The sequence below is a fragment of the Neovison vison genome, chromosome 7 (genome assembly GCF_020171115.1).
Source record: "Neovison vison isolate M4711 chromosome 7, ASM_NN_V1, whole genome shotgun sequence".
NCBI lineage: Eukaryota > Metazoa > Chordata > Mammalia > Carnivora > Mustelidae > Neogale > Neogale vison.
The window spans coordinates 155,522,370-155,666,548 of NC_058097.1; the positions used below are offsets into that span (position 1 = coordinate 155,522,370).

The 144,179-nt window shown below is 39.6% G+C and overlaps 4 protein-coding genes across 4 annotated transcripts; 2 read left to right on the top strand and 2 right to left on the bottom strand.

The window, feature by feature from the left end:
• Positions 1 to 5,082: 5,082 nt before the first annotated feature.
• On the bottom strand, positions 5,083 to 22,865 carry ZNF214 (zinc finger protein 214). Its single transcript, XM_044258739.1, has 5 exons — positions 22,621 to 22,865; positions 22,171 to 22,229; positions 21,528 to 21,616; positions 8,151 to 8,309; positions 5,083 to 7,036 (listed from the first exon to the last, which is right to left on the bottom strand). Exons 2-5 carry the CDS (start codon positions 22,185 to 22,187, stop codon positions 5,352 to 5,354), a joined length of 1,950 nt encoding a protein of 649 aa, XP_044114674.1. The 5' UTR covers positions 22,188 to 22,229; positions 22,621 to 22,865; the 3' UTR covers positions 5,083 to 5,351.
• A 19,193-nt stretch (positions 22,866 to 42,058) lies between these two features.
• Positions 42,059 to 93,785, top strand: NLRP14 (NLR family pyrin domain containing 14). The gene is made up of 12 exons (XM_044260247.1): positions 42,059 to 42,350; positions 43,120 to 43,191; positions 46,720 to 48,313; positions 51,652 to 51,816; positions 54,623 to 54,790; positions 56,874 to 57,044; positions 57,406 to 57,576; positions 59,893 to 60,063; positions 61,565 to 61,735; positions 74,479 to 74,649; positions 75,803 to 75,922; positions 93,560 to 93,785. Exons 1-12 carry the CDS (start codon positions 42,059 to 42,061, stop codon positions 93,783 to 93,785), a joined length of 3,492 nt encoding a protein of 1,163 aa, XP_044116182.1.
• LOC122912685 (60S ribosomal protein L39-like) lies at positions 58,136 to 58,291 on the bottom strand. Its single transcript, XM_044258741.1, has one exon. The coding sequence runs from the start codon at positions 58,289 to 58,291 to the stop codon at positions 58,136 to 58,138; it is 156 nt and encodes a 51-aa protein (XP_044114676.1).
• Positions 93,786 to 93,883: 98 nt separating the features above from the next.
• On the top strand, positions 93,884 to 95,056 carry RBMXL2 (RBMX like 2). The gene has a single exon (XM_044260892.1). The coding sequence runs from the start codon at positions 93,884 to 93,886 to the stop codon at positions 95,054 to 95,056; it is 1,173 nt and encodes a 390-aa protein (XP_044116827.1).
• Positions 95,057 to 144,179: the final 49,123 nt, after the last annotated feature.

Consider the following 144,179-nt stretch of genomic DNA (forward strand, 5'->3'; position numbering starts at 1 on the left):
TTTTCATTCTATCTTTAACCTTTTTTATTCAAAGTGTTAATCAACATGTAGGGTATTATTAGTTTCAGAAGTAGAGTTCATTTTTTTTAGTGTGTTTTCCCAATTTATGCTCATGAGCACACAAGGGAAAAATAAAATGAACAATTAAAAAAGGAAGCTATCTCCCACTGTTAAAATTCACTGACACCATACAGTTGTGTACTAAATGGCCTGTGACCTCCATTCTTGCTCATTCTCTTTCCCTCACTCTATAACATCTCCAGTCTCCACACTGTTGTTAAAGTCATCTTTCCAAAATGATAGTATCACACCCTCCTTTAACATTCCTTAATGTTTCTTCATGACTAAAAAAAACTTTTTAGCTTGACACAGAAAGTCCTTCATGATCTGGCCATCCTCTAACTTCTTCCAGTTTCACGCTTGCTATGCCATCAGTGTCAGGCTACTTGTAGCCAGCCATTTACATCATCTGTTTTCATGATTTCATTTCTTTGCACAAATTACACTTCTGCAACCTATATTTCAAACCAGTAATTGAATATAGAAAATTGTAAAAGTTGACAGAAGTAATCGGAAACTTCATACACGATGACATCTATGGCAGTTAAATTCAGGATATAAAAATGAGAAGCCTGGGGGTGCCTGGGTGGCTTAGTGGGTTAAAGTCTCTGCCTTCTGCTCAGGTCATAATCCCAGAGTCCTGGGATCTAGCCTCACATCGGGCTCTCTGCTCATAAAGGAGCCTGCTTCCTCCTCTCTCTCTGCCTGCCTCTCTGCCTACTTGTGATCTCTGTCAAATAAACAAATAAAATCTTTTAAAAAATGAGAAGCCTGAATCCCTGATTATAAATATAGAGATAAAACACAATGAAATATCATATAGCCATTAACATTTTAAATAAGTTGTATATACAAATGTGATTTTTTATGAAAATAAAATAAAAATATAAAAAATACAGCAAATTATGAAGAACATAAAAATATCCACAATCCATCTTATCAAATAGATCCACTAATAACACTTTCTGTGTGTGTATATATGTGTGTGTGTAGCCAAGGTTATATATATAGAAAGAGGGAGAGAGCCAACTTCTCCTCATGGGAATATCTATCTATATATAGAATCTTACCCATATATAATTACCCATATACCCATTCCTTCACTTAACATCATTAAGTATATTATTACAATATTTTTGGAAAATATAACTTTTAATGACTGCATAACATTACACATACAGGACCTTTCCCCTATCTGGGTGGAAGGAGTACAGGATAAAAAACACTGCAACAAATAACTTGAACATTTATTTATCTTTGTGTATTCTAATGTAGTTCAGAACGCTTAAACGGGCTACTTTCTGGAGAAATCTTTTGGAACAAGAGCCTTTAAGGGCCATATTATATGCCTTATTATCCCATCGCTGGGCATGTCTGAAGGGACCAGTTTGAACATCAGATACAAAGCTAGCCAATCCCAAGGCTTCCCAGTAGCCTATGCCTTAGCCTGACCTCAAAGGCTTGTGTAAAGATAGTAATGAAAATTGAGCCAGTCATCTTTCCCCACTCAAAAATCTGAACAGAGACCCAGAAGGAAGGTACAAGTTAGTGGTAAGCCATAGAATTTAAAAATATATTCATGGATGTGGTGGCAATTCTAGACTGCAGAATCCGTAAACAGGTCAACATGTAGAGGGGAGAGGCTACCCAAAGGGAAAGAAGTTTTTGGGAGAATAGCTTTGTGTGATGGCTTTCCAGATTAAGTTCCTATATAAAAGCTTTTGTCCTTCTATTTTTTCTGTGAGACTTTAAAACATGAATGTTATAGAGCTCTATCTTTGAGTTAGATAACTTAAGTGGGTCTCTGTTCTTTGGAAATAGAATCACTCTAATAATGTGTAACCTATTCCCAAGAGATATATGCCTAGACATGAAATAACTGTTGGAAGGAATATCAACAATTTTAAGGCTTATGATTAGCCAAATAGCTTTCCAGAGTCTATCAATTTACCCTCACTGAAAATAGTGTATAAGTATCAATCACTCTGTACTCTCACTGAAAATAGCTATTAGAATTGTTAATGGAAGTGGTGTTTTATTGCTTTAATCTGTGGATGTCCTTTCCCAATATTTAGTAGATGCCCATCTTACTAATTTATTAGTAAAGTTCTTAACTGTCAAAGTCATGACAAATATTTTTCCTATTATCTAACTTCCATGTTTTTTACCTACAGTTTAGAAAATTTTATGTGGTCAAATTCCTAGGTATTTTTTCTGAGTTCTTCCTTTTTATCTTTTTATCTTCCTTTTTTATTCTTTAAAAAAGCTTATGTGTGTGTTTTCATCTATATAAAAACCCACTTTGGTGAATTCAAACATTCATGTTAAAGTAGCACAACCCTCTTTAGAAAGAAATTTTATGCTAATCTTGAATATGAATTAGATAAAAATGAGGTTAAATTTTTAGTTCATTTCTGATGTACCATCCTACATGAAACCACATGGAGGTTCACAGAAGTCGGCCTGAAAACCTGTGCTTTAATTAATACATATTAGAACAATATATATATGATGTAGGTCATGAAAGCCCAATTTAGTTTTTTACCAGAGTTAAATCATTTTCTTAGCACCATTTACTGAATAATCATTTCCCTATTCATAGGTATTTTTAATATGTAAAGTATATGTGCATATATACTAAATATATTATATTACATATATTACATATGTTATCCATATACTGGTCTGTTTCTAAGCAATTTACTGACTGAGCATTCTGAACATTTTTTTCAAATGTACAATCAGTTTCTCCATTAATATATCATTTACTTTTTTTTACCATTTGCTTTTTATTTTAGGGCAATATCACTGATCTTTTAAATTATCTTTGCTCTTCTCCAGTGTCTGTTTTTCTTAAAAGACTTTAGATTTTTTTTAAATTTCAAATCTCATTGGGGTTTTGATGAAATTTGAAATCTATAGATTAACTTAGGAACATTTCCTCTAAAAAAAATTTAAGACTTCTCTATGCAAGTCCTCTTTTATTTTCCTCAGATTTTTTCATTGTTTTCATTCTACATTTTTACTTGTTCTTCTTTAGAAAATAAATTTGTGTTATTATAAACCATACTTTTTTCCTACCCATATTTTCTGACTATAGCAAGAATTTAGGAAACTACTGGTTTTTATATTTTTACTCACCTTATGTATTCTAACAAACACCCATAGTCTCCCTCTCAGGCATTTATATATCATCTGCTTTTATACTCAGCATTTGTGTGTTAAATATTTTTTACACAGCTACTTATTTTGGACACTTGACTGTTTAAATGATGTTAGTTCTAATTGCCAGTTTTAGGCCAGAATTTCCACATTCTTGAGCTCTCTTTAAGAAAGGAACATGTGATGAGCACCGGGAGTTATATGCAACTAATGAATCATTGAACACTACATCAAAAACTAATGATGTACTATATGGTGGCTCACTGAACATTAAAAAAAAATGTATGATGTTTCCTGTCTTATCTAATCTGTTACCTGCATAATTTAGACAATAATGACAATTTAGTTGATTAAAAATAATACCATAGGTGATAACAAGTTTTTAATCTCACATTTCTGAAGCTGATGTTCCACTCTGCTTTGACATTTACTTTTGGAGTTCTTTATCCATTCTCTCTTCACTGGCTTTGCAGATAAGCCAGAATTTTTCTTTCTGCACGCTTTAGGTGGTTCTTTTCCCTAAGCTGTTTCTAAGATGGTTTTTATATTTTTTTTTCTAAAATCTAGTGAACATATATATGTTTAGCTCAGGTAAAATATCTTAATTTCTTTGATCATTGATTCTATTCCATATTTTTAACTTTCTTAGAAACACCTTTATTCCTACATTAGATCTCCATTCTTTGTACTTCCTGTCTTTTCTCATTATTCTTTTTGTATACACTGAAGATATCTCAAGTTCATTCATTACAGTATTTGATATTCTGCAGTGCCATTTCTGCTTCTGTTGCCTTTAACTTTGATCCGTTTTAAATTTCCCTGTAGTCGTTCATTGTTTTTGTTTCAGAGGTTCTTCTCTACTTTGATTTCTGCTCTAGTTTTACTGACTTCAGTTTTTTTTTTCCGTAATGCTACTCAAGACACCCGTTTTTTTAAAATTTCTTCAGGAGACTGAAATAGCTAATTTTCAGGGCTGTCAGGTTTTAACTCCTCATGGTAGTGTTCTTTCTTTGGTACTGCAATTCCCTGTTATTTCCCTGAACAAGTCCACTTAATTTAGTATCTCTTGGGCAACGATGTCTAAACATATTTATATTACCAATAGTTAGGACTTGTATATTCCTGCGGACTCCACTCCATTTTTACAATGGCCAGATTCTCTCTTCTTCCATAATTAGGTTTTAGTTCAGTTTTGCACATAGCTTTGAGTTTACTTCTGCTTTCAGCAGCTATTTCTCTATTACCTCTCTCTTCTAAGAATAAATCAGTCTACTGCTTAAATCTCTAATTATGAACAGATGGAGTATCTTCAGTTTCCTGACAATTCACTTCTATTAGCTTTTACTGACATCTTCACACCCTACTTAGAGATATTAAATATTGTATTTCTTGTTACATGGTGTCTGAAGTATGAATCAATGTGGAATCCTGGGAAAAAGGATATGAGAGTGTGCTATGATAACCTGAAAGTGCAGCACCCCTGCAAAAGATGGTCCCTGACTTTTCTGGCTGAGAGATAACATCTCTACAACATCCTGTCTCAGGTGAAGGATCATGAAGTACTTTCCTATCTTTTGTCATAAGCAATCAAATTGTCCTGCCCTGTAATTTAATTCTTCCACATTTAAGCAATAGGTTATCTACCAGTTTGAGTTTGATGTTTTGTGTGTGTTCTTCTTGTGGCTTCCTAGGGACTTTACAGAGGAGTCAGAATGCTGTTTCAGAGCTAGCTAGCCAATTTGCATTTTAAAAAAAAGTAAATGTCTCAAAGTCAGTGAAAAGATAGAGTTGAATATACAGTGTGATTTCATTCACATGAAAATGCACACAAAAAAGGCTAGGACAAAACAGGATGAAGAGTTTTCTTCTTGAATCTTTCATATATTTTATAATGGATATGTATGATATAATAGAAAAAGTAAATATACTTTCATTTTAAATATATAGGCATCCTCCTAAGGATTTCTTCTTGAACCAAATGATTCTTAGTGGGAGTTGGGGGAAACTAGAAATGTTGCTTGGGATTATTTGGGTTTATTTATAGACTTTTCTTCCCCGCAGCATTTATTGGGCTGAATGTTAAGCTTTGATTAAAGTTGTTAACTAAGTAAATGTAATTATAAGGTTTCTCATGTGTTATTATTGTGAAGATGAGAATTTTTATCAAATCCCTTATAATACTCATGGCATTTATGAGGTTTCTCTCCTATGTGGACTCTTTGATGAATTCGAAGAGCTGAGCTATGACTGAAACCCTTGCCGCACTTAGTGCATTGATAAGGCTTCTCTCCTGTGTGGACTCTCTGATGAATGTGAAGATTAGAGCTGTGACTAAAGCCCTTTCCACAATCATCACATTTATAGGGTTTTTCTCCTGTGTGGACTCGCTGGTGAATGAGAAGGTGGGAACGCTGACTGAATCCCTTACCACACTGTTCACATTTATAGGGTTTCTCTCCAGTATGTACTCTTTGATGAGTATGAAGCTTTGAACTCTTGCTGAAGCCCTTCCCACATTCATGACAAGTATAGGGTTTCTCCCCAGTATGGACCCTCTGATGAATACGAAGATCAGAGCTATGACTAAAGTCCTTGCCACAGTTGTCACATTTATAAGGCTTCTCTCCTGTATGTACTCTCTGGTGAATTTGGAGATTTGAGCGCTGGGTAAAGCCCTTACCACAGTTATCACATTTATAGGACTTCTCTCCCGTGTGGACTAACTGATGAATCCGAAGATTTGAGCTCTGACTGAAGCCCTTGCCACACTCATCACACTTATATGGTTTCTCTCCTGTGTGGACTCTCTGATGAACATGAAGTACTGAACTCCGACTAAAACTCTTACCACACTGATCGCACTTAAAAGGCTTCTCTCCTAGGTGAAGTCTCTGGTGAATCTGAAGTAATGAATTTCTACTGAGGTCCTTATTACACTCAAGTTTATAAAGTTTCTCTTCTGTGTGGACTCTTTGATGACTGTGAAGACTAGAGATCTGACTGAAGCTCTTACCACACACGTGGCATATGTAAGAGACCTCCCCTGTGTAGGCCCTCTGATGAAAGTGGATACCTAAGCTTTGCCTGAAGTTACTGTCAACTTCATCACATCCATACAGCTTCTTACCTATGTGAATTCTTGGATGTCTGTATAGGTCTGATCTTTGAGAGAAGCATGCTGTGCTGATAGAGCATTGAAAGAACTTTTCTCCACATTGATTTCTCTTGTGGAGAACACACTGTGAGTTCCAATAATAAATTTCTTTACATTTATTACATCCACAGTTTTCCTCTTCCACAGAGTTTTTCAGTAGGTCATGTTGACATAGTTCCTCAGTGTACTCTGGAAGGGCTTCTACTGTTGGGACATAAGAATGCTTAACTATGAGTTTTTGTTCTTTTTCCACAGAGAGATTTTTCCTAGATATGCCAAGATGCCATCTGCTTCCTTGAAAACCATGTAAATCATTCACATAGATTTCTCTAGCATAGTCTTCATGGGTATGTTTTGTTTCTAAGGACTGCCAAGGTATAAACTTTGTATATTTTAAGTTCCTGGAACTTTTGCCTTTAAAAGTTAATTCACAGTTCCCATTCCATGGTACTTGGGTGGAGAGTATTAACCATTCCTGATGGTGGGAAAGATCTTGTTGCTTTAGGTCTTTCAAATCTATTCCTTGGACGGTTTCCACATAGTTTCTATTCTCATATATCTGAGTGCTGGCATTCCTCCAGCCTTGCCAGCAGGGAAGATTTTCATGTTTTAAGTATCTGAATCTTTCTTCTTGGGGTTTGTAGCTCTCTTTCCAGTTTCCTAGAATAAGCAGATAATCCATTGGTGAGATAAATGTGGTTTTTAAAAATTTCCAAGTATCTCAAGCATTGCCTTCCAGAATTACAGGAATAAATGTGTGGGTGGGAATGGGAAAGGATTATGCTTAGGCTGCTCCATATTTTGTCTGAAATTATGCATTTGTTCATTCATATATATATATTCATTCATTCACTTATTCAGACATGCTGTAGATGTATCTTGAGCATCTGGTACTTATCAAGTACTGTTAGAAATAAACAGGTAAGGCTGACTGTTTCATGGAAATCATCTTAACAACAGATTTAATTAGATTACTCTGTTTGGAGCATTATTTTAAGAAATAACATATTCTATTTTTTTGTTCTAGCAGAGTGTGACCAGTTGTGTGAAAAAATGGCTGCATTAACTCTGTACTTCTGGGTGTTCCCCTTTCATGCTGACTTTAGCTTGGCTATACAATTTGTTTTAATGGGACGATAGCAAAAGTGATACAAACAGAGATTTGAAAGTGCTTGCGTACTTAGAACTTGCCCTCTTTTTGCTAGTTTTGAAAATTCTATGACCACCACCATGAAAACAAGCCTGGGCTAGCCTGCTTGAAGAGCGACATATGGTCAACACATTCCCATTATCCCCACTGCTACCAACCAACTCCCAGACATCTAAGTCTGACTGTCCAGCCTCATCACAGACCATCCAGCCCCAATCAGATCACTCTGTGATAGAAGATCCATCTAACAATTAGAATCATGAAAAATAATGTTTGAGTCACTAAGTTTGGGGTAGAGTTTGTTATATAGCAAAAGCTAACTTGTATAAATAGTATGAAGAGAGAACAAATTTAGGACCACACAAAATTGATGTGTAGAGGTCAGCATTTTAAGTGTAATCCAGAAAATGAATAAGAATAAAAATCACAAATACCTATTAATTACATAGCCTAGGTGTCTTGGGAGATGTCTTGCTCTACCTTCTGTCATCTGATTTATGACCCATTTCTGAGGGTCATATTCCTTCTATCTCAATACAATACCTAGATAAAGAACCAAAATACTCAACAAAACTGGTTCCAGAAGATACTAATTCTGTTAGCTAAGAGCTGGGATAACTTTACCTACTGACATGACATTTGTGTAGTTCTCCCACATGACCTCTCTATAGAGCTTTTTTTGAGAAGAATCCAGGAATTTCCATTCCTCCCAAGTAAAAATAACAGTCACATCTTCAAATGTTACTGCCATCTGGTCAAAGATCAGGTTTTCCAAGAAGAGACCTAAGGGAAAAGACAGACAAGGAAACAGCCATTCAGCAGGTAACATAAATGATAAATGAAATCAAAAAAGAAAGAATTTCAGTAATGAAGAAAAATAAATAAGAGGAGACTTAATAATAGGAATGGCTAAATAATGTATCTAGTCACTGAAGCCCATCACAGTCATAAGAAACATATAATAGCATCTGCCTGCTAACCACTGGGCTAAGGACTTCACATATATTTCATAATCCTCACAGCAACCCTCTCTTATAGATACTATTATTATCCCAATTTTTAAAAAATGAGTAAGTAATGGTTGAAAAAGATTAAGTCAATTGATCCCCCAACTCTTTTTATTCTGGAAATGTTAATCTTCCTGCTCCAATCTGGGCTGGCTGTTCTTTAGTGCTCCATTTTCAAGATCATATACTTCTTTTTCCCTTTTGTGATTTACTCCATTAATTGGGAGGTATATGCCCAAATGAGCTCAGTCAAGCTTATGAATGCTAATTCCGTCGCCACTGGGAAAAAAAAAAAAAAAAAAAAAGGTGAGAAACAAGCTAAAGTTTTCTTCAGGACACACAATTGGTTTAAAGGAGAATGTCCAAGCTTGCTTAGTGTCCTTATCACTCACAGGTGGCTGGATATCAAATTCAAGAGTGAAAAGAATTTTTCTCAGAATTGCTTCACTGTTTGTATGCATTCATTGTTGTTTCTAAGACCTTTTTTTCTTTAATTCTCATTCCTTTGTGAGCAACTTTTTCTTTGCTCTCTGTAAATATTTTAGGGTCCTCTTTTGACTGGTTCTCTGCCTCCAATGGTATGGATGCATCTTCAGCTTCTCTGAAGTTCAAAGGGTTTATCAAATCCTTCTTGTGCTTATTCCCCTATGGAGCATTCCAGGATGTAAAGTCTTTAGCCCTATGAGGTTCTTACCACTGTTCTGCCTCTTGCTTTCCAAGTTGTTTGTGTGTGTGTGTGTGTGTGTGTGTGTGTGTGTGTGTTTTAGGAAGTTAGTTATTTTAGTAGTATTTAGTAGTTTATTTATGCATTGAGAGAGCGTACACACAGGGATTTGTGGGGATGCAGAGTAAAAGGGAGAGAAAATTCCAAGACTCCAGACTGAGTGTGGAGCCTGAGGTGAGAGGCTAGATCCCACCACCCCAAGATCATGACCTGAGCTGAAATCAACAGCCCGATGCCCAACTGCCTGAGGCACCCAGGCACCCCTTCCAAGTTTTTGTTCAAATTCCTTACTTGCTGATGGCTCCTTACTTCATCACTGAAGATTCAGACAGTTTTTAGTTTCTTATTACCATCATGAAGTTTTAGAAAAAAGAGATAAATATATGTATTCAAACTGCCCCAAAATCATTCTTTTAGTGGAGAGAACACCTCATAAATAGGTTATTTGACAAACTGATTTCATTTTTTGATGACATTCTCAATTCTAAAGCTCAATTAAGAATGTTTAGTAAATACTAAATAATACTAAATACTAAATAATAAAGGAAATCAGTAGATTTCATGGAGGAAAACTAGAATATCATGACTACCAAATCATTATAATCATAGCAGTTAAAAATGATCAAGAAGTTATGTGAAAAGGGCTGTTATTTATTATCACAATAATCCTCTAAGGTATAATTATCAATACTAAAGGAATAAGGAAACCAACACTTAGCAAGATTAAGTAACTTGGACAAGGTCATGCATTTACAAAATAGTGGCCTACCTACTAAATCAAGTCAGAGAAGTCAAAAACAACTTGGTAAAGGATTGTAAATCAAGATTTCCATGTTTATCCCTATTGTGTTAGCAAAAGGACAACAGGAAGATGTACTGAAATATTCAAGGATTCAAAATATACCACCCACATACTGCTTTCCAAATAAACTACATGAAAATCCATGTGTAAACAATGAAGTACTAACCAAAATGACAATTCAAGAAGGAGAAAATTCAATGCTATTTTTAAATGTTTATAAATGTTAAAAATTCAGAATATCATGTCTATTTTAACACATACAAATGAAATTATAAATAAAATCAGAAAAGAAAAATGGGATGTTTAGATTCCCAGATGACAAGACTGAAAACTGGAGTCAGAACAGAAAATAAATGAACTCACTGGTTCCTTATTTTGTAAAAAGTACAGAAAAAATAAAACTCAGCCTGTTGTTACTGGCTTTGTTATTTTTTAAATATTTAAGAATTTCTTTAAAAGTTATACTAGAGGGGCACCTTTGTGGTTCAATCAGTTAAGTGGCTAACTCTTGATTTCAGCTCAGGTCATGACCCCTGGGTCCTGGGATGAAGCCCTACCTCAGGCTACATGCTCAGTGAGGAGCCAGCTTGAGGATTCTCTCCTCCAACCCTTTCCCTCTCTCTTTCCTTCTACCTGTCCCCTTGCTCGTGTGTGTTCTCTCTCTCTCAAATAAATAAATCTTAAAATATATACTAGAGATTGAGTCCAGTTGCTCTCCCAAAAATAAATTCATAAAATTTTAAAATAATTCTGAAGTAATATAAGTAAAAACTGAAAGCCTACCCTCCCCCAAATAACTTGAGAAGTAACCAGGATAGTTCTTACTGTCCTTTCTGACTATTTTTCATGCATATCCACAAACATACATACCCCACTGACATTTTTTTCTTAACTAAGACATGATAATTCTGGTTTGCATTTTTCACATAATATATAATGTACAACTTCACATTTCAGTACATATGTCTATTTTATTTGTGGTGGTTTTAAAATACATCCACAAATTATTTGATTCCCTTCCCTTCAAGAGGTGTAGCCAGTTCCCCACCCTTCAAGCATGGGCTAGACTTAAGGATTCACTTCTAAGGAATTTTATATAAAAAACAGAAGGGGAAGAAGTAATGCTGTGCAACTTTCAAAACTAGCTCTTAAAGGCACTGAAGCTTCCACCTCGCCCATTTTCTTAGATCACTCTCTTTTGGAGAAACTGCCTTCCATGTGGTAAGAATACTTAGGAGTCCTGTGAAGACACCATGTGGCAAGGAACTGAGGCCTTTTGTCCTCTGAGAAATGAGGCATCCTGCCAACAGTCACATGAGTGAAGCATCTTAGCAGAGGATTCTCCAGCCCCCTGAAGCCTGCCAGTATCTGCAGTCCGGCTGACAGCTTGACTGCAGCCTCATGAGAGACCCTGAGCTAGAACCACACAGCTACACTGCTCCCAGCTTCCTGGGAGATAATGAGATATTATTATGAGTGACATAATAAATTTGTGTTATTTTATTAAACTAAATGTAACTTACTATGCAATAAATATTGTTCTAGCAAACATTCTATTAGAGTCTAATTACTATTACAAATTGTTTTAGAAAACAGAAAGTGAAAGCTTGCTAGCTATGTGGCTAGTGTAATCTTGACTCCAAGACCAGATAAAGACAATACCAAAAAGTTAGAATATAATCCCATTTGTAAATTTTAAAAATCTATAATAATCCTAAATAAAACATTAGATAATTGAATTCAGAAGTACTTTAAAATATGAATCATGGTCAAGCATCATTATAGGAAGGAAGGACAGTTCATTAAGAGAAAATCTATCAATATTATTTATTAATAGACTACGGAAGAAAACCATAAGAGAAATCAAGTGATAAAGTTCATAATGTTCAACACTTTATATGGTCTTTTTTTTTAACTATTTTATTTATCTTTATTTATTTGAGAGAGAGAGAGAGAGCATGAGAGGGGAGAAGGCCAGAGGGAGAAACAGACTTCTCAAGGAGCTGGGAGCCTGATGCGGGACTCGTGACGTGAGCTGAAGGCAGTCACTTAACCAACTAAACCACCCAGGTGCCCCCCTTTATATGGTCTTTAAAAACTTTTAGCAAAGTAGGAATAAAAACCCCTCTTAATTGGTAAAGGTTACATATTAGGAACCTATATCAAACATTAAACTGAATGGACAAACTTTGTGTTTCTTTTATTATGGTAAACAAGTTAAGAGTGATTCCAGTCACCACTGCTTTCAACATAGTATCAAAGGTCTGATAAACTCTGTAAGAAAATGAAACGAGGCATAAGGATTAGAAGTAAATCAAAAAATGTAACTATTTGCATATACTATGGCAATCTACCTAGAAAAACCAAGAGTACATAGATAAACCTTAGAGCTCAGTAAAATTACCAGATACAATAAAGCGTAACAACCACTAGAAAATGGGGGACACCATTCACTAAAAGCAAAACAAAAACCAAAAAAACCACTATCTTAACCAAGAATATACAGAACTCTTGGAAGATAATATTTAAATTCGAGTACGCAGAAAGAAGACTTAAATAAAAGGAAAGGCGTACTTCCATGTTCTTGGATGGGTTGAATTAAATTCAGTATACCACCCCATCAAATTCCAACTGGATTTTTTTGAGGAACACAATATACTTTTCCCCTAAAATTTACAGGGAAAGAAAAGAAGAATATAATATAGAGACTTAAGTAAACCAAGCAGGAAGACTTGCGCTGCCAAACAGTGACACACCGCCAAACTACAACAGTAAAATCATAACTGACAAATAAACCAGTAGAACAGCATGGAAGATTCAGACTGTGCTTGTTTATATACGACACATTAATAATGAAGATGGCATTAAAAATAAAAGCTAAGAATGGATTATTTACTAAATGGTGTTGTGAAAACTTGAGTAACTATATGAGAAAAAATAAAAGTGGATTCCAAATTAGTATCCTATACAATGTAGACACTAGATGGATTAAACACTTAAAGTGGGGGGCACCTGGGTATTTGGCATCTGCCTTCAGCTCAGGTCATGATCCCAGAGTCCTGGGGTAGAGCCCCACATCAGGATCCCTGCTCAGCAGGGAGCCTGCTTCTCCCTCTCCCTCTCCCTCTGCCTACTGCTCCGCCTGATTGTGCTGTTTCCCAAATAAATAAAATACTATTTTTAAAAGGGAAAGGTATAGAGTAAACAAAAGAACATGGAGCTGAAAAACATTTACCATTCTGAAATGAATCCAGGTGCCGGTTTGTTGGAAGAAAAATAGATATATTACCAGCTAGCTAACCAATGGGGAAAAAAGGAGTGAGCATAAGTATAAAAAAAAGTTAGAACTGACATTAGGGAAATGGCAACAGGTAAAAATTCAACTGAATGTTACGTGGGCACTTTCCACAGCTCTTGAAAAATAAATCTTAATAGGAAGGTTTTTTATTCCCCTAGAAAACCACTCAATATGTCATAAAGAGAAAAAACCTGAACTGGCCAGTTTTATGAAAGAAATTATTAAAGAACTATAACCTTCAAAAATAACCAACCCAAAGATTTTCTTACATAAATTCTTTCAAATTTGCAAGGAAAAGACTTGGAGTTATTAAATTGTTCCAAACATATAGAAAAACTATCAAAATCTTTAAAACATCCAGGAAAACACTGAGACAGTAAAAGTCAGAAAACTATATATCTATAACTATATTATTAATGAATACTGGCACAAACTTTAAGAGTAAATAAAGAAAAATATAAAGCTAATAAAATCCAGCAACACCTATATTTATACTGTCACAGAACTAATTACTCCAAAATGTGGTGGCTTCACACAAAAATAATTATTTTTCACAATTTCTCAGGGTAAGAAATTCAGAAATGGCCTGGCCAGTTCTAGCTCAGATCCCTCATGAGATTGTTGAGTACTGGCTTGAGTGGGCTGGAGGATTCACTTCCAGGGTGGCTCATTCACATGGCTGGTAGGCTGGTTGTGACTGTTGATGGAAGTTATCCATTTCTTTGCACTTGGTTATGTGGCCAGGGCTACCTCTCAACATGGAGGCAAGCAAAAGCTGTATCCTTTCTATGACTTAGCTTTGGAAGTCACATAGCATCACTTACACTGTACTCCACTAGTTGAGGTTATCACAAACCCCAGTCAGATTTGAGAAGTGGGGACATAGATCCTATTTTTTGGTGGGAAGATTAAGTCACATTGTAAGACAAGCATTAAGAGTCAGATATGTTATAGGTATGGCCATCTTTGGAAAATGCAAATGCAATCTGCCACAATACACCAAAGCATATTATAGCATGATGGAGTGGTGGTTTATTCCAAAAGGTAAAGAAAGATCCAAATGAAGAAATCCATTAACTATAAACTGTCATAATAATGTCAAATAAGAAAAGCTATATATTTTAATCACTGCCAAAAAAGTACTTCTTAAAATGCAACATGGGTCCTTCATTTAAAACTACAAACAAAGCAAGTTAGCAAAACAAAGACATGCAACCATATCTCAAATCCAAAGGTAAGACATTAAAAGCATTCCCGTTAAGACTGGAAACTCAACAAAGATACTGCAAATTCACTATTTTTAAACCACTAATGAAAGCACTTGACAATACAAGTAGACAATTATAAAGGGTATGGTTGTACATAAGAAACCCAAGAAAACCAACTGAAAATCATTAGTAATTATAAGCAAAGTAAATGTCCCAGAAATTTTTTTAAAAATATTTTATTTATTTATTTGACAGACAGAAATCACAAGTAGGCGAGAGAGGCAGATAGAGAGGGAGCGGGAAGCAGGCTCCCTACTGAGCAGAGAGCCCGATGCGAGCCTCAATCCCATGACGCTGAGATCATGACCTGAGCCGAAGGCAGAGGTTTTAAACCACTGAGCCACCCAGGCATTCAATGTCCCAGAAATTTTAATACTAGATTTGTACCCTAGAGAAACTTACACACGTATACCAGAAGATATGTACAATAACATTTTCAGCATAACTGCTGTAATAACAAAACACTAGGGGCGCCTGGGTGGCTCAGTGGGTTAAGCCTCTGCCTTCAGCTTGGGTCATGATCCCAGGGTCCTGGGATCGAGCACCGCATCCGGGTCTCTGCTAGGCAGGGAGCCTGCTTCCTCCCCGCCCCCGCCTGCCTCTCTGCCTACTTGTGATCTCTGTCTGTCAAATAAATAAATAAAATCTTTAAAAAAAAATAATGAAACACTAGAAGCAATACAAAAGGCCCAACAACAGGATGGATAAATAAGTTTTTTGTCATTCTGTGAAACAATACATAGCTGTGAAAAAAAGCTATAGGTACATACAAAAAAGCTATAGCTACATTTGTATAGCTACAAATCAAGAAGCCAATCACAGTGATTCCATTTATATAAAACTAAGGAATAATAAACATTTAAGATAGCAGTTGCCTCTTTAGGAAAAGGAGGGAATGAAATTATGGGGTCAGCAGGGGGGTGCTTTTCAAAATATTTGGTGGTCTAGAGGGTAGGTGCTCATGTTATTTTAAATTATACATAATATTTTAGTATATTCTTTTGCATGCATGTAATGTATCACAAGTTCAAATTAACCGACCATGTAAAATACAATTAACGTAATTTAAAAAGTTCAGGCATATACTCATTAAAAGGTATTTTAACTGACTGAACCACCCAGGAGCCACTTTTAAAAGGTATTTTTAAAATGACATGTACAGGGGTGCCCACATGGCTCAGTCAGGGTTAAACGTCTGCCTTTGGCTTGGGTCATGATCTCAGGGTCCTGGGATAGAGCCCTGCATCAGGCTCCCTGCTCAGCGGGGAGTCTGCTTTTCCCTTGCCCCCCACCCATGCTAGCTCGCTCTCTCAAATAAATAAAAATAAATAAACTTTTAAAATAACATTTACAATAGCAACTAAAAAATATACATTCTGGGGCACCTGGGAGGCTCAGATGGTTGCAAGTCTGCCTTCAGCTCAGGTCATGATCTCAAGGTCCTGGGATTGAGCCTCACATTAGGCTCCCAGGTCAGTGGGGTATCTGTTTCTCCCTCCCCCTCTGCCTCTCCCCCTCCTTGTACCTCTCTGCCTTTTTCTCAAATAAATGAATAAATCTTTAAATCTATTTTTAAATCTTTAAATATATATATTTATATATAAATATATATGTGTGTGTATATATAGAGAGAGAGAGATAGATTCCTACGTACTTAACAAAAACACTTAGAACACAGATAAATGTAGCTTTTGAATTTAGAAAACACTCCTCAATCTTTGGTAGGAAAAATAAACGTAATTTTGTTATCACTAAACTGACTTACATTTTCAAAGATACAACAGGTTTGGCGGAGGGTATTTTCAAGTACTTTTGTGAGAAAAAGGAAAAGTGTTAAAAAGAAATAACACGAGGAGACTAACCCAATGGTATATTAAAACTCTGTAGCTCTTAAAAAAAAGAACTCTGTAGCTCTAATTATAACACCATGTGGCTGACACATGAAATAGAGAAATAGAGAAGATCAATATAAAAGAATAGAAATCTGAAAGTGGACCTAAATATAGCAGTGAATTCTAAACATGGTAAAGGTAATAGTAAATTTGTGAGGACAAGATAGCTTATATAATTAATGATGCTGGAACATCTGACTAGCCATTGTCCAAAAAAAAAGAAAAAAAAAAAGGCTAGATTCCCTGCCTCAATTCTTATGTCTTAGTTGACTAGAGAGAGTTATATCAGATATGCATTATATTTTAACAATACATAATAGCAATCATTGTTAGTGATTCTTTTTGTCAGGCACTGTGCTGGTTTTTACATGTTTGCATCTTAACCCTAGAAAGTTCTATTTCCCCACTTCAGAATTGAGAAACTGGTTACGTAATGCAGTCTAGTTCACATAACTCAGAAGTGTAGAAGCAATGAAACAAGGTTAGATAATGGGTCCAGAGCCTGTATTTTGACTATTAAGCTAGACTAAAAAAAATACTGAAAAGTTAATATATTCGGCTCAGTTAATATTCAGTTATATTCAGTTAATATTCAGTTAATATAATCTAAAACTTATTACAAGAAACTTTTAATTTTTTTTCTTCCCACAATGAGCCATCTTCCTTTTCTTTATTCCTAAATGTGGAAAAAGAAAGGTTAAATTCGGGACGCCTGGGTGGCTCAGTTGGTTGGACGACTGCCTTCGGCTCAGGGCGTGATCCTGGAGTCCCGGGATCGAGTCCCACATCAGGCTCCCAGCTCCATGGGGAGTCTGCTTCACTCTCTGACCTTCTCCTCGCTCATGCTCTCTCTCACTGTCTCTCTCTCCCAAATAAATAAATAAATAATCTTATTAAAAAAAAAAAAAAAGAAAGGTTAAATTCCTCTGCATTGCCCATTAAGCATACTACATATAAAGGAACAAAATTAAATACACTTGGATAGCAGTATATGAATTGAGAGATGGCCCTCTGCCTGCTGCTCTGCCTACTTGTGCTCTCTCACTCTCTGTCAAATAAATAAAAAAAAAAAAAAAAAAAAAGAATTGAGAGATGGGTTCACAAAACAGGACAGCCCCAAAAGTGGTCTGTATATACATTTGTGTATGTGTGTGCGTATGTTAAAAAAATTTAGTAATTTGATATATAAATACGTAGCACCACAATCAATGGAGAAAGTAAATGCTACTAGAAAAATAAGTGGGAGGAAAAATGTTTCACTTCTGTCATTTCTCACATCAAAATAAATATATGATAGGTTTCAGAGTTAAACTTTTAAAATATTTGAAACTGTAAAAAACAACTGAGAAAAGGAAAGTCATTATGTAATATGTTTGGGGGTGAAGAAGAGCTCCCAAAGCATAATACTATATAAATAAAAAGAAATAAGATTTCGCTTTATACAAATGTGAAACTCATATAAACAAAGAAGTCCTTAAAAGCAAAAGGCAAGCAACTAGAGAAATACAGCCTTTAACAAATGGTTTATATCTTTTATATACAAGGAGAATCTTTTATCAAATAGAAACAAAAAATTTAGTAGGAAAAAAAGTAATGCATATCAAGAGACATACAATACTTATGTCAAAGAAGGAATGCAAATGACCAGTAAATGTATGTAAAAAATGGTCAACCTTACTAAAGATTAAAGGGATGCAATTCAAGGCAAAATCTTAAAGATAATACTCAAAGGTGGTAAAGGTTCTGAAAGATAGTATCTTTCCTCAAATGGTTATAAAAGTTCATGTGGTATTTCTAAAAAAAAAAGAACTTAAGTTTTTCAAAAGTCTAAAACATGTTTATATTCCTTAACTCTGTTATCCTGTTTCTCAGAGCATAACTTGAGGATATGAAGAGATACACTAAATAAATTATGCATAAGAATATTTTTTAAAAATTTTAAAGATTATTTATTTGACAGAGAGAGAGCATAAGCAGGGGGAATGGCAGGCAAAGGGAGAGGGAGAAGTAGGCTCCCTGCTGAGCTAGGAGCCCAGTAAGGGACTCAATCCCATGACCCTGGGATCATGACCTGAGCTGAAGGCAGATGATTAACTGACTTAACTAAGCCATCCAGGCGCCCTAAAAATATTTAATAGAAAACTTTATGACAGCAAAATATTGAAAATTACTTAAGTTTTTTCCCCCAAAAAGAAGATTAATATAAAGTACATATGGCTGGAATAAAGCCCATATATCTGGAATGGAATGATACATAATTTGAATGGAATACTAAATAGTCATTAAAACTTGGACTACTAGGGCGCCTGGGTGGCTCAGTGGGTTAAAACCTCAGGTCATGATCCCAGGGTCCTGGGATGGAGCCTGGCATCAGGCTCTCTGCTCAGCAAAGAGCCTGCTTCTTCCTCTCTCTGCCTGCCTCTCTGCCTACTTGTGATTTCTGTCTGTGATATAAATAAATAAAATCTTAAAAAAAAAAAATTGGGCTACTGGGGCACCTGGGTGGCTCAGTGAGTTAAGCCTCTGCCTTCGGCTCAGGTCATGATCTCAGGGTCCTGGGATCGAGCCCCACATCTGGCTCTCTGCTTGATGGGGAGCCTGCTTCCCCCACCTCTCTGTGTGCTGCTCTGCCTACCTGTGATCTCTCTCTTAGTCAAATAAATAAATAAAATCTTAAAAATAAAAAAAAAACTCAGGCTACCAAAAAATATGTGGAAAAACTGTTAATTATATTTATATATAATATATATTTAACAATGAAAAAATTATACATATAAAAGCTATCCATACATTCAACGAATATTCAATGAGGGCTTACTATATGCTAGGCATAGTTCTATGAACTGGAAATGTTCTCTGCCCTCATGGAGCTTATTTATCATGTTCAAATTTTTTTAATATATAATCTCTCTAATGTGATAAAGGAATCCATCAAAATCCTTGAGGAGAACAGAGGCAGCAACACCTTCGACCTCAGCCGCAGCAACATCTTCCTAGGAACATCGCCAAAGGCAAGGGAAGCAAAGGCAAAAATGAACTTTTGGGATTTCATCAAGATCAAAAGCCTTTGCACAGCAAAGGACACAGTTAACAAAATCAAAAGACAACTGACAGAATGGGAGAAGATATTTGCAAACGACATATCAGATAAAGGACTAGTGTCCAAAATCTATAAAGAACTTAACTCAACACCCAAAGAACAAATAATCCAATCAAGAAATGGGCAGAGGACATGAACAGACATTTCTGCAAAGAAGACATCCAGATGGCCAACAGACACATGAAAAAGTGCTCCATATCACTCGGCATCAGGGAAATACAAATCAAAACCACAATGAGATATCCCCTCACACCAGTCAGAATGGCTAAAATCAACAAGTCAGGAAATGACAGATGCTGGCGAGGATGCGGAGAAAGGGGAACCCTCCTACACTGTTGGTGGGAATGCAAGCTGGTGCAACCACTCTGGAAAACAGCATGGAGGTTCCTCAAAATGTTGAAAATAGAACTGCCCTATGACCCAGCAATTGCACTACTGGGTATTTACCCTAAAGATAACAAACGTAGTGATCCAAAGGGGCACGTGCACCCGAATGTTTATAGCAGCAATGTCCACAATAGCCAAACTATGGAAAGAACCTAGATGTCCATCAACAGATGAATGGATCAAGAAGAGGTGGTATATATACACAATGGAATACTATGCAGCCATCAAAAGAAACGAAATCTTGCCATTTGCGACAACATGGATGGAACTAGAGCATATCATGCTTAGCGAAATAAGTCAAGCGGAGAAAGACAAATATCATATGATCTCCCTGATATGAGGAAGTGGTGATGCAACATGGGGGCTTAAGTGGGTAGGAGAAGAATCCATGAAACAAGATGGGATAGGGAGGGAGACAAACCATAAGTGACTCTTAATCTCACGAAACAAACTGTGGGTTGCTGGGGGGAGGGGGGTTGGGAGAAGGGGGGTAGGGTTATGGACATTGGGGAGGGTATGTGCTTTTGGGTAAATTGGAAGGGGAGGTGAACCACGAGAGACTATGGACTCTGAAAAACAATCTGAGGGGTTTGAAGTGGCGGGGGGGTGGGAGGTTGGGGTACCAGGTGGTGGGTATTATAGAGAGCACGGCTTGCATGGAGCACTGGGTGTGGTGAAAAAATAATGAATATTGTTTTTCTGAAAATAAATAAATTGGAAAAAAAAAAGATTTATTTATAAAAAATATATATATATATAATCTCTCTACATGCATATATGTTAGATTACCTATGTGTCTATATTTGTATGTATACATATCTGTATGTATATGTGTCTATACAGATTATGTATGTATATCAAATATTAGATAAAAGACTGTAAGTAAATAGATCCAAACATTGGTAATGGCTCCCTCTTTTGAAGTGCAGAAGACTGAGTGGTGCACAACAATAAGTAACCAATTAAACATCAACAGCCTTCTACAATGTGGCCTGACCTTATACATGCATATTTAAATGCTCTACAATTAGTTACGAGCTCAGTTTTCTTATTTTCCCCTCAATTCCTGCCTGAGACTAAATGATCATCTTCCTGTCTAGAATATCTTCCTATTCATGATTTTTCAAACCTGAGTTTCTGTTTCTTTTAAATGCCATTCATTGTGACACTGTTTAATGTATGATAACTTGAGAAATTATAATTAACCTCATATGGCTTACCTCCCCAATATTAAGAAAAGACATTCTTATATATTTCCCTATCTCAGAGGATCAAGAACAGTACATATTATACAACAGACCTGGATGACCTGCTGAATAAACAAGTAAATGTTGGAAAAAGAGACTGGGTGGGAGGCGGGTAAATGCTATGTACGAGTCTTGGAAGCTTCTCAGGCAAGTGAGGAATATTTTCTATTCTGTGTGGTCCATCCATCCCCACTGCTGCTCCCTCTTAACTCCCACCACCCATGGAGAATTCAGGGGGCATTTTATAAATGAGAAAAGGCAATCAATCCTACTCACCTGGGATCAGACTATGAGGAAAGTAGTGAACAATCCTTCCTCTTTCATGTTCCTCTTTTGGGGAAGGGTGGAGTTTTGAGGAGTCTGAGCTGAGGGAGAAGAAAGGAGGAATGAAAGTTTGGGCATATCCTGCAGTCCCCAAACTCACTACAATCCCCATATACTGTTCTGTTTCAAGGGCTAGATAGGAGAGTTATGAGAACTGGCACCAAGGACTTTATTTCTGAACCTTTAAAAACTTCAAAGGTACAATTTTAGTTTGGGCATGAAAACAGAATTTGATCTTACCAAGATCCCTCCAGGGATGCAGACGCTCTCCGTGTAATTTAACCGGGGTCCCAAGGCTTTCTTAGTTAATTATTAACAAGTATATAAAATAATAGAAATGCGACACTTAGTTTCTTTCTAAAAGTATTTTTCTTGTCTTGTTCAATCATCATTGTTAAGTAGAAAGATAGTTCCATTGCTTTTCTGTACTAATTACAATAGAAATACTGGATTTACTATCAGAGTATTAGAACCTTAAAGAAGGGTCCCAGATCTAGCATTCCAAGGACCTGATCAGTCTCAAGTCTATTACTAACCACTTGTAGAACCTGGAAAATGGTTTCTTCTAGACCTCCTAGGTCCTCACTTTCCTCACCTGTAAAATGGGGGCATGAGCCTTTGCTACCCCGGTTCTGCCTTGGTGATCACAGGTCCCTGGGGAAAATGATAAACAGTTAAGAGCCCTCTTTCTCTAGAGAGAAAAAGCAAAACAAAACAAAAACAAAAAACGATTCATGGACGTTTCAAGAGCAGCACAGGTTCGGGCTCCCCCAAGGCGGGCTGCCCGAGTGTTTTTGCATTCAGACACACAAACCGTGCTCTAGGAGCGGGATCTGACCGCGCCAGGGCCACGGGTCTGCGCGGCCTCCGCTTCTGCAGCGAAGACGCGCGCGGCCTCCGTCCCACTTCCAGACCCCCGACCCGAGCTCCGCCCCAACACTCCAACCCTGAGCACCCCGGCGCCGAGGTCCAAACTACCTCTGTCCTCCTCTCCCCTTCCCCATATTCGGTTTTAACTTCAGGAGTGCGGCCGTGAAGGACCCACCTACACTGGTGTCTTCGGGATTTCTAAGCCAGAGCCGCTTCTCGGCCCCTCACCCTCCCTTTTCTGCCACTCTTTCTTCAGCCACAGCTCTCCCCGCCCTTGTCCGCTTCTGGCTTGGTGCTCCCGAGAGTCCGCGTCACTTATGGAGCCTCTGAGGGGGATGGGACCGGCCAAAATTGACCGTCTATACAAACAATGGCCGCAGCCCCGCTAGATCGAAATGGAAGCCCCGGGTCTCAGCACAGACACTCGGACCATTTCCATGGAGACGAGAGGGGCGGGGCGGAAAGGAGAGCGCCGGAGAACGTGGCTCCTGATTGGCCGGAAGCCTCCGGGCGCAGTCCGGCTCTCAGCCGCCAGCTTGCCTGCCTGAAGACCTGTACCCTCCGCTCTCTGAGAAGAGGCTGGGGTGCAGCCACCCCAATGCTAACGAAGCTTTTAGGTCCCCTGGGAAAGGGACAGGGCTGGGGATTCTGGCCGGTCTCGGAGAATTCTGGGACCCGCAGAACCCCCGAGTGGGGACCCACCCACCCTCCCACGCACAGGAAACCTGGGGGGAAACCATTGCTGTCACTTCGCCTTTGCTGGCGAGGGATGTTTGAGCCCTTTGCGGGCGAGGGATGTTTGAGCCCGCTTTCCCACGCCTTTGGCGGAATAGGCCCCCCACTAGCTCTGGTCCTAGCATTGTCCCTAAACTGGAGTTTGGAGTCGCGCCGCCGGTAAGAGGACCTTTCAAATTCCAGGTTGCTGTTTCCGGGGACCCTCTTGGCTCCTGCTGTCTCGGTGGCGGGGTCGCGCTTTCCTCCTCTCCCTTTTCTTGCCAAGTACTGGACTTCTCTGGAGACTGCAGGCCGAGAGGAGAAAGACAAGGTGGGATCGAGGCGGCACCATAGGAAAGAGCCCCAGAAAGAGATCCAGCCACTTGCTCTTCTATTATCTTGTTCAGTGTTCTCTTAGGAAAATGTTTTCATTACCTTAAAGCACTTTTTCTCAAACTTAGGCTGGATCAGTAGTATTCGATTCTTAGGTAAGGAACACTTTTTTAGAGTAGTCTTTAAAAGCAAGAGACTCCTTGGATTCTATTCTGACAATACCACCCACTTATGATGTGATCTTGTCTGCATGACAGCCTTTTGGTGTAATCTTTAAAATAGGCACAATAATAGTAACTATTTTACAAGTTTGTTGTTAGAATTAACTGAGTTAATGTCCTCGAAATGTTTAAACCGGTCCTTGGCACACAGGAAGTTATATATATTAACTGTGTTTATAGTTCAATGTTTGGCAGAAGTAGGTGGTCCAGAGCCTACCCCTCTGGTCTCCACCAGGAAATGAACACCTGAATTTGTATGACTCCCAAGATCACATTTTGAAAATAACTGTGCGGACCCCTCCTGGCTTACACATTCAGAGTCCATATGGCACAGTGTTTAAAGAGAGGTTTTGCTTAAAAAAAAAAAAAGAAGAAGAAGAAGTTTTGCTGTCTAACAGAACTGACTTTAAAAATGGTTGTGTTAGGGGGCAACTTCATGGCTCAGTGGGTTAAAGCCTCTGCCTTCAGCTCAGGTCTTGATCCAATGGTCCTGGAATCGAGCCCCGAATCAGGGTCTCTGCTCAGCAGGGAGCCTGCTTCCTCCTCTCTCTCTGCCTGGCTCTCTGCCTACTTGTGATCTCTGCCTGTCAAATAAATAAATAAAATCTTTAAAAAAAAAAATGGTTGTGTTGGGGCGCCTGGGTGGCTCAGTCTGCCTTTGGCTCAGGTCATGATCCCAGGGTCCTGGGATCAAGCCTCGCATCTGGCTCTCTGCTCAGCGGGGAGTCTTCCTCCTTCTCTCTCTCCGTCTGCTTCTCTGCCTACTTGTGATCTCTCTCTCTGTCAAATAAATAAGCTCTTTAAAAAAAAATGGTTTTGTTACCCATTAGGTGATTTGGGGCAAGTTATTTAATCTTTTACCCGCACAGTTTTCTCATCTGTAAGATGAAGATTTTAGTATGGTTAAATTGCTCTAGTTAAGATCCTGAATGCACACGTTTTACAGAGAGAGCATGAGCAGGAGGGGCAGAGGGAGAGGGAGAGAGAATCTCAAGCAGACTCTGCACTGAACACAGAGCCTGATGTAGGGTTTGAGGTGGGACTCTTCATGGGGCTAGATCTCATGACCCTGAGATCATGATCTGAGTCAAACCAAGAGTCAGTATGCTTGCTTAACCCACTTCACCACCCAGACGTCCCTATAGTCTTATTTCTAAAATGTCTGTTAGTTGAGACTAACAGACTAAGCTATTGTATATCAGAGGATCTCAGATATGTGACCAGGCCCCCTGGATTTTAAGCTTTTTTTGAACTTACTCTGAGAAGGAAGTGGAACCAGAGTTTTGTTTTAAACAACTGGAATCTTTAAGGCCTTTCATCCAAACCAAATGTCTTCATCATGTTAAGGTTGGCATATACTGGGGAAAAATCAGAGCTTTTTCATATAAAAGATAGTGAATGGGTCTCCCATTTTATAAGGTCATTCACAGAAAAGTGCAATAAAAAAATAAAATAAATTTTAAAACTCTCTACTAAAGTTAGATGTGGATCATGGGGGAGAATTGTAATGAGCTCTTCTATTCCCTATGATTTCTGATGTCTGCTTCTCCTAAACCAGAGACCTGAGACTTACGGAGAGAAGTTCAGAGCACTGGTTTAGAAACCTGATGTTGGATCTCTCTCATGCCCTTCTTCATGGGCTAGATAAGAATGTGGAAAACAACATCAGAGTCTAGGTGTGCAGCCTTGAAAGTGGAGTTTCATGAAAAGAGCCTAGACTCTAGTTCTATGGAACCCTTAGGAGATCTGTATAAATTTACTGGGGTTCTTTGACTCCCAGGGGGCCAAGAAAAAGCTGAAGCTGACTGTCTCCTGTGCTGAGTCTGAGAGATTGTAAGTAGACTAGAAAGCAAGAGGGTTTTATCCAGGTGCCTCAGTAGGAAAATGGCAGGATTCATGCTTCTTACTCAATAGCCAGCTACCTTAAAGGTTGCCTTGCCTCTTTGTCTTCCCCTGTCTATGGGAGTACTACCACTTAAAATAGTCCATTCACCAGACTTGAACCTCAGTGAAATGACAAAACAAATATACAATACGTGTGTGTGTATAAATATATTTTCAGGGGCACCTGGGTGGCTAAGTGGGTTAAGGCCTCTGTCTTTGGCTCAGGTCATGATCCCAGGGTCCTGGGATTGAGCCCTGAATCGGGCTCTCTGCTCAGTAAGGAGCCTGCTTCCTCCACTCTCTCTCTGCCTGCCTCTCTGCCTACTTGTGATCTCTCTGTGTATGTCAAATAAATAAATAAAATCTTTAAAATAAATAAAATCTTTATATATATAAAGATTTAATTAATTTATTTATTTCTTATTTATTTATATATATACACTTTTAAAAATAGAAATTTAAAATTAAAAATGTCTAAATCTGAATCTATTTACTTATATCTTCCTAATTCATCAATTTAGCAAGTGAATTGAAATGGTCACTTTTGAGACCCAAGAAGTAGCCTAGATAACTTAAATACCCCAAAGCATAGAGGAAAAGAAAGAGATAGAAATATTTTTTTAAAAATGTTAATAGGTTTAAAGGATAGATCTATGAGACCTAATATGCAGACACAGAAGTCCCAGGAGGAAAAAAAAAAAGAATGGACAGAATTGAAAAAATGAATGAATAACAAAATAATAGAAAAAGTTTTTGGACTGAAAAAAAATTTAAAGGTTTGAGTCTGTAGATCTAAAAAATCCAGTACATTTCCATCTGGATTAATGAGTAAAGACTCATACTAAGCATATACAGATGTCATTCCTACATGCTAAGAAAAAAAAAGAAAATTCATAAGCTTTCAGGCAAAGTCCAGTTATCTAAAAAGAAAAAATATTAGAGTCCTCATTTGTAATGTTGGAAGCTAGAAAACAGCAGTTATTGACTGTTAAAGGGACTGTGATCCATCAGCTAAAAGATACTCACCTGTCCTCATGAAATAAATATTTGAGGATTTGCAAGAATTCAGAGTCTGTATCATCCAGGTCTCTAACATCTGAAAAAACAGTTCAAGAAAGGGCTCTAAGCAAATAACAAATAAACTAAAGACAGAGATAAGTCAGAAAAATTATGGGAAAGGAAACAGAGAAATCCATGATGTAAATTTAATGATGAACCCAAAGTAATATAAAGAATGCAATAAATTTTCAGTCCATGTGCTAAAGGTGAATGGACTGAATTTTCTTATATAAAACAGAGACATACTGGGTCAAGCAACAAAATCCAGACATACGCTGATTATAAGAAACACCTGTGAGGTTGATCAGTAAGCTTCCAAGGAAACAAAAAGCAGAAATTGCAGAAAACTAATTCAAAGTTCAGAATTGGAGATGGATTTTATACATTGAAAAAAGGCCAAATTTATGAACAAGTATCATAGCATCGAATCTGCTAAATACATAGGGCAAAAATGTACAAATCTGAGAACTTGTTAAATACAGTTCTGTGGGGGAAATTCAATACATTTGTGTTGGAATTACATCTAGGAGACAAAAGATAAGGTCCTACAGAAATTGAATAGTATAAAAATCTTGATTTAAGAGTTATATAGAAACTTATATCCTTAGTAAAGAGAACATATTTTTGTGTCCGTAGGAAATTAACAAAAATGAATTAGGAGCTTTGCCATCCTCATCCACGTATAATATATGTGCTTTCAATTGCCTTTATTATCTCCCCACCCTCTCAGTTTAGTTTTATGAAGAATGGTGTCTCTCCTTCCAGCGGCAATGGCATGAGGAGACATCTTTAAGTTTTTTTTTCTAAGATGCTTTCTTGCTAGCACTTGTTAAATAGACTTGCATTTTCCACTTATTATTGAGCGTTTTAAGACAAAGAAGCCCTGAAAAATTAAATTTTAGCAAAACAGGGAAACAACAAAGGTGAACTTTCTTTAGTGATAATGCAGAAAAGGGCAAGCGATACTCTTCCTCCCAAAGGTTGCTTTCTGTGGTAAACCAAAAGGGAAAAGAAACAAAAAAGATGGCACTAAGTTGTATAATACGTAAGCGTTTATATAAAACTAAATATGCCAGGCATATGTAAATTAAATGAAAAGGCAGGGGTCTAATTCACTTTATTAAGGCACAGTTAGGGACCTCAGCTTCTCAAACTGTTTACACTAACAGTCTCCTCTATTTTTCATGGAATGAATATGTTCTTTCATGGTTTATAAGCATATTAGAAATGGTTTTGGAATCCAAACCTTTAATACTCATTGTTTCTATTAAGATGTATGCACTTGTGAATTTCGGATGTTTTACTTCCAGCTAGAGAGGGCCTTGAAGACTGCCAGGCCCGAAGTAGTGCTCAGTAATTACATGGTTTACTGCATTTGGGAGTCAGCCTGTCTGGGAAAGGTCCTACGCAGCCAGGTCCAGCTCCCAAACCCTCACCTTCGCACGTGTTCTCCGTTAGGGGGAAAGCAAGAAAGCTGTTCGCCCACAGGTGCGCGGAGCTCCGAGTCCAGAGTGCAGGGCGTGCCCGAGAACCCGAAGCCCCGCTCCAGCCAATGGGAAGAGCGGCTCCCAGCCTGCCCAAAGAGGGTCCCGTAGCCAGCGAGTCTGGCGCTGTGCTCGGCGTATTTATTCCTGGCGCTGCGGAGGTGGGAGCTTGGGCGTTAAGACCAAGGCGAGGTCGCGTTTCGCCTAAGTAGCAGGTACTTGTTGAGGCGTTTCTTTCCCTTCCTTTTTGGCTCCTGGCTTTCAGTGCTGGGATTTAACTTTTGTCCTCGGACGCCCCCTGTGACCCACGGCATGCAATGACCCTCTTCTTCTCTGGGGGTGTTTTGCTTGCTCTAAATTAGGTTAGGTCCGGGGACGTTCTCCCCAGCGTCCACATCCTTACGGAAGACGAGGAAGGGAATGGAGACCCTGACCAGAGGTCCACGAAGAGGAGTTGTGAGGCCTCTGGATGGAAAACGCTGCGGGCATGCTGGGGCTGGTGGACACGTGCGCACGTGGGTAGAGAAACCACTTCGGGTTGCGACCTAGGGTGGTCCGTAACTCGCGTGCATACCCGCCCTGAAGGCAGGTGGTAGGATTATCCTCACTTTTACCAAACCGCTGAAATTCAGGCACACGTCTCACCTTCCTGCCTGGCACCAGGTGTTTAGTCTTCAGTCTGAGAATGTTCTCCCCACCGGGGCTCAGCCGTCGTTCCTCCACTCTGTGCCTTCTCTCAGCCACTCTTCCTACAGAAGACAAACAGCCAAAAACTTTATAAACCCTGTGCTCCATGCTGCCAGTTTCTCTCTCTGAACTAGCAAAGTTCGAGAAAGAATTGCTCATGCTTGCTTCATGTACTGGTCACTTCTACCCACGGTAGTGAGGCTTTAAATAACTCCCAGTCCTGTCCCTAAGCAGCAACCTAAACTTGCCCCCGATACACTGGTTCCCATTGAGCTCCCACCCGCCAAATTCAAGTATGGTCAACAGGCATTCATTTCTTTTTTTTTTTTTTTTTTCAATTTATTTATTTTCAGAAAAACAGTATTCATTATTTTTTCACCACACCCAGTGCTCCATGCAAGCTGTGCCCTCTATAATACCCACCACCTGGTACCCCAACCTCCCCCCCCCCCCCCCCCCCCCCCCGCCACTGCAAACCCCTCAGATTGTTTTTCAGAGTCCATAGTCTCTCATGGTTCATCTCCCCTTCCAATTTACCCAGAAGCACATACCCTCCCCAATGTCGAAAACCCTACCCCCCCTTCTCCCAACCCCCCTCCCCCCAGCAGCCCACAGTTTGTTTCCTGAGATTAAGAGTCACTTATAGTTTGTCTCCCTCCCTATCCCATCTTGTTTCATGGAGTCTTCTACTTCCCACTTAAGCCCCCATGTTGCATCACCACTTCCTCATATCAGGGAGATCATATGATAGTTGTCTTTCTCCGCTTGACTTATTTTGCTAAGCATGATATGCTCTAGTTCCATCCATGTTGTCGCAAATGGCAAGATTTCGTTTCTTTTGATGGCTGCATAGTATTCCATTGTGTATATATACCACCTCTTCTTGATCCATTCATCTGTTGATGGACATCTAGGTTCTTTCCATAGTTTGGCTATTGTGGACATTGCTGCTATAAACATTCGGGTGCACGTGCCCCTTTGGATCACTACGTTTGTATCTTTAGGGTAAATTCCCAGTAGTGCAATTGCTGGGTCATAGGGCAGTTCTATTCTCAACATTTTGAGGAACCTCCATGCTGTTTTCCAGAGTGGTTGCACCAGCTTGCATTCCCACCAACAGGGTAGGAGGGTTCCCCTTTCTCCGCATCCTCGCCAGCATCTGTCATTTCCTGACTTGGTTTTTTTTTTTTTTTTAAAGATTTTATTTATTTATTTGAGAGAGAGAGACAGTGAGAGAGAGCATGAGCGAGGAGAAGGTCAGAGAGCGAAGCAGACTCCCCATGGAGCTGGGAGCCTGATGTGGGACTCGATCCCAGGACTCCAGCATCACGCCCTGAGCCAAAGGCAGTCGTCCAACCAACTGAGCCACCCAGGCGTCCCCATTTCCTGACTTGTTGATTTTAGCCATTCTGACTGGTGTGAGGTGATATCTCATTGTGGTTTTGATTTGTATTTCCCTGATAACAGGCATTCATTTCTTAATCTTTTTTTGGGATTTGACAAATTGATAATGCCGCCTTTTTTTTCTTTTTGGTTTTCCACTTAAGGAGTATATTCTAAAATTGTCACAAATTGTCATAAACCCAAAATACAACCAAGGTTAGTATTTTGGTATCTTTTCTTTGTCTGCTTTTATGTAGAGGTTCGTTTTTTTGTTTGTTTGTTTGTTTTAAACTAGTTTTAATCAAGTGTGTGCCGTATTTTTAAAAAATTCTTTTAAGTAGGCTCCACACCCAGCCTGGAGCCAAACGTGAGGCCTGAACTCTCTATCCTAAGATGGAGACCTGAGCTGAGATCAAGAGATGATCACTTAACTGACTGAGCCACCCAGGTGCCCTAGCATGTGCCATATTTTTAATGCATCTGTTTCATTAATCAAAGTTGAATTTTAATTTGACAGTTATTTACTATTTTAAAAAATACCTTTATGCATAAAACTTTATTCTATATTTGGGATTATTTCCATTGGATGGTTTCCCAGAGGGAGAATACTGATCAAAAAGTCACGCATGTTTGTAAAGTTCTTTGTAGGTAGACACGCAGCTTTCCAAGAGTGTCAGTATCTGCTCCACTCCACTCTCATCATCATATTGTATTTTTTTTACAGCTAAATACTTTTGCCATTTTGATAATTGTGAAGTGATATCATCTGGTTTGTATTAGTTTTGATCTCTCCAGATTGAACATTTTCTGAAATACTTGATAGCCATTTACCTCTTTCCTTCTCTGTATGAATAGGCTTTTAGCAATAACTTGCTTTTATTGCTTTTCTAATCTATTTGTATTATGTCTTTCTGAAAATACAAATCTTTTTAAAATCATTTTTTAGTGTGAACTATAATTGATATAGAAGACCGCATTAAAGAAATGTGCAGCTTAGTGAGTGATTACCAAATGATCATCCACATAAACCAATACAAAGTCAAGGAAAAGAACATTGCCAGTGCCCATGCACCCCAGGGGCATCTCCCTGATCATGAACACCTCCCTCCCTACAGAGGTGCTGTTAAATCAACTTTTATAGGTAGTTACCTCCGTACTAGCCCGTTTAAAAAGTATGGCTTTATCACCTATACATGCACCCATAAACAGTATAGTTTGGCTTTCTTTTTTCAGTTTTGATCTCTTTTTTTTTCCAATTTATTTATTTTCAGAAAAACAGTATTCATTATTTTTTCACCACACCCAGTGCTCCATGCAAGCCGTGCCCTCTATAGTACCCACCACCTGGTACCCCCAACCTCCCACCCCCCTGCCACTTCATACCCCTCAGATTGTTTTTCAGAGTCCATAGTCTCTCATGGTTCACCTTCCCTTCCAATTTACCCAAATTCCCTACTCCTCTCTAACGCCCCTTGTCCTCCATGCTATTTGTTATGCTCCACAAATAAGTGAAACCATATGATAATTGACTCTCTCTGCTTGACTTATTTCACTCAGCATCATCTCTTCCAGTCCCGTCCATGTTGCTACAAAAGTTGGGTATTCATCCTTTCTGATGGAGGCATAATACTCCATAGTGTATATGGACCACATCTTCCTTATCCATTCGTCTGTTGAAGGGCATCTTGGTTCTTTCCATAGTTTGGCGACTGTGGCCATTGCTGCTATAAACATTGGGGTACAGATGGCCCTTCTTTTCACGACATCTGTATGCCAAGGAGTGCAATTGCAGGGTTGTAGGGAAGCTCTATTTTTAATTTCTTGAAGAATCTCCACACTGTTCTCCAAAGAGGCTGCACCAACTTGCATTCCCACCAACAGTGGAAGAGGGTTCCCCTTTCTCCACATCCTCTCCAACACATGTTGTTTCCTGTTTTGTTAATTTTGGCCATTCTAACTGGTATAAGGTGATATCTCAATGTGGTTTTAATTTGAATCTCCCTGAGGGCTAATGATGATGAGCATTTTTTCATGTGTCTGATAGCCATTTGTATGTCTTGATTGGAGAAGTGTCTGTTCATATCTTCTGCCCATTTTTTGATGTGTTTGTCTGTTTCGTGTGGGTTGAGTTTGAGGAGTTCATTATAGATCCTGGATATCAACCTTTTGTCTGTACTGTCATTTTGCAAATATCTTCTCCCATTCCGTGGGTTGCCTCTTTGTTTTTTTTTTTTTGACTGTTTCCTTTGCTGTGCAGAAGCTTTTGATTTTGATGAAGTCCCAGAAGTTTATTTTCACTTTTGTTTCCTTTGCCTTTGGAGACGTATCTTGAAAGAAGTTGCTGTGGCTGATATCAAAGAGATTACTGCCTATGTTCTCCTCTAAGATTCTGATGGATTCCTGTCTCACATTGAGGTCTTTTATCCATTTTGAGTTGATCTTTGTGTACGGTGTAAGAGAATGGTCGAGTTTCATTCTTCTACATATAGCTGTCGAGTTTTCCCAGCACCATTTATTGAAGAGACTGTCTTTTTTCCACTGTATATTTTTTCCTGTTTTGTCAAAGATTAATTGACCATAGAGTTGAGGGTCCATATCAGGGCTCTCTACTCTGTTCCACTGGTCTATGTGTCTGTTTTTATGCCAGTACCATGCTGTCTTGGTGATCACAGCTTTGTAATAAAGCTTGAAATCAGGTAAGGTGATGCCGCCAGCTTTATTTTTGTTTTGAATCAGTGATCAAAAACCTCCCAAAAAACAAGAGCCCAGGACCTGACGGATTCCCTGGGGAATTCTACCAAACCTTCAAAGAAGAAATAACACCTATTCTCCTGAAGCTGTTTCAAAAAATTGAAGCAGAAGGAAAACTTCCAGACTCTTTCTATGAAGCCAGCATTACCCTGATCCCCAAACCAGGCAAGGACCCTACCAAAAAGGAGAATTTCAGACCAATATCACTGATGAATATGGATGCTAAGATTCTCAACAAGATCCTAGCCAACAGGATCCAACAGCACATTAAAAAGATTATCCACCATGATCAGGTGGGATTCATCCCTGGGCTACAAGGATGGTTCAACATTCACAAATCAATCAATGTGATACAACAAATTAATATGAGAAGAGAGAAGAACCACATGGTCCTCTCAATTGATGCAGAAAAAGCATTTGACAAAATCCAACATCCGTTCCTGATTAAAACGCTTCAAAGTATAGGGATAGAGGGAACATTCCTGAACCTCATCAAATCTATCTATGAAAGACCCACAGCAAATATCATCCTCAATGGGAAAAAGCTTGCAGCCTTCCCGTTGAGATCAGGAACAAGACAAGGATGCCCACTTTCACCACTCTTGTTCAACATAGTATTAGAAGTCCTAGCAACAGCAATCAGACAACAGAGAGAAATAAAAGGTATCCAAATTGGTAATGAAGAAGTCAAACTCTCTCTCTTCGCAGATGACATGATTCTTTATATGGAAAACCCAAAAGACTCCACCCCCAATCTGCTAGAACTCATACAGCAATTCAGCAACGTGGCAGGATACAAAGTCAATGTGCAAAAATCAGTGGCTTTCTTATACACTAACAATGAAAATACAGAAAGGGAAATTAGAGAATCGATTCCATTTACTATAGCACCAAGAACCATAAGATACCTGGGAATAAACCTAACTAAAGAGGTAAAGGATCTGTACTTGAGGAACTATAGAACACTCATGAAAGAAATTGAAGAAGACACAAAAAGATGGAAGACCATTCCATGCTCTTGGATCGGAAGAATAAACATTGTTAAAATGTCTCTACTGCCTAGAGCAATCTATACTTTTAATGCCATTGCGATCAAAATTCCACCGGCATTCTTCAAAGAGCTGGAGCAAATAATCCTAAAATTTGTATGGAATCAGAAGAGACCCCGAATCGCTAAGGAAATGTTGAAAAACAAAAATGAAGCTGGCGGCATCAGTTTTGGTCTCTTTATAAAGTTTATTAAGTAACCTCTATACCCAACATGGGACTCAGATTCATAAGATGAAGAGTTGCATGCTCTTTCAACTGAGCCAGCCAGGTACCCCTAATTTTGATCTTTTTGTAAATGGAATTCTATGGTACATAATTTTCTTGGGTTTCTTTTTTGGCTTCTTTCACTGATAATGTTTGTGAGATTCGTCCTAGCAGGTAGCTTCATATCCTCTCTTTTCATTGCTGTGTAGGATTTCATTGTATGAATTTACCACAATTTACTTACTGGTTCTATCATAGGTGGGCTCTTAGGTCTTTTCAAGTACTTGGGAATTACAAACAATGCTGCTATGGCTTTTCTTAGATGTCTCTTAGTATTTGTGCACACATTTCTGTTGGGTGTATTCTGAGGACTGTCATCGTTAGGCTGTAAGGGATGTATATCTCCAATTAAAATAAGCATTTTAAAAAAGATTTTATTTATTTATTTGATACAGAGAGATACACAGCAAGAGAGTGAACACAAGCAGGGGGAGTGGGAAAGGGAGAAGCAGACTCCCTGCGGAGCAGGGAGCCCGACGTGGGGCTTGATCCCAGGACCCTGGGATCATGACCTGAGCTAAAGGCAGATGCTTAACAACTGAGCCACCCAGCTGTCTAAAAAATAAGCATTTTATTATAAAATAGTTCTAGATTTGCAGAAAGAGTTCTTATGTACTCCTTACCCAATTTCTCCTAGTTTAACCTCTTGTCTTACTGTGGTAGATTTAAACCACTAAGGCAATTAAGAATATCAGCTAAGTCACCCTTAATTCACATTTCACTAGTGTTTCCCAGTTCTTTTTCTGTTCTTGGATCTTTTCCAGAATATCTATTACATTTGGTCATCTTGTCTCCTCTGGTCTGTGGCAGTTTCTCAGCCCTCCCACTCCCTCCTGCCATTTTTTTTTCTTTTAAGATTTTATTTAAATTCAAGTTAACATATATTTTTATGTTTTTATTTAGTATTAGTTTCAGAGGGAGAATTTAGTGATTCATCAGGAGCATAGAACACCCAGTTTTCATTACATCACTTGCCCTCCTTAATGCCTATTACCAAGTTACCCCATCGCCCACCCACTTCCCCTCCAGCAGCCCTGTTTATTCCCTATACTTGGGTCTCTTATAGTTTACCTCCCTCTCTATATTTTATTCTATTTTTCTTTCCCTCTCTATGTTCATCTGTTTTAAGTTCCACATGAGTGAAATCGTATGGTATTTGTCTTTCTCTGACTGCACTTAGCATAATACACTCTGGGTCCTTTAGTTCTATCCACATCCTTGCAAATGGCAGGATTTCATTCTTTTTGATGGCTGAGTAATATTCTATTGTATGTGTGTCTTCACACACACACACACACACACACACATATCTCACATCTTCTTTATCCACTCATCCATCAGTGAACATTTGGGCTCTTTCCATATTTTGGCTGTTGTGAACATTGCTTCTATAAACATAGGGGGTGCATGTACCCCTTTAAATCACTATTTTTGTGTCCTTTGGATAAATAATGCAATTTGCTGGGTCATAGGGTAGTTCTATTTTAATTTTTTGAGGAACCTCCACACTGTTTTCCAGAGTGGTTAAACCAGTTTGCATTCCTACCCACAGTGTAAGAGGGTACCCCTTTCTCTGCATCCTCACCAACATCTGTTGTTTCCTGAGTTGTTAATTTTAGCCATTTTGACAGGTGTGTAGTTGTAGCTCATTGTGGTTTTGATTTGTATTTCCCTGATGAGTGATATTGAGCATTTTTTTGTGTGTCTGTTGGACATTTCTTAAAAATTTATTTTTAGAGAGAGCATGCACACATGTGTGTGCTCCACATGTGAGTGAGCAAGGACAGGGGCAGAGGGAGAGGGAAAGGAAGAGAGAATCTGAAGGAGCCTCTCTGCTGAGGGTGGAGCCCAGCCTGGAGCTCAATCTCAGGACCCTGATTTTATGACCTGAACCAAAATTGAGAGTCTGAGGCTTAACTGATGGAGCCACCCAAGTACTCCTCTGTTAGCCTTTTGTATGCTGCTTTGGAAAAGTGTCTGTTCATGTCTTCTGCCCATTTCTTGACTGGGTTTTTTGGGGGGTTTTTGGGTGTTGAGTTTTATAAGTTCTTTATAGATTTTGGATACTAGTCCTTTATCTGATATGTCATTGCAAATACCTTCTCCCATTCTGTCAGTTGTCTTTTAGTTTTGTTGTTTCCTTTGCTATGCAGAAGCTTTTTATCTCAATGCAGTCCCAGTAGTTTATTTTTGCCTTTGGAGACCTGTCTAGCCAAAAGTTGCCATGGCCAAGGTCATAAAGGTTGCTGCCTCTGTTCTCTTCTAGGATTTTGATGGATTCTTGTCTCACATTTAGGTCTTTAGTCCATTTTGAGTTTATTTTTGTGTATGGCATAAGTGGTTTCATCCTTCTGCATGTGGTTGTCCAATTTTCCCAACACCATTTGTTGAAGAAACTGTCTTTTCTCCATTGGATGTTTTTTCCTACTTTGTTGAAGATTAGGTAACCATATAGTTGGGGGTCCATTTCTGGGTTCTCTATTCTGTTCCATTGATCTTTGTGTCTGTTTTTGTTCTAGCACCATACTGTCTTGATGATTACAGCTTTGTTAAAGTCTGGAATTGTGATATCCAGCTCTGGTTTTGTTTTTTGTTGTTGTTTTTGTTCAACATTACTTTGGCTGTTTGGGGTCCTTTCTGGTTCCATACAAATTTTAGGATTGTTTGTTGCAGCTCTATGGAAAATGCTGGTGGTATTTTGATAGGGATTGCATTGAATGTGTAGACTGCTTTGGGTAGTATAAATATTTTAAGAATATTCTTCCAAACCATGAGTGTCGAATGCTTTTCCATTTCATTGTGTCTTCCTCAATTTCTTTCACAAGTGCTCTATAGTTTTCAGAATACAGATCCTTTACCTCTTTGGTTAGTTTGGTTCCTAGATATCTTACCGGTTTGGGTGCAATTGTAAATGGGATTGATTCCTTGATTTCTCTTTGTGCTGCCTCCTGCTGTGTGTGTGTGTGTGTGTGTGTGTGTGTGTGTGTGTGTGTGTTAGATAATCCTAACAATTTTGAGAAGTATGGGTCAGGTATTTTGTAGCATGTCTTTTTGGGTGTGTCTTGATGTCTTCTTTATGTATAGATTGGGATTGGGGCTCAGGGGAGGACTAGGACAGTGGTGACATACCACTCTCATCACATGATTATCATTGGTACATACAATTAACAATAATGTGTGACTGATAACCTTGATCGCCAGGCAGATACCATATTTATTAGGTCTCCCCACTTAACAGATTGCTAAGCACAGTCCACACTCCTGAGGAGGAGTGGAATAAGGTTAAGATCTACTTCCTGAAAGAGGGAAAATCTATATAACATATTTGGAATTCTTCTATAAGAGAGAGTTTTCCCTTTCCCCCCATTTATTCATTCAGTCATTTATCTATGTCCTATGAATGTCCTATGTCCTATGAATTTATGAATTTATCTATGTCCCATGAATATTTGCTTTCTGCTTTGGGTTATGATAAAACAATATGTTATTTTGGCCAGTGGGAACTCTTCCAGTTGTCTTTTTGACCCACCCTGTCCTTTTTCCTTTCTGGCAGTATAAGTTCTGGCTTATCTTATGTATTCTCAGCTCCAGCCCTAGAATCTGCAGTTTCTCCAATAAGCCCTGATTCCTCTTATTGTAGAAGAGTATTAGAACAAATACCTGAGTCAGATTGGATATCTACAGTTTTATTAAATGTCAACAGTTCTGAAGTGGTTTTTACTGATTTATATTCCAATTCTATTTGCCAAATTTCCTATAAATTTTTTTGTTATTTTTCTTTTGATTTCCCACTGGTTTTTGATTTCTTATGGACAAAATGTTTTAATTTCAACATAAGGAGATAACACTATCTCCTAACAGCTGTCCGGATTCTCATTTCCCTTATTGTGCCCAAGCTGGCAAATCCCTCCACTCCTAAGGTGTAAATGAATATTCACTATTTTTCCCCCTTTGGTTTGAAGTATCAATGGCTTACTGATTTACTCTGAGCTTTACTCTGTAAGGATACTAATTTTTTCTGAATGACTTACTAGTTATCCTAATAATCTGCACTGAAATACTTCCCTTTTCAATTACAGTATTCCTTCTGTCATACATAAAATCTTATTAGATTGTCTTTTCCTGAGTTATCGATCCTGCTGGTTTGCTTTGTTTGTTATGGTAGCATCCTAGAGAAGGACTGATTCAGTTACATATTCAGCAATAGAGGGTAAGGCTTTGGAAGTGGTTTCAGCCTGGGGCAGTTTGCTGCCCTGGAGACATCTGGCAATTTCTGAAGACACTTTCCCACAGTTGTGGGAGATTGAAAGTTCTAATGGCATCTAGTGGGTAGGTGCCAGCAATGCTGCTGCTAAACATTCTGCAGTGCGTAAAAGTGTCCCTCAAAGAATTATCTGGCCTACAATTTTAGTAGTCCTAAGTTTGAAAAACTGTTACAGGAGATTCCATCAGAGCTACCAAGAAAGAAAATCAGGCAATAGTGTATGAAAAGGGTGGGAATATCCCGGTTTTTTATATTAAAATGTCACTTCACCCCAGACCTTCTTTTCTCTATCCTTTCTAGAAAAGAAACCCTCCTTCCTTTGTGTTCTAGAGTCCTGCTAGTGCTCAGAAGATTGCCATTACATATTTAGAGATCCTCCTCTTCCCAAAGCCCAGTGTTCAGTGCAGAGTTCAGTATCAGAACATGGTCACACAGATTGCATTTAACCCTAAATTCCTTGTGCCTAGAAAAATAAAGTGAAATTAAAAAGCAGTGGTACCTAATAGAATGAGAATGAATGAGCTTTGTAGTTTGATTGGCTACTTGACAAATCCGTAACCTGGGCAAGTTTCAGGACTATTTTAAGACTACAGAAAATGTTCATAAAGAACCTATATACACTGTGGATCCTTATCAAATGTGGTCATCATTAACATGTGCTGAATAAATATTTTGAACAAATGTGCTTTAGTTATAAGGGGCAAACATTTACATCAATAAATTTGCAAACTGAAATAAATTCTCAGGGCGCCTGGGTGGCTCAGTGGGTTAAAGCCTCTGCCTTCAGCTCAGGTCATGATCTCAGGGTCCTGGGATCGAGCCCCGCATCGGGCTCTCTGCCAGCGGGGAGCCTGCTTCCTCCTCTCTCGCTGCCTGCCTCTCTGCCTACTTGTGATCTCTGTCAAATAAATAAATAAAATTAAAAACAAACAAACATTATTTTAAAAAAAAAGAAATAAATTCCCTTAGACCATGGATTCCCATTTTAGTTCAGAACATGTTGGAATTTAGGAATGCCTTCACAGAAGAAGAGCAACACCAGACAGTCAGCATCTGTTTTCCTCTTCCCAAAAATATAAACAAAGGAAGACCATAGAACAAAAAGAATAGTTCCTTCCAGAATAGCATATAACCTTTGGGAAGGAGGCCAGAGTATATGGTACTTTCTGTCAGAATTGTAGACCTCCTGGAGTAGTAGAAACCCAATAGGATTCAAAACCATACAGATCTTGGCTTACAGAGACACCCAGAAAGGCAAGAGGGAATTTGAAGAAAGTGTGGGTTTATGAAATCAAAGGGGAAAGAGAACATCAAGAAGTAAGGCATTGTGAAAACAACAGTTAGTGTAGTATGGCACCCTGTAAGTTAAGTGTGTACATTAACTTCTAATATTTGCAGAAGTAGGGACTGTTTTCTTATAGATATGACAGTTGAGTCCAAAAATAAATACCTGCTGGGTTTTGCAACAGGATGGTAATTGGTATAAGTTATCTCCATGGAATTCTGGTTGCAAAAGTGAGATTGCGGTGGACTGTGGAGGAATAATAGGTTATGTATAGAAGACTCTGAAGAAGTTTGAGCATGAAGCAGCAGATGTGGAGTAAAGAACATTTATGTAAGACTAGATTTGCACATGTTTATATGTCAGTGAGAAGGACTTAGTGGTTAGGGAGAAGCCTTTTGGTCCTTGAGAAATTACAGTGTTCCTTTGAAGATTCCTCAAATGTATTCCTTTTTGTTTCTTTTAAAAAACTTACTATGGAAGCTGTTTTGGTCACATCCTAATCTAGAATCTAGTATATTTCTGCAATATAGTTAAAACACACACACACACACACACGCGTGCGCACAAAACCAAGATCCTAAAATAGCTGATTGCTCCCTAATTACTGTAGGATCAAGTCCTGATTTACTATGTAATTTTGAGACAATTCACTTTCTGCTTAAGAAGTAAAATCCTTCTGTACATTTTTATTTCCTTCCTCTTCCTTCTCCAGGCCCATTAGCAAGATTAGAGGAAGAATTTTGGAGGACAGAAAGATCTCTAGAGTTCTGTCTGTACCACTTACTAGCTCTCTGTAGCCAGTTGCTCAAGAGATGAGACACTTGAGGACACCATGTAAGTGATTAACTGGAAGTGCCTGTGCTGAATAAGAAACTGAGTAAGGCTCTTAAGCGGCTGATAAATAAGAGGAAAACGGGCCTCAAAATAAGAGGATTTGATTGTATTTGAAGAACTGTTGCAGTAGGAGGGAGGGCAAGAAATTGTTATCTGGAAGGTATTAGGAGAGAATGTGTTAAAGGTGCCTGCGGGTTAAGTCTGAGTAGTCCTTGCTGATACAGTCAGGAGTGAGAGCATCAGAATGAAAAGTTGGAGTGGAACATGGTCACGGGAGCTGCTGTGAGAGAATGTCAGTGATGTGAGAGAATGCAGTTTTGGGTGAGCTTTAACGCAGAACACATCCAGAACGTGTAGTACTGGTGAGTGAGTGTGAAAGGAGCTTGTGACCTGGGAATGCCGACCCTCAGTGGCTGTGTATGGATTTGTGACCAGCGATGACAGGACAGAAAGAGGTAGATGGTGGCATATTCCAGTTGTGCTTCAAAAGTAATAGTGTGTTGGGGGGGGAGGCATAACAATGTTTTATGGGTTGAGGTATGGGTGAGTTTGGGGAGAGAAGGCATGGGAGGGTTGCCAGTCTTAGGAGTCTGGTCTGTGCTGGGTGATAGATTAACTCTACCTTGTTTCATCCATACCGCAGTTCTCTGGGGGTGATTCTGATCTCCTCTCTTCAGGAGAGTCAGCTGAGGCTCGGAGAGATGAATTGCCTTCATTTCTTATGGCTCATAAGTGGTGGGACTGGGGGTAACTTTGGGAAAGTGGAAGAAAACTACACTGATCTGTATTAGAGGAATGTTTTTATTACAGTAGTACAGGGGCCAGTAAGTACTGAGCCTAACACTGGGGCTTTCACCATTTGTTTGCAGAATTCATCTATATTTTTAAAGGCATTTCATTTTCTAATTTTTTCTATCAGTCCTGTTACTCATATTTTTAATGAACTTGCTCTTTATTTTTTTAATTACCTTTAGCTCTTTTCTTATTAACATACATGTATTATTTCAGGAGTACAGGTCTATGATTTATCAGTCTCACACAACACCCAGTGCTGACCACAACACCTACCCTCCCCAATGTCCATCCAGCCACTCCATCCCCGCCCCCCACAGCAACCCTCAGTTTGTTTCCTGAGTTTGAGTCTCTTATGCTTTTTCTTTAAGGATTTATTTTTATTTTAGTGTGCAGGGGTGGGGGAGCAGAGGGAGAGGAACAGAGCCTTAAGCAGACTCTACACTGAGCGCGGACCCCTACACGGGGCTCCATCTCCCAAACCTGAGATAATCACCGAGCAGAAACCAAGAGTCAGACCCTCAACTGACTGTACCACTCAGGTGTTCCACTCATGTTCTTCTGACTGTTTTTTTCTCACTGAAGCCTGAATATTGATCCATAGCAAGATGACAGATGGGTCGTCATCTTCCTTCTTTCATGATTTTGGACTGCTGTTGTATTTGGAGGAGCTAAACAAAGAGGAATTAAATAAGTTCAAGTTACTTTTGAAGAATGAGACCGTGGAGCCGAGGGGCTGCCAGATACCCTGGGCTGAGGTGAAGAAGGCCAAGCAAAAGGACCTGGCTAGTTTGATGAAAAAATATTATCCGGGGGAGCAAGCCTGGGATGTGGCTCTCAAAATCTTTGGCAAGATGACCCTGAAGGATCTGTGTGAGAGAGCAACAGCAGAGATCAACTGTGAATGATGCTGGGGACTGATCTGGGGCTGGGGGAAGGATGTGCTTCCTGAGGCCCATCAACAAGGTTCTATAAAAGGGACTTGGGGATTACACCATTGTTGGATCATTTGAGAAACCCTGAGGAGACAGGAGGGTTCTGAGTACTATTACTCAGTCTGACTCCATTAGCTGGGGGTAATTCATCCATCTTGTACCAGTTAGAATGATTGAAGCAATTGAATAATAAGAATTGTCCCATCTAGTGTTCCTTTGCCTGAACTGCAAATAGTCATAGGCTGCATTAAATTTTAAATAACTTAGAATAGGATTTAAAATCTTTGCTAAAGTATGAGGAATGGGTAAAATATCAAGGGGCATAAGCCATGTTGTTGTTGTTTTTTTGCATTCCTAAGTATGAAATATTACAGACCTCAAAAATTTCTTTCTTATATTCTTTTCAAGGCCTTACACCTACAAAGTTGTATTCATTATTTCCCAGGAGCCTCACCATATTCCTGGAAGGTCCAGGTAGACAGGAAACAGACTTAGACTAGAGTGACAGGATGGTGGGAGGGCCTGGCAAGAGGTCCTGCTCCAGTGCTGTTGATAACACATCACTTTTCCCTTAGCTAAGCTGTGGAGTCTGAAGCTCTCTTGGTTCCCATTTTCTTAAGCCCAGATGTCATAGAATTGGACCAGCAAGGACCATTCTAGCCCCTGTTCTACCTGTCACTAAAGCTCCCCTTGTCCTTTGGTAAGTTTCATGATCCTGTTGGAACCTGTCACAGGGACAGCCCAGACCATGGGACCAGACGATGCCAGGACACAAGAGGAACAAGATGGTCAGGAGACAGTGCAGGGTGAGTAGACATGTCCTCTGTTTTCAGATTTGGAAATAAGTATACTCTGAATCCCCTTCACCTATTCCACCCATCCCCCCTGGTAACCATCAATTTGTTCTCTATAGTTAAGAGTCTGTTTCTTGGTTTTCCTTTTTTTTTTATCTTTTTCCATTTATTTTGTTTCTTAAATTCCACATAGGAGTGAAACCATGTGGTATTTGTCTCTCTGACTTATTTCACTTAGCATTATATTCTCTAGATCCATCCATGTTGTTGCAGATGACCAATTTTCATTCTTCTTATGGCTGAGTAATATTCCATAGTACATACACCACTTATTTATCCATTCATCTATCAATAAACATTTAGGAGCATCTATGTCTGGCAATTGTAAGTACTGTTACAATAAACATAGGGATGCACATATCTTTTTGAATTAGTGTTTTCTATTCTGTGGCAAATACCCAGTGGTGGAATTACTAGATCATATGGTAATTCTATTTTTAATTTTTGGAGGAACCTGCATGCTGTTTTCCATTGTGGCTGCACCAGTTTGCATTCCCACCAACAGTGCATGAAGGTTTCTTTTTCTCCATATCCTCAGCAATATCTGTTGTTTCCTGTGTTGTTAATTTGAGCCATTCTGACTGGTGTGAAGTGATAACTCAGTATAGTTTTGATTTGCATTTCCCTGATGTTGAGTGATATTGAGCATCTTTTCTTGTATCTGTTGGCCATCTGTAGGTGTTCTTTGGAGAGTTGTCTGTTCATGATTTCCATTTTTTAAAAAAATTGTTTTTAAAGATTTTATTTATTTATTTGACAGAGAGATCACAAGTAGGCAGAGAGGTAGGCATGGGGGGGGCAGGCTCCCCACTGAGCAGAGATCCTGATAGAGGGCTCTACCCCAGGATCCTGAGACCAGGACCTGAGCCAAAGGCAGAGGCTTAACCCACTGAGCCACCCAGGTGCCCCCCAAATTTTATTATTAACATATAATGTATTATTTGCCCCAGGGGTACAGGTCTATGAATCGTCAAGTTTAAACATTTCACAGTACTCACCATAGCATAACCTCCCCAATGTCCATAACTTAGCCACCCTATCCCTGCTCCCCACCCCCCAGCAACGCTCAATTTGTTTTGTGAGATTAAGAGTCTTATGGTTTTTCTCCCTTCCAATCCCATCTTTTTTCATTTTTTCCATCCCTACTCCCCACAACCCCTGACTTTGCCTCTCAAATTCCTCATATCAGGGAGATCATGTGATAATTGTCTTTCTCTGATTAACTTATTTCACTCAGCTTAATACCCTCTAGTTCCATCCATGTTGTTGCAAATGGCAAGATTTCATTTCTTTTGATGGCTGCATAGTATTCGTGTGTGTGTGTGTGTGTGTATACACCACATCTTCTTTATCCATTCATCTGTCGATGGACATCTAGGTTCTTTCCATAGTTTGGCTCTTGTGGACATTGTTGCTATAAACATTGGGGTGCATGTGCCTCTTCAGATCACTACATCTGTATCTTTAGGGTAAATACCCAGTAGTGCAATTCCTGGGTCATAGGGTAGCTCTATTTTCAACTTTTTGAGGAACCTCCACGCTGTTTTCCAGAGAGGCTGCACCAGCTTGCATTCCCACCAACAGCGTAGGAGGGTTCCCCTCTCTCCATGTCCTTGCCAGCATCTGTCATTTCCTGACTTGTTAATTTTAGCCATTCTGACTGGCGTGAGGTAGTATCTAATTGTGGTTTTGATTTGTATTTCCCTGATGCTGAGTGATGTGGAGCACTTTTTCATGTACATGTCTTCCCATTTTTTTAAGATTTTATTTATTTATTTGACAGATAGAGATCACAAGTAGGCAGAGAGGCAGGCAGAGAGAGAGGAGGAAGCAGGCTTCCTGCTGAGCAGAGAGCCCAATGTGGGGCTCGATCCCAGGACCCTGGGATCATGACCTGAGCCAAAGGCAAAGGCTTTAACCTACTGAGCCACCCAGGCGCCCCTTTGTCTTCCCATTTTTAACCAGATTATTTTTTCAATGTCGAGTTGTAGGTGTCCTTTTTTTTTTTTTTTAAATGTTAAGTAATCTCTACACCCAACATGGGGCTTGAATTTACAACCAAGAGTCAGTCACATGCTCCACAGACTGAGTCAGCCAGGTGCCCTGAATTGTAGAAGTTCTCTATATAGTTTGTACCTTTGTCAGGTACATCCTTTGCAAATATCTTCTCCCATTCAATAAGTTGTGTGTTAGTTTTGTTGATTTGTTTCCTTTGCTCTGCAGAAGATTTTTATATTCTTGCGGTCCCAGTAGTTTATTTTTGCTTTTTGTTTCCCAGGCCTGAGGAGACATATCTAGGGAAGGGAATACTTTTTTTTTCTTTTCTTTTCTTTTTTTTTTAATATTCTTCAGGCTATGATTCAATGTTCATTTCTATTAATGTTTTACTATAAAGCGGATTATTTTGATCTGTGGATTCATATGTATCTTCAGGTCCTCCATATAGTCCTCTTTTTTTTTCTGTAGAGGAAAAGTACAAAGAAAAAATTTCTTTTTTTGTTTTATTTAATTTCAAGTTAGTTAATATACAGTGTACTATTAGTTTCAGGGGGAGAAATTAGTGATTTATCAGTCGCATATAACCCCAGTACTCATTACATCAAGTGCCCTCCTTAATGTCCTTCACCCAATTATCCCATCATCTCACATCCACCTCCCCTCTAGCAACTCTCAGTTTGTTTCCTAGAGTCCAGCATCTCTTACAGTTTGTCTTCCTCTCAGTTTTCATATTTTTCCTTCCCTTCCCCTGTGTTCACCTGTTTGTTTTCTTTTTAGATTTTTTATTTATTGACAGAGAGATCACAAGTAGGCATAGAGGCAGACAGAGAGAGAGGGGGAAGCAGGTTCCCTGCTGAAGAGAGAGCCCAATGCAGGGCTCGATTCCAGGACCCTGAGATCATGACCTGAGCTGAAGGCAGAGGCTTTAACCCACTGAGCCACCCAGGCGCCCCTGTTTTGTTTTTTAAATTTCACATATGAGTGAAATCATATGGTATTTGTATTAAGAGAACATAATCTAATTTTTACTTTCTACTCCAAAGTCATCCTTCTGCATGTTCAGTTTTGTTTTTTCAGTTTCTTATGCAGGTTTTCTGTTTGTTTTACTTACATTCTTATCTAAACCAGCTGCACTTGGGGTGCCTAAGTGGTTCACTCAGTTGAACAACTGCCTTCGGCTCCGGTCATGACCCCCGGTCTTGGGACCAAAGCCCACATCCGGCTCCTTGCTGAGCAGGAAGCCCGCTTCTCCCCTGCCTGCCATTCTCCCCTGCTTGTGCTTGCTCTCTCCATGTATTTCCCTCTCTCTCTGTCAAATAAATTAAAAATTTTATAAAAATATTAAATAAACCAGCTGCACTTTGATTTGAGCCGAGTAGAGTGTAATTTTGTAATTCATAGAATTTGCCTTGATCATGTATATCTTTGGGTTCTTGTTTTGTTTTGTTTTGTTTTGTTTTTCCCTGCTATATTCTGACTTAGGTGATGGAACAGAATACAGAATCCAAATAAAGGAAAAATTTTGTATCATGTGGGATAAGAAGTCTTTGTTTGGAGAACCTGAAGATTTCCATCTTGGAGTTGCTCAGGAAGATCAAGAACTGTTGGAACATCTATTCGACGTGGATGTGAAAACCGGTGAGCAGCCCCAGACTGTCGTGCTCCAGGGGGCTGCTGGAGTTGGGAAAACAACCTTGGTGAGAAAAGCAATAGTAGATTGGGCCCAGGGCAATCTCTATCAGCAGAGGTTTAGCTATGTTTTTTATTTCAATGCAAGAGAAATCAACCAGTTGAGAGAACAAAGCTTTGTTCAAATGGTATCAAAGGACTGGCCCAGCACGGAAGGTCCTATTGAAAGGATAATGTCCGAGCCAAGCAGTCTCCTTTTTATTATTGATAGTTTTGATGAACTGAACTTTGCCTTTGAGGAACCTGAATTTGTGCTATGTGAAGACTGGACCCAGGTACACCCAGTGTCCTTCCTTATGAGTAGTCTGCTGAGGAAAGTGATGCTCCCTGAGTCATCTTTATTGGTGACAACGAGACCTACAGCTTGTAAGAAACTAAAGCCTTTGTTGAAGAACCAGCGTTCTGTAGAGCTGCTGGGTATGTCCGAGAGTGCAAGAAAGGAATATATTTATCAGTTTTTTGAAGACAAGAAGAGGGCCTTCCAGGTATTCAACTCACTAAGAAGCAATGAGATGCTTTTCAGCATGTGCAGAGTCCCCCTGGTGTGCTGGGCCATCTGTACCTATCTGGAACAGCAGATGGAGATGGGTGGTGATGTCTCATTAACCTGCAAAACAACCACCACCTTGTTCACCTGCTATATCTCTAGCTTCTTGGCACCAGTAGATGGAAGCTGTACTAGTCTACCCAACCAATCCCAACTGAGGAGCCTGTGCCACTTGGCTGCCAGAGGAGTGTGGACTCTGACCTCTGTGTTCTACAGGGAAGATCTCAGAAAGCATGGGTTAACTAAATCGGATGTGTTGATTTTCCTGGACAGGAATATCCTTCAAAAGGACACGGAGTATGAAAATTGCTATGTGTTTACCCACCTGCATGTTCAGGAGTTTCTTGCAGCTATGTTCTATGTATTGAAAGACAACTGGGAGACCAGGGACCGTTCCCTTCAGTCATTTGAAGATGTGAAGCTATTGCTTGAAGCCAACAGTGGCCAAGATCCCCATTTGGCACAGATGAAATGCTTTTTGTTTGGCCTTTTGAATGAAGATCTAGTGAAACAACTGGAGACAACTTTGAACTGTACAATGTCGCTGGAGATAAAAGGGAAGATCCTTCAGTGGCTGGAGATCCTGGGGAAGAGTGAACATTTTCCAACACAGTTAGAATTTCTGGAGTTGTTTCTCTGTCTGTATGAGACTCAAGATGAAGCATTTATAAGCCAGGCAATGAAACCTTTCCAAAAGGCTGTTATTGATGTTTGTGGGAAAGTCCACTTGCTTGTGTCTTCATTCTGCCTGAAGCACTGCCAATGTTTACGGGCCGTTAAACTGTCTGTAACTATGTCATGTGAGACAATGTTAAACTCAAGCTGCCCAGCTGCACTTTGGTAAGTGGGGGATGCCCTGTCCTGGGAGTGATGGAAGAAAATTTCACCAGAGAGAGGGGAGGGGACTTGTTTAGCTGAGGTCCCAGAGCCAGGATTACCTTCAGAGTTGCCCCACCTTGAGGCAAGGAGGCCAAACACCAAAACCCATATTGACCAGTTGTGGCTACCGATGGGAAAAGGACAAAAACTTGCCTGAAATGACTGTCTTGGCCTGAGGGCAATCTCAAAAAAGGGGAGTGGCTGACAGCAATTACCTGGCAACCCTCTTAACAACTAGAAATAATCTTTAGTCCTCAGGGAGGCATGTGACCTAGCACAAAGTTGGATCCACTGTGGAACATATATTTAACTTTTAAAAGAATGCACTCTAGAAGGACTAGAGACCAGGAATTTCTTGCTGAAGCTAGTTGACACAGGGCATCTGTCTGGGCTCTGTTTCTCTGTAAGCTACCAACCTAGCTCACCTTCCCCATTGCCTAGACAGAGTCATCCTTTGCTTTGTAGTTCATGAAAGGTCTCAGCCCTTTAACACCTAACAGGAGAGTCTGATTTGGATAAGAAATAGTAGGAGCTGAATGAATATTTTGAAAGAATAAATGAATCATTAGCATTTGAAGCCTATTTTACCTTCTTCCCTTCCATGAGTTCCTTTTCTGACTCTATCGGTCTATGTCTAAGGGAGGAATTGAATTATGGGATTATCTCTAGATTTAACTGAAATTGAGGGCTTACTGTGTGACATATAGTTGTATAGCACATGGGATATTTAACCAATTATCCAATTTGATGCTGGTCAAAAGCATATCTCTATTTTTGGGATTACAAAACTGCGATTCACAGTAGTTCACCTATAAAGTAAGTGTACCATTATTGATTCAAGCACACATCAGACAGTAGCTAGCTTCAGCTTGACACATACCCAACAGTGTTCTGAGTCTCAACTCAATGCATCTCAACAATCCCAGGAAGATGCTGTTATTTCCATTTTACTAGTAAAAACCCTGAGGTACTAAGAAGATATCAACTTGACTGAGGTCAAACTGATTAAGTCCTTGGTTTTCTAACTTGACCCACGTTGCCTCACTACCATTACGTACAGTTGCAGAACCATGTCTCTTATAAGGACCTACGTATTTCTTTTCTGCTGTGGGAGTAGAATCATGGGCTGGGATGCTGTGATCTTTACTGTCCTTGGGGTATTATAAATAATCTCGTCTGTTTTCTCAATTCTGACTTAGTGGTTCTGATCAGAGCTGTGATTTGGACCCAGTGCATTAGAATGTATTTTATGCCTAATAATATTAGGAAGGCATTCTGGCTATTATATTGCTAGTCCTCATGCTGCCTTCCCCTCACCTGTGTCCTAGTGTTACCTAATATTAGAGCTGGCATTGTTGCTAAATTAAGTCTGAGAACCCAGTGCTTTAAGAGGCACATTACAGGTGGGTTAGTGTCTTCTATAATATAACAATGTTGTAAATTTAACAGCATCTCTCCTGTTCACCATTATATCCTATGGCATTTCTACATAGTAAGCACTTAAATGCTTGAATGATTTATTACCTAGTTTTGTCAAATTTAAGACCTCAGGTGATATACAGACAGCACCCTGCAATGTTATTCAATCCAAGGTAAGTAAGATATGGGAGAGTCAGTATTTATTGAGTAGTGATGGAGATCAGGATATGCCACCCCTAAATATGCCACTTTTCCACAAGAAGTATTTTTTAAAGAGTTTATTTATTTATTTGTCAGAGAGAGAGAGAGTGCGCGCGAGCACAAGCAGGCAGAGTGGCAGACAGAGGCAGAGAGAGAAGCAGGCTCCCCACTGAGCAAGGAGCCTGATGTGGGACTTGATCCCAGGACCCTGGGATCATGACCTGAGCCAAAAGCAGTGGCTTAACCAAATGAGCCACTTAGGCATCCCCATAAGTACTTTGAGCTGAAGGCATATGAGTTCCTGAAATGCCTCACCTGCCTAGAAGCAGAGCCTCCAAAAAGAACTCAACTGTCTTAAATCCCCTCCCTGAAAGCAATTTCTCTACTTTCTTCTTAGAGACAGAAGTTGACCCCATAACCAGACAGACACTGTCATGATAGTGACACTGTCACTATCATGTCTCATCTTTTTTCTTTAGGGTACATTTATCTTTCCAACAAGTTATTTGTTTTTCCAGAAGTGACTTTTCTCCCCCTGCCTTTTTCCTGCTAAATTAACTATATAAACTCCAAATTCTACCTACCCCTTTAAGTTACTCCTCACTAATTTCACCCATGTGTATCCACAATGCACATGCTAATATAACTGGGATGCTGTTCTCTTATTAAAATCTGTCATTTGTCAGTCCAATTTACCAGGGCCCCTCTAGAAGCTAGGAGGGCACAAGGAAAAAGATACTTCTTCCCTCTCCTACAGCAGCTGTTTGTGTAAAGCAACATGCTAGATTTTTATATATTTTAATATGAATAGGGGCAGCTATCAGTTGTAAGCATTTACAGTGGAAAACATTTGCCAAGCGTTTTCTATAGATTGTCCTACTGAATCTTCACAGTAATCCTAAGAAATAGATACCATTACCTTCATTGTTCAAAGAGCAGCAGTGGAGACATATTAACATAAGTTAGTAGCACTGCCAGAATCACCCATGTTAGCGAATGGCAGAGTTGGGGCTCAGGACTGTTTTGTTCCAGAGCTTATGCTTATAAGGCTATCTGTTTTCCTCCTTATTAACCTTTGTTTATAAGAAGCTTATTGAAAGTATGCCTAATACTTACAAATCTACAGAGTGCTTTTGTGTGTGCACTTAACTTGACTATTAGATCCTCACAATCCCCTGAAGGGAGACAGAATTCCCATTTCACAGATGAAGAAAGCTCAAAGTTCATAGCACTGATGTGATTTACCTAAAGTCAGGTGTCTAGTACACTGGAGAACTGCAGCTCATAACCTGTGGTTCTTAACCTCCACCCCTGTGTCTGGATCTCTACCCACTACTCCTATACTCACTCTTTGTGGTCTTAGATTATTTTTCTTCTTGATACTGGCTTTTTGGATATTTGAAGACCTCTGTCATCCTTCCTAAGTCTCATCCTCCAAAACAAAGTCTCTCTAGTGTAACTTTGTGTGTTGAGGGGGTGAGGGAGTTTTTGAGCAAACAAAGCCTCTTGGAGTGCCAAGAGGAAGACTGTTGGGGGACTGTGCCCATGCCAGGCTGGCAATGGTGCACTCGCCATTTCCAGAATAGCTTACTTCCACCTGATACCATCTTCTGAGATTTGCATGGGCTGAAAGAGCTACACCTGTCTTGTTTTTTTTTTTCTTGATTGTTTAGGCAAAGGGATGGTGGTCACATTACTCATTGCTGGCAAGATCTCTGTTCTGTGCTTCATACAAATGAGCACTTGAGAGAACTGGAACTGTGTCATAGCAACCTCGGTGAATTAGCCATGAAGACTTTTTATCAAGAACTGAGGCATCCAAACTGTAAACTACAAAAACTATTGTAAGTTCAGCATGAGAACACTTTGTGGAGTTATTTCAACTTCTTTCTTTGGCCCACCTCTTGCTGCTACTCATTAGGTAGATCCAGTAATAAATACTTAAAATCCTCTGTGTAGAATACTCTAAGAACACCACAGTGGAAATCTCTGGGGATGTGGGGGCATAACTAGCTTCTTCTGGGAAAGATTGCATGGAGTGTAGCAGCTGTCGACATCTGGGTTTTGAGGCTTGATAAGGAATTTCCTAGATGAACAACAACAAAGAGATAAGGCATTCTAGGCAGTTCAACAGCAATTTCAGAGGTGAGTTCTGGAGCATACTGTTTTATTTTTCTATTGAGTAGTTTACTTTTAATAAAATACACAGATGTGTCTCATTTTTGTTTTGTTTTATTTTGTTTTCTGGGTTTTTTTTTTTTGATGATTGTGTACATCTAGTGAGCAGTATTCAAAATAAGATAGAAAACATATCACCTGAAATTTCCTTCTACCTACTTCTGTTCAGTTTTCTTACCCTATCCAGTCTCAGCAACCCCTTTCTAACCTTTTATTGCTATAGGTTAGCTTGTTCTGTTCCTGTAAATGACTGAGATTGTTTCATATGGCCAGTATGTACTTGTTGTGTCAGTATTCTTTTGCTCAACATGATACTTAAAAAATTGTACCCATGTAGGTAGTTGCATGCTTCAGTAGTTCATTATTGATACACCTGCCATTGTATGATAGACCGACTCCAGCATTCTCTTTTGAATAGACCCTTGGGCTGTTTCCAGTTTGGCGCCAGTTTCCAGTTTTCCTTCGGACACATTTTTTTCTGTGTGACACAGGTTTTCATCTCTTGGGCTAGTATTTCGGAATGGAATCGCTAGTTCCATTAACTTGTGTTAACTTGTTGGGAAATTGCCAATTAGCTCTTGAGAGTGGTTGTACTATTTTTCAGGCTTACCAGCAGTATAGGAAAGTCCCTGCTGCTCCTCATCCTTGCCAACATTTGCTATTTCAGTCGTTATTATGCCTTAATTTGCTTCTACAGACCCTATCACTTATTTATATGGGCTGGTTTACACATCTTTCCCCTTGTCCACTGACTGTACTGGGAGCTGGAACTGATCCTACTTATGCCTGTACTCAGTGGCCATCCATTAGTGCTCGTAACTTGTGCATAATCGGTGCTCAGGAATATGTACCGAGTGCTGAACAAATCATTAATACTGGAAATTGATGTTCTTCTTTGAGATGGGCAGGCTTCCCCCTAAGTATTTTCCTTGGAACCTCCATGTTTTTAGTGAGATTGTCCTTAGGTTCCAAGTAATCAGATTTGGCCTGGTTTTGCACGTAGATAAGTAGGTGACTGTGCAGAAGTCCTGATTAAGGGGTTCCAGGAAATCCTCTTCGTTTGCCCCCAGACATCTCCCCTACATTTCCCTTTCCATGAATGTCACCAGTCTAAACCCCTAACAAGAGCTATTGCCTTCTTTTGGGCTAAATGGATTCCTCTTTTAGAATGTGAGGGCTCCATGGGGGACGACACCATGAAGGCAGCTTAGTCTTTCCCACCAGAGAGTGGCCTTCCTTTCTCAAGTCCCTTTTCCTTAACACATGAAATTACATTTTCAGTTTGCATTTAATAAGTACATTAGGCATTTTTTAAAAAGATTTTATTTATTTATTTGGCAGAGATCACAAGTAGGCAGAGAGACAGAAGGAAGCAGGCTCCCTGCTGAGCAAAGAACCCGATATGGGGCTCGATCCCAGAACTCTGGGAGTCATGACCTGAGCTGAAGGCAGCGGCTTTAACCCACTGAGCCACCCAGGTGCCCCTATATTAGGCATTTTTATCAGATGATGATGGCTAGTGCTGTAAATAGGTGAAAGTTTTGTTTTCTTATGCCTGGCCTGAAGGAGGGTGAGGGTGAGGGGTAGGTGGTAGACAAAAGAGGGGAGAGGTGATACTACAAAGGGATGTTTTGAACAGTTAGCAGTGTGAATATGCTGGGCATTGTGGGCTAGCAGAGGCACTTAAAAAAAATCAGATATAGCTAACAGTGTCTGAGTAGCAGATAACTAGGAAGAAAGATGGGTGCATTTAATTTAGCTTTGGGCTATCTCTGCACATCTAACAGAGTCCACGAGATGACAGCATATTTTGCAATAATATGTTTTGCTAATGATGCACATCAAACACTTGATATTAACTATGAACTCACCTTGGGTTATTTAAAGGATTAAATATTGTGCACTGGGGTGACTGGGTGGCTCAGTGGGTTAAAACCTCTGCCTTCGGCTCAGGTCATGGTCTTAGGGTCCTGGGATCGAGCCCCACATGGGGCTCTCTGCTCAGCGGGGAGCCTGCTTCCTCCTCTCTCTCTGTCTGTTTCTCCGCCTACTTGTGATCTCCATCTGTCAGATAAATAAATAAAATCTTTAAAATAAATATTGTGAACTAATGCTGTAATTGAAATATTTGGAATATCCCCCCATTATTCCAGTAGTTTCTATTGAAATTGAGATCAGAAACTACCCTTCTGCTTTTCCTGATGTTACTACCTTCTTTTTCTCCAAGGTCAAAATAAGTTGAGAATATCATTTGTCAGGATGTAATGGACATCTAAGTTGTAACCCAGCTGTTTTACTAAGAAACCTCCTGAAACTGATTTATAACTACCCGTGAAATAAGAGAAACTCCAAGTAAGATAAGAAATAACAGGACTATTTAGATATCAAAGAGTTGGATTTGAAGATCAAGGGAATGCTGTAAACAGGACAGAGATAATTTTGTAATTCCTCCTGCATATTTTTCCTCTGAAGGTTGAGATTTCTTTCTTTCCCTGGTGGTTGTCAGGATATTGCTAATTCTTTGATTGACAACCAGAAACTGATGCACCTTGACCTGAAAGGGAGTGATATAGGGGACAATGGAGTAAAGTCATTATGCGAAGCCTTGAAACACCCAGAGTGTAAACTACAGAATCTGAGGTAAGTTGTGAGTTATTTGTGTTGTAATTGATCCATCCAAATAGACATTTACAGCCCTGATTTGCTGTTCATCAGGCCAGCTTCAATTTATTTTCACAATATGGAATAGCAGAAATCAGTAGATTCAGGGTGATTTCCTCCTGATTGGACTTTTAACTGGTCCCATCCCCATACTGAAGACTGCCCCCCTCCCCGCATTGTACAGTTCCATCTCTCCATTTCCTAAATTTAAAAAACCTAGAATTTATAAGGATTTAAAATTTTTCATATTTAAGTGCAGCCATATGTGTATTCATTGCATCTTTGAATGCTTTCAGGAAAGAATGCACTAATGGTAAGGGGTGGGGGCAGTGATAAGCACACTCAGTCTAACTTTTTTTTTTTTTAATTTAATTCATGCAAGACATAGAGGGAGGCAGAGGCAGAAGCAGGCTCCCTGTGGAGCAGGAAGCCCCATGGGATCCCAGGACCCCGGGATCATGACCCAAGACGAAGGCATGCATTTAACCAACTGAGCCACCCAGGTGTTTCCCCTGCCCTCCCCCCACCCCTTGTTATCACTCTACCACGGACTGGGTGGCTTAAGCAGAAATTTATTCCTCGGTTTGGAGCCTGGAAGTTGAAGATCAGGGTGCAGGCAGGATGCATTTCTGGTGAGACTTCTCTCTTAGGCTTGTAGATAGCCCCTTTCCCACAGTGCCTTCACATGCCTTTTGTGTGTGTGTGCCCATTCCTGGTGCCTCTCTTGTAAGGACACCAGTCCTGTTGAATCAGGAGTCCCCACTTATGACCTCATTTAACCTTAATTATCTCCTTAAAGGCCTTGTCTCCAAATACAATCACATTGGGAGTTCAGCCTTCAACATGAATTTTGGGGAACACAGTTCAGTCCATAACACTTTTTCAGGGCAAGTTGGGGTTTTCAGCCTTAGGCTGTATCCTAAGTCATCCACTGAGGTCTAATTCGGGACTGAGGAGGGAGCTTCTCTTTCCTACCTATGTACACCCTTATTTTGATGAAGAGAACCAATTCCTGAGGAACTAAGTTGGTAAGTGCTTGATTCAAAGAAGTAACTAGAGCAACTCCCAAGTTCCTAGAACCTGCTGCCCCCTGCCTCCTCTTACTAAGAGTTGGTATCAGGCCCTGCCTTCTCCCAGGACAAGCAGTCTCTAAATATATGAGTCTCTAAAAGTGTGGACTCTACATGCACTTCTTCCTTTCTTCTTCTGCTCCCCTCCTTTACTTATTTTTTTAAAAGTTTGTATTTATTTATTTGACAGAGAGGGACACAGCAGGAGAGGGAGAAGCAGGCTTCCTGCTAAGCAGGGAGCGGGATGCCGGCTGGATCCCAGGACTCTGGACACATGATCTGAGCTGAAGGCAGATGCTTAACAACTGAGCCACCTAGGCGCCCCTCCCTACTTTATTTTTGAAACTGTATTATTTTTGATTTACTTCTTGTTTTTACTCTCAAGGACTGGGTTCCTCATAAAACATGAACTGACTCCCATGTATAAGTAAGTGGGCTGCTACTGTGGGAATCACAACTTGTCCTCCTGACTTCTGCCCATTTGTTTCAGAAGTCAGAGTCGTAGGACACAATGTCCTTCAGTCCACCTTCCATGTTGTATGTAGTTGGAGGAAATGTCTCCTAGTTTAAAAAAAGATTATCATTTAAAAATACTTTTTAGGGGGGACACCTGGGTGGCTTGGTCAGTTAAGTATTCGACTATTGATTTTCCTCAGGTCATGATCTCAGGGTGGTAGGATCAAGCCCTTCAGCAGGGGGTCTTAAGGATTTTTCTCTTTTCCCTCCCCTATATGCATGCTTTTGCTCACTCTCAAATAATAAATACATATTTTCATAGGGAATAGGGGAGGTGGGGATAGAAGAGACAAGCCTCCTACCCCTCCACTTCCTGATTATCAGAGCCATGTCCTAGTTAAAGAACTCACTCCATGGAGGGAAGCTGGTCTTCAGAATGGGTCACAAAGCCTGGGAGACAACACCCTCTAGCTGGTGAGTGGTGGTCATAGCTCTTCTCTGAGGAGGGTCCTCTGCTCTTCTGCACTGTTTTCCAGCTTGGAATCCTGCGACCTAACTACAGTTTGCTGTCTAAATATCTCTAAGGCTCTCCTCAGAAACCAGAGCCTGAGATTTCTGAATTTGTCGACCAATCACCTATTGGATGATGGAATCAAGCTGTTGTGTGAGGCCTTAGGACATTCCAAGTGTCACCTAGAGAGGCTGTCGTGAGTTTTGCTGATTTGTTTTCCTGGGGTCCTTTGTGCGGTCCTGGTGTGGCTTAGTGAAGAGCTGATAGGGCAAACTGCATGGGCCTTGACACCACTTGGCTCATTTGTCAAGCCTGGATGAACTCTACATGAAGGCTGTCTTTGCTTCCTCTTCTATTTGGCTTTTAAATGCTGCTTTTCTTCATGACTGCTTATTTTTACTGTTTTCCTCCTTTTCTTCTCTGTACATAGCTGCAGTGGCATTTTGATTCTATGGTAGAAGTATAGGGGGTGTAAGTACCAGCTAGTGTCCCTACAAAGGAGAGGAGAAACAGGAACTTTGTGATTTGACTGCTCCCTTCCTGTGTTTCTCCTTCAGCCTAGAAAGCTGTGGCCTCACAGTAGCTGGTTGTGAGGATCTTTCTTTGGCTGTCATCAACAACAAAAGGTTGACACATTTGTGCTTGGCGGACAATATCTTGGGAGATGATGGAATAAAATTTGTGACTGATGCTTTGAAAAACCCACAGTGCAATCTCCAGAGCCTCGTGTAAGAATCTACTAGTGTTCATCCTTCCGTGTATATTACATTTTGAAATATATTTTATTTTTTAAAAGATTTTATTTATTATAAAACACAAGCAGGGGAGGGGCAGAGGGCAAGGGACAGACTCCCCACTTAGCGGGAAGCCTGATGCAGAGCTCCAATCCCAGGACCCCAATATCATGCCCTAAGTGGAAGGCAGACACTTCACTGACTGAGCCACCCAGGCACCTCCTAGCCACTTGGTTGTCATGGGACATTTCTATCACTGCAGAAAATTCTATTGGACAGTGCTATGTGAGATCTGACAAATGAGGAATTCAGTACTTCACAAATCAGAACACAATAGCAGTTCAACTGAAAGGTCTCACATTTATTACTAAACCAACTTAGTGAGGTAAAGGCATAGTAACAGAGAAAAATCATTTCCCTGATAAAACATGTCTATTGGCCAGGTAGGAGGGATGTTAACAGAGTGATAGGATAGGAACATGTTGGCGGGGGGGAGGAACATGTGAGCTTCATGCAGCTTCAATATGTGTGCCATCTCATGAAGTGTGATGCCTTACAGACCCAGCTTGGTTCTTCTCCAGTGACGCCTCTTGGAGTTGTACCTGATTTTATTACCAGTTTTCATCTGAATCCACTGGGGAATGGGACGATTCTGCTTTTGTTTCTTGGCCAGGAATCGCTTGATTCTGAAAGTCTTGTGAGAAGACATGGCGAGGAACAGTCAACCACACACCAGGATGGTAGCAAAAAGGAAGAAAAAGCTGAAATATATTTTAAAAGGGAGAATGTTATGAACATATTCTGTCCTTTGCTTTTTCCCATCTGTTATCCATAATGATAAGATGACAAGGATGATAGTTTTAATAACTGCCATTTATTCTGTCCTTACTCTGTGCTGGGCCCTGTGCTAAATTGGTTTAATCTGTACAAAAATACCTGATGGTGTCAAATTGGCCACCTGAGTTCTAAGTGCCTTACTGGACAGTAGGAAACAGGAGGCTTAGAAAGATTATGTAGCTTGCCTAATGCTCACAAGAAAATGATGGATTCAGGACTAAAGTCTGCCTGTCCAGCTCCATATTCTGGGCTTAGAACAGAGATCTATACATATGTATATGAGCACCATTAAAGAGAAATGCAGCATCCCATGGTATGGCTGGGTCACAGTGTGATTATTTTCTTCATGGCTCTTAGACAATTTTAGACATGGAACTGATGAGCCAAAATTCTTATTTTGTTAGATACGGTTAAATTTTCTCCAGATTATTCATATTTCCTCAGCAGTCTAGAGGCCTACATTTTAAGATCTTCACTGGGTATCTACTTTTTTTTTTTTACCAATATTATTTTCTTTAAAGATTTTATGTCTTAGAGCGCACAAGCCAGGGGAAGCAGCAGGTGGAGGGAGGAGAAGCAGACTTTCTGCTCAGCAAGGAGCCCGATGTGGGGATGGCCCCAGGACCATTATTTGAGTGGATGGCAGATACTTAACTGACTGAGCCACCCAGGAGCCCCTTATCAATATTACTTAGATAATTGAAGATAACTAAAAATAATTTGATGTTGAGTATCTTTTCAGATGTTTTTGGCCTTTAGTATTCTAGGAATTATCTCTTCATGGGTTTAATTTTCTTCTAGATGTTTTCTGTTATGTATGTTATATAATATGGTTATTAATAAGCACATAGACCTTATAGCCATTATTTTTTATATGTTGCAAATAATTTACCTAGCATGTTACACCATTCCTAACTTTCTTATGGTCATTTTTAGAATACAGAAGTTTAAAATTTTTGTGAAGTCAAAATCCTCCTCATGACCTCTCAGTTTTGTCATAATTGGAAATATCATTTTTCAAAAAAAAAAACTGTCACACACTTTATGGTTTAATTTTTGAAATGTTAAATTATTCCTAATTCGTTATAAGGCTTAAACTTATTTCCCCTATATGTCAGGTCTGCCTTCCCAAGTTATTTATGGTATAATAGATCTTTTCCCTACTGATTGGAAATGCCACTTTTATTATGTACACAAACACTTTTCTGTGATTACTCCCATTCTGTTCCAAATGCCTGCTCTTTTGCTCCATGTAGCTACTTCTGCAATTGGGCCCTATATTTGTGCCCAGTGTAAAGAGGCTAACATTTCATTTATAGTAAGAAACATTCTGAAAAACAAGGGTGGAGGGTGTTTGATGAGATGAGTGTTGGCAAATAGATATAAGGGACCAGAGCATGAAATATTCCCAAAGATAAGAACCTCTGGGCAGTAGCAGTGATTCCATCTTCACTCACACTGTCCTTCCTACAGGCTGAGGCGTTGCCACTTCACTTCGCTTAGTGGTGAACATCTCTCATCCGCTCTCCTGTGCAACAGGAACCTGACACACCTGGATCTGGGGTCAAACTGGCTACAGGATGATGGAGTAAAGCTTCTGTGTGATGCCTTTCAGCATCCAAGCTGTCACCTTCAGGAGCTGGAGTAGGTCTTTTGTGACCTTTCTTTGGGTGCTTTGACTACTGTGAGGCTAGGGGAGATGAGGAAAGAAGGGATGAGCTGAGTGTGTGTCAGAGAGAAGAATAAACAGCTGATTCCTTCTCTCTCACCCTCCTTGAGACAAGCTGGGGAAGTATGTTCATCAGATTTTTCTTAAACAGTTAATACAGTAATTCAATCCTCCCTCAGGGAAGGAGGACCAGAGACAACAGACTGAACAGCCATTTTATATATTTTTTTGGTTGTACCCCAGTGAGTCTACTGTGTGTCCTCTACCTTACATCCATGAGGCAGAAACTGTGCTCTACTAGTTTTTCTTTCAGGTTTATAACTAGGTCAATTTTAAAAAAACAGGAAGGGAATTTTTTTCTTTTTGGAAAGAGTATGTATGCATGCGTGGGGAGGCTGAGACAGAGGCAGAGGTAAAGAATCTCAAGCAGACTCCATGCCACAAGCAGAGCCATACATGGGGCTTGATCTCAGGACCCAGAGATGGTAACCTGAGCCAAAATCAAGAGTCGGATGCTTAATGGACTGAGCCACCCAGGTGCCCACTAGGAAGGGAATTTCTAAAAATGTTCAACAAGCCACTCATTAAGCAACTGCTTTTATTACTATGTTCTCTTATTCTGTGGGTGGGTATTTACATGTGTGGTATGTGTATAGGTAATTGTTATTACTGTATAGATAGGACTTGGAGGTTTCCTTTTCATAGAATAGTATTTCAGAAATATTTAAATACTTATATGCTGTTAACTTATTGGACAAAGCCAGTTACAACGTATTCCATGTATTCTTATAAGACAAAAGTCTCAAGGAGCAAGGAGTGGGACAGAGGCTACTGAGTTACCTAAGCCTTGAAAGATGAAGAGGATTTTGTGGTGTGCAGATACCCTTGGCAGAAGGTAGGAAGAGCAGGGACCTGAAGATAGGTGTGGCAGATTTGGAAGGAAAAAAAAAAAAAAAGATGGGTATGCTTGATGAGTAGGATGGGGATGAAATATGGAAAGTGAACACTTGAGGGCAGATTCTGCATGCTCTCGAATGCCCTACTGAAAGAAATAACTTCTTCTATGTAGTCTGCTGCTTCTTGGAAAACAGCACTTTAAGATAGATTCTTGGAACGTATTTTTATTTCAAAAATATATTAGAAACTAAAAGCACAGAGATCTGTGGGTTCCTTGGGTAAACTTCTATCTATTTTGTTTGTTTGTTTTGAGAGGAAAAAAGTGTTTATACCCTTGAATTAGAAACTTGGTGTGTATAACTTATTTGTGGGAGAAAGCAGCTTTACCCACTGTTTTGTTTTCAGCTCGTTAAGAAATCCCATGTGTTTCTGCTGGTAACGTTAGACATTCCTCTGTGTGTCCTGGATTGTGGGGAGAAAAGGGTCAGGAAAAAGGCTTAGATACCTCAGCTTCTCTCCTAGGGATAATTTAATTAAGCTTCACAACTGACAGTCTCACCTGTTTTGTATTTCTTGCAGATTGTTGGGCTGTGTTCTTACTAGTACGTGTTGTCTGGATCTGGCTTCTGCTATTCTGAACAACACACACCTGCGGAGCCTGGACCTTGGACACAATGACCTGCAGGATGATGGAGTAAAAGTTCTGTCTGAGGCTTTGAGACATCCAAACTGCAATATTGAGAGACTTGGGTAAGTTCAGTTTTCCATTAGAAAATGATACCTATTTGGTGGCCTGCATGGCTAGAAGAAATTAAGTACATGAGAAAGGATGATAAATGGGACAGAAGGTAAGTTACTCTCAGAAATGACAATCTGAATTTCAAATATGTGGATCACTGTGTATTATGTGCTGTTAGTATTGCAGCCATAATTCACAATTCATTGTTTCCTCCTTAGTGCCCTGGACAGAGTATGTATTAGTATGTATTAAGTAAATAGTACCTGGTTTAAGGTCTTCCATGTTCTATCATCCTTCAGATATTCCATCTCTCTTTGAATTTTCTAATTAAAGTGAAGATTTGGGGATACCTGGGTAGCTCAGTTGCTTAACAGCCCGACTCTTGATTTCTGCTCAGGTCATGATCTCAGGGTCTTGACACCAAGCCCACATAAGGCTCCACTCAGGGTGTATGCGTGAGCCTGCTTAAGATTCTCTCTATCTCTCCCTCTTCCCTTCCCTCGCCCTCACCTCCCACCCCAGCTTGTGCTAGATCTCACACGTGTACTCTTTCTTGAAAAAAAATAATTTGCTCATTGTTTTTAATCTGGAGAAATGCTATCTTTGCTGGTTTGTTTGTTTGTTTTGTTTTTAAGATTTTACTTATCTTAGAGGGAGAGCATGAGCAGGAGAGGGGCAGATGTGAGTGAGAGGGAGAAGTGGGGGAGAATCCCAAGCAGACTCCAGGCATTGAGCCTGACACAGGGCTTGAGCTCACAACCCTAAGATCATGACCTGAGTTGAAATCAAGAGTTCGATACTTAACTGAGTCACATAGATACTCCACTATTTATGCTCTTAAGAATCCTGTGGTCTAATAAAACCTTATCCTATGTTTTGAGTACTTTTTATGTTTAATCATATATTGTTTAGATGTTTTTAAAATCTTGAATGGATATTGTCTAGTATATTTTTACTTAAATAGTGTGATTTATTGATCTCTGGGTCAAGAATTTTGCTCCATATGTGGGAAACCCAAATATTCTATGTCTCCCTGACTCTTAAAAGAAAATGCTACTTTACTTTACCTATGTGTCCATTGACTGCGCTTATATTTTTATCTCAACAATGATGATACTGTAACTTTTGGGTCTGGAATTTATTTTTATTTTTATTTTTTAAAAGATTTTATTTATTTATTTGACAGACAGAGACCACAGCTAGGCAGAAAGACAGGCAGAAAAAGAGGAGGAAGCAGGCTCCCTGATGAGCAGAGAGCCCGATGCAGGGCTCCATCCCAGGATTCTGGGATCATGACCTGAGCTGAAAGCAGAGCCTTTAACCCAATGAGCCACCCAGGTGCCCCTGGGTCTGGAATTTAATTTTATCCTGCTTATAAACCTAGTAAACTAGCCTATCTGTATTTCCTGGGTACTGGCAAGAAACACAGAATCCCATCAGAGACTGAGGACTTTATTACTCCTTGCATGGCAGCATAATCATTAGTGTTTCTATGTCCATTTCTTTTGCTACCCAAATCCCACTGGGTGGATGTGGACAGCATGGATGGACACCTGCACATGGTAGTGGGTTGCATCCTAGGAGAGAAACATGGAACTTGGGAGACCCATCATTTTATAGCAGGCACTAAGCAAGCCTGCTCTTTGTCCTGGAGGGAGACATTACCTCATCCTTCAACGCTGTTCACAGCATACACACTCTAGAAATGACCCATATGAAGAGTTGTCAGAGTCTTGCAAAAGACCTGAAATATTCATCTCTCCTTTTTCTGCACAGTATAGTCTTGGTTAACTTTCACATTCCACTGGCCACTCTCAATTAATCTGACCAACAGAAGCTGGGGCCAAATCTGATTAATTTGTCTCCTACACAGTTTTATTAGGGCCACTATCATTAGCACTCCAAGCATACAATGAGGTCAAATTGCAGTGTTGATTTCAGCTATACCCTCAGCATCCCGGACTCAGGCAACTGAATGAGACTCAGAGAGGACCAATTGGCCTTGTTATCTATTACAACTCATGAAAGGGGGTTTGGGTTGACCTGCTGATCTTGATATCATTGTAATAAAGAGGGGGGCAAAAACTGGCCTAAACCAGTCCCATCCCCCAAAAAGAGAATTCAGTGGTCCATATCTTCACATAAAACAAACATATAGCTGGAGCAAATAATCCTAAAATTTGTGTGGAATCAGAAGAGACCCCGAATAGCTAAGGAAATGTTGAGAAACAAAAATAAAACTGGTGGCATCACGCTACCTGATTTCAAGCTTTACTACAAAGCTGTGATCACCAAGACAGCATGGTACTGGCATAAAAACAGACACATAGACCAGCGGAACAGAGTAGAGAGCCCAGATATGGACCCTCAACTCTATGGTCAAATAATCTTCAACAAAACAGGAAAAAATATACAGTGGAAAAAAGACAGTCTCTTCAATAAATGGTGCTGGGAAAACTGGACAGCTATATGTAGAAGAATGATACTCGACCATTCTCTTACACCATACACAAAGATCAACTCAAAATGGATAAAAGACCTCAACGTGAGACAGGAATCCTTCAGACTCCTAGAGGAGAACATAGGCAATAATCCCTTCGATTATCAGTCACAGCAACTTCTTTCAAGATATGTCTCCAAAGGCAAAGGAAACAAAAGCGAAGATGAACTTTTGGGACTTCATCAAAATTAAAAGCTTCTGCACAGCAAAGGAAACAGTCAACAAAACAAAGAGGCAACCCACGGAATGGGAGAAGATATTTGCAAATGACAGTACAGACAAAAGGTTGATAACCAGGATCTATAATAAACTCCTCAAACTCAACACACACAAAACAGACAATCATATCACAAAATGGGCAGAAGATATGGACAGACACTTCTCCAATGAAGACATACAAATGGCTATCAGACACATGAAAAAATGCTCATCATCACTAGCCATCAGGGAGATTCAAATTAAAACCACATTGAGATATCACCTTACACCAGTTAGAATGGCCAAAATTAACAAGACAGGAAACAACATGTGTTGCAGGGGATGTGGAGAAAGGGGAACCCTCTTCCACTGTTGGTGGGAATGCAAGTTGGTACAGCCTCTTTGGAAAACAGTGTGGAAATTTCTCAAGAAATTAAAACTAGAGCTTCCCTATGACCCTGCAATTGCACTACTGTGTATTTACCCCAAAGATACAGATATAGTGAAAAGAAGGGCCATCTGTACCCCAATGTTTATAGCAGCAATGGCCACGGTCGCCAAACTGTGGAAAGAACCAAGATGCCCTTCAACGGATGAATGGATAAGGAAGATGTGGTCCATATACACTATGGAGTATTATGCCTCCATCAGAAAGGATGAATACCCTTGTCTGGTTTTGGGATCAAGGTGATGCTGGCCTCATAAAATGAGTTTGGGAGTTTTCCTTCCATTTCTATTTTTTGGAACAGTTTCAGGAGAATAGGAATTAGTTCTTCTTTAAATGTTTGGTAGAATTCCCCCGGGAAGCCATCTGGCCCTGGGCTTTTGTTTGTTTGGAGATTTTTAATGACTGTTTCAATCTCCTTACTGGTTATGGGTATGTTCAGGCTTTCTATTTCTTCCTTGTTCAATTTTGGTAGTTTATATGTTTCTAGGAATGCATCCATTTCTTCCAGATTGTCAAATTTGTTGGCATAGTGTTGCTCATAGTATGTTCTTATAATAGTTTGTATTTCTTTGGTGTTAGTTGTGATCTCTCCTCTTTCATTCATGATTTTATTTATTTGGGTCCTTTCTCTTTTCTTTTTGATAAGTCTGGCCAGGGGTTTATCAATTTTATTAATTCTTTCAAAGAACCAGCTCCTAGTTTGGTTGATTTGTTCTATTGTTTTTTTGGTTTCTATTTCATTGATTTCTGCTCTGATCTTTATGATTTCTCTTCTCCTGCTGGGCTTAGGGTTTCTTTCTTGTTCTTTCTCCAGCTCCTTTAGGTGTAGGGTTAGGTTGTGTACCTGAGACCTTTCTTGTTTCTTGAGAAAAGCTTGTACCGCTATATATTTTCCTCTCAGGACTGTCTTTGTTGTGTCCCACAGATTTTGAACCGTTGTATTTTCATTATCATTTGTTTCCATGATTTTTTTCAATTCTTCTTTAATTTCCCGGTTGACCCATTCGTTCTTTAGAAGGATGCTGTTTAGTCTCCATGTATTTGGGTTCTTTCCAAACTTCCTCTTGTGGTTGAGTTCTAGCTTCAGAGCATTGTGGTCTGAAAATATGCAGGGAATGATCCCAATCTTTTGATACCGGTTGAGTACTGATTTAGGACCGAGGATGTGATCTATTCTGGAGAATGTTCCATGTGCACTAGAGAAGAATGTGTATTCTGTTGCTTTGGGATGAAATGTTCTGAATATATCTGTGATGTCCATCTCATCCAGTGTATCATTTAAGGCCTTTATTTCCCTGTTGATCTTTTGCTTGGATGATCTTTCCATTTCAGTGAGGGGAGTGTTAAAGTCCCCTACTATTTGGTGGCATCACAATTCCGGACTTCAAGCTTTATTACAAAGCTGTCATCATCAAGACAGCATGGTACTGGCACAAAAACAGACACATAGACCAATGGAACAGAATAGAGAGCCCAGAAATAGACCCTCAACTCTATGGTCAACTAATCTTCGACAAAGCAGGAAAGAATGTCCAATGGAAAAAAGACAGCCTCTTCAATAAATGGTGTTGGGAAAATTGGACAGCCACGTGCAGAAAAATGAAATTGGACCATTTCCTTACACCACACACAAAAATAGATTCAAAATGGATGAAGGACCTCAATGTGAGAAAGGAATCCATCAAAATCCTTGAGAAGAAAACAGGCAGCAACCTCTTCGACCTCAGCCGCAGCAACATCTTCCTAGGAACATTGCCAAAGGCAAGGGAAGCAAAGGCAAAAATGAACTTTTGGGATTTCATCAAAATCAAAAGCTTTTGCACAGCAAAGGAAACAGTTAACAAAACCAAAAGACAACTGACAGAATGGGAGAAGATATTTGCAAACGACATATCAGATAAAGGACTAGTGTCCAAAATCTATAAAGAACTTAACAAACTCAACACCCAAAGAACAAATAATCCAATCAAGAAATGGGCAGAGGACATGAACAGACGTTTCTGCAAAGAAGACATCCAGATGGCCAACAGACACATGAAAAAGTGCTCCATATCACTCGGCATCAGGGAAATACAAATCAAAACCACAATGAGATATCACCTCACACCAGTCAGAATGGCTAAAATCAACAAGTCAGGAAATGACAGATGCTGGCGAGGATGTGGAGAAAGGGGAACCCTCCTACACTGTTGGTGGGAATGCAAGCTGGTGCAACCACTCTGGAAAACAGCATGGAGGTTCCTCAAAATGTTGAAAATAGAACTGCCCTATGACCCAGCAATTGCACTACTGGGAATTTACCCTAAAGATACAAACGTAGTGATCCAAAGGGGCACGTGCACCCGAATGTTTATAGCAGCAATGTCCACAATAGCCAAACTATGGAAAGAACCTAGATGTCCATCAACAGATGAATGGATCAAGAAGAGGTGGTATATATACACAATGGAATACTATGCAGCCATCAAAAGAAACGAAATCTTGCCATTTGCGACAACATGGATGGAACTAGAGCGTATCATGCTTAGCGAAATAAGTCAAGCAGAGAAAGACAACTATCATATGATCTCCCTGAGATGAGGAAGTGGTGATGCAACATGGGGGCTTAAGTGGGTAGGAGAAGAATCCATGAAACAAGATGGGATAGGGAGGGAGACAAACCATAAGTGACTCTTAATCTCACGAAACAAACTGTGGGTTGCTGGGGGGAGGGGGTTGGGAGAAGGGGGGTAGGGTTATGGACATTGGGGAGGGTATGTGCTTTTGGGTAAATTGGAAGGGGAGGTGAACCATGAGAGACTATGGACTCTGAAAAACAATCTGAGGGGTTTGCAGTGGCGGGGGGGTGGGAGGATGGGGTACCAGGTGGTGGGTATTATAGAGGGCACAGCTTGCATGGAGCACTGGGTGTGGTGAAAAAATAATGAATACTGTTTTTCTGAAAATAAATAAATTGGAAAAAAAAAAGAAAGGATGAATACCCAACTTTTGTAGCAACATGGATGGGACTGGAAGAGATTATGCTGAATGAAATAAGTCAAGCAGAGAGAGTCAATTATCATATGGTTTACTTATTTGTGATTTGTGGAGTATAACGAATAGCATGGAGGACATGGGGAGTTAGAGAGGAGAAGGGAGTTGGGGGAAATTGGAAGGGGAGGTGAACCATGAGAGACTATAGACTCTGAAAAACAATCTGAGGGTTTTGAAGGGGCGGGGGGTGGGAGGTCGGGGTACCAGGTGGTGGGTATTATAGAGGGCATGGATTGCATGGAGCACTGGGTGTGGTGCAAAAATAATGAATGCTGTTATGCTGAAAATAAAAAATAAATTTAAAAAATATATAACCTGAAGAAACACAGCTCACTCCAGTGTGGAATCTGTTCTTCTATTGATTTGGGTCACCATTACAGTGGTTTGGTTATGTCAGGTAGGTAGGCAGTGTCACTAAGTAGTTACAGATGCCTTGTTAGCCATACATGGCATAACTCAGAGCTGTACTGGCATCAGGTGAAGCTTGTGAATTTGTACCAGTCAGACTGAAACAAGGTTGTACTGATTATGTTTGTACCTCTGTGATAGGGGTCAAGGTCTGGGGGCTGCCATCGATGACATCAGACAGAGCAGAATAGTTAGGACCTGCCATTCCACTTGAGATTTTTTATTTTCATACCATGTGGACAAACTTGGCTACCTAAGCAGACCACATCATTTTGCCAGGCAGTAGTGTTGGGTCTAGAGAAGGAAAGGTAGTCATTAATTGTTCTTCCTACTCCCTGCACCTTCAGGTTCTGAGATGTTCCTTCCCTGGGTATTGGGGTCACTGCCCTTCCCCATAGTCATGAAATCAGTGTGTCCCATCCCATTGCCTATAACTTGGCTTTTGCTCCAGTCATCCCCTATAGATCTGCCCTATGTTCATCTGTTTTGTTTCTTAAATTCCACATGAGTGAAATCCTATGGTATTTGTCTGTCTTTGACTGACTTACTTCCCTTAGCATATTACTCTCTAGCTCCATTCACATTGTTGCAAAGGGCTAAATAATATTCTGTGGGGGGAGGGGGATGTGTGCTTATGTATATATGTGTATCACATCTTCATTACCCATTCTTCAGTTGATGGACACTTGGGTTCTTTCCATAATTTCACTATTGTTGATAATGCTGCCATAAACACCAAGGCGCATATATCCCTTTGAATCAATATTTTGGTGTCCTTCGAGTAAATACCTAGTAGTCCAATTGATGGATTGTGAGATTTAAAAAAAAGAGAGAGAGAGAGAGAAAGGCAAATATAAAACAACCCTTAATGATAGAGAACAAACCAAGGAATGATGGAGGGAGGTGGGCTAGATGGGTGATGGGTATTAGGAAGGCACTTGTGATGAGCACTAGGTGTTATATGCAAGTGATGAATCACTAAATTCTACACCTGAAACAAATACTACACTGTATGTTAACTGAAATTTAAATAAAAACTTTAAAAAATGGTTATACACAGACAAAAAATAAAGATCTGCCAAGTTCATATTTTAAACATTTTCACTATGAAATATAAAATACATACAAACAAGCAAGTAAAACTGTTTAAAAAAAATCATGTGCATAACCTCACCCAAGGTTAATAAACTGAATTCGCCCAGGAAAGTAAATTCCCCTACACCTCCCTTATAAATTGCTTCTTCCTTCCTGCCCAAGAAGTAAACATTATCCTGATGTTTGTAGCCATCATTTATTTATCCGTACAGTGACTGCAAGTGTATATAGCCCTAAGCAATATATTGTTGAATTTTGCCAGGTTTTGCATTTTATATACAGGGAATTCTACTCTATATTCTTTGGTGGTTTTTTTTTTTTTGCTCATTGTTATGAGTTTGTCATCCAGTTGTTTCATGTAGTTGTAGTTAGTTCATTTTTATCACAGTAAAGTATTCCAGTGAATGCCTGTACCACAAACTATGTAATAACCATTCTATTATAGTTGGACTTTTGTATTGTTTTCATTTATTTTTTGACCAGTGCTGTTGATGAATATTTCAGTAATGAATTCTGAGGCACATATGTATACATTTATCTAGGGTAAAGAGGGATAGATTTATTATATAATGGGGAAAAGATCTTTAAATTTACCAGATATTATCAAAAAGACTGTACTAATTTATTCTGCCCCGGTGGTGTGTGACAGTTCCTGTTCTCTGTTCTTGCCATTTTGCTGATTTTATTTTTAAAGTTTAGGTAATTAGGTGTGTGTTTTAGCATCTTTGGTTTCAATATGTGTCTGGTTAGAGGTTTGATACTTTTTCAAATGCTTAAAAGCCATTTGTATTTCCTCTTTTGTCAAGTTCTATTTCCATGTGTTTTGTTCATTCTTCTATTTGGTGAGGCATTTTTGGCCTTACTGATTTTTAGGGTTTTTTTTTCCCCTCCAGTATACTCTGGTTATGAGCCCTTGTCACTTACATATGTGACAATAACTTGGGCTTTTCTTTCCACGCTGTATGGTGTCCTTTATGGAACTGAAGAACTTAATTGTTAACATCAGATTATTCTTGTATTGTTAGTGCTTTTTGTAATTGTTCAGGACATTTTTCCTGACACTGGGAAATTCTAAATTTGAATTCAGGATTCTGAAGAACTTCTATTTTCTAAATGTAAAAGGCAACTTATGAAGCATTTGAGGTTTTTTTTTAAGATTTTATTTATTTATTTGATAGAGAGAGATCAGTAGGCAGAGAGGCAGGCAGAGAGAGATGGAGAAGCAGGCCCCTTGCTTGTGGAGCAGAGAGCCCGATGTGGGGCTCGATCCCAGGACCCTGAGATCGTGACCTGAGCTGAAGGCAGAGGCCTAACCCACTGAGCCACCCGGGCGCCCCAGCATTTGAGATTTTAAAATATGGTTGGAGGTCAGTCCGGTTTAATATTTTTTCTATGTGGATACATATTTTCTGGAAAAATCTTTCCTCACTGTTTGGCAGGGCCACCTTTGTTATAAATCAGTACATTGGTGCATGGGTCTGTTGCTGGGTTCTCCCTTCGCATTTCCAAACAAAATTTTAAATATTGGCTTACCAAGTTACACACACGTGCATGTGAGCCTCCCCATGTATCCATGCCTACACATAAAGGTGGCGTTTTGATTGGAATTGTATTGAACCTATCAATTCTGATAGATTCTTATTTACTTAGCTATATCAATAAAGCTTAGTAATTTTTCCTGTAGTGGCCCTCTATTTTGCTGTTTAACTTTATTTCTAAGTACTTGTTATACTGCAATAGTATTTGGAAAAGGGTATTTTTTTTAACGATTTAATTATTTGACAGAGAGCACAAACAGGAGGAGTGGCAGGCAGAGGGAGAAGCAGTCTCCCTCCCTCCATCCCAGGGCCCTGTGATTATGACCTGAGGCAAAGGCAGATGCTTAACCCACTGAGCCACCCAGGTTCCCCAGAAATGGGTATTTTTGTTATTTTTTCATTTTATTTATTCCTTACAGATAGAAACACAGTTGGGTTTTTGTATATTAATTTCACATCCAGAAATTTATCACATCCTGCAGTTAATTATAATTCCTTATTCGTATTTGTTTGGATTTTCTAGGTAGAGTCCTCTCTTTTGAGAATAACAGGGTTTGGGGTTTTTTTTCCCCCTTTTCTATTCTTTTCTTTTTTTCTTCTTACTGCCTTAGTATCTTGTAAGACATGTGATAGAATGTCTGGAGATACTGGGCTTCCCTGTGTTATTTTCAGTGTCAAAAGCAAAATTTGTCAAAATTTCAATGCTTCTCTTTTTTTTTCAATTTATTTTCAGAAAAACATTATTCATTATTTTTTCACCACACGCTTCTCTTTTATTAATTTAAGAAGGTTCCTATCTTTAGTTTGCTAAGAATTTTTTATTTTCTTTCTGAATTATGAATATATGTTGAGATTTATGAAATGTGTCAATTGTGGTAAATCACACTGACTTTTATTATATATATTAGATTGGGGGTGGGAGGCTCAAAACCAACTTGGTCATGGTATCTCATATACTTCGTGCACTTCATTTTGTTGATAGAGGACTATTTTAACATCTTTGTTTCTAATGGAGATTAAGTTATAATTTTCTTATGCAGTTCCCATCAAGTTTTGGTATCTAGATTACAGTATTTTCAAAAAATTAGTTTGTGAGTAATCCTTCTTTCTTTTTCTTAGGAGGGTTTGTGTAAGATTAGAATTATTTCTTCCTTGAACTTTGTAGAAATTTCTGATGATGCTATATGATCTGGAATTTCCTTTGTGTGGAGATTTGACCTGTGATCCAATTTTTAAAATAACACATTTATGTAAGTTTCCTCTTACTGAGTAATTTTTGGTAAAATTATTCCTATGATTTTATCCATTTCAGCTAAATTTTTAAATCTCTTGGCAAGTGTCTGATATTTTATTGTCTGCTCAACTTCTGATCATCTCCAGTGATTTAGACATCTGCTGATATCTCTTTTCCTGATACTGGCAGTTTCAGCTTTTTCTCATTTTACTTTTCAAAGAATACAACATTGATTTTCTCTATGTATATATTTTTTCCTTAATTATTTGATCTTATTTCTCCTTTTTTTTTAAAGATTTTATTTATTTATTTGACAGAGAGAGATCACAAGTGGGCAGAGAGGCAGGCAGAGAGAGAGAGGAGGAAGCAGGCTCCCTGCTGAGCAGAGAGCCCGATGCGGGACTCGATCCCAGGACCCCGAGATCACGACCTGAGCCGAAGGCAGCGGCCTAACCCACTGAGCCACCCAGGCGCCTTTTGATTTTATTTTACCTTTTTTAAAATTTTTTTTACTTATTTACCAGAGAGAGCACATGCATGCATGTGCGCCCTGGAGAGCACAAGCAGGGGAAATGGCAGGCAGAGGAAGAAGCAGGCTCTCTGCTGAGCAAGGAACCAGGTATAGGACTTGACCTTAGGACCATGGGACTGTGATCCTAGTCAAAGATGCTTAACCAACTGAGCCACCCAAGCATCCCTATTTTACTGTTCTTAAATTCTTGAGCTGGATGCTTAGCTCATAAATATTTCCTCCTTTTCCAACACAAGGGTATGACTTTCCTTTAAATCACTGCATTAACTCCATCCTGTAATTGATATTAAATGTAGCATTTGTTATTTTTGAGTCTAAAATATGTAACTTCCCTCATGATTTTTTTTTCTTCAATCCATTGGTTATTTTAAAGTGTATTCCTTAATTTTCAAACTTGAAAGGGGTTTCTTGTCATCTTTTTATATTTAATCTCTAGGATTGTGTTCTAAGAACATATTTTGCATGATTACAGTTCTTTAAAATTTGTTATTTGCTTCACAACCCAGTATATAGTCCATTTTTTAGACATGTACCATAACACACTTAATATGAAGAGTTGTTGGTTGCTGTATTGTATGAGTTAATTAAGATTGCTAATTCTGCTATTTAAATCATCTATATTTTTAGTGATTTTTTATAACTATAGAGTTGTCTTTCAGTTTGTCATTCTGTTAGTTTTAGTTTTCTATATTTTGAGAACATTATAAGTGACTGCAAACATAGAGTGATTGTTTCCTGATGAATTCTTGAAATCTTTTATGTCTCATAGTGTTTTTTACCCTATGGTTTATTTTGAGTGATATTTATCTTGTGTCATAAATAGTGGGAGTATTGCTCTACCACATTAATGCCAGTTCCATCTAGGCAGTAATTTAATTTTTTTTAATACTCTGCACCTATATAGGCACTCAGTTGTTGAGTGGCTCAGTAAACATAGGTGAAAATTAAATTTAGTTGGTTAGGGACATCATCATGTGTAAAAGTTTGAATTTAACATACTTCCTCAGTTCATGGTTTATGCAAGGATCCTCCAATGACTACTGGTTGGCTAGTTGGTTAATCTATCTCCTTTAAACTAGTCTCCTTCCCATGTATAGGCAGCTGGTCTACTGTGTTTGAAATATGCCATAGAATTGTGAGTATCTTTGTAAAAGGTGTAATGTTTTTTGGTGTATTCATTTTTATTTGCATAAATGGTGTGGTGCTAAGAGACCTCATTATATACCCTGCTTTTGAAATACTCAATATCATATTTTAAAAGTCCACTTATATATCTATATGTTTTTAAATTTTATTTATTTATTTGACAGAGGGAGAGCAATCACAAGTAGGCAGAGCAGCAGGCACAGAGAGGGGGAAGCAGTCTCCCCGCTGAGCAGAAAGGCTGATGCAGGGCTGATCCCAGGACCTGGGCAGAAGTCCACCTGAGCCACTCAGGTGCCCCAGTGTATCTATATTTTTAATGATGATAAAAGATTCAACTGTTTCAGCTTTTCTTAGTGTGCTTCCCTATTTATTCCCTGGACTATAATTATGAACTTGCAATTTATGATTTAGGAAGGAATATATTCAGTCTATAAATATCTAGTAATAATGAATATTATAAGTATTTAACAGTCTTTGAATCATTTGTCTAATTGTGCCCCCCCCCCATTTTTTTTTTCTTTTTTAAGCTTCTGGAGTCGTCCTACACTCCCAGCTCACAGACGTCTTACGTGCTTGCTCTCTGGAGTAAAATTCATTTATCTTTAGTCTCTCTTCCCTTCAGGTTGGAATATTGTGGTTTGACCTCCCTGTGTTGTCAGGATCTCTCCTCTGTTTTTAGAAGCAACCAAAACCTGATAAAAATAAACCTGAGACAGAATACTTTAGGGCACGAAGGAGTGATGAAGTTATGTGAAGTCTTGAGGTCTCCTGAATGTAAACTGAAAGTTCTAGGGTAAGTCTTCACTGGATTCTCAGGGCAAAAGTTTCTTGTAACCAGGGATTGGGGAAGCTACTTATTTATTGCAGGCCTAAGGATCAACCTGATCGTGGATCCCTATGTATTTTGGAGGCCCTTACTTGTTTTTCTCCTATAGGACATTCAATTTTGAGACATACTATAGCAAAGTAGTAATAGCTGAGAACTGTAAAGCCAGACTACCTGAGTTTGAAATCTAGCTGGAACTTAATAGATACTTGAACTTACACTAGTTTCCAATCTGTGTTTTGGTTTCCTTATCTATAAAAATGGGTGAAATAATAATATCTACCCATGGTTTATTGTGAGGATCGATCAGCCAAGTCAGTAAGGCAGTAGAGGTGTCTCCCTACTATCTGAAGGTAGAGTGTTCCTATGAAACCTTTCACAAGCCAAAATGGTATAAATCTGATGCAGTTACCATTAATTTATATGGAAAAAATTTTGAGCATTGCTGGACCCAAAAAAATAACCTCTTCTAGGCTTTTCTGATACCTTAGGACATATGCACAAAATAAATTGATATGAAGCACAGATACCCACAGGCACAGTTCAAAGCTATGATGGCTTGGTGCTGAGGTGCACTGTAGGTCCCAGGGAAGGAGATTGGAGGGGCTGCTATTGTTGCTTGGGTTCCTGCTTGCTGCAACCCAAATGCCAAATGCTATTTTTGCTTTTTACCTATGTGTGTGTGTGTTTAGAGCAAAAATCTTTTAACTTCCTTCAGTTATCAAAAACAGGTGCTAATGTAGCTCTCTCATAAAGGTGATGTGGTATAGCCACGACCTTTGCAAAAGCAGAGGTATGGTATCTATATTGAGAACTGTGCATATAACACCTAACAGTGTTATATGTTAGCTATTGTCCTCACTAGTAGTACTGTTTTGCTTGAGTAGAAAAAAGCTCTTGGGAGGATTCTCTTAAATTTTAACCTATTTCTATTTCTGCTCTATATTCCATTTTCCTTCGCCTGCTATGTTCCCTTGGTATATCACTCACACTTTCCTTGCCCCATTCCCCATGTTTGTCTCTACATCAACAGTCTTTCTCTGAAAAACAAATTCTTCAGAGAAATTACAGGACTGTGGGAAAATTGAGTACAAGAAGAGATATTCCCTTGTTTTCTCAGGGTATGCAAAGAGGCGTTTGATGAGGAAGCCGGGAAACTTCTGGAAGCTGTGCAAGTTAGCAACCCACACCTTATCATTAAGCATGACTATACTGATCACAATGACGAAGATCGTTCCTGGTGGCGCTGTACCTGATTTAAAGAACCTAATGTTCTTTTAAAAAGTGAAATAAAGGCCTCAGAGTGACAAGGTTTGGGGGCTTTTAGCTTTAGATGCTTTGTGCCCAGATGGTGTTTGATGTCTGTTAGATGTAGGTGAGTCATTTCTCTGTAAAGTATCTGTTCTACTTCACATGGGGTTTGAGAGGCTAAAATAAAATGAAAAACATAAGCTCTGTGAAAGGTATAACGTGTTTTTAATTGAATGTAGGGCTTAAGAATTCAGATGTGAGAAGCCTATAAATGAGACTGGAGCACCAGGCCAGGGTAGATTATGTTAGAGCATCTGGTTTCCTCTCTCTCCCTTGCCCAGATGGCTTCCTTCACAGCCTCACCATCTCTGGCATGTTTTACTGGCAAGTTTTGTGTTCCTGGAACCACTGGGTCTAAATCACTTGGGTGTTTCATAGAATCCAGATTCTTGGGCCCCACATCAGACTTTGAATCAAAATACCTGGATGAAGGTCCTAGGAACTGGCATTTTAAATTATTTCCCAGGCAGCTTTTAGGTACATTACTATTTGAGAATGGCTGGTTTCTCAATTGAAATGGGAGTCTACTTCCTCAGTGAACATTATCCGTAGCCTGTTGTGAAGATATAAGTAGATATAGGATTATTGGGATTAGACCTATTCTTCCATTTCACATTTGACAATCCCAAATGTGAAATCTGACACAGTAACATTTTCTGTGAAAGACTGTTTAAACCTTTTCAGAGCATCACCGAGGACGGTGACTTTACTATTTTCTCTTATAAGGCTATAAAACTTTAATAGAAGATTGCACTGCAAGGAAATTCACAGTCATATTATTTATGAATATATATGCATAAATATTAATATTTGAAAATTCCAAAATTGAATTTAAATATATCATGAATTAGGGGGGTCTTCCTGGCTCAGCTGATACAGCATGTCACTCTTGATCTCCAGGTTGTGAGTCTGAACCCCATGTTGGGTGTAGAGATAACTTAAATATAACATTTTAAATATACACTGTAAATATAATATGACTTACAACAGAAGTACAAAAAGACAAATATTAGGAATGTTGTAATTTATGTTATTGATTGATGGAGAAAGGCTAAATAATCACTTCAGCATATGTTGATAAGGCATTTAACAAAACTGTTTTTTGGTCAGATACTTATTTCAAAACATAAGGAATTTTTACTTTGTACTATTAACAGTATACTAGAACCACAGTGATCTAAATTTTGGAAACACACCTGGTGTCACTGCTATCAGATAATCCATGGGCCAGGATTGGGGAGTGAAGGCAGATGGGGCTGGGGCCAACCTTGTGCAAGTGCAAGGTCAGACACTGTCTTTAAAGTATTTCTAGTCATTTATGGATATTTTGCATTAATGTTGACTTAAAAGATATTCCACTAAAATGTTTATCTTGATTCTTGAGTCTTTCCCTATCTCCTTCCCTAAATTGTGCATCCCCTAAGTTACCCCCCTCATCCTAAATCCAGCCCTGGAGAATAGAATTTGCAATTTCAAATAGTGTAGTTACAGGGTCAAAAAGGATAGTCAAAGATTCAAATAGGGTGATCAAAATAAACTTTGGCTTTGTTGGATTTTTTTTTTATTCTTTACATTTTCTTTTTTTTTTCTTCCAATTTATTTATTTTCAGAAAAACATTATTCATTATTTTTTCACCACACCCAGTGCTCAATGCAAGCTGTGCCCTCTATAATACCCACCACCTGGTACCCCAACCTCCCACCTCCCCGCCACTTCAAACCCCTCAGACTGTTTTTCAGAGTCCATAGTCTCTCATGGTTCACCTCCCCTTCCAATTTACCCAAATTCCCTACTCCTCTCTAACGCCCCTTGTCCTCCATGCTATTTGTTATGCTCCACAAATAAGTGAAACCATATGATAATTGACTCTCTCTGCTTGACTTATTTCACATTTTCAAGTAACTTTATTTCATAAATTCTTATTTGTTATTATTTGAATTTATTCTCACAGTATGCTAACTCCTTAAGTTAGATTCTTACTGATTTCTAGCCTTTTTATTGTAAGTATTAAAGTATAAATTTCCCTTTATTTATATTTTAGCTGAATTCCTATGCTTGAATACGGAGTTATTTTCAGTAGCCTTCATGTCCAAATGTTTTCTTACAGTGGGATTTTTTTTCTGTGATCCATATGTCAAATAGAAGTATTTGTAATTTTCAGACTTAAGGGTTTTTAAAGTTATCTTTGTTGGGGTGCCTGGGTGGCTCATTTAAGTGTCTGCTTTCTGCTCGGGTCATGATCCTGGGGTCCTGGGGTCCTGGGATCTAGCCCGGCATCACAGTGGGTTCCCTGATCAGCAGGAGGCCTGCTTCTCCTTCCCCTCCCCTTTGGGATTATCTTTTAATCATACGGAACATTTGCACTGCTAGCTCACAAGAATTATTTACATTGCTATCAGTTTTCTACAAAATAATCTCTATACCCTTCATTGTGAATCTCCTGATCAAATACCAAATCAAGAATCAAAGAACTGTTAAATTTTTTAATATGTCTCAGTTTATCTTTTTAAGAGCTTGAGGGGGAAATTAATTTGAACTATGTAGCATCAAACAAAGTGGCTGGAAGGGCTCCACCCAAAAACAGGAGGAAGTCTTAATAAAGATGTGAAAGCAAAAAAATTATTTGAATGGCAATAACTTAAGCATTATAAGCTTTCTTGGAAAAGGCCAGTTGGCTATTTGTGATTGGTTGTCCTTAGGTTTCAATTTAACCTTGAGACACTTACAGATTTATGTTTTGATATGCTTGGATATTGTCATGAGCATGTTATGAAGGCGCACACAGGAGTCTTTCCACAGTTTTAAAGTTAACATAATTATAAAGCAGGTTCAGGATTCCAAACTCTGTGACATTTCACCATGTGATTAATGGGCCTCCTATAAGGCACACAAAGTAATGCACAAGACAAGTCCTACGACAAACTAAACAGGACAGGGGGTAGGAGGTTAACAAACCAAATGTGAAATCATCACATTGTTAAGTCCTTGGTCCCATGTAAGTGGGCTCTCAGGACTCAGTGCTTATGTTCAAGGGTGAAGGATCCCTGTTCTTTGCAAAGATCAATCAGGCAGAGCCTTCTGTAGTCACTGCCTTTGAGAAGTAATCATAAAGCAGTCATTGCTTGGAGAGTCTTAACAGTTTGTTGCAAAAATCCTACTTTGTTAAAGGATTAACAAAGTCAGTCTTGGGCCCCCACTGTTCCTGTGGGTTATAAGTAGAGTGTGTTATCAGCCGGTGCTGATGTTTCTGTGGGTTATAAGTTGAGTGTGTCATCAACTGGTGCCGGTCTTGGTGGAAATACCCTAGGTGCTTGTGTCACTGCTTAACACAAACCACTGCTCAATACGAGTGATGGCATCTTGCTCGCTATAGTAGGCTGCTATGATATCAGAAGCATTATGATTTTCATACTTGAGTTACCTTTAACATGGAGGCTAAAAGATATTTATGTCTCACTATCACCTCTGAATCTTGGTCTAGGAGCTAATGAACTTTAGGGAGGGAGGTGTAGAAAAAGGACAACAGTCTTCACCCAACCATGCTACTGTTGTTTATAATATATTTCAGTCTTCAAGCTTCCTGTCTCACAGCTCTAGAAATTTCCTAAGAAAACCTTTGGAATTTTCTAAGCGGGAAGATCAATGGCCTTATCTTTTGTCATACTATTTGGTCTTCTGTTCTCAGTTCCTGAAATTGCCTCAGAGCTATAAAAATGAAATGGGTGTCTTGTTGTTCATAACGAGCCTCTTCCAATGACAAGTTTATGTTAATGAGGTGACCTTTGGAAATCCCCTGAGGATGAGGGCCAGGCTGCCTGGGGAGCCAACCTTGATTTGAAGGTTAGAATTTTCAGTCACAGCACCTGATGGGGGTGGTGCTGGTGGAGTGGGGGGGCCTGTTGTAGGTTGAATCCCCCCAATAGCCAGTAATTTAATCAATCATGCCTATGTAACGGAGCCTCCATAAAAACCCAAGAGTGTTTGTAGAACTTCCAGGATGGTGAACCAGCACATTTGAACCCGCTAGTCCCCAAACTCCATGGGACAGAAGCTCCTGCTTTTAGGGACCTTGCCCTACATATCTCTTCATCTGGCTATTCATATACTTCTTCTGTTGTATTGTAATAATCCAGTAATAGTGATGTCAAGAACAAATATAGAAAAATTAAACTTCCTTACAACTTACAGCCCATTGACAAGTAACTGGTACAGGCAGAGTGATCTTCCTCATTGCTTAGCTGCCTCAATGGTAATACTTTGTTAGAGGCAAAAGGCAACAATAGCTTGACGCTTGACATTAGCTTGACCTCCAGGATCCCATAAAAATCCCTTTGGAAACTTCCTTTATCTCTGCCTTGCCCCCTCACTCCCAAGATATGTTAGCAGTCATCCTTCAAGCATATGGCCCACTGATAAACTTCTGAAGGGTCTCATGATTAGTTTTACTAAATAGTAATAAATGACCTTTTCCTAACAACAGCTAGCCCTCCAAGGTCCCAGAAACCTTGTTATCACCAATCACCTCCTTACTTGAAAGTATATAATCGGCCATTCCTCACAACCCAATGCTGCTCTTTCTGCCCACAGTTCCTGTCTTTGGGCTTTAATAAAAACACCCTTTTTGCACCAAAGATGTGTCAAGAATTCTTTCTTGACTCTTCAGTCCCGAACCCCAGCATTTCTATCCATAAGTATATTGATTTCCTGAGTCTGTGAACCACTCTAACAAGTTAATCAAACCCAAGGAGGGGGTGTTACCAAATAGTATTTGATGTTACCAAACTATCACAGGCACTAACCCAGAAAAGGAATGGGTGAGACTCGGCCCGCTGCTATACCCAGCTGGTCCCTTACAGGGAATCTCAAGCCCGCTGCACACATTGAAAGCATGGTTCCTGGCTGGGTTTGCCAACACTGTTGCTGAACAAACTCTGATAAACTTGTCCTAAGATAAGTCAGTAACTCAAGAAACAAGGGTTAAGAAGAGAAAGGGAGAAATTTATTTTGGGTGGCAGCACCTGAGGGAGGTGACAGGCTCAAGCCGTAACAACTACCTCTCCAACAGTAAGATAGACACCTAGAGTTTTGCAGACACTTTTGGGGTTGGGGCGTACCTGAAAGAGAGCAGGCAGAGAGCACGTGATCAGGGGTGGGGGTCAGTATATGTTCAGCCCATGATCTTGGGCAGTGAAGGGGACGTGTGGCATGTGATCCTCTAGGCATGCTATTACTATCAGGGGTTTTCTGGTCTGGCCATTGGAATGTTCCAGTTATTGTCAGTACCTCAGAAAGTACAATAAGAAATAATTGTTGGGGTCTATAGTTGAGGAAGAGGGATCACTAACAGACTGTAATTTATGTTCGAAGCATAGATTAACAACCTGGACTTCAAATTGTCATCTGCTATGGGGGCAGTCTTGTGGGACTCAGTTCTTATTAACCTGTGGAATGTGATGCTATTTCTAGGTAGGTAGTGTCCGAATTGAGTGAATTTATAGGATATTCAGTCAATGTCTCAGGAGAATCAATAAGTGGCGTGGGAAAAACACATGGTACCTTAACATGGTCAATATACTTTTTTTTTCCTTTAGATTTTATTTATTTGATAGAGATGGCAAGAGAGGGAACACAAGCAGAGGGAGTGGGAGAGGGAGAAGCAGGCTTCCCGTTGAGCGGGGAGCCTGATGCAGGGCTTGATCCCAGAACCCTTTCCGGGATCATGACCTGAGCCGAAGACAGATGCTTAATGACTAAGCCACCCAGACACCCCAGTATACTTCTTTAGGAGTGAAAGAAAGGGAAAACTAGATTGAAAAGATATGTTCTTTCCAGGCTAATTAGTATACATCATTTCCTGTCTAGTCTCTCGGCTTCTCCCTTATTGCATTCTACTCTGTCTTCTACACCAAAGTAGCTTTCTTTAAAAACAAAACAGAAAACTATTTTCAAGTCTCTTTTCCCTCTCCTTCCACCTCTACTGCTTTACATCCAGTTTCAGCTCTCGACCCCCAAATAGTGTAAACCATTGACAATGTTATTTCAAACAGAATACTGTGTTCAGCTTATCATTTTGCCCCCACTGCCTTTTGCACATATCATTCCCACTAATATTTTTGTCTTCACTCCTTCATTTTTTAAATCATAGGTCCTTTACCAGAAGATAAGTTCTAAGAATAGATTAAAAGGAGGAAACTAGCAGGTTCCATTATACCAATAGGAGGAAGAAAGTCTATGAACTCATATATTGTCAATATTTTTGTCTTTCAGATGTAATTGTTTAATTAAACAGCCCTCTTTCCTATTTGTCTTCACCGCAGAATCTTCAATACCTAGGACAGTGCCTGCCCTATCAGAAGTGCCCAATAAGTATTTGTTGAATAAATGAAAGGGTATGTGAATCATGTGAGGGCTGGATCAAATTCTCCTTACTTAAAAGGCAGCATAATTTGGGCACTTGGGTGGCTCAGTCAGTTAAATGTCTGATTCTTGGTTTTGGCTCAAGTCATGATTTCAGGGGTCCTAGAATTGAGCCCTGCACTGGGTTCTCAGCTTGAAGATTCCTTCTCTCTGCCTCTCCCCACCACTCATACACTCATGCACTCTCTCCAAAATAATTTTTTTAAAGATTTTATGTATTTATTTGACAGAGAGAGATCACAAGTAAGCAGAGAGGCAGGCAGAGAGAGAGGAAGGGAAGCAGGCTCCCTGCCAAGCAGAGAGCCCGATGCGGGACTTGATCCCAGGACCCTGAGATCATGACCTGAGCAGAAGGCAGTGGCGTAACCCACTGAGCCACCCAGGCGCCCTCCAAAATAAATTTTTAACAATAACAAAAAGCAGTGTTTTTGTTCCACTTTCCAATATGTCACTCTCCCTTCTCACCAAACAACACAGCGATTTCTTCTCAATTCCCTGAATGTTGCAAGTTTTTCACCACTAGTCCTTTGCACTGGTGATCTGCTCTGTCCCCTCGGCTTTTCCACAGGACTGACTCAACGATCTTTGCACTGCAGTTTAAATATCCCTTGACAAGGATCTGGTTAAGTACTGTTATCTGAAATATCACTGCCTGCCCCCTTTTACTAACAGAGCATAGGTGTTTTTTTTCCTACAGCTTCTCAAAGATTTTCTTATTGTCTGTTTTCATTAACACAGTGTAAGTTCAGCAAGAGCAGGAACTATGGCTCTTTCCTTCAGTGTTGTATTTCCAGCCCACAGCACAGTGTCACCCAGTGTGGGCTCTGAACGAACAAACGAATGAATGAATGAAAGCAAAAATATCCCACTACTCCTGAAGGCAGCTGTATTACTTGCCAACTTACTAGCAACTCGTGAAACTGTGACTCCCACAGTTTGGAAATGCCCAGCTTTTTGGAAACTCATGGATTTGCAGCCTCTGCATCCCTCTGTAGCCCCTGAATTCCAAATCTGGTGGGGAGGAGGGCACTTATTTCCAGTTGGCTTTTGTGAATCACTAAGTGCAGTGAATCTGCCCTCAGGTCCTGTGACAAAGCCTGGAAGGGCCAGGAGATTCCTGCGGAGTGTCTGCTGTTGTGGAGAGGGGAGAAGGCGAGCTCAGCAAGGTAGGGAAGGCAGAGCAGAGTGCACAGATGAGACAGGGGCCTGGTACTGTTGGAGGGCGTAGCTTTTGGTGGTTCAGGGCGCGGGGGCCGTCCTGATCAGGTTTGCAGGGAGCAGGACTTGCAGCCTGTGTAGTCCACTCCTGGAGCTTGTGTCGCTGAGATAGACACCCTCAGAACCTGGCTTGGGGTGCGCAGTTCACAGCATGGATATTCTTGGAAAGGAAGGACCCCAACCTTGGCCTCCAAAGACAGAGAAAACAGGACCCTGGACAGCGCTTAGAATCCACAAAGGCAGGGCTTGCGTTACTTTGGATTCCCAGATCTTTTCCACTGAGGCAATTTTGCCACTCATAATAAAGCTGAGATCCCAATCTGTGGGGCCACTATCCTAGAGTTGGGCAGAAATGGATTTCCCAAAAATGGACACCTGTTATTCACCAAAATAATATAAATTTCTTTGAAACAAGAGGAACATTTAAAAAAACAGTCTTTTGGTCATATTATTTGAATAAATCAGGGGATACTAATAGATATGAAAAGTACAAAGGTGGTAGCCAGGGGCTGGAGAGAATGTGGAGTTAATGGGTACAGTCTCAGTTTTGCTAGATGAAAATAATTCTAAGGTTGGTTTCACAATGTGAATATACTCAATGCTACTGTAAAGAGAAACTCTTTTTTATTAAGGTTTTTATTTATTTCTTGGGCAGACAGAGATCACAAGTAGGCAGACACCCAGAGGGGCGAAGGGGGGGAAAGCAGGCTCCCCACTAAGCAGAGAACCCGATGTGGGGCTTGACCCTAGGACCCTGGGATCATGACCTGAGCCAAAGGCAGAGGCTTTAACCCACTGAGCCACTCAGGCGCCCCAAGAGAAACTCTTATTTTCATTTACTTCAAATGCAATATTCTGAATACTACACTACTTCTGACACTTCTGGTCACCACATGGGTACGCATCCAGCAATTCTCCCAACACCAGCTGGATGTCCTACAATTCAACTCAGTTCTGACACTATCCACCTGGAGAGAGCCTCATATCCCACAGGTTGAAAGCTCAGTCCTTTACCACTGCCCCCCACCCCACCAGATTGTGCTTCTGATCCACCAGCTATGAAATGGAGGTTCTCCAGACCCTCTTTTCAGGTTTGATTAACATGTTAGAATGGCTCACAAAACTGAGGAAAACATTTTACATATTAGAGTACCAGTATGTTACAAAATGATGTAACTCAGAAACAACCAGATGGAAGACATGCTGAGGGCAAGGAATGCGGAAAGGGGGCAGAGCTTACATGCTCTTCCTGAGTAAGATTGCCACTCTCCCTAGCACCCCCTCATTCACCAGCCTGGAGGCTCTCCAAACCCAGGATTTTTGTGGAGACTTCATTATATATCTGTGATTGATTAAATCACTGGCCTTGGTGATTGAACTCAATCTCCAATCTCTATCCTCTCCAGAGAGGTGGGGATGGGTGGGGCTGGAAGTTCCAACCCTCTAAGCAAGAGGTTGGTTCCCTTGGCAACCAGCTACCATCCTCGGGTGCTTTCCAAAAGTTGCACATTAACATAAACTTAGGTGTGGTTGTATGGGGAGGACACTCCTTTCACCGTTGTGGTCCTGGAGCTATTTCAGGAATCCATGACAAAAGACTAAATATTAAAAGATGCTCCCATTGTTCTTACTCTCCTTAAGAGCTATGAAAGAGAAATCTTGGACCAACACCAAAATATAGAATAAACCACAATATCACAACTACTCAACTATATACCTAAAAATGTTAAAAGTGGCAAATTTTATGTGTTTTTACCACAACATTAAAAATTACCAAGGGAAAAAAAAAAGTGGTGCCCAAGCTGCAGAGTGACTGGGAAGCTCCCTCCTCACTGTCAAGGAGCTTGTGTCATAGTACAGAGCCACAGGATCACTCCATGTGTCTGGATGGCTGGCCCAGAAGTCAGTCCCTGGAGATACTGGAAACAGATTCAGGGTCCTATTCCACAGGCACTGGTGCTGCTTCTAGAGCTAGTCCCCCGACCTTCCCATTAGGAAGGATGGGGATCTCATTCAGTTGACTCTCCTTTCTACCCGGAGAAAATGGGGACGTTCATGGCAGTTCCTTTCTGTTCTCCAACTCTTCCTTTGCAGAGATTATTATTGTTACTAGGGAAGAGTGATTTTCTTTTTCTAGAAATGTCATCTTCATTCCCTGATAGTAGATAGATTTCTTTTTTTGTTGTTGTTGTTCATCTTAAAGCTTCTCTACCTACTAAATCCCATACTGCAGCCTGTGCAATACTCCATAAGGAATGCCTCTGCACCCCCTTGCCTGGCTCTCCTTACTTTGATGTACCCATCCCTGTCCAGCAGTATTCACATCTTCATTAATTATTAAGATCTGCTATCGTTTGCTGCCAGAAGGTTGTAAAGGAGTGAAAAATAGTATTAGCATTCTTTTTCATTGACACCTGGGGGACAGCTATAAACATAAAATACTCAACCTTTACCATTTTGCAATTTCAAATAAAATAATTATTACTTTAAAATATTTCAAAATGAGGGGTACCTGGGTAGCTCAGTCTGTTGAGCATCCAACTCTTGATCTCAGCTTAGGTCTTGATCTCAGGGTTATGCTCCACAGTGGGCGTGGAACCTACTTAAAAAAAAAATTCAAAATAAGTAGCCCAGACCATGAGTATCAGAACTTAAAACAACCATGTATGTTAGACCTCTCCATTGTAATTTAGCAGGGCAGAAATTCAGGTGGCCTGGGGATCCCACGTGCAACCAGCAGTTTTGTTGCGACAGAGCCCTAAGCTATGGGGTTTGTGCTAACTCTGGGCAATTAGTGTCAGAAGTAAGTTAAGTCGTAGGATATCCCATTGGTGTGAAAGAATTGAGAACTCTTCTTAGAAAATGACACACCATCTCCCCTTGATTACTACAATAGCCTCCTAGCCAACTACAAATTTAAGAATTCCCACAACCCCCTCAGTTTCCATAATTCAGTAGAAAGACCTACAGAACTCAGTAAAGTGCTATACTTAGGATTCATTTATTATGAAGGATGCAAATAAACAACCAAATGAAGGGGTACATAAGGCATATTCAGGGAGTAGGTCTGCAGCTTCCTTACCCCCTCCAGGCAAGTGACTGTCCCAGCACATCCACGTGTTCACCAAACAGGAAGTTCCCTGAACTCCGTTGTTAAGTGTTTTCATATAAGCTTTCACTGCAGGGGCATGGTTAATTAAATCATTGGCCATGGTGATTGAACCCAATCTTCAGGCCCTTTTCCCCTTTCCAGAGTCACGTTCTAACTCTTTAATCACATGGCTCTTTCATTTAGTGACCAGCCACCATCCTGAAACTATTTAGGGGCCCCTCTAGGATTTACCCCATTAGCATAAACTCAGATATGGTGGAAAGGGCTTATGAGTAACAAAAGATATTTCTATTGCTTGGGAAATTCCAAGGGTTTTAGACAAAGATTAAGTATGTTTTTTATTGTACCCCAGGCCACCCCTTAGTCTTTGATCTCATGGATCCCTTATAGCAAAAAGATCATATCTGTCTGAACATAAGAGATAACAGCAGCATTTGGAAGAGTCAATGTGGGTAGAGATAAGAGGCTTCTAATGCAATTTCCCAAGACATCTGACCATCAATATCAGTATTATAATTTTACCAACAATGTAGATATAAGACCATATTTCATTATGATAAACATAATCTGAAAAATAAAAGTCAAAAGATATCAACCTATTACTAGAGTTCCATTCAGTCCAGGCCATCATATTGTATGAAAATATATCCCAGGATGAGGCCACTCATGTTCATAGGCTTCTGTTTGATCTCTGCAGTTTCCAAAAGCAGGTGTGGCTTCAGCACCATAGCACTACACAGCTTCACTCTTTCAGGCATCTGGTATAACTGAGCTAAGAGATAGTATCATCTCCTGTTTTGAGCCTCTTTCTAAGTGTTAATGAATTCGAGATTCCCTCATTATATAACTTATTTGTTTGTTTATTTATTTATTAGTCTAGCAGGTACTCCCCACAGTCTACTCCCTAGAGTAGGGTTATACAGGTACAGAACGAGTGGGCTATTTTTACTATTACACATAGCTACATTCACTGTTAATCACGGTTTTCACAAATAGGGTAAAGGTATACTCCATCAGGTCCTTAGGAATTCTGACATAAGGATTTAAAATACAGTTTCTTATTTAGGAATTATCCCTGCTTCTGGAGCTTATAGCTGCAGCCTCGGTCCTGTGACCATTAGGTAAGAAAAAGAAAATTGAGGTGATAAGGGAAAGAAAGAAAAATTATAGTCATTAGTCATCTTCCCATGGGAAGAGGAATAATCATGCCATCATCCTCTTCCAGTCCTCTTCCCCAGATCCACCGGGCGGGGGGGTAGTCTGTTTAGTGAGAACATGTCTTCCTTATGTTGAGTATGAGCACGTACTCATGAAGGTGTGTAAGCCAGCCTTCACATCTTTATCTCTCCCCGTTTCAGATGAACAATGTTTAATTGCCCATTCCAATTCTCTATCAAACTAGTAGTATGAGGAAGATACTTCCCTACTTGTTTATGTGCTATAAAGCATGTTCCTTGTTCTGAAGAAATATGACTTAGTGATCCAAACCGGTGCAGTTTCTTCTGTCATGGTTATTTTATTGTACTTTGAATATTTGTATCTTCCACTGGGTAAGCAAAGTCTATTTCAAAGTCAATATCTATTCTTATTAAGACCCGTTGGCGGGGTGCCTGGGTGGCTCAGTTGGTTATGCGGCTGCCTTCAGCTCTGGTCATGATTCCTGGGTCGTGGGATAAAGCCTCACATTGGGATCCCTGCTCAGCAGAGAGCGTGCTTCTCTCTCTCTCTCTCTGCCTGCCACTCTACTTGTTTACTAAAGAAAATCTTTAAAAAAAAGTGTGGGGGGGGGCGCCTGGGTGGCTCAGTGGGTTAAAGCCTCTGCCTTTGGCTCGGGTTGTGATCCCAGGGTCCCAGGTTCGAGCCCACATCACATCGGGCTCTCTGCTCGGCGGGAGGCCTGCCTCTCCCTCTCTCTGCCTGCCTCTCTGCCTACTCATGATCTCTGTCAAATAAATAAGAAAATCTTTAAAAAAAAAAAAAGACCCCTTGGCTACCAGAATCATTTTCACTTGCCAACTGTGTTCTCCCACAGAATTTGCCATATATCATCTGTAATCTTTTGTTGGCAGAAAGAATGGTTGTTCATGGCATTTTGTACTCCAGAGCTGCAAGAGGAGTACGTCTAGATTCAGGGCATATCTGCAGTGCTCCAGTATCTGTGCATTTCATACATGCAGGTAGCCTCATCAAACAAGTACACAGGACTACCCACTAGTGAATTCCAAGCACCTTGTGAACCTGCAAATTGGTTCTTACGATGGGCATCAACATGTTCTACTGTAATGCATCCCTCAAATTCTCAGTCATTTCAATAGGGCCATGCCTCATAAGGGCATCTCTCTTATTTTACATTTTTTAAAATTTATTAGGTAATCTCTACCCCAACATGGAATTCAAACTCATGACTCCAAGATCAAGAGTTACATGCTCTACCTACTGAGCCAACCAGGTGCTAGATACCCTTGGTAAATCTTCCATTGCTTTTTCACCTGACCATATGGCCAGGCCAATGGACACCATCCATGAGTCAGTATCATTGTTCAGTTCTTCAATCACCACTGGAAAACCAGCATGTAATTCAGCCAACCACACTGATTTGTTTTTACCCTCTTCAAAAACAATTTTTAGCCTTCTAAAGAGGATGCTGTCCATTTTCCTTGGAACTGCCATCCATAAACCAAGCAGCTCCTTGTTGGTCAGTTGAGAACTGTTTACAGGGCACTGTTAATAGAAGAGAATCTTGCAGCTCCTCATGTGGTCCCAAAGTCAGTCCCAGGGGGAAAAGTCTACTTGCCTTGCTTGTGAATCTACTGGGTAACTTGCTGCATTCCTCTGATGGCATATTCCTCTACAAATCATTTCCATTTTGTTATAGAAGTCTTCTGGGCACTGCCCCTCTCTATTAGTGTGTTTCTGTGACCTCACCCTATTATCAGTGTTATTTCTGGTTGAAAGATTATTTTTCATTTAAAAATTTTAAAATTGTAGTTAAATGCACTTAATGTGAAGTCTACCATCTTAACCATTTTTAAGTGTACCGTTCAGTAGTGTTAAGTATAATTGTGCAACCAATCCCTAGAATTTTTTCATCTTGCAAAATTGAAGCTCTGTACCAATTAAACAACAACTAATTTTCCCCTCCCTCCAGTCCCTAGCAACCATTGCTCTACTTTCTCTTCCTATAAACTTGACCATTCTAGATACCTCGCATAAGTGGAATCATTACTCAGTACTTATCTCTTTTGTGACTGGAGTGTTTCACATAGCATAATGTCCTCAGGCTTCATCCATGTTGTAGGTAGTGTCAGAATTTCCTTCCTTTTTCAGGCTAATATTACATGTACGTATATACTACATTTTGTTTATCCACTCATCTGTGCATGGATAGTTGAGTTGCTTCTACCTCTTGGCTATTTTGTGAATGTTGCTACGAACATATCAGAGACCCCACTTTCAATTCTTTTGGATATATACCCAGAAGTAGATTGGAGATCATATGATAATTCTTTTTTTTTTTTTTTTCCCTGAAGAACCACCATACTGCTTCCCAGAGTGGCTGCACCATTTTACATTACTACCAGCAGTATAGAAGTGTTCCAATTTCCCCATGTCCCTGGCAATATCTGTTCTTTTCTGGGCGTTTGTTTGTTTTGGTTTTAAATAGTAAGCATCCTAATGGGTGTGAGGTTATATGAGTACTTATATACTTCAGTCACAGCGGCAGTTTCAATCAATGTCTAAGAGCAAGCTAGTAACTTCCCCTCAAATGAAACTCTCTAGTCCAAAGTCCCAGTAGTCATTACTGCGGGGCATTCACAGAGTTTGCCATAAGCTCCAGTTTACATTCCACATGGGTCTCTGGTATAGAAAATTCGCCATACCAGCACTCCAGTTTTTATTTTATATTGTGTGGGCTTGGGCAGTCTTATTTGTTGCCATTTAGCATGTCTAACTAATACTGCTTGAAGGGTGGATTTACATGCCTGGAGTTTCACAAAACTAGGTAGGGGAAACTTTGCCATACGCAATATCCACCCACCTAATACACTCAGGTAAAAGAGAAATAGAGACCCAGTCACTTCATGTAAACATTCTAGTTTTCACCCAAATCTCTACTTTAATCCTATCAACACTTAACATTTCTGTATTCTCTCGATCTGATTACAGCTCCTGTTAGGGACGCACCAGTGGGTTTTGATACCGCAGTGCACAAGGTTCCCTTGTCTAGGAGTCCCAGAAACTACTCTCCTCCACTCCTGCCCATATGTGAAATTTAATCAGGCACCAAACGTATGATTGTATAGATAAACTTATAAACTCAGCATTTATAGGTTAGCCCTAAATAAAAACACTCAAGGTAAGCATTCAAAGAATAGAAATTGAAGGCAAAACTTCCATGTTAGTAGAGAAAAAAGAAAGGAATAAAGACAAATCATTTGATACAAAAGAATGCAAGAAAATTGGGAAAAAAGAGGCAAGAAAGGTGTGGTTAACAAGACACAATAAGCTGGCAGAAAGAAATCTGAAAAATATTGAGCTACATAAGTATTAGATAAAACAGTAAGATAAAAATTTTATAGATAATGAGGATCATTACATAATAAACATGTTTATCAGAAATACATAGAAGTTCTCAATTTATATATCCAACAATGTAATCTTAAATTACATGAAGCTAAAGTGTGCATAAAGGGAGATTGCCAAATCCACAATTATGGGAAATTTAAGAAACCATTCTCAGTGATTGATAACTCTTTCAGATATAAATAGGATAAGCTAGATTTAAACATCTAGGGAAAGAATTCTACCCCCAGTATTTAGAGAATATATTTTCCTCTCAAGCATAAATGGAACATTACGCGCACGCGCACACGTGCACACACGCAGGTCACAAAGCAAATCTCAGTAAACTCAAAGAATGGAGATCATACAAAGCATTTTAAGAAATAACCTCCAGGGGCTCCTGGCTGGCTCAGTGGGTTAAAGCCTCTGCCTTCGGCTCAGGTCATGATCCCCGGGTCCTGGGATAGAGCCCCACGTCGGGCTCTCTGCTCAGTGGGGAGCCTGCTTCCTCTCTCTCTGCCTTCCTCTCTGCCTACCTGTGATCTCTGTCTGTCAAATAAATGAATAAAATCTATGAAAAAAAAAGAAATAACCTCCAAAATCTGTATGTTTGAAAACATACTTCTTTATAATTTGAGTCAAGAAAGGAAGAAATGAAAGTGAGACAATGTTAGGACCTGAACAACAGTGAAAACACACCATGTATCACAGCTCAGGACATGGTGTTAACTAGTACATAGAGAATAAGTTTTAAACTTAGATACAGTAATTAGAAGAAACATTTTTTAAAGCTCTTAAAGCACTGTCTTACCTAAAAATTTAGAACAAAAAAATACAAACTGTAAATCCAAAGACTGTGGAAAGAAGAAAAGAAAGACAATAGTAGCAAATAAAATCAAGACAGAGTATCAATGAAGAAAAAAGGCTGCTTCTTAGGAAAGATAAAATACCTCTGGTGAGACTGGTTACAAAACAGAAAGCAGAACAGAACACAGCTATCCATAAAATAAAATTTCAAATTAAAGAAAAATTAGTAATGTAGAAAAGTGTATCCTACAAAAACCAAGTCATGAACAAAATTTTTAAAAATCTGAATAGATTCAAAACTAGAAAAAACTTAGGCAAAAATCTTCCCAGCTCAATAAGGGAATGAAGATTTTAGACCAATGCCCTTTATGCTGAGAACTGTAAAATTTCTAAGTGTGAGCAAACAAAAATAAATTTATTTAAAAATAAATACATTCTGACCAGGTAGGCTTACCTTAGAAGTATAATGAGAATAAAATCTGTTAGTGCAACTCATTTCATGAATTGATCTGATGCATTTAACTTACATTCATACACATTAAAATAATCTTAAAACCTTCCAAATATATGCATTAAAGTCGGAAACATCATAAAAATTCCTGCTTTCACCACCTCTTTAAACATTATGTAGCTGTTGAAGTAAACCAATGGAACACATATGCACATGTAGATGTACACATATTACATACACAAATACTTCTCATGACTATTCAGTTAACTTTTCACATAGCAGCCTTTGAAAAGCTAAATTGTTATTTTAAAAAGCCCCCAAATACACTACAGGTTTTTTTTAGAAAGTAGTTTTAGATGTCAGAATCTCAGGCAAAGCTATGTTCACCAAGTTACTCTTCACACTTAGATCCATTCAGAGAATACTGTAAGGAGCAAATCTGAATTGTGTAATTTGTGTGAACCCAAAATGTTCTGTTTCCCTGAGATGTACCTCCTCTTCGGAGAGGAAGAGGCAAGGGCTTTAGCTTGTTCTGCTTGCTCAGCGGTGAGGAATGTCCCGGAGCTCTGTCCCGTTATTTTCCCTAAAGGTGACTTTCCGCGCAGTATCTTTATATTAAAGGGCAGTACTACATAAAACTATGAGGCCTTTGAAGGCTGGCAAACTGAAGAAAATGGCGCAGAACAGGAAAACGGTGCATCCAAAGAACGACTCCCTCTTTTTCCTAGTCCGCTAACCAACTCCCCCTACCCCCCGCCCCAACCAGGTCTTCTCTTCCCCACTGATAAGTACAAAATTCTGAATACATTTTACGTATAAACCGCATTTTTAAACTTTAAAGTTGTTATTTCATTTTTCAGTGGATTTTTTTTTCCTGTTTGAAAATTGTTTAGGTTACTTGAATCAGAATGCACAATAATTTTTCTCATTAAGACTAATGAATTAAAAAAAAATTTTTTTTAACTAACAGCTTTTCATTTCGCAACTGACCTTTCAGGAGTGAATTAAAAGACAGTAAGCCAGGGACAGGTCAAGAAGCCCAAGTTGAAAGACTTTCCCGGAAGATGCCCCCCCCCCCGGACCACCAGCCAATCAGGATTAGAAAGAGCCCCGCCAGGTTGCGGTCCCAGACCCAAAGGCACACACGCCAGCGTTCCGCTTGCGCGGCGGGGCCGCCGACTGCGGTTCCGGAGCTCCGCGACGACGCGCTGCCTGACCGGTAGGAGCCGCCGTCGACCAGCGACGGGTGCCGTCCAGGCCACGCCGGGTGCCGTCCCCTCGCCTCCTCCAACCCCCGCCACCGATCCCTCAACCGGCGGACATGGTTGAGGCAGATCGCCCCGGGAAGCTTTTCATTGGGGGGCTCAACCCCGAAACCGATGAAAAAGGCCTAGAGGCCGCGTTTGGCAAGTATGGCCGCATCAGCGAGGTTCTCTTGATGAAAGATCGAGAAACCAGCAAGTCCAGGGGCTTCGCGTTTGTCACCTTCGAAAGCCCAGCGGACGCCAAGGCCGCCGCCAGAGACATGAACGGCAAGTCCCTGGATGGTAAGGCCATCAAGGTGGCCCAGGCCACCAAGCCGGCGTTTGAGAGCGGGCGGCGAGGCGCGCCGCCGCCGTCCCGCAGCCGTGGTCGCCCAAGGGGCCTGCGCGGGAGCCGTGGGGGCGGCGGAGGCCCGCGGCGACCCCCGTCCCGGGGCGGGCCGGCGGACGACGGCAGCTACGCGGGGGATTTCGATCCGCGGCCCTCCAGGGCCCCGCTGCCCATGAAGCGCGGGCCGCCACCGCGCAGGGCCGGGCCGCCCCCCAAGAGGGCCGCACCGTCGGGTCCGGCTCGCAGCGGCGGCGGCAGCGGCATGCGTGGACGGGCTACGGCCGCGCGGGGGCGAGACGGCTATGCGGGCCCGCCGCGCCGGGAACCGCCGCCTCTGCGCCGCGACCCCTACCTAGGCCCCCGGGAGGAGGGCTACTCGCCCAGAGATGGCTACTCGACCCGAGACTACCCCCGCGAGTTTGCTCCCTCGCCCCGAGAGTACACCTACCGCGATTACGGCCACGCCAGTGCCCGGGACGACTGCCCGTCGAGAGGCTACGGCGACCGAGACGGCTATGGGGGGCGCGACCGTGACTACGCGGACCACCCAAGTGGAGGCTCCTACCGAGACCCCTTCGAGAGCTACGGAGACCCGCGCAGTACCGCCACAGCGCGGGGGCCCCCGCCTTCTTACGGCGGAGGAGGCCGCTACGACGAGTACCGCGGCTGCTCGCCTGACGTCTACGGCGGCGGCCGCGACGGTTACGGCGGCGGCCGCAGCGACCGCTACTCGAGGGGCCGCGACCGGGTAGGCAGAGCCGACCGCGGGCTCTCCCCGTCCTTGGAAAGAGGGTGCCCTCCACCGCGCGATTCTTACAGCCGCTCTGGCCGCAGGATCCCCAGGGGCGGAGGCCGCCTGGGAAGCCGCCCCGAGAGAGGGGGAGGCCGCAGCAGATACTAAGTACCAACAGACTTGGGACCAAAATGCCGTTTTCACAGAAACTAATGAAAAGAAGAGTCTGTGCCCTGGTAAACTACCCAAGGACTAGTACAAGGAAGAGTTGTTTTTACCTTTTAAGAATTTTCTGTTAACCTCCTCTCCGTGATTTTTGTGCTTTTGGGAGGAAAAAGTTAAAACTCGTTTAATTGCATTTTGGAATTGTTAACGTTTCTTTCAACAAGCTCCTGTTAAAAGTGTAAGACTTGAACCTGCGTACTAGTCTTCTTATATTTTCAAGTAAAAATTCTTCTAAAGGCTTCCTCCCTTCTAAATTTTCCTGAAAAATGAGACAAACAGTTCTAAGATCTTTTACAAACGTCTCAAAAAATGGAAAAACGGATCATTCTGTTAATTCAAACCAACTAGATTTTTGGGGGAAGAGTGGGAGGGAATTAGTGTATGCTACTCTTTAAGATTTCAGGGTGTATCTTTCAAACCCAGTCTCAGTGTTCCCAATATTTTGAAAGAAAAATGACCAGCAGCAACAACAAAAATTACTTAAATGCTTATTTAAAGGAAGTTCTATACACTCTGTAAGTCTTAAAAAAAAAAAAAAAGCAAGTGGACAATACTGGCCATATTTTGGGGTTTTTTGCCTTTACTTTGGGAATCTGCAGGAATTCCTGATCCCTTTGTCCCCAAAATACTGTTCATATGTGTTGAACAAGAATGGAATACCAAATTAAAGATTTGGCCAGCCAACCACAGGGATGTGAAAATCCCAGAAAAACATCAATTAATAGCATTTATTTTCACCACCAACAAATTACTAAGAAATAAGTAGAAAATACACCACTAGTGGATTTGGGGATCATATGGCTTCCATTTCTAACTCCAAGCTACTTGCCCTTGTCTCTAGAGCCAGCTGCTGGCTCCTGTGGAGAGAAATAGGATTCTGCCCCCAGGGGTGGAGGAATCAAATGTGAGTAACATCAGAGCTCAGAAGCTCAGAGAGTTCCTAAGAGAGCTTGGTATTTCAACATCTGAGGATTTCATCCTGGTATGAGGGACTTGGTCTGCCTGTTCGCAAAAGGCAAGGGGATGGGTTGAGTGTACTGTTAACGTGGGCGGAAGGGCTTGAGCAGACAGAAATCAGAGGCTTCCTCCAGAGTGCCTCAGGAGGGATGTAACAACCTCCTCTTTCCACCCCAAGCTCAGGGCAAGAAACACCTTTTCCAGTCAGCACCTGTGGAATTTCCCGTTTATTTGAGAGAAAGGTAATTGCACAGTCAAGGAGCTCCGGTAGCCGCCAGAGAAAAAGGACCAGGTTAAAATAGTAGGATTCATGTTCTGCGTAATAATTGCTGGAGGAAATAGATGGGAATTTGAACAACAAAGTACTTAAAGAGATCTGAATGTACCACACTCACATACACAACTCTAAAAATATGGTTTTTGACAAAATAATAAAGTAGGTGAATTACAGCAAAGGCTGCATTAGTGGCCCAGAAGATCAAATGCAGGAAATAGCTTTAAAATGAAGTCCAGAAATCAATCTGGCAAAAATGTGTAACAGCTTTAAGGAAAAGTTGTTAATGTTTATTAAAGGACCTGAAAGAAGATTAAATAAATGGGAGGTTTATATCATGTCGTGGTTGGGAACAGTTTTCATTGTAACTCTTCTCAATCTCACCAAATTAATTTGGAAAATCAATACAACTTCAAAGGAAGTTACAACATGACTTTTCCACACAGCTCTCTTCTCTTTCTCAATAATACCTATTTGTTGGTGTGATCAACGATGGAATACTGAATAAAATATTTGGTCAACTGGCCACAAAATGAAAAAAAAAAGCTTCAATTCACTACAAACAAATGATTAAGAAACAGGTAAGAAAAAGACACTATTGGGAGATTTAGCTAACAATTCTGAAAGTTATATGGTGGAATAAAGAGCAAGAAGAGCCAAAGCAATTCTGAAAAAAACAATTAGAAAAGACTTGCCTTACCAGATACCAAAAACTAACTTGTTACAAAGTTAGAGTAATTTAAGCTGCGTGATATCAACAGACAAGGATAGCCAGACCAACAGATCCAAAACAGTGAGCCTAGAAACTGGCCCACTTGCATATGAAAACATGATATATGACAGGTAGCTTTGAAAGTCACTGATGAAAGGATGGACTTTTTTGTTGTTGTTGTTTTTGATGGCTGTCTCTTTGCAAAAATATAAAATGAGAATCCCTAACCCAGCATACACAAAAATACATTCTAGATGATTTGAAGATTTAATTCTGAAGAGGAAATTTTTTTAAAACTTAGAAGAAAAGAAGAAATGTATCACACTGGGGTAGAGAACTTTTTAAGACATAAAACACAATCCTAGAAGGAAAATGTTGATAGAATTTTCCACCTTATTAAGATATTTTTTATGATAGGATACTTAACAGTGAAATAGCAAACCATAGATTGGAAGAATTTATTTGCATTGAAATCAGTTCCAAAAGAATGCTTAGGAACCAGTTAGAAAGAAAAACACCAAGAAAAAAAGAGGGGAGCAAAAAGACAGATACCTTTTTGATAGAGGTATAAATTGTCATAATCACTGGAAATAATTTTGGCAATGCCTAGTAAAGTTGAAGGGGGTACGTACCTTATGACCCAGAAATTTCACTTCAAGGAGAGGACCTAGAGAAACCTGCACATGTACACAGGAGGTTTGCTTTGTACTCTTTGAATGTTAAAGTAGAACCAGTCTTCCTGGAGTGGATCAGTGGTGAGGTTTATTCTTACAATGAAGTTCAATGTAGAAGCCACCATCAATCAACCAGATCCACATGTAACAACATAGGTAAATATCTCAATATTTGTTGGGTGAAAAAGGCAAATTGCATAAATACAGGTGTACTAAAAATTTGTGATCAGAGATAAACAAGAAATTGGAAAGTTTACTGTGAGATAAGGAAGGTGGATGAGGAATGGGCTTTAGCTGAACCTGCAGTATTGTTTAACAGATGAATTTTGAGCAAAAATGGCAATGTTAATAACTTAAATTTCTCTGTCTATACATTAGCATCTCTTTGGTATTCCATAATTTTGATACACATCATACTATAAACTTTAACATGAAAAACAGAGCTTAGCACAGCGCCATCATATAATGGCTACTCAAAAATGTTAACTATTACACTGAAACTGTCTTTCAATTCACTCTTAACAATGACTATCTCTCTTGGCTATGTTTATGGGTGATACTTTATTCTATTTGACTGCATATAGAACCTCCTGTCCTAGACTGTGCTCACAGCTAGGTCACCATAACCTCCAGGGTGGAACTTGCATATCTGAGAACCAAATCTTAGAGGAAAGTGTAGTTTTTTCCCTTTGATATTCTTTCTGAAGCATAATGGCGATGAAAACCTTTTTCCCTTTAACAAAATGCCAATTTCTGAGGAGTAATCTCCTGAATATTGAACTATTAATAACTTTTTAAAAAGTGTGGTGTCAACATTTGGAAATAAAGTCTCCTGCAGAGCTTAGATGAGTTCAAGACGTCATAGCATTCAAAGGCTATAGATTTCTCATGTACATATACAGTAGAGCAGTCTCAATGCTTCTTTACTGGAAATTAATGTATAAAGCTATTTTTGTAGGAAAATATGTAAGAGAGCAATTGAGAGCTCTCATAATTGCTTTCATAATGATGAGAGAAAAAGCATGCCTGGTATTTTGCAGGACTTACCCACTGGGTCTAATTTAAAGAATGTGCATCTCATAACCAAAACCTTTGTGTTCTCTATCTTGAGCTCAATCAATTCCTGAGACCCTATCTCCACATTCCTTCTGTCCAAAACAGGGTTCCAGGATCATCGAAAGTATCCATGTGGTAGCTGACAGCATTCTTGAGTGTTCCCCCACCAGGTGAAGCCTGAACATCTTCCATCTTTGATGGCAGCCTGAATCCTGTTGTGGGTCCTAGGGCTCTCCTAGAGTGCTGGACGTAGACTGCTTTCCTAGAGGGCAGTGGCTCCCCTTTTTCCTTTGCATCAGGCCTGGTAAGATGGGGAAGAATTTTCTGCTTAATATTCCTTCCATCTGGGACCCCTAATATTCCAGCCTTTAGATTATTGGGGTTCATGCTGCCACCTTTTTAATCTCTACCTTAAAAAAGGTGATGGGATTTCTCTTTTCTTCTTCACAGAAATTTCCTTTTTGGAGACAGTTACTCTTTTTTTTTTTTTTTTAAAGATTGCATTTATTTATTTGACAGACAGAGGTCACAAGCAGGCGGAGAGGCAGGCAGAGAGAGAGAGAGAGAGAGGAAGGGAAGCAGGTTCCCCACGGAGCAGAGAGACCCATGCGGGGCTCTATCCCAGGAACCTGGGACCATGACCTGAGCCAAAGGCAGACGCTTTAACCCACTGAGCTACCCAGGCACCCTCAGTCGCTCTGTTCTTGACTTGAGTGGAGTTAAGAACTCACCAAGCAGAATTGGATTGTGTTGCTTTTGCTCTGAACATATAGGATCCAGTGATAGTGGGAATTCTTTTCAGAATTCAGATATTCTGTTTGTGGTGATGTTGTTTCTGAAGCTAATTTCTCTTACAGTATGGGACATCTAAAAACTCTTTAAAAATTGTTAGTATAAATATTTTGAGGGTGACATTTAATATGGGTATCAAGCGCAAAAAATAAACTGTAGCAACCACAAAGCAGTGATGACTCTGGAATGCATTCCACTACCATATTTACTAAAATGCTCAAGGAGTATGAAAAATATCTGAGGATGTATTTTGAAATTCTTAGGGAGAGCATTAGGAAAAAATAGTGAAGCTTTCTTGTTATGTATGGAGGCTGCTTGTTATAGTAAAAAGGTAATCTTGGTCTTGTGTATGAGTCTTCATTCTGTTGTTTAGGTGACTTGGGCAATTTTCTTCTTCTTTTTTTTTTTTTTAAAGATTTTATTTACCTCAGAGAGAGACAGCACAAATTGAGGGGGAGCAGGAGATAGGGAGGAACAAGCAAACTCCCTGCTGAGTGCGGATTCCCCACATGGGCTTCAATCCCAGGGTCCCAAGATCATAACCTGAGCTGCAGTGAGACTGAAGTCAGATGCTAAAACAACTGAGCCACCCAGGCACCCTGGGTCATTCTCTTAAAAATTTTGACCTTTAGTTTTTTTCATGTGCAAACAATGATGATAGAATTATTTTGATAGTTTAAAATAAGATCACACCTATTAAGCAAGCAGCACAGTGAGTGGACTTGCGGTGGGGGGGGTCTCATTACAGAGTAGTGCCACGGAGCTCTGCACAGAGCTGTAGCAGACACTTTCCTTTTCAATTTATCATTCCATTGACAAGTTAAACAGCTAATTTACAAAAAGTCTTCAGAAAGTTCAGAAAGTTGAGGGTTTTATTGTATTTATGTTCCAGGTATTTTCGCCCAGCTTGAAATCTTGGGAACATCTTTGACTCTTTGCTGTCCTCACTCTGCCTCTGCCTTCTGTACTTCTTGATAGCTAGGGTGACCAAAAACAACTAATGGCAGACTGTATCTCATTCCTAAGCAGTTTGAAGGGATGGATGTTATTATGACCTTTTTTTTCCTTCAAATTTAGTAGGGTTTGGAATTCTTACTCTCTGGTATTAGATTTCACTTAGATTTCTCTTTACCTCGTAAATAAAACAGCTAATACTGTGCCTGTATTTTAAAAGGCATGGCTGTTGTTGTTACCTACGGTTGACCCAGGGCCCAGTGCGCCTCGGGAAGTCCCCGAGTTGCAATACAGTGTAATGATAAGTATTGCAGAATCTGGTAGACCTGAATGCAGATCCTGTATCCACCACTTACTAACCGTGTGATCTTGGTCAGGCTACTTCCTCTCTCTCTACTCTGCTTCCTGTACCTATGAAACAGAGGCAAGAGCTTACCTCATGAGTTGGTTTATCTGTTTACTCATTAAAATCCAGTGATGAACAGATACTTATGTAGTATCCACTGTATGTCAATCAGCGTGTTAATATGGGAACAAGGTGGACACCACAGTGGCACAAATACTTGGCTGACGAATTCATGTTGATCAAGGAAGAATCACAGAGCATCAGCTGTTGGTGGTTTCCCACATGTGTGCTAGGGGAGTGCACAGGGAGCTAACAGGATTAGACATCAGGTTCCTCCCATATAGTTTTATTTTTACTTTTCTGCTTTTTTTTTTAGTGTAGTTGACATACAATATTACATTAGTTTTAGGTGTACAACTTAATGATTTGACAGATTTATGCATTATGTGATGTTCGCTACAATTGTAGCCACCATCTGTCACCATACAATGCTCTTAAGATATCATTGACTATATTCCTTTTTTTTAAGATTTTATTTATTTATTTGACAGGCAGAGATCACAAGTAGGCAGAGAGGCAAGCAGAGAGAGGAGGAAGCAGGCTCCTTGCTGAGCAGAGAACCCGATGCAGAGCTCATCCCAGGACCCGAACTGAAGGCAGAGGCTTTAACCCACTGAGCCACCCAGGCACCCTTCATTGACTATATTCTTTATGCTGTGACTTTTATTCCTGTGACTTACTCATTCCATAACTGGAAAGCTGTATCTCCCCCTCCCCTTCACTTATTTTGCCCAACAACCCCCCTTCCCTCTAAAACCATCTGTTCTCTGTATTTATAGGTCTGATTCTGCTTTCTCTTTGTTTATTCGTTTTTTTGTTTTTTGTTTTTTTAGATTCCACTTATGAGTGGGATCATATGGTATTTGTCTTTCTCAGGCTAACTTATTTCAGTAAATATAACATTCTCTAGGTCTATCCATGTTGTTTCAAATAGCACAGTCTTTTTTTTATGGCTGTGTGGTGTTCCTGTGTGCTCATGCGCGCGCGCGCGCGCGTGTGTGTGTGTGTGTGTGTGTGTGTGTATTCCTTATCCATTTGCCTGTTGATGAACACTTAGATTGCTTCCATGTCTTCACTATAAACATAGGGGTATGTATATCTCTTTGAATTATTATTTTTATTTTCTCAGGGTAAATGATAGTGGAATTTTCAGATCACATGGTATTAATATTTTCAGGAAAAAATTTTTTTAAGATTTTATTTGAGAGAGAGAGAGAGAGAAAGAATGCACAGGCAAGAGGAGGTGCAATCCGAGAGGGAGAAGCAGACTCCCTACAGAGCAGGGAGCCCGTGCCGGACTGGATCCCAGGACCCTGGGATCATGATCTTAGCTGAAGGCAGCTACTTAGCCAACTCAGCCACACAGGTGTCCTATTTTCAGAAATCTTAACACTCTTTTCTATAGTGGCTATACCAATTTACATTCCCACTGACATTTCATAAAGGTTCTTTTTTCTCACATCCTCACCAACACTTGTTTCTTGTTATTTTGATTTTAGCCATTCTAACTGGTATAAGGTGATATCTCATTATGTTTTTTTTTTTTTAAGATTTTTTAGTTATTTGTCAGAGAGAGAGAGAGGGAGAGCGAGCGAGCACAGGCAGACAGAATGGCAGGCAGAGGCAGAAGCAGGCTCCCCGCCGAGCGAGGAGCCCGATGCGGGACCCCATCCCAGGACGCTGGGATCATGACCTGGGCCGAAGGCAGCCGCTTAACCAACTGAGCCACCCAGGCGTCCCCCATTATGGTTTTGATTTGCATTTCCCTGAGGATTAGTGATATTGAGCATCTTTTCATGTGTTTGTTGGTCATCTGGATGTCTCCTTTGGAAAAATGTCTGTTCAAGTCCTGTGCCTATATTTTAGTCAAATTGGTTTTTTGGTGTCAAGTCATAGAAGTTCTTTATATATTTTAGATATTAAGACCTTACTGGGGGTGCCTGGGTGGCTCATTGGGTTAAGCCTCTGCCTTCGGCTCAGGTCATGATCTCAGGATCCTGGGATCGAGTTCCGCATCAGGCTCTCTGCTCAGCAGGGAGCTGCTTCCTTCTCTCTCTCTCTCTCTCTCTGCGCCTACTTGTGATCTCTCTCTGTCAAATAAATAAATAAAAATCTTTAATAAGAAAAAAAAAGACCTTCGTGGATATATCATTTGCATGTATCTTCTCCCATTCAGTACATTGTCTTTTAGTTTTGTTAATGATTTCCTTCGATGTGCAAAATCTTCTTATTTTAATGTAGTTCTGATAGTTTATTTTTGTTTTTGTTTTTGTTTCTCTCGCCTGGGGAAACATATCTAGAAAAATGTGGTGATGGCTGATAGGGAAATTACTGTCTATGCTCTCTTTTAGGATTTTTATGGTTTCAGGTCTCACATATAGCTCTTTAGTCTGTTTTGAGTTTATTTTTGTGTATGATGTTAGAAAATGGTCCAGTTTTCATTCTTTTACATGTAGCTGTCCAGTTTTCCCAGCACCATTTATTACGAGAGTGTCTTTTCCCCATTGTATAAAAATTAATTGACCATATATTGTTGGTTTATTTTTGGAGTCTCTATCCTGTTCCATTGGTCTGTGTGTCTGTTCCTGTGCTGGTTCCATACTGTTTAGATTACTACAGCTTTGCAATATATCTAGAAATCTGGGATTGTGGTACCCACCATTTTGTTCTTCTTTCTCAGGAATGCTTTGGCTATTCAGGGGCTTCTCTGGTTCCCTACAAACTTATTGTCTTTTCTAGTTTTCTGAAAAATGCAGTTGATATTTTGATTTTTTTTCTTAAGGATTTTATTTATTTATTTATTTAAAGATTTTATTTATTTATTTGACAGAGAGAAATCACAAGTAGATGGAGAGGCAGGCAGAGAGAGAGGGAAGCAGGCTCCCTGCTGAGCAGAGAGCCCGATGCGGGACTCGATCCCAGGACCCTGAGATCATGACCTGAGCCGAAGGCAGCGGCTTAACCCACAGAGCCACCCAGGCGCCCAAGGATTTTATTTATTTAATTGACAGAGAGAGACAGCAAGAGAGGGAACACAAGCATGGGGGGTAGGAGAGAGAGAAGCAGGATTCCAGCAGAGCAGGGAGCCCAATGCAGGGTCCATCCCAGGACCCTGGGATCATGACCTGAGCTGAAGACAGATGCTCAACGACTGAGCGACCCATGTGCCCCTGCATTTGATATTTTGATAGGGACTGCATTGAATCTATAGATTGCTTTGGGTAGTATGGACATTTTAACAATATCAGTTCCTCCATTAGACATCAGCTTTGGGAGAAGAACTTCTACATTTGGGCTCTGGGGCTTTTGAGTTGCATAATAGAGTAAGTGCCAGATGGAATAATCCAGGATTAAGGTACAGTGGCCATGTGTCATGACAGAACTTTAGCTCTAACCTCACCCTCACTCATTGCTTGTGGATGGGGTTTGAAGGAGTCAAGGTCTTGGTAACAAAACCTATCTGCCTCCTTCAGACTGATTACAAAATGGGGCACTCAGACTTGTGATAAAGGTTTTTGACCAGCCCAGATGTCAAGAACTGGAGAAGGCAGGGATAGGGGAATATAAATGGTACTATAATATAATGGCTGTGAAGGCATTACTCTGTATGACACCTGTTCTGAGATGCTGAGGTGATGGGACCAAAGTCTTGCAACTGAAGCCATGTGACATAGCTAACTAGCAGTAGGATTTGCTACATCAACATTCATGATTGTGAAAGGATTACCTTTCCTAACACCATAGCTGACCACGATTGACTGCCTTGAAAACTAGGTCTTTCCAGTTTCCATCGATACCCTGCATAAGGCCAGTCTCTTTTGGGGAGGCCAGTCTGCTGGGATTAGTTTTGGACAAATTAATCCTTATCTCTTGACTAAGCAGTGGAGACACTGTGTGAACAAAAGTAGACATCATTAATCCTCAAAGGGGTTAATGTTCAAAAGAGATAGACTTTGGTTAAAAAAATGTAACATTTTAACTGTGATAAGCATTATGAGAGAGCTGCCTAGTGCTATGAGATACTATAGTAATAAAGGTTTCATGTAGCACAAGATGTTGGAGAATGCATCCTTAAGGAAGTGATGATTGAATTCTGATATGAATGATGAATAAGAGCTACATTGCTGGGAAAATTAAATGAGACAATATGTTAAAACATGTAACACATAGGAAGCTCTCCTTAAATGAGCCCCTGGTTTTTTTTATTGCTGTTCTTTTTTGACTTCAAGATAGTTTTTGCTGGAAGTTTAAGCTATATGGATAAGAGTGAAGGAACACAGATAAATGCTTAACTTACTAATTTAAGAAGACATACCTTGAGGTTGATTACCAGGAGAGCACAGAAGAATGCCAAGATTCGAATCAACAGAGGCAGAAGGTATGAGATCAGTTTGAAGTCAAACTAATAAGAAAAAATTAACAGGGAAAATGTAGAAACTGGTAAACAGGCATGGACTATTGGGATTAATGCCCTGGTGAACTGCATTTGTGGTGACTACCATTTAAAGTCTCATCATCTTCCTGGAGAAAGTCTCCCCATCCCTGCTCTCCTCCTCCTCCCCCCCCTTCTCCTCTTATTTATTAGAGAGCATGAGGGGGGCAGTAGGAAAGGGAGATGCAGAGTCCCCACTGAGCATGGAGCCCAACACAGCGCTGGAGCCCAGGAGGATCAGGGCCTAGTCAACCTGAGCCAAAGACAAACACCCTACCAACTAAGCCATCCAGGTGCCCCTGAATTTTTTTTATTAAAATTTTTTATTTATTCATTTGAGAGAGAGAACATGAGAGAGCCACAGCAGGAGCAGGGGGGAGGGTCAGAGGGAGAGGCAGACTCTACACTGAGCAGGGAACTAGACTCAGATCTTGATCCCAAGACCCAGGGGTCATGACCTGAGCCAAAAGTGGATACTTTTTTTTTAAAGGATTTTATTTATTTATTTGACAAAGAGAGATCACAAGTAGGCAGAGAGGCAGGCAGAGAGAGAGAGGAGGAAGTAGGCTCCCTGCTGAGCAGAGAGCCCGATGCGGGACTCGATCCCAGGACCATGAGATCATGACCTGAGCCGAAGGCAGCGGCTTAACCCACTGAGCCACCCAGGCGCCCCAAAAGTGGATACTTAACTGACAGAGTCACCCAGGGACCCCAGAAAGTCACTCTTCTTAAGGGTGTCAAGGCTGTTTGAATCTGGGATGAATCAGATCCTGCCTTTATCCTTAAGGCACTCACAGTCCAGTGTGATTGGCAGGTTGTTCTGCATCAAATTACCTTCAGTGCAAAGTAGAGAGTAAGTGCTGTGAGACAGGTGTGGGCAGTGTGCTAAGGGAGGAAGGGAATTCTGAGGAGAGGAAAGGCTTTCCAGAGGATGTGAATTTCATGGTTTGCCCTGATCTTCCTCAGTGTGTGTGTACTTTACATTTTACAGACAGCTGGGTCCATTTTTTTCTATTTGAAATTAATTTTAGGATTGTTCTCATCTTTGTTGATTTTATTTCCCTCTCTGCTAATTTACATCTACTTAATTTCATTGCCAATTGGGAGCCATTGAAACTTCCGAAGACAGAAGTAGTGATCTGAGCTTCACTTGACTGTTGTATGCCTGGCATCTCAAAGATGGACCACAGAGAAAGGTTGGAAGCAGAGGGCCAGCCTGTACATGATGAGGCTTACAGTTTTTATATTAAAATTGCCCTAGTGGATTAAGAAACTAAGTGGTGGAAAGTGTTTCCAGACTGTGAACAGAGTTTGACCCATGAAAACAGCCCACTAGATGGCACCAAAAGCTTAAGGATTGTGGCTTCACGGGTCCTTGAACTTGCCACCTAGAACTTGAATTTCAGGGCCAGCCGCTGTGTGGCTGAGTGGTGCCTGTATCTTCCTTCTGGGTATGATGAAAATGACATAGGTACAACTGGAAATCTTCACTGACTCAAATACTGAGCATTGGGTACATTTGGAAAGACAAAAAATACATCCAAGTGTATCCAAGTATTCAAACTGGTAGGGAAAGACAAAAATGCAGTAAGTAATACTGATTTAATTGGATAAGTACTTTGGGGGGGAAATACAATTTTTTTAAAGATTTTATTTATTTATTTGACAGAGATCACAAGTAGGCGGAGAGAGAGAGAAGTGGAAGCAGGCTCCCTACTATGCAGAGAGCCTGATGCGGGGCTCGATTCCAGGACCGTGGGATCATGACCTGAGACGAAGGCAGAGGCTTTAACCCCTAAGCCACCCAGGTGCCCCCCAAAAATACAATTTTAAACTCCAAAATAAATTCCAGGTGGATTAACTTGTATTTTAGGTAAGGGTTTTTTTACTAAAAAAACCATTTTCAGTTTTCTTGAGGTATAATTGATATATATCACTATATAAATTCAAGGTGTGCAGAATAATGGTTTGACTTACATGTTGTGGAATGTTCGCCAAAATAAGTTTAGTTAGCATCCATCATCTCCTACAGATACAATAAAAAAAGCAAAAAAGAGAAAACATTTTTTCCCTTGTTTTGAGAACTCTCAGGATGTCCTCCCTCAGCAGCTCTCCTGTATGGTCATACAGTGGTGTTAGCTGCGCTCTGACTGGAAATTTATACATTTGACTACCTTCCTTCCATCTTCCCCTCCTCTCGTCCCCCACTTCTGGTAACCACAACTCTGATATCTTTCTCTAGGGTCTAGAATCATTTTAATTGTGGTTAAATACACAGACAAGTTACCATCTTAACCATTTTTAAGTGTACAGCTCAGGGGCATGAAGTCCACTCACACTGTGTTGGCATCACCATCTCCCAGCCACAGAACTCTCTTCATCTTGTAAAACGGTAAATTAACTTTTCAAGTATAAAAACCAGACGCTACAAAAAGCGTAGGAGATATAAGTGTGTTTTCTGTAACCTTGAGTTTGAGAAGATTTTTCAAAGCCCAAACAGCAGAAATATCAAAAGTTATATATTGATACATTTGATGGCATAAAAATTAAAATTTGGTTTCCATATAGATAAGCCACAAAATTTATGAATTTATCATGAGTATTTATTCTGTTCACAGAATGCATCTTTATGTGGTTAGAGGACTGTGAGACTGAGGTCCCTCTTTCTCGCTGGCTTCAGTCAGGTGCTGCTCTCCGTTCCTAGAGGCTACCCCGCGCCCCCATTCCTTGCCACGGAACGCTCTCACAGGCCCTTTCAGAACACAGCAGCGTATTTCTTCAAGAGAGAGTCTCTCTAGTCTGCTAATGGAGACTCTCATATATAACAACAGAACAGAGAGTTAGTCTTACATGACATCTGTGTAGTGTCTCCATAATCACAGGAGTGACATCCCATCCCCTACGTCATATAGTGTAAGCTCATCAGAGTTGCCCCCCCTTGTATGCTTATCACATGGAGGAAACAGGAAAGATGAGTTTTAAGAAGATACTAAAATATCGAATGAGAATAGGGGTTTTAATAAATTTAAAGTCAAGAAACTAAAGAAAAGAGGTTTATGTACTTAGGATAAGTATCAGGATATTAATGGAAGGTATACAGGGATTTAGTCCATTTAGCCTTAGTCTTCAAATTCAAAAATAGGGAATGGAAAGAGTTTAAGATAATTTTGACCTATATTATCTCTTAGTTTTCTTGTTGACTCTAATGATAACAGAAACAACTAATATTTTTGAGTGATTCCTCTGAATAGGCACTGAGATAATTTACCTCACTCTTCACAGTGATCCTAGGAAGTAGATATCTTTTTTTTTTAAAGATTTTATTTATTTATTTGTCAGAAAGAGAGAGAGAGAAAGAGAGTGCACAAGCACAGGAAGGAGAAAGAGAAAGGGAGAGGGAGAAGCAGACTCCATGTTGAGCAGGGAGCCCGATGTGGGGCTCAATCCCAGGACCCTGAGATCATGACCTGAGGCGAAGGCAGAAGCTTAACCAATTGAGCCACCCAGGTGTCCCAGTAGAGTCCTTTTTATACCCATTTTACAGATAAGGAAAGCAAGATCTAGAGAAGGTGGTAGGTTTCTATGATGTTAATCCAAGTGACTCATTTTTCAGCTTGAAGTTCTATAAAAAGTTACTAAGTGGGGAATGTTCTTTTTTTAAAATTAAATTTATTTATTTTCAGCATAACAGTATACATTATTTTTGCACCACACTCAGTGCTCCATGCAATCTGTGCCCTCTATAATACCCACCACCTGGTACCCCGACCTCCCACCCCTCGCCCCTTCAAAACCCTCAAATTGTTTTTCAGAGTCCATAGTCTCTCATGGTTCACCTCCCCTTCCAATTTCCCCCAACTCCCTTCTCCTCTCCAACTCCCCATGTCCTCCATGCTATTTGTTATGCTCCACAAATAAGTGAAACCATATGATAATTGACTCTCTCTGCTTGACTTATTTCATTCAGCATAATCTCTTCCAGTCCCGTCCATGTTGCTACAAAAGTTGGGTATTCATCCTTTCTGATGGAGGCATAATACTCCATAGTGTATATGGACCACATTTTCCTTATCCATTCGTCTGTTGAAGGGCATCTTGGTTCTTTCCACAGTTTGGCAACCGTGGCCATTGCTGCTATATAAACTTTGGGGTACAGATGGCCCTTCTTTTCACGACATCTGTATCTTTGGGGTAAATACCCAGGAGAGCAATTGCAGGGTCATAGGGAAGTTCTATTTTTAATTTCTTGAGGAATCTCCACACTGTTCTCCAAAGAGGCTGCACCAACTTGCATTCCCACCAATAGTGTAAGAGGGTTCCCCTTTCTCCACATCCTCTCCAACACATGTTGTTTCCTGTTTTGTTAATTTTGGCCATTCTAACTGGTGTAAGGTGATATCTCAATGTGGTTTTAATTTGAATCTCCCTGAGGGCTAGTGATGATGAACATTTTTTCATGTGTCTGATAGCCATTTGTATGTCTTGATTGGAGAAGTGTCTGTTCATATCTTCTGCCCATTTTTTTATATGATTGCCTGTTTTGTGTGTGTTGAGTTTGAGGAGTTCATTATAGATCCTGGATATCAACCTTTTGTCTGTACTGTCATTTGCAAATATCTTCTCCCATTCCGTGGGTTGCCTCTTTATTTTTTTGACTGTTTCCTTTGCTGTGCAGAAGCTTTTGATTTTGATGAAGTCCCAAAAGTTCATCTTCGCTTTTGTTTCCTTTGCCTTTGGAGACATATCTTGAAAGAAGTTGCTGTGGCTGATATCGAAGAGATTACTGCCTATGTTGTCCTCTAGGATTCTGATGGATTCCTGTCTCACGTTGAGGTCTTTTATCCATTTTGAGTTTATCTTTTTGTACGGTGTAAGAGAATGGTCGAGTTTCATTCTTCTACATATAGCTGTCCAGTTTTTCCAGCACCATTTATTGAAGAGACTGTCTTTTTTCCACTGTATATTTTTTCCTGTTTTGTCAAAGATTATTTGACCATAGAGTTGAGGGTCCATATCTGGGCTCTCTACTCTGTTCCACTGGTCTATGTGTCTGTTTTTATGCCAATACCATGCTGGCATGTTTTTTAAAGATCCTATAGTGATTTTTGGTATCACACCCAGAGAAGCTCAGCTTTGTCAGAATCTTGGGACATCCGCTACCTTCAAATCGACTGCTCTTTTGTGGCAGTTGTCTGGATGTAAATTGAAATCACTCCTTATCAGTGTTTGATTCCCTCTCATGTCTAAGTTCAATCGTGTCCTCACCTGAGTCCTTCACAGGCAGCATTGACTCTTATCTGGTTTGAGACTGCACACTCATAGATGTCCTACTTTTGCCATTATATTATGATGCCATTTCCTTTTATTTTTCTAATAACATCAAGATACATAATAAAATTCAGTCTCCAGACTTGAATTTGTGCCAGAGAACTCAATCACTACAACATTCTTACTTTCCTTTGTGTTTTACTTCATTATTGAGTCCACATGTAGCAGTGTATGGGTTTAGCCTTCCTTTAGAGCCTGGAGATTTAATTATTACAAGCTTTTTCCTACAGACCCCATTCTGGTTTTGGGTGAGATTTTAAACCTTCTAAAGTTGATATTATGATGGGTGTTTCTACCAAAATTAGAGGAAAAGTGAACCATTTGTATATTTAATTATGGGGGAACTGTTCCTGGGGTCGTAATCAGTCTGGGCATTTAGACAGGTTGGACATGTAGTTCCACTTTCCAGATGCTCAGTGATTTCCAAGATAATGTCCAGCCTGCAGGTGAGGAACAAAGGGGCATGGAGCATGTGAAAAAGAGTCTCCTTGGGGTGCCTGGGTGGCTCAGATGTGTTCAACTCAGGGCATGATCCCAGGATCCTGGGATTGGCCCCACATCAGGCTCCCTGCTTGGTGGGGAGTCTGCTTCTACCTCTCTTTCACCCTACTGTTCCCCCTGCCTGCTCTCTCACTCGCTCTGACAAATAAATAAACTCTTTGGGGGGGGGGGAAGGGAACCTCTTCATGCTTGCAGTTGTCCTAAGCCTTCTATTCATTCATTTGGTAAAAATTAATTCAACACTTAAGACTGGCCGAGCACGATTCTGAAAAGTGGATGTGTAGACAGTGACACCAGTGACAATCTCTTCCTTTGAATACTTACCGCATGGTCCAGGAGGGGAGAAAAACGCAAACTAGCAGTTGTAACCCAACTCCTATAGTAAGAGTAGAAATGAAAATATTTCACCTCAGGAGCAGAAAACAGACTTTTGCTTTAGAACAGAAGGAAAATTGAAGACCAGAAATGAAGCTAAATAAAAGGCCGAAGTGAAGCAGGGTCTGGATAAAGCTGTTGTGTGCTTCCTCTTTTATATCCAGTGAAATATTTTTGACACTAGAATTCCAAAAATACTACATAACAAAATGGATTGAAAAATTGCTTTCTAGAAGCTTTGAGGATGCATCATTACTCTGATATAAGGAAGCCGTAAATACTATGAACATTTTGATATACTAAAATAGCAAAATAAGAAGATTAGCTTTTACCAAATGGATTTTATGGCCTCAATAATAACACTGCTTCATTTATTTTCATTATTTCCAGTGGAGTAAAGACTCCACATGTAACTAATATATTTGGATTAACTCCTCTGTGCTTCGTTTTTTCTGGGAAGGATTAGCAATAAAGCTAGCTTTATGAACCATGGGGGAGGGATGTACTTTGTTGAACCCCTCATCTGATTTTATACATGTTTCTAAACCCCCATGTTCACAGCCTCAAATGGTGCCCAGGAGAGATGAAATTACCTAGGCCTTAGCTCCTTCAGGGTGTAACTGCTGGCTGACCGGGACAACTACATAATTAGGGGTAGCTGTGGAATAGCACTCAGGCTGGGGCTAATCCACTCCTGCGGGGGGGTTGGGGGAGAAACGCGATTCCTGGCCTGGTGTGTGTGCCAGGCACTGTTCCTTCCTAATCCTTTTGGATGGTGCTTTCTCAGCCTCAGACTGTTTCCTCAGACACAGGCACCCATCAGGAAGCGGCTAACGCCCCAAGTGGCTCCTCTGCAAATGTCTGGAGTTCTGTCTCTGTGCTGCATGGCTCTCTGGTCCTTGGGTCTGTGTGTGGTGAAGTCCTTGCTCCCCTCTGGGCTCCTGTCCCTGGCTCTTCAACTAAGGCCTTCTTACTCAGGCCAGGGGTTCCCTCCCTGCTCTCAGTAGAAGTGGGCATTTCAGAGGAAAATATGAATTATAGAAATAGATCCAAGAATACATGGAATATATAAATAGGATAATGATCATGGAAGTAATCTAAAATGTGAAAGAATTCTCTAAAACCACACTTGTTCAGATTTTTAAAGAAAGAATTCCCATGTTATATAAATTATTGAAGAACATTTTAAAAGCTAGTGTCTAAGTTCATTTTACAAACCAGTATAAACTTGCTACAAAAACCTGACAAAAATGTAAAAATAAGAAAATTATAGGCACCTTTCACCTGTAAATATAAAAATGTATTCTCAATAATATAATAGTAATGAGTCACATAACATTGAAATTCTAGAATAACATACCATGAATAAATAGGAATGTAGCTTGATAAAATCTAATATATTTTATACAGTAGACCAAAAGAAAAAAAAAGTCACCACTGTCTCTGTAGTTTCCAATGAAGCATTAATAAAAATTCAATATCCATTTTTGATACAGACTCTCAGGAAACCAAAAGTATAACATGATAAAATGTATCAATCTTAAGGAACCAACTGACAATTTTTTTAAAGATTTTATTTTTTTATTATTTATTTGAAAGAGATCACAAGTACGCAGAAAGGCAGGCAGAGAGAGAAGAGAAAGCAGGCTCCCTGCTGAGCAGAGAGCCGGATGCGGGGCTTGATCCCAGGACCCTGAGATCATGACCTGAGCCGAAGGCAGAGGCTTAACCCACCCAGGCACCGCACAATTATTATTTTTTTAATTTAAAGATTTATCTATTTTAGAGCATGAGTGCTTACAGGGAGGGGTAGAGGGAGAAAGAGAAACAGACTCCTTGCTGACGAATTAGTTTAAAACTCAGGGCTCCATCCAAGCCCCTGAGATCCTGACCAGAGCCAAAACAAGAGTTGGAGTCTTAACCAACTGAGCCACCCAGACGTTCCTCAACTGAACCATTCTTAATCCTAAAAGCAGAAGGAATCTGATTGAAGTAAGAAATAAGACAGAGATACTGCCATCAGAATTATTTAGTATTGCTCTGTAGTGTCAGCATATGAAAAAAAGGCAAAATGAATTAAATGAGGAGGTGAAATACAATGATGTGCTGATAACATGATTATTTGCTTTTAATTGCTTATCAGTGAGGAAGGAGCTATGTTTTCAATGTCAAGAATGAAACCATATTCTTCACCACCCCCGTTTATTTTTCAAAAAGAGAAGAATGTTTCTACACTCTAATTTCTTCCCATCGCCCTTCAGAGTTTAGAATCACTGGGATTTTAGATATTAATTATTTCATGTAACTTCTCTGGCAAAAATAATTAGTGACCTGAAACTAAAACATTAGATGTTAATTATGTTTCAATTAAAAAGGAAAAAATTAATGACAAGTATTTAATTCCATTAGTTTATTTTTAAATTATGTAGTATAAGTTTTGTTTATTTTTAATACTTACTGCCAATTTTTTAATACCATCTTCCTTTTGTTAATTAAAAAATTTATATTACAGGGGCGCCTGGGTGGCTCAGTGGATTAAGCGGCTGCCTCTGGCTTGGGTCATGATCTCAGGGTCCTGGGATCAAGCCACACATCAGACTCTGCTCAGCAGGGAGTCTACTTTCCCTTCTCTCTCTGCCTACTTGTGATCTCTCTCTCTCTGTTAAATAAATAAATAAAATCTTTTAAAAAATTATATTGTAATCAGCAAAATTAGAATCTGGAATAGCTTTTAAGGGCAGAACTGTGGTTGTTAGATTTTAAGCTTTTCTATGGTTGGGAATGCTTTTCCCATAGGTCAAATGGATGCTTGCAAGACCAGATAGAAAATGTTGGTGTGTCTGTTGTTTCCAAAGTTCTGTAGTTAATGCTAAACTCTTTTCTGGCATTTACTATTATAGAGCAGACATCTAAGGCCAACGGGACTCTATTTTTCCTTTGTGGTTTGTCTTTTCTTTTTGCTTGAATGCTGGGTTGAATTTGTTTTTTCATCGTTAGAATTATAGAATTATAGGTTTTATGAGGTTTTACCCCCACCCCCATAACATTCGCTGTGAATGAAGTGAAACATTTCAACCTAAAAATCCAGCCAGTTCTTTAGTTCAAGGAATGTTCTTCTTTACTTAACTGATTTTGAACCACACAACATATTTAAAGAATAATACGCCATGAGCAAATAGGAATGTGGTTTTTAAAATCTATTAATATAGTCTTTTATATCAGTAGAAAAAAGATTTTATATCAGGAGAAAAAAGATTACATGATCATACCCATAGATCCCAATGAAGCATTAATGAAAATTCAATATCCTTTTGATACAAGCTCTTAGTAAACCAGAAATAGATCACGTTTCTATTTCACTTTTAAGAATGTTTCTTCTATACTTATTTCATGTGCTTGCTTTGTCTTCCATGTCTCTAGTATTTTCTCCTGTCAGTCCTGTCCATATAGGGTCATTTGTTTTGAGGTTTAAGAGTTTTTCTTGAGGGGAACCTGGTGGCTCAGTGGGTTAAAGCCTCTGCCTTCAGCTCAGGTCATGATCTCAGGGTCCTGGGATCGAGCCCCCCATCGGGCTCTCTGCTCAGGAGGGAGCCTGCTTCCCTTCCTCTCTCTCTCTGCCTGCTTCTCTGCCTACTTGTGATCTCTCTTTCTGTCAAATAAATAAGTAAAATTTGTTATCTCATCTTTTTTTTTTCTCTTGGCATTTAAAAAGTTTACCCATCTGGGACACCTGGGTGGCTCAGTTGGTTAAGTGGCTGCCTTCGGCTCAGGTCATGATCCCAGCGTCCTGGGATCGAGTCTCACATTGGGCTCCTTGCTCGGCGGGGATCCTGCTTTTCTGTCTGCCTCTGCCTGTGCACGTTCTCTCTTTTTCCCTCTCTCTCTGACAAAAAAATAAATAAAATCTTTTTTAAAAAAGTTTACCCATCAAAAAAAAAAAGTTTACCCATCATGCTTTTTCAAATCTTGAAAAATATCTCCTAATCTCATACTGTGCTTCTCTTGTAATTTTGTATTCTAGTTTCATAAATCATAATGTACTCCCAAATCCTGTTAAGTGGGTGAATTGTAGATTTTCTAATGCTTTTTCTTTTTAGGTCAAGAAGTCAGTTTATTTGGGGTGGCCAGGGATTGGGACATGCTCAGATTTGTCAGCTTTGTTCTTCTTTTACACTGCTGACTGTTTCCATAGTCAAATTATCTTTGTTCTTTTTCATTTTATCTGCTAAGGGGGTCTGTCTTTTAGCAGAGGGGAAGCAAGGTAGCCTTAGAGACCCTGTTGGTCCTTTTCAGATACTTAAAGCACCAGCACATATAAGGAGGCATTCTAGATTTTACCAAGTTTTACTTTGCCATTGTAAAGTTGCAAAGACCTATAAGGAAAATTAAAACTGTAGAGCTAGGCATGGCCAAAGCCAGAGGCATTGTCTTCGTTCTCAAAAGATAGGTTTCATGTTTGTTGTGACAATCCAAGTTAGAGAGTTCTGTGCCTTCAGGTTTTCCTCATCTTCTTCCTGAACATCTGTTACCATCCTCCTCCTCTTTGTTTTGTTTGTTTTGGTCCTGGTTTCCTTTTTAATGTTAATTGCAAAATATATGTGCAGAAGAGACTGGGAATTTCCACATATAATTTAGAGGAAAATTATAAAGTTAATTATACTGTATTATTTCTTTTTGACTTTCCTCTTTCACTCAATATTTTATTTGTGAGATGCATCCATGTTCTTGAATGAAGTAGTAGTTGTTAATGTTCATTGCTGTGTTGAATTTCATTACATGGTATGAGTATACCGTAATTATTTGCCCATTTTTTGTTTGTAAATATCAGCATCTTTTCCAGTTTGGGACCATTTTGAACAATGCCTCTCCAACATCCTTGTGTCTCTCTGGATCTAGAATATATACTAAATAGTGTTAAGTTGTTTTTCCAGTGTTGTGGTCTCAACATATAGTTCATCTAGTCATCTTTGTGAATACCTGTTGTCCTACTTCTTTCCAGCTCATAATGTCAACACACATTCATTTACCAGTCCATGTGATGGGAGCTCAGCTCAGTACGAAAACAATCCTCTGGGTATATAGGGTAGGGGAATCAGCTTGATGTTTGTCTTGCCCTTATCTTTAGGGTACAGCTCTTGGGAGGGAGGCTCTCCTTCCAGAATCCTCTCCTCGATGTACCCTGGATTTGGCTTTTTGTCTCCCAGTCCAAAGCAAGCCTTGGAAACTATTGTTAAAGTTCCAAGGACTTCGCAAATGTTCTCCTAGCAAAAGGCTCTTCATTTACATTTTGGACTGATAATTTTTTTTTTTACTTTGGGCAGATCTTTGATGCATTCAGGATTTATTTTTGTTCTATATACCTTGTCCAAAAGTTTAGTTCTTAAGTTTTTTTTTTGTTTTAATCTCCCCAGAGAAGATCAGGTTGGTTCACATAGCCTTCAGTCTATACTCTTTTTCTTTTATAATTGACACGATTGCCTGTTTTAGAGATCGCCATAGCAGGACCTTCACCTTTATTAGCTGGTAATCTGTGCTGTGGGGCTGGATTCTTTCTTTGGACAATGTCATTTTCACTTAGGTGCCAGTAGGAATTAAATCAGGCTCCTCTCTTGTAAGGGCTCAAGTTTGCCCTTCTTTTAGCACGAAGTGAAGGTTCAGGGAAGGTGACTGGGAGACTAACTGATTAATTAGGAGTTGACTTGGCATTACTTTCCACTTATTCCCAGACAGGCTTTTCAGTCTCTTGCAGGAAAATATATTTTAGTATTCCTTTTTCCTATCTTATATCTGTTATATCTTTAAATATATTTTCAACATAACTGACAGATAAAATTCAATGTTCCATAGCCCCTTCATTAATTGATTTTTTTTCTCCCTTCATTATATCCTTTTAGTCCTTTCAGTGAAATTTGGAAAGGATTGGAGGTAGGACTTTAGCTAATATGTTCATGATGCCACCCAGAGCAAGAATCTGTTTTGTGCATTCTGAAATGGTGCTACTCAGTGTGTAATATTCATTTTGTTATGACTTTTGGGAATATACCGTACCCCTCAGCTATTTAGGAAACTTATGTTAACATTTTTTTTTCAATTTTAGGTTCTTCCTCTCTACTGGCTTTTAAATGTGCTCAAGCCTCTCAAAAACTCTCTTGATCACCGAACCCTTTCTAGATGTTAGCATATGACTCTCCTTCTCTTTGCAGCCATCTCTCTCTGTTTCCTTATCCTCAGACTTGAGGGGTTCTTCCCTGAATGAGAACATTGGAAATCAAACTACTTAGTTCTTTAAAGTTTCATTTTATATTTTAATGGGAATACATATAAATTATAGATAAATTTTGTATAAATTAGTATTTCTAAAATACTGAGTTTTCTTTTTTTTTTTTTAAAGATTTTATTTATTTATTTGACAGAGAGAGATCACAAGTAGTCAGAGAGGCAGGCAGAGAGAGAGAGAGGGAAGCAGGCTCCCTGCTGAGCAGAGAGCCCGATGTGGGACTCTATCCCAGGACTCTGAGATCATGACCTGAGCCGAAGGCAGCGGCTTAACCACTGAGCCACCCAGGCGCCCAATACTGAGTTTTCTTATTTAAGAATACAGTTTGCTTTTCTATTTAATAGAATTTTTCCAGAGCCTTAGATAAAGTTGTCATCTTTGTTATATAGACTTCATTAGGTTTATTGCAATGTATTTAACAATTTTTCTTTGTACAATGAATGCTTTTCCTTCTCTGCTCTAATTATTACTGCTGGTTATTGTAGGGGGCTGTTGATCTTTGTAGACTTCTCTCATACAGTGCCAACTTAATACTCGTAACTGTGGATAGTTATGTAGTTGATTTCATTGTATAGTCTAAGGATGCAATTTGCGAAATAGCACTTTCGGTCTCTTTTTTCTTATATTCATATCTATGTGTTTTTCTTGTCTTACTGAAATGGGTACAACTCTCAATAAAGTTTTTATTAGTAGCAGGGATAATGAGAATCCTCATTAACTGTATTTTGCGGTATTCCTTCTAGTATTTAAATGAGGCCTGGTATTTGCTGTGGGTTTTGTTAAAGGACTTTTACTTTTTCCTAGTTTGCTACAAGTAGTGAGGTTTTGGTTTGTTTGTTTTAGAATAAGAATAGTTGTGTAACATTAACAACTGCTTATGTGATATCTGTCAATCAGGTTATATGTTTTTCTTTGAACTGATAGTGTAGAAATAGCTTTGGATAAACCCTACATAACATGATGTCTCATTTTTTAATCCCCTGATGGACTCAATTTTCTAATATTGATTTATAATTTTTTGATCTATACTCATAATGGAGTCTAGTCTATAGTCTGTGTTTATGTTTGTTTTTCTTTTCTTAAAGTTTAAATATTAGGGTTAGGTTGACCTGATGGAATTCTACTATTTTACTCTAAGTCTGTGTATTACTTCCAGATAATATGATGATTTCCATACAGAGAATGGAAAGACTCAGTAGATATATTATTAGAACAATTAAGCGAGTAAGCAAGATTACTGGGTATCAACTTACAAAAATAAGTACCATTCCTCTACATGGACAGTTACCATTTCTAGAAAACAGAAAATGAGATAACATTAGAATAATGGCAAAAAGTACAAATTTTCTGGAAACAAGCCTAACAAAGTCCTCACAAGCCCTTTAAGTAGAAAAATATTAAAAGCTATATTAGAACCTAAAGAAAACTTGACATGCCATGCTTTAAGGCAAATTGACTTAACACTGTGGAGGTTAAAATTCTTTACATGTTAACATATAAATAAAATAAGATTTGAACAAATATTCTAATAGATTTTTTTGAGGAACTCAACACACAATGCCTATATAACATATATTAATATTTTCTAAATATTAGATATAAATATCTTCTTCCAGATGATAGTTCATCTATTGTCTTTGCTTATGGCAATCTTCACCAAAAAAATTCGTTATTTTTGATGTTGACAAAGCCATCAAATGCCTTTTTTATCTAAAAAATTATTTTTCCTGTTCCAAGTTATAAGATATTCTCCTACATCTTTTCTATTAGAAAATAGAATATGTATAAAATTTATGATAAAATAAATGAGATAATAAAGATTCACAATTAGCTAAGAAATTTTTGAAAAAGAACAAAAGAGGAGACTCACCGTACCAGAATTTAAGACATTATGTAGTCAAGTAAGGTGGGAATGGCAAAGAACAATGGAACAGAATAGGAAGGCCAGAATTAGTTATAGATTTGTGTATGTATGACTCCATATATAATAAGAGTAGCAGTGAGCAAAAGAAGGACTGTTCAGGAGATGTTAGCTGGATATGGGCTCATTCTATTGAGGAAAATACAATGAGATCATTGCCTTACGTCATAAACATAGATAGATTTAAGATCAGATAAATTAAGGCTAACATGTAAATAATAATATAGTAGACCCTAATGGGCAAGGATCAATATCTTTAAAAGAATAGCCACTGACTCTTAGCCAACTGGCATTTGTGAATGTGAGCCTAGTGTTGCTGGATTGTCTCTATTTTTCAAAAGAAGGCTGAAATACAACTTTTAAGTGAAATCTCCCAATTTTAATTATTTACAATTTAATTTATAAAGTCAGAATTATTTTGTGAGTCCTTATTTGGCTCACAGACCAATGATTTAATACATCTGAACAGATGTGAATCCTACCAGTTGCTAATTTCTACCCAATGTACAGAGCTTCCAGTCAGTCTTATTCCCTTATTATTCAATATAAATGGACAACTATGAATCACCAGATATTTAAGGGATGCCTAGAACACAACCTAGGTGGACATACTGAAAACTGATCCCTTGGGAAACAGAGATAATTCTGAAAACAGAAGACAAACTTAACTACATCACACATATTAATCTCCTCCACAAGTTCAATAACTATTTTTAAGCCATAAGTTCTAGAGGGTCAGAAATTAGCATCCTTGTTGGCTTGTGCTTATGGGGAATTCGATATCTATTCTAGAATGTAATCTGCATTGCAAAATCCTACTGTGTTGTTAGATTGGTCACCTCTGACTCTTTCTCCACACTATTTGCAGAATGAGAGAAATGTCATCACACTACTGCAGAGTGCTCAGGTTGCTGACAGAATGATGACAAATTTAATTCGTGTGAGAAACACTGCCATGTCAGTGCCATGCAGCATCGTTTTTGAGATGCATCAGGCTCTGCAGGCCTAGGACAGGATTTGATGACAGGACTTTCTTTGTGGCTTTTACATTATGTTATCTTGGGATATTTTTAGAACTACGTAAGAAGAAAGTGTCAATTCCTTCATATCTTCTATCTTTTTCTATAAGACAGAATAAGGCCAAGAGCAAATATTTTAATATAATAGGCTATATGCTTTTAAGGAATAATTAGAGCAAATAATAGACTTCCTTAGTTTGAATTCCAGTCTTACCATGGATTTGTGCTTTAAGATTGGTGAATTATAAATTTTTAATGGAAGAGTCTAACAGAAGAACTTATTTGAATGTCTTTACCATTTATCCCTTAAATAAAATTCTGTGCCTTTTTTAAAAAATATTTTATTTATTTATTTGACAGAGAGAAATCACAAGTAGATGGAGAGGCAGGCAGAGAGAGAGAGAGGGAAGCAGACTCCCCGCTGAGCAGAGAGCCCAATGTGGGACTCGATCCCAGGACCCTGAGATCATGATGATGCTGTTAGTGACTGAAGTCCACCTTTCTTCATTCAAAGGTAATTGCACTTACTAACTATAGAGTTCTTGTTCTCTTTTTCTTATATTGAACAACTACCAAAGCATAAAGCTGGGGTGTTATGGGGGGAGGGATACAAAGATAAATCAGATGTAAGCTCTGCCCTCAAGATAGTCATGTTCACCGTGTGAAAATCGCTGGTCATTTGCATTAGGTCCAAAAAGGATGCCATATTATCCTTTGCCAGAAATAGAATAATCTAGTGGTTTAAAACTGCAGGCTCTGGAGACAGACTGCCTGAATTCAAAACAGATCCACAATTTAATAGCTGTGTGATCTTGGATAAATTCCTAAACCTTTCTGTACCTCTGTTTTCTCAACTATAAAGTTGTAGTAAGAAGTAGTACCACATAGACTGTGTGAAGAGTTAATGAAGTACCATTTGTAAAGTCTTGGGGGACTGTGTCCCAGAGTATAGTCTGTTAACTATATTTCCCATAATCCTCACTGCCTCTTTATGAATGACTGGGATTTTTAAGTCTCAATCCCCAGAAAGTGTTTAAAGAAGGGGAAGTTTGAAAAAAAGGGGCGACACCTTCCTTTTTAATTTTTTTTAAGATTTTATTTATTTATTTGAAAGAGAGAGAAAATGCAAGCAAGGGAAGCAGGAGAGGGAGAAGCAGGCTTTCTGCAGAGCAGGGGGCCCAATGTGGGGCTTGATATCAGGACGCTGGGATCATGACCTGAGCTGAAGACAGATGTTTAACAACTGAGCCAACTAGGTATCCCCCCACCTTTTTTTTTTTAATAGACTCTACACCCAGCATGGAGCCCAGTGTGGGGCTTGAACTAATGGCCCTGAGTTCAAGACCTGAGCTGAGATCAAGAGTCAGACAGTTAATCAACTGAGCCACCCAGGTGCCCCAATACCCTTGTATTTCAGAGAAAGTTCTGGGGTGTTGGAAGACCATAGTCTTGTATCTTTCTTTCAGCCCACAGGCCTGGTCTTGCACAGTGATGCCAGTTGGTGTGATTTAAGGAAAACCTCACTGTATTCAACTTCTTTCTTGAGAGTTTGGATGAACAGACACCCCAGAGAGACATAGATTGACTCGCAGAAACCTACATCCTTGTATGGTTTGATTTAATGAGCTTGCTTTCCTAATGGAAAGTTGAGCCCAGATGAAGGAAAAAATAGAAATTTTGTTGGGATAAGAATAAAGTGAGGAAGACAGTAGCATTATAGAATGCCAACATAAAAGTAACAATGGATAGTGGCTCAGATGAAAGGAAGAGAGAACATAGTGAGGTTGAAAGAGGCGGCAATAGGGAAGCGAAAGGGATAGAGATTAAGGAAGAGTATATACGGAGTTGTTTTACATACAGATGGAGATAGGGGAGAAGACATAGAGTACTCTACACCCTTGCTACTCACAGTGTGGTCCTCTGATCAGTAGATCAGTTTCAGCATGTCACCTGAGAGCTTGTTAGAAATGCAACATCTCAGACTCACCCACAAATAGTATCAGCACTTTAGCAAGATCCCCAAGTGACTTGAATGCACATTAGACTTTGAGAAGGGAGCATCAAAGACACAAGCCCTCCTTCTCACTGTGAGAAGAGAAACACGCAGGTGTATAGTGGAAGGGAGCAGCCTAATGGATGAGATGAAGATGCATATAAGGATCTAAAAATCTTCCAGGAGAAGAGTGGTTATAGAGTAGCTTGTGAGTGGTTAAGCTGACTGTGATTTATATTTTAGTCTCCACTCTATCAGAGCATCAATATATGAGAAAAGCCTGGAAGTTTTTAAGGATTAAAGTTGCTGGAGATTCCTAAAATATTCTGATATTATTAAGTATTGGTTTTAATTTTCAGCATTTGGTGCTAAATGTACATTTTTGTTCTCTTTTTGTTGAGTTATTTAGTTGGGGAAGGGGGCTATATTATGGGGAGTTATGCAGAGGTGATTTTAGGTAGGCAGTCATTCCCATCACTTGGCTTCCAAACATTTTTGTCTCCAAACACAGCCTCATTCTCAAACCATTCCTTCAAAGGGCTTTTGCAAATGAGCATCTCTTGGATGTTTTTATTTCCAGGTTGTGTCATTGACTATCTCTTCTCTTTCCTCACAGAACAAACTGATACAGGTTGTATCATTTACTATTATGAATTCCACTCCCACCAACAAATCGTGTCTCAGATTTATCTTCAGTCTTGCTCAGTCTTCAGAGCCCTAGGACTACTGTTCAGTATCTTACTGAATTTTCAGTAGGCAACACAGACTCAACAGATCACAACCTGAATTCATATTTTTAAAATTTTTTAAAAGACTTTATTTATTTGATAGAGACACAGCGAGGGAGGGAACACAAGCAGAGTGAGTTGGGGAGGGAGAAGAAGACTTCCTGCTGAGCAGGGAGCCTGATGCGGGGCTCCATCCCAGGACCCTGAGATCATGACCTGAGCTGAAGGCAGATGCTTAATGACTGAGCCACCCAGGGGCCCCCTGAATTCATCTTTTTAAAACAAATTTTTTTTTAAATTTAAAAAAATACTTTATTCTCAGTGAATGTCACCCACATGAACTCATTCCTGTGTGCCTGAGGTTGGGGCAGGGAAAGTACAAGATGAGCCCCAAATATCTTGATTTGAGCAAAGATTTGATAAAAATGTATGATGACTCGTCAAAAAGACACATTAGCCAGCATGAAGAACAACTGGGACAATTTAATAAATATATGTATTATATTTATATATAATAAATCAAAATAAGTAATGACTGAAACAGATTACAATCTATGGATTAATATAAGGATTAATGAGTCTATAAATGAATGAATGAATAAATGATTATATGAAAAGGGAAGGTTCTTTCTTATGTTACAGTATTAACAAATAAATGATAGAGTTACAAAGTCATTATTAGCAAATATCACAGTAATTATTTAGTCAAGGATCATCAATAGAGTATAAAAAACTGTTGGATAAAAGTTTGATGATAAATAAGATAACAATGTAATTTCAAAGTGCTTCTTAATTACAAAGGGAAAACTGTAGATTTATAGAGAAGAATTTTGATAGGTACCACCTTAATGCAATGATGAAAATTAGCCTCACTGGGAATGGTACAAATCAACATTGTGTCCTTGATAAGATGCCCTGAGAAGAACACAGCATCACTTCTGTGACATCCCTGCCAAAAATACAAAACCCGAATCTAATATTGGAGAGACAGGAGTAAAATCAAATTGAGGGGAACTCTACAAAATAACTACTTTGTACTGTTCAAAAATGTCAAGATCAGGAACCAAGAAAGACTGAGTAGCTGTTCCAGACTGAAAAAAATAAAATAAAAAGACACAACAGTGAAATGTCACACTTGATCCCCAAATGGATCTTGAACGAAAAGAAGCTCCTTGTAATTTTCTTTGCTCTGAAATACATTATTGGGGCAATTTGTGATACTTCAATGAGGTTTGTGGATTATATGGTCTCAGTATTAATTTTCTCAATTTTGTAGTTGTGTAAGAGAGTTCCCTTTTCTCTAGGAAACAGCAGTAATGGATCATCATGCCTGCAATCTGTACTCCACTAATTTGGAAAAGAATGTGTGGTGGCCGGGGTGGGGAGTGAGAGAGAGAGGGAAGGACTGATGCAGAAAAGGTGTCAAATATTAACAATCGGGAAACCTGGGGGAAGGCTGACAGGAGTTTTTGTTGTTGTTTGCTATTCTTGCAAACTTTCTGTAGCTTCGGTAATTACTGAAAAGTTAAAAAAAAAGTTTTGGGAAAAAATCACTATTTCTCTGACACTTTCTTTACTTCATTTTATTTCCTGACCACACCTTCCTTCTAATGCCCCAGTGCACATGGAAACAAATTAGTAAACTATAGAAGTAAATTCATTAGGTGAAGAAGTAGTTAAACATGATGGTTAAGCTTCTGGGCTCTTCATCAGACTGCATGAGTTCAAATCCCATCCCTGTGTGATTTTGAGACGAGCCCCTTAACCCCTCCATGTCTCTTTTCTCGTCAGTAGAATGAGAACGATAATAATGCTTACTTCATGATGGTTTGGAGAGAAATCGATTTATGGGTACATTTAAAACAGCACAAGGGGGCGCCTGGGTGGCTCAGTGGGTTAAGCCACTGCCTTCGGCCCAGGTCATGATCCCAGGGTCCTGTGGGGAGCCTGCTTCCCCCTCTCTCTCTGCCTGCCTCTCTGCCTACTTGTGATCTCTGTCTGTCAAATAAATAAAATATTAAAAAAAAAAAACAACCAGTTAGCACAGGGCCCAGCATGTGGTAAATAGCTAAATTAATGTATACTCCGTTTTTCCCAAAGGACTTGTTGAGAGAGATTCCTGTTGAAGCATAACTGGTTTGTGTGGCATTTGTTTACTGGGTCCATAGAGAGCCCTTGTGTGGCTGACAGTGCTATCCACGCAATAATGAAATAATTCAGTGTCTTCAAGCCATGAAAATGCAAGCTGTTTTGGTATCACAGGCTGAGGAATCACCCCCTTGTGAGATTTTTGATTAATTATCATGAGTGGGGTGTTTTTGTTGTTGTTGTTGTTAATATAACTTAGAAGCCACTTGCTACCACTGTCCAGAATCATCACAGAATAGGGAGGATGGAGGGAAGGATGAGGCAGCTACTTTTAGTGAGAGAGTCAGAAGAACAGAACAAACTCGGTGCTGCAGGCAATCCTGAGAATGCTTCCATGAGCTATTTAGAAACTTATTTTAAGAAATATTGGATTTTATCAGGTCAGTCAGTGAGGCAGAAAAAGCTCAGCTTGCTTGTGATGCTTCTGGAATACAAGAAATGTATCTGCACTGAAGCTTAGAGGAGCAGTGTAGGAGAGGAGATAATAAAGAAAAACGATTGGACGAGGGAAAAACAATTAAAACCTCATGCTCCTAACCCTCAGTCCGAAATAAGGTCCTGCCCGAGTGCTACTCAACATAGATTGTCTTTGAAGGGTATCACGGTGGCGAAGAGCACCAGTGTCAGAGCCAGACAAGTCTGCAGGTGAATCCTGACTCTATAATAACCCAACACTGGGATCTTTGCAAGTTATTTAACTTCTCTAAGCCTGAGATACTGCAAATAGAAAATGGAGATAATATTACTTGCTTCACAGTGTTATGTGAGCATTAAATGAAGTACTATTAGAACGCTTGTCACAAACGGGTTCAGTAAACATTGCTCCTATTCTGATAGGAAGCATAAAGCAAGACAAAATTTGGAAGAAAAATTTCTACTCGTCTTTGAAAATGAAACTAATCTTGTTTTAATTTTTTTAACTTCTTATTTTGAGCTAAGTATAGACTCATATGACATTGTAAGAGATAATACAGCGAGATCCCAGTTTACAGTATCTTGACTCAGTTTATTCAGTTTAGAGTACACTTTCCTTGACCTCTGGTAACCACTAGACAGTTCTCCACTTCTATGATATGGTAATTTTAGGAATGTTATATAAATGGAATCATATGGTTTACAACCATTTGGTATTGGCTTTTTTTTTTTTTTACATATCGTAATTTTGTGGATATTCATCTAGATTTTTTTTGTGTATCAATAGTTCGTTCCTTCAGTGGTACTGAATACTTTGCTTAGTAGTTGCTGAGTAGTACTTCAAGATTTTGGTGTACCCCAGTTAGTAACTGTTCACCCATTGAAGAATTTCAGGGTTGTTTTGGCTGTTATGAATAAAGCCCTGTACACATTTGCTCACAGGCTTTTGTGTTAATCTGGGATAAATGCCCAGGAGTGCAGTTGCTAGATCATATGGTAGTTGCATGTTAGTTTTTTAAAAATATTGCCAAATTGTTTTCCACAGGGGCTGTACTGTTTTACATTTACACAGCAATGTATGAGTGATTTGGTTTCTCTGCAACTTTGTTGTCTATTTTTAATTTTAGCCATTCTAATAGGTGTGTGATGACATCTCTTTTATTTTCATTTGCATTTCCAAAATGGCTAATGATGTTGAACATCTTTCCATATGTTTATTTGCCATCTGCTTATCCTCTTTGGTAAAATGTCTTTTTATGCCCTTTTTCCATTTTTAAAAAATTTGGGTTGTTGGTTTTATTACTGGTGAGTTTTGAAAATTCTTTATATATTCCAGATATGAGTACTTTGTCAAATAGGTGGTTTGCAAATATTTTCTTCTTCTCTAACATACCATTTCATTTTCTTAACAGCTTGTATAGAGAAAAAGAATTTAACTTTGATGGTCTAACATCAGTTTTTCCTTTTATGGATCATGGTGACAGGTCTAAGTAATTCTTGCCTTGCCATGGTTCCCTAAGATTTTCTTCTGGATTTTTAATAAAATACTATCACTTTACATTTTACATTTAAAAAAAAAAATTTATCTATTTACCTAACAGACAGAAACCACAAGTAGGCAGAGACAGGCAGAGAGAGAGGAAGGGAAGTAGGCTCCACACCGAGCAGAGAGCCTGACAAGGGGCTCGATCCCAGGACCATGGGACCATGACCCGAGCCAAAGTCAGAAGCCCCAACCCACTGAGCCACCCAGGCGCCCTACGTTTTACATTTAAATCCATGACCCATTTAAGTTAATTATGGGCCAATTGTTTCAGCATCATTTGTTGAAAAGTTTATCTTTCCTCTATTGAATTACCTATATTACCTTTGAACTTTTGTCCACAATCTATGAGGCACACATATTTGGTTCCAGTTCCTTGGAACCCAGGCATTTCTGGGTTCTCTCTTGTTTTCCATTGCTCTATTTGCCAATACTACACAGTCTTGATTACTATAGCTATGTAATAGGTCTTAAAATTGAGTAGACTATTTGCTCCTCATTCTTGTTTTTCAAAATTATTCTAGCTCCTTTGCCTTTCCATATAAATTGTAAAATAGTCTTGTCTCCTCTGGATCTACAGAAGTCTTTCTAGGACTTTGGTAGAAGCTGTATTAAACCTACACATCAATGTGGAGAAGAACTGATATCTTCACTGTGTTGAGTCTTAGAATCCATGAACCCAACCAATATGTCTCTCAATTTATTTTGATCTTTGATTTCTTTCATCAGCATTCTGTAATTTTTAGCATTTAAGTCCTGTATATGTTTTGTTAGATTTATACTTTACTGTGTCATTTTTCTAGTGATCATATATGGTGTTATATTTTAAATTTAATTCCATGTCATCATTGTTAGTGTAATAATATTTGTGTGTTTATCTTGTAGCCTGTTACCTCACTAAACCTATTTACTAGTTCTAGGAGAATTTTGTAGATTCCTTGGTATTTTCTACCTAGACAATAAAGTCATCTGCATATAGGGTCTTAAATTTGCCTTTTCTGTGTATATGTCTTTTATTTCTTTTTCTTGCCTTACTTCACTGGCTGGAACTTCCAGCACTATATTCAGTGCGAGTGGTGAATGTTTTGTCCCAGTTTGGGGGAAAGTGTTTAGGTTTTTTTCCATTAACTATAAGGTTGTTGTAGGGTTCTTTGTAGATGCTCTATCAAGTTGAGGAAGCTCCCCTCTATTCCTGTGTTCCTAAGAATTTTTACCATAAATTGATAATGAATTTTGGCCAATTCCCCTTTCTTTATTGCTTATTATGTTCATTTGATTTTTTCCCTTTAATCTGTTAATATGGTGATTATATTGATTTTTGAAGATTTTATTAATTAACTTATTTATTTAAGAGAGAGAGAGAGCAGGGGGAATAAGAGGGAGAGAGAATCTTGAGCAGACTCTGCATTGAGCATGGAGCCTAATGCAGGGCTTGGTCTCATGACTCTGAGATCATGACCTGAGCCAAAACCAAGAGTCAGAGGCTTAACCAACTGAGCCACCCTGGTGCCCCATATTGATGATTTTTGAATATTGAATCAGCCTTCCATCTCTGGAATAATCCTAACTTAGTCATGGTATATATAATTCTTTTTATAGATTGTTAATTGTATTTGTAAATATTTCATTAAGGATTTTTTTCATCTGTATTCCTGAGGGATATTGATCTTTAGTTTTATAATTAAAATATACTCTATTTTGTTTTGGTATGGGGGTAATATTGCTTCGTAAAATAAATCGGGAAGTGATTCCCTCATCTTCTGTTTTCTGGAAGAGATTATGTATAATTAAAGCTAATTTTTCTTTAAATATCTGGTAGAATTCTCTGGTTAACCATCTGAGTCTGGAGATTTTCTTTTTGGGGGTGAGTTTTAAGAATTATGAATTCAGGGGGGGACAAGATGGCGGGGTACTAGGAAGAGGCGTCTTTTCAGCTGGTACCCCAAAGTGAGCTGATTACCTACCAAAGAACTCTGATCACCCATGAAATCAGCCTGAGATCAGAATTATACACGTCTGGATCTCTACAGGGGCAGAAGACGCCAGTGAGCAGGTAAAGCGGAATGGGAACAGCGGACTGATATCGGAAGATAAACAAAAGGGGGAGGGAGCCACCAGAGGCGACCGGTGCAAAAGTAATACCCCGATACGAGCGAGAGTGCCCTGCGTCTGGGGACCAGCATTAACTCGGAGACTGGTTGAAAGCACTCCAAAAGAGCAAAGGATCGCGGGGGCAAATTGTGGGAATCGGGGCGGCTAGGGACAGGGGCTTGAGTCCCCGGTCCCAGACGGCCTCCCCGGCGCGGAGGCAGAGAGAGTGCGGCGGAGAAAACCGGCTCCTGGTCCCTAAGCCGCCAGCGTGCCCCAGAGCGCGGGGGTTCCGGCTCCTGTGAGGGGATGGGAGCCGGTCTGCAGAACGCGCGCTAGCCCTACCACAAAGCTTGAGATGCGCGTGCACGTCGCTCCAGCTCTCCTGGGTTTCTAAGGCCCTGGGGCGCTTCTTAACCCGGGCCATTGTTTCAAAGTCTAAGCCTCGCGCCCCGCGAAACTCTTCCCCGGACAGAGGCGCGCAAAAGCCCAGCCTGCGGCTTACGGACCAGCGCCCCGTTCTCAGCGCCCCAGACGCGCACCCGACCCACAGCCACCTCTGAAAAGAGGTGCGCGCAAGCCGGGCACTCCCAGCCCCGGCCAGCGGCAAAATCTCAGTGTGTGATCGCTGCTTGGAACCTCTCTGGCGGTCAGGAGCTCCCAGACAGCCGCCACTGCCTCGGCTTTGGGGACGAGCAAAAGATCCTGCGCCCCCAGGGTCTTTAACTTGGAACCTGCACTGCCAGCATCCAAGGGGGAATTTATTCAGCTTCTGCACCCAGACTGAGGCTTCTGAGACGGAGATCAGGAAGTGTTCCAGGGTGCACCTTGACTGCACCAGAGTTGATACATCCAGCTACATCTGTTCAGTCTTCTCCCACCAAAATGACTAGGAGGAGGAATGCCCAACAGAAGAAAAATACAGAGGATGGACCTTCCGCAACAGAGCTAACGGCTATCAACATAGACAATATGTCGGAAAGAGAATTCAGGCTAACAATTATCCAGGCAATAGCTAGGTTGGAGAAAGCCATGGATGACCAAACAGAATTGATTAGAGCCGAACTGAAAGCGACCAGACAGGATGTTCACAATGTTAGGGCGGAGCTTAAAGCTACCAGGGAGGAGGTCCACAATGCTCTCAATGAGTTCCAATCCAATCTAAACTCTCTCAAAGCTAGGGTAACTGAGACAGAAGATAGAATTAGTGATCTGGAAGACAAACAGATAGAGAGAAAGGATCAGGAGGAAGCCTGGAACAAACAGCTTAGATCCCACGAAAGCAGAATTAGGGAAATAAGTGATGCCATGAAGCGTTCCAACGTCAGAATTATTGGAATTCCTGAAGGGGAGGAGAAAGAAAGAAGTCTAGAAGATGTCGTGGAACAAGTCCTTCATGAAAACTTTCCGAATCTCGCGAATGAAACCAGCGTTCATGTACTAGAGGCTGAACGGTCTCCACCCAAGATTATACACTCCAAAAAAACATCACGACACCTGATAGTCAAATTGAGAAATTATAATTGTAGGTATAATCTCTTGAAAGCCGCCAGGGCAAAGAGGCTCCTTACTTACAGAGGGAAGCCCATCAGAATAACGTCAGACCTGTCCACAGAGACTTGGCAAGCCAGAAGAGGCTGGCAAGATATATTCAGGGCACTAAATGAGAAGAACATGCAGCCAAGAATACTTTATCCAGCAAGACTGACATTCAAAATGGATGGAGAGATAAAGAGTTTCCAAGACCGGCAAGACTTAAAAGACTATGCAACCACCAAGCCGATACTGCAGGAAATATTAAGGGGGGTTCTATAAAAGAGGAAAAATCCCAAGAATAGCATTGAACAGAAATATAGAGACAGTCTACAGAAAGAAAGACTTCAAAGGTAACTCGATGTCAATAAAAACGTATCTATCAATAATCACTCTCAATGTGAATGGCCTCAATGCACCCATAAAACGGCACAGGGTTGCAGATTGGATAAAACGACAGGACCCATCCATATGCTGTCTACAAGAGACCCATTTTGAACCTAAAGATACACGCAGACTGAAAGTGAAGGGGTGGAGAAGCATCTTTCATGCCAATGGGACTCAAAAGAAGGCTGGGGTAGCGATTCTCATATCAGATAAATTAGACTTCAAACTAAAGACTGTAGTCAGAGATACAGAAGGACACTACATAATCCTTAAAGGGACTATCCACCAAGATGATCTAACAATTGTAAATATCTATGCTCCCAATATGGGAGCAGCCAATTACTTAAGAAAACTGTTAATCAAGATAAAGAGTCATATTGATATGAATACACTAATCGTAGGTGATCTTAACACGCCTCTTTCAGAATTAGACAGATCATCGAAGCAGAAAATCAATAAAGAAACAAGAGCATTGAACGACACATTGGACCAGATGGACCTCATAGATATATACAGAACATTCCACCCTAAAACAGCAGAATACTCATTCTTCTCAAGTGCACACGGAACCTTCTCCAGAATAGACCACATACTGGGTCACAAATCAGGACTCAGCCGATACCAAAAGACTGAGATTATTCCCTGCATATTCTCAGATCACAATGCTTTGAAACTGGAGCTCAATCACAAGGAAAAGTTCCGAAGGAACTCAAACACCTGGAAGCTAAAGACCACCTTGCTTAAGAATGCTTGGATCAACCAGGAGATCAAAGAAGAACTGAAACAATTCATGGAAACCAATGAGAATGAAGACACTTCGGTCCAAAACCTATGGGATACAGCAAAGGCGGTCCTAAGGGGAAAATATATAGCCATCCAAGCCTTGCTCAAAAAAATTGAAAAATCCAGAACACACCAGCTGTCTCTACACCTTAAAGAACTGGAGGATCAACAACAAATCAAACCAACTCCACACATAAGAAGGGAAATCATCAAGATTAGAGCTGAGATCAATGAGGGAGAAACCAGAGATACAGTAGAACGTATCAATGAAACTAGAAGCTGGTTTTTTGAAAGAATCAATAAGATCGATAAGCCACTGGCTACACTAATCCAAAAGAAAAGAGAGAAATCCCAAATTCATAAAATTATGAATGAAAGGGGAGAGATCACAACTAACACCAAGGAAGTAGAAACAATCATCAGAAGTTACTACGAACAGTTATATGCCAATAAGCTTAGCAACCTTGATGAAATGGATGCATTCCTGGAAAAATATAAACTACCAAAATTGAACCAGGAAGAAACCGACAACCTGAATAGACCGATATCTAATAACGAGATTGAAGCAGTGATCAAAAATCTCCCAAAAAACAAGAGCCCAGGACCTGACGGATTCCCTGGGGAATTCTACCAAACCTTCCAAGAAGAAATAACACCTATTCTCCTGAAGCTGTTTCAAAAAATTGAAGCAGAAGGAAAACTTCCAGACTCTTTCTATGAAGCCAGCATTACCCTGATCCCCAAACCAGGCAAGGACCATACCAAAAAGGAGAATTTCAGACCAATATCACTGATGAATATGGATGCTAAGATTCTCAACAAGATCCTAGCCAACAGGATCCAACAACACATTAAAAAGATTATCCACCATGATCAGGTGGGATTCATCCCTGGGCTACAAGGATGGTTCAACATTCGTAAATCAATCAATGTGATACAACAAATTAATAGGAGAAGAGAGAAGAACCACATGGTCCTCTCAATTGATGCAGAAAAAGCATTTGACAAAATCCAACATCCGTTCCTGATTAAAACGCTTCAAAGTATAGGGATAGAGGGAACATTCCTGAACCTCATCAAATCTATCTATGAAAGACCCACAGCAAATATCATCCTCAATGGGAAAAAGCTTGCAGCCTTCCCGTTGAGATCAGGAACAAGACAAGGATGCCCACTTTCACCACTCTTGTTCAACATAGTATTAGAAGTCCTAGCAACAGCAATCAGACAACAGAGAGAAATAAAAGGTATCCAAATTGGTAATGAAGAAGTCAAACTCTCTCTCTTCGCAGATGACATGATTCTTTATATGGAAAACCCAAAAGACTCCACCCCCAAACTACTAGAACTCATACAGCAATTCAGCAGCGTGGCAGGATACAAAGTCAATGTGCAGAAATCAGTGGCTTTCTTATACACTAACAAGGAAAATACAGAAAGGGAAATTAGAGAATCGATTCCATTTACTATAGCACCAAGAACCATAAGATACCTGGGAATAAACCTAACTAAAGAGGTAAAGTATCTATACTTGAGGAACTATAGAACACTCATGAAAGAAATTGAAGAAGACACAAAAAGATGGAAGACCATTCCATGCTCTTGGATCGGAAGAATAAACATCGTTAAAATGTCTATACTGCCTAGAGCAATCTATACTTTTAATGCCATTCCGATCAAAATTCCACCGGCATTCTTCAAAGAGCTGGAGCAAATAATCCTAAAATTTGTATGGAATCAGAAGAGACCCCGAATCGCTAAGGAAACGTTGAAAAACAAAAATAAAGCTGGCGGCATCACCTTACCTGATTTCAAGCTTTATTACAAAGCTGTGATCACCAAGACAGCATGGTACTGGCATAAAAACAGACACATAGACCAGTGGAACAGAGTAGAGAGCCCTGATATGGACCCTCAACTCTATGGTCAATTAATCTTCGACAAAACAGGAAAAAATATACAGTGGAAAAAAGACAGTCTCTTCAATAAATGGTGCTGGGAAAACTGGACAGCTATATGTAGAAGAATGAAACTCGACCATTCTCTCACACCGTACACAAAGATCAACTCAAAATGGATAAAAGACCTCAACGTGAGACAGGAATCTATCAGAATCTTAGAGGAGAACATAGGCAGTAATCTCTTCGATATCAGCCACAGCAACTTCTTTCAAGATACGTCTCCAAAGGCAAAGGAAACAAAAGCGAAAATAGACTTCTGGGACTTCATCAAAATCAAAAGCTTCTGCACAGCAAAGGAAACAGTCAAAAAAACAAAGAGGCAACCCACGGAATGGGAGAAGATATTTGCAAATGACAGTACAGACAAAAGGTTGATATCCAGGATCTATAATGAACTCCTCAAACTCAACACACACGAAACAGACAAACACATCAAAAAATGGGCAGAAGATATGAACAGACACTTCTCCAATCAAGAAATACAAATGGCTATCAGACACATGAAAAAATGTTCATCATCATTAGCCCTCAGGGAGATTCAAATTAAAACCACATTGAGATATCACCTTACACCAGTTAGAATGGCCAAAATTAACAAAACAGGAAACAACATGTGTTGGAGAGGATGTGGAGAAAGGGGAACCCTCTTACACTGTTGGTGGGAATGCAAGTTGGTGCAGCCTCTTTGGAGAACAGTGTGGAGATTCCTCAAGAAATTAAAAATAGAGCTTCCCTACGACCCTGCAATTGCACTCCTGGGTATTTACCCCAAAGATACAGATGTCGTGAAAAGAAGGGCCATCTGTACCCCAATGTTTATAGCAGCAATGGCCACAGTCGCCAAACTATGGAAAGAACCAAGATGCCCTTCAACGGATGAATGGATAAGGAAGATGTGGTCCATATACACTATGGAGTATTATGCCTCCATCAGAAAGGACGAATATCCAACTTTTGTAGCAACATGGACGGGACTGGAAGAGATTATGCTGAGTGAAATCAGTCAAGCAGAGAGAGTCAATTATCATATGGTTTCACTCATTTGTGGAGCATAACCAATAGCATGGAGGACAAGGGGCGTTAGAGAGTAGTAGGGAATTTGGGTAAATTGGAAGGGGAGGTGAACCATGAGAGACTATGGACTCTGAAAAACAGTCTGAGGGGTTTGAAGTGGCGGGGGGGTGGGAGGTTGGGGTACCAGGTGGTGGGTATTATAGAGGGCACAGCTTGCATGGAGCACTGGGTGTGGTGAAAAAATAATGAATACTGTTTTTCTGAAAATAAATAAATTGGGAAAAAAAAAAGAATTATGAATTCAATTTCTTTAATAGTCACAGAATTATTAAAATTATCTTTTATATTGGGTGAGTTATAGTAGTTTATATATTTTTTGAGGAATGGCTTATTTCATCTAAGTTGATAAATTTATGGGTACAGAGTTAATCATAGTATTCCTCTACTAACCTTTTGATGTCTGCAGGGTCTGATTGATATCCCTTGCTTATTTTTGATATTACTAATTTGTGTCTTTTTTTTTAATTTCTCAGTATTGCTAATTTTTTGTTGATTTTATTGATTTTTCCATTTTTCCTTCATTTTTAAATTCTTTTTCTGTTTTCATTTTCACCAATTTCTGTTTTATTATTTCTTCTTGCTTTGGTTTTATTTTGCTTTTCTTAAGTTTTTGAGAAGGTAGCTTAGATTATTGATTTGAAACTTTATCTGTTTTCTAGTGTATAAACTATTAAGGAATATATTTATAAATATTATATTTATCCACATTTTTGCTTATAATCTGCTTTCTTCTTTCCTAATGTTCCTTTTTTATCATTACTTTCTTTTTAGAGAGCTTCTTTTAGACATTGTTTTAGGGTAGATTTGTTGGCAACAAATTCTTCATTTTCCTTCATTTGAGAATGTCTTGATTTCCTCTTTATTCCTGGAGAGTATTTTCACTGGGCCTAGGATTCTGGGTTGGCAGTTGTTTTAGCACTTGAAATATATATATATATATTGGCCTCAGTGGTTTCTGAAGAGAAATCTGTCATTTAAAATAATTTTTCCCTTAGTGGCTGCTTTCAAGAATTTTCCTTTATCTTTAGACTTAGAAGCATAGTTAACTTAAGTTTGGGTGCATTTCTTTGAGTTAATCCTATTTGAAATTTGCTCAGCCTCTTAAACCTTTAGATTAATATCTTTTGCTAAATTTGGGAAGATCGCATCCATTATTTTTTGAGTTGTTTTTCAGTCCCTCTTTTTTTTATCTTCATGGGACTCTAGATTTTGTTTGTTTTATTTTGTTTTAATCTATTTTTTTCTCTGTAGTTCCAATTAGGTAATTACTATAGCTCTTTCTTCATGTTTACTAATTCTTTCCTCTCTCTTCTCCAGCAGGGAGGGAGAGAAGCATCATTCTAGTCAAGTGGGGGTAGAATTCCAGTCTCCCCATGTAAATTATTGCAGTTTTATGCAAAGTCACTTAGAGAGAAGTCTGGCATCCTCTTTGGAACTTGGCTGGTCATCCAGACAGATCCTTCAGTTTGGCATTTCCTTGGCAAATTCATGACAGGCCTGAGCATGGCTCTCAAGCCATCCGCTTGAGAACGTGATTGTCAACACGATGAGAAGTAGTTCTGTTTCTCAGAGTGGACACAAATTAAACAAACTCATGGAGGCCAATGACTAAAATCTACAGTACCAATTAATTTACAATAAGAAGTTTCGCCATTATATAGGCTTAAAAATCAATGCTTTCTCTGAGGACAAATGAAAACAGGAAGCTTTATTATTAGAAGGCTGCTTAGTGAAGCTGCAACTAGAAGAGCAGTCAGTTGGAGACTTTAACAACTGTGTCATGAAGTCCTGAAAATTGCCAGGTGTACTTCTCCCATAGGGTCAAATCTGCCACACCTCCAGCTGGTCATCCTAGTGGACTGAACATTGTCTTCTAAGAAATAAAATAATATCAATGTTTGGCTTTCCTTTTTCTAAACTTCCTTTGATGACTAAATCTCTTAGAGACTGTCATATTATTTGTGTTAGTACATTTAACATAGTTTTGTTCAAATCTTGGCCCAACTCATTCTGTCTCTGATAACGTTATCTCTAGTTTATTTTACATTATCTCTAATGAAAACCATCATTCAAAACATTGTTTAAAACCCCATCTGAAGCTTCTTTTTAGATTCTTGAAGGGAATCTTATTGGTGTCCTTGTGAATCCTACTAACATTGGAAACATTATTTGACAATGAAGACTAAGACTAAGTGCAAGTTTTCTTTTCCCAAAAAAAGCTTTATCTTAAAGGAGTAAGAGCTGGCAAGAGTATGTCTCCTCTGTACGTCAACTTTAGGAAATAGAAAGAGAGACCAGAGATCTCAGAAGGTAGTACAGAGCAAGTTTGGTTCCGTGCTGTATGCTTAATTTGGGGGACTTTGGAAGAAAGCTGTGGAGGACACAATGGTGGGCTGTGAGGTATGACCTTGGCCCCCATACAGACATTCGCCTGCAGCTGCTGTCTTTGAAGAATGGTGGACTGCCTTTTCCAGACCTGAAAGTTTTCCTTTAGTGTGTGCAAGGTGAATTGGTTTCTCTGGTCAGATAGTTATCATGCTTATTTAGAATACAACAAATTGATTTCTTATTATCTCATAACTTAGCTCCAATTTAGGAGCCATTTAATGAGAGAATTGAACTTGTTCATGTTTAGGGAGAAAATTCAAATTCTCTACTGTTTAATAATAACTTGTTCAGTTGTTCAATAACAAGTTGAATGATGACTTGTTGAGCTGGTGATTAATCTGAAAACTATAAGTCAGTTTCTATTGTAAAAAAGCAATACTGAGTAAAATTTTAAAATTACATCAAATATGTTACCCCATTGTTCACAGGAGATTGCTCATGGGATCAAATTAAAATTCTCTAGCCTAACATACAAGTTCTTATGATATAGCCCTTGCTTAACTTCCAAGCCTCATTTCTTCCAATTCCCTCTGCTCTTCATAGAGTTCTTGACCTTATGGAGCATGTGTTTAGTGCAGATGACAGACATTATTCAAACAATCACTCAAATAGAAGAAATACCACAACTGGAGCAAGTGTTAAAAGGGAGAAGAGAATGCTATTATAGGAACATAAAACGTACGATTTATTTTTTTTTTTTATGTTATCAAGGACATAGGCAGGTCAGGAAGGATTTCTCTGAGGAAATGATGATGGAGTTGGGATTTGGAGAGAGGTGGGGTTAAAAAAGCAAAAAGGGGAAGGGAAAATATTGAAGTCAGGAGGAAATGATATGTTCAAAAACCTGCAGCCAGGATGCAGACTGTAGTATGCAAAAGACCACTGCAGCTTGGGTTGAGTGAGTGATGGAGGAGCATGTTCAGTTCAGATGTTACTAGAAAGATAGGTATGGGATGATTCATATTAAGGAATTTATCTTTAATAAGTAAATAAAATCTATATATATGTATATATATATGTATATATATATGTATATACACAGACATGCAATGGAATATTACTTTTTATTTAATAAAAAGAATGAAATCTTGCCATTCACAATGACGTGGATGGAGCTAGAGAGTATTATGCTAAGTGAAATAAGTCAATCAGAGAAAGACAAATACCATACAATCTCACTTATATGTAGGATTTAAGAAACAAAACGAATGAACAAAAGGGGAAAAAGAAAGACAAGCCCAAAACAGACTCTTTTTTTTTTGAGTTTTTAAAAATTAAATTAATTTTTATTCAGTTTTTACTCAAGTATAATTAATATACAGTACTCAAGTATAATTAATGTGCTAACTTTAGGGGTACAATATAATCATTCAGCCCTTCTATGTATTACTCAGTGCTCATCACGATAAATATATTCTTTTTTTTTTCAGAGAGTTTTTATTTTTTATTTTTTTATTTTTTTTCCCAATTTATTTATTTTCAGAAAAACAGTATTCATTATTTTTTCACCACACCCAGTGCACCATGCAAGCTGTGCCCTCTATAATACCCACCACCTGGTACCCCAACCTCCCACCACACCCCCCGCCACTTCAAACCCCTCAGATTGTTTTTCAGAGTCCATAGTCTCTCATGGTTCACCTCCCCTTCCAATTTACCCAAAAGCACATACCCTCCCCAATGTCCATAACCCTACCCCCCTTCTCCCAACCCCCCTCCCCCCAGCAACCCACAGTTTGTTTCATGAGATTAAGAGTCACTTATGGTTTGTCTCCCTCCCTATCCCATCTTGTTTCATGGATTCTTCTCCTACCCACTTACCCCAATGTTGCATCACCACTTCCTCATATCAGGGAGATCATATGATAGTTGTCTTTCTCCGCTTGACTTATTTCGCTAAGCATGATACGCTCTACTTCCATCCGTGTTGTCGCAAATGGCAAGATTTCGTTTCTTTTGATGGCTGCATAGTATTCCATTGTGTATATATACCACATCTTCTTTATCCATTCATCTGTTGATGAACATCTAGGTTCTTTCCATAGTTTGGCTATTGTGGACATTGCTGCTATAAACATTTGGGTGCACGTACCCTTCGGATCACTACGTTTGTATCTTTAGGGTAAATACCCAGTAGTGCAATTGCTTGGTCATAGGGCAGTTCCATTTTCAACATTTTGAGGAACCTCCATGCTGTTTTCCAGAGTGGTTGCACCAGCTTGCATTCCCACCAACAGTGTAGGAGGGTTCCCCTTTCTCTGCATCCTCGCCAGCATCTGTCATTTCCTGACTTGTTGATTTTAGCCATTCTGACTGGTGTGAGGTGATATCTCATTGTGGTTTTGATTTGTATTTCCCTGATGCCGAGTGATATGGAGCACTTTTTCATGTGTGTGTTGGCCATCTGGATGTCTTCTTTGCAGAAACGTCTGTTCATGTCCTCTGCCCATTTCTTGATTGGATTATTTGTTCTTTGGGTGTTGAGTTTGTTAAGTTCTTTATAGATTTTGGACACTAGTCCTTTATCTGATATGTCGTTTGCAAATATCTTCTCCTATTCTGTCATTTGTCTTTTGATTTTGTTAACTGTTTCCTTTGCTGTGCAAAAGCTTTTTTTTTCCAATTTATTTATTTTCAGAAAAACAGTATTCATTATTTTTTTACCACACCCAGTGCTCCATGCAAGCCGTGCCCTCTATAATACCCACCACCTGGCACCCCAACTTCCCACCCCCCCGCCACTTCAAACCCCTCAGATTGTTTTTCAGAGTCCATAGTCTCTCATGGTTCACCTCCCCTTCCAATTTACCCAAAAGCACATTTTTATCTTGATGAAATCCCAATAATTCATTTTTGCCTTTGCTTCCCTTGCCTTTGGCGATGTTCCTAGGAATATGTTGCTGCGGCTGAGGTCGAAGAGGTTGCTGCCTGTGTTCTCCTCAAGGATTTTGATGGATTCCTTTCTCACATTGAGGTCCTTAATCCATTTTGAGTCTATTTTTGTGTGTGGTGTAAGGAAATGGTCCAATTTCATTTTTCTGCACGTGGCTGTCCAATTTTCCCAACACCATTTATTGAAGAGGCTGTCTTTTTTCCATTGGACATTCTTTCCTGCTTTGTCAGAGATTATTTGACCATAGAGTTGAGGGTCTATTTCTGGCCTCTCTATTCTGTTCCATTGATCTATGTGTCTGTTTTTGTGCCAGTACCATGCTGTCTTGATGATGACAGCTTTGTAATAGAGCTTGAAGTCCGGAATTGTGATGCCAACTTTGGCTTTCTTTTTCAATATCCTTTGGCTATTCGAGGTCTTTTCTGGTTCCATATAAATTTTAAAATTATTTGTTCCATTTCTTTGAAGAAGATGGATGGTACTTTGATAGGAATTGCATTAAATGTGTAGATTGCTTTAGGTAGCATAGACATTTTCACAATATTTATTCTTCCAATCCAGGAGCATGGAACATTTTTCCATTTCTTTGTGTCTTCCTCAATTTCTTTCATGAGTACTTTGTTTTCTGAGTATAGATTCTTAGCCTCTTTGGTTAGGTTTATTCCTAGGTATCTTATGGTTTGGGGTGCAATTGTAAATGGGATTGACTCCTTAATTTCTCTTTCTTCTGTCTTGTTGTTGGTGTAGAGAAATGCAACTGATTTCTGTGCATTGATCTTATATCCTGACACTTTACTGAATTCCTGTACAGGTTCTAGCAGTTTTGGAGTGGAGTCTTTTGGGATTTCCACATAGAGTATCATATCATCTGTGAAGAGTGATAATTTGACTTCTTCTTTGCTGATTTGGATGCCTTTAATTTCCTTTAGTTGTCTGATTGTTGAGGCTAGGACTTCTAGTACTATGTTGAATAGCAGTGGTGATAATGGACATCCCTGCCGTGTTCCTGACCTTAGTGGAAAAGCTTTCAGTTTTTCTCCGTTGAGAATGATATTTGCAGTGGGTTTTTCATAGATGGCTTTGATGATATTGAGGTATGTGCCCTCTATCCCTACACTTTGAAGAGTTTTGATCAGGAAGGGATGCTGTACTTTGTCAAATGCTTTTTCAGCATCTATTGAGAGTATCATATGGTTCTTGGTCTTTCTTTTATTGATGTGTTGTATCACATTGACTGATTTGCGGATGTTGAACCAAACTTGCAGCCCTGGGATAAATCCCACTTGGTCGTGGTGAATAATTCTTTTAATGTACTGTTGAATCCTATTGGCTAGTATTTTGGTGAGAATTTTCGCATCTGTGTTCATCAAGGATATTGGTCTATAGCTCTCTTTTTTGATGGGATCCTTGTCTGGTTTTGGGATCAAGGTGATGCTGGCCTCATAAAATGAGTTTGGAAGTTTTCCTTCCATTTCTATTTTTTGGAACAGTTTCAGGAGAATAGGAATTAGTTCTTCTTTAAATGTTTGGTAGAATTCCCCCGGGAAACTGTCTGGCCCTGGGCTTTTGTTTGTTTGGAGATTTTTAATGACTGTTTCAATCTCCTTACTGGTTATGGGTCTGTTCAGACTTTCTATTTCTTCCTGGTTCAATTTTGGTAGTTTATATGTTTCTAGGAATACATCCATTTCTTCCAGATTGTCAAATTTGTTGGCGTAGAGTAGCTCATAGTATGTTCTTATAATAGTTTGTATTTCTTTGGTGTTAGTTTTGATCTCTCCTCTTTCATTCATGATTTTATTTATTTGGGTCCTTTCTCTTTTCTTTTTGATAAGTCTGGCCAGGGGTTTATCAATTTTATTAATTCTTTCAAAGAACCAGCTCCTAGTTTCGTTGATTTGTTCTATTGTTTTTTTGGTTTCTATTTCATTCATTTCTGCTCTGATCTTTATGATTTCTCTTCTCCTGCTGGGCTTAGGGTTTCTTTCTTGTTCTTTCTCCAGCTCCTTTAGGTGTAGGGTTAGGTTGTGTACCTGAGACCTTTCTTGTTTCTTGAGAAAATCTTGTACTGCTATATATTTTCCTATCAGGACTGCCTTTGTTGTGTCCCACAGATTTTGAACCATTGTATTTTCATTATCATTTGTTTCCATGATTTTTTTCAATTCTTCTTTAATTTCCTGGTTGACCCATTCATTCTTTAGAAGGATGCTGTTTAGTCTCCATGTTTGTGGGTTCTTTCCAAACTTCCTCTTGTGGTTGAGTTCTAGCTTCAGAGCATGTGGTCTGAAAATATGCAGGGAATGATCCCAATCTTTTGATACCGGTTGAGGCCTGATTTAGGACCGAGGATGTGATCTATTCTGGAGAATGTTCCATGTGCATTAGAGAAGAATGTGTATTCTGTTGCTTTGGGATGAAATGTTCTGAATATATCTGTGATGTCCATCTCATCCAGTGTATCATTTAAGGCCTTTATTTCCCTGTTGATCTTTTGCTTGGATGATCTGTCCATTTCAGTGAGGGGAGTGTTAAAGTCCCCACTATTATTGTATTATTGTTGATGTGTTTCTTTGATTTTGTTATTAATTGGTTTATATAGTTGGCTGCTCCCACATTGGGGGCATAGACATTTAAAATTGTTAGATCTTCTTGTTGGGCAGACCCTTTGAGTATGATATAGTGTCCTTCCTCATCTCTTATTATAGTCTTTGGCTTAAAATCTAATTGATCTGATATAAGGATTGCCACTCCTGCTTTTTTCTGATGTCCATTAGCATGGTAAATTCTTTTCCACCCCCTCACTTTAAATCTGGAGGTGTCTTCGGGCTTAAAATGAGTTTCTTGGAGGCAACATATAGATGGGTTTTGTTTTTTTATCCATTCTGATACCCTGTGTCTTTTGATTGGGGCATTTAGCCCATTAACATTCAGGGTAACTATTGAGAGATATGATTTTAGTGCCATTGTATTGCCTGTAAGGTGACTGTTACTGTATATTGTCTCTGTTCCTTTCTGATCTACCACTTGTAGGCTCTCTCTTTGCTTAGAGGACCCCTTTCAGTATTTCCTGTAGAGCTGGTTTGGTGTTTGCAAATTCTTTCAGTTTTTGTTTGTCCTGGAAGCGTTTAATCTCTCCTTCTATTTTCAATGATAGCCTAGCTGGATATAGTATTCTTGGCTGCATGTTTTTCTCATTTAGTGCTCTGAAAATATCATGCCAACTCTTTCTGGCCTGCCAGGTCTCTGTGGATAAGTCAGCTGCCAATCTAATACTTTTACCATTGTATGTTACAGACTTCTTTTCCCGGGCTGCTTTCAGGATTTTCTCTTTGTCACTAAGGTTTGTAAATTTTACTATTAGGTGACGGGGTGTGGGCCTATTCTTATTGATTTTGAGGGGCGTTCTCTGAACCTCTTGAATTTTGATGCTCGTTCCCTTTGCCATATTGGGG

Bases quoted from the DNA above. Each gene is read 5' to 3' on its own strand.
- ZNF214 (XM_044258739.1), bottom strand. The intron at 8,310-21,527 runs GTGAGTAGGATT...CTTTTCCCTTAG, and splicing joins TCCTCATAGTCTGATCCCAG to GTCTCTTCTTGGAAAACCTG. The intron at 7,037-8,150 runs GTAAAGTTATCC...TGCTTATTCTAG, and splicing joins CACAAATGTCATGTCAGTAG to GAAACTGGAAAGAGAGCTAC.
- NLRP14 (XM_044260247.1), top strand. From the start codon at position 42,059: ATGACAGATGGGTCGTCATCTTCCTTCTTTCATGATTTTGGACTGCTG. The intron at 51,817-54,622 runs GTAAGTTCAGCA...TTTCCTCTGAAG, and splicing joins TGTAAACTACAAAAACTATT to GTTGAGATTTCTTTCTTTCC. The intron at 74,650-75,802 runs GTAAGTCTTCAC...TTGTTTTCTCAG, and splicing joins TGTAAACTGAAAGTTCTAGG to GGTATGCAAAGAGGCGTTTG.
- LOC122912685 (XM_044258741.1), bottom strand. From the start codon at position 58,291: ATGTCTTCTCACAAGACTTTCAGAATCAAGCGATTCCTGGCCAAGAAA.
- RBMXL2 (XM_044260892.1), top strand. From the start codon at position 93,884: ATGGTTGAGGCAGATCGCCCCGGGAAGCTTTTCATTGGGGGGCTCAAC.